The following is a 144,179-nucleotide window of genomic DNA, read 5'->3' as shown; positions in this document are numbered from 1 at the left end:
AGTTATGAAAAAAAAGTTTTAATATTACAGGAAAAAAAATGGTAATGCTTGGTAAAAAAAATCCTAATTCTTAGGGGAAAAAGTTATGAAAGAAATGCCATAAGGTAAGGTGAAAATGAGTCCCAATTTAATGGGAAAAAAGTTGTAACATTACAAGAAAAAAGTCTTTATGTTATGAGAAAAAAATTCAGTGTTATGAGAATAAACTTGTAAGGCTATGAGCAAAAATCTTGTAATAAAATAAGAAAAAGTAGTAATATTACAGAAGAAAATTGGTAATGGTAGGTGAAAAAAATAATCAAAATTTTTAGGTAAAAAGTTGTCATGTTGTGAGAGAAATGCCATAAGATTGGGCGAATTATGAAAAAATTAAACAGGAAAAAGTTGTAATGCTTTAAAAAAAAGTTGTAACAGTATAAGAAAAAAAATGTAATGTTATGAGAAAAAAATTCCCATGTTATTAGAATAAAGTTGCAATGCTATGAGCAAAAAAGTTGTAATATCATGAGAAAAAAAATAGTAATGTGATGAGAAAGAAAATGCTATAAATTGGGTAAAAATAAGTCATAATTTTGCAGGAAAAAAAAGAATCCTAATGCAAAAAAAGCCATAATGCTTTGAAAAAAAAGTTGTAATGTTATGAGAAATATTAAAGTTGCAGGGATGCTTATTTTATCATTCATCTATTTTTTCTTGGTTTTTGCTTTCATTGGTATAAGAGACTGGATGACGGTAACATCGCTGTTCTTTAGGCGACAAATTTGTGCACTGTTATTTTTCTACTTTTCATCTGAAAGTTTGAGATAAATGAAATTCAAATCAAATCAAGAAAAATGCCATAAAATTTAAAAAAGAAAAGAAAAGGAAAGAAGGTGCAATTTTACAGGAAAAGGTCATGATACTCGAAGAAAAAGTCATAATGTCATGATAGAAATTCCATAATGTTAGGTGAAAATAAGTCATGATGTTAGGAAAATAAATTTGTCCTGTTTTGCTTCCACTGATGGGAGGAGCACAGCGTTTATGGCACAAACCCGAACAGGAGATCAGAAGAAAAGTCTGTGACATGACTGACTTAGCGTGAAAGAGGAACATCATCCTGTTTATCGTAAAGTTCATGAGAAGGAAACTACCAAACCCACTCCAGGGGAAGTCCTCCACAACCCTCTCCTCCTCCATCGTCCGTCTTTTTCTGTCTCTTTATCATTCCTTATGTGGCGCTCAGATCAGGGAGGTCTACCTTTACAGTCTACCTGCCCCTGTGCACATGACTGGATCTGTCGTCATTCCTCACATGGAGCGGTTTTGTAAGGACCCACTCTGAGGACTACTGAAATACTGAAAGTTTTCCTAAGAAAAACAAGCCTGACCTTATCGTATACATGAGGTGTCGAAACAGAGTCTGTTCCTCTTTCTGGGAGGGGTTTTTATTCTAAAGATCATCTTTTGTTCGTGGTGTAAAAACCCCCGAGGGGAAAGCAGAGCAGGGACAGGGAAAAAGGGAAACAGACAAACAAAGAAATGAATTTGAAGAAGTCATTTTGATGACAGCGGCAGAATAGTTCAAAACAAGTCCTCATTGTTGGCCGTGCTGTGATTTCTTCCTCAGTGGAAATAAAAAGAGTTGAGTTATCCAGACAAACACAAAGCGTCCTCTCTCTGTCCCTGCAAAGGTCAGTCCGGCTGCTGCAGATGTTAAAGGCCAAATCACGAGTCGATGTGAGCGACCCGCTGCTCTGTGGGCTCTGTGTTCCTCCTGCTCGTATGATCCCGTCTCAGCCACCCACGCAGACAGACGACCGACCAACAAGCAGACTGTTTCAGCTTCAAAACATCAGAGAAACTAATGTATATATGATTTTTATTTGAGTCAGATCACACAGGCTACGTTAATGTTTCACTACACTTTAGACTTGAAGTCAGCGTGCTAGCATGGGTCCAACCAACCCAAATACATGTTTCACTGGTTAGCTTGAAGCTAACGTCTACATGGTTCAGACTGTTTCAAGTTCTTGTTGTTGGAGCAGTTTGTAAGATGTGCAGAAGTCAGAAGATTTATTAACAAAATGGCAAAAAAAAGAGGAAAAACTTTAAAAAAAATTTTTTTTAGCTTTAAATTCAATAACTGCCCTCTACTGGTCTGGAGGTGTAGTGCAGCCACTTTGATGGCAATTTGTATCATCTTCACTTTGAAGATTTCAGGTTGCAGAGGAATTACAGACAATAGGCCACAAGAACCATGTAGTTCCTGGAAAAGTAGCTATAAGTACTCAAAAGTCGCGTTTCCACCAAGCAGTCCGGTTCTGTACAGTACGGTTTGGCTCGGTTAAGTAGGCCTACAGTTAAACTGGATCCCGTTTGCGTTTCCACAGCAAACTGTGCCCTCTGGTGGTAAGCAGCATGTTAGCCAGATGTTGAAAGCCGCAGCTGTTAAACAATATCGTGACGCAGTAGCAGTGCGACACAGCTTACCCCGCTAGTAAATCCAACAAAGAAGAAAAACGCGACACAGTAAACAGAGAGCAATGATGGAAGACATGCAGCATTTCGTCCTCTCTGTGATTGGCATGTAGCTCTTTGATACAAAGAACAATCAAGTTTTGTTTTAAAGAAGTCTATGTGCCGCCAGGAGAAATGCAGCCGCTGTCGCACAGGAAGTGATGATTTTTTCGACCAATCAACGGTCTGCAGTGTTGTAGCTCCACCCTCCGAGAGCGGATAGGATCAGTTCAGTCTGGCACCCATACGAAAGAGTCCCAAAAAGTGGGTCGGCTCGTCTCTGTTATTTGGGGATCTGTCCTGGGATAAGTCAGTGGAAACGCCACAAAATGCGCGCCGTACCGAAATGAACCAAACTGAACTGGTCTGCTTGGTAGAAACGCGGCTAAAGTTTCTGGTACTTCTGGTTCAAAAACTCCTGAAGTCACTGCAAGTTAAAGCTGTTTCTCTGACTTCCAGAAAGGTCAGAGCAGAGATCCCCCCAGCTAGGGCTGTTTTCAGGGATAAGTTCTTGTGCAAAAGTCCGAAGATTTATTAACAAAAATGCATAAAGAGGCAAAAAAACAAAAACAGGAAGACTTGTTTATAAATGTTCATCTTTCGAATTTAATAACTGCCCCCTACTGGTCTGGAGGTGTAGTGCAGCCACTTTGATGCTGATTTGTATAATTTTAACTGGAGGAACTTGAGGCTGCAGAGGAATTATGGACTGTTATAGGCCATTGGAATCATGTAGTTCCTGGAAAAGTAGCTATAAGTTCCTGGTACTAAACTCCTTTAAGCTGCGATTGGACCAAAGTGTGACAAAAGCACTTGTGGCTCAACAACAACACTGACACCCTGACCTCTTTGTTGAACATCAGGCTGAACGTGACGTATGTTTAGTTTCTAATGTTCAATGCCCGAGCTGTAAAACAGAAATCAGGACGTTTTCCGTCCTCTCCGTCTGGACACACCTCAGATTGTTCGGCTGTAAAGTTTGTCCTCGTTCCTGTCTCCTGTCCTCACATGGAGGTCAGCAGCTGTAAATAAAGATAAAGACCGTGAAAGCGCCCACACACGGCCTGCTGGAGTTTACTGCGATCTAAGAGGACAAGCGAGCCAAACTCGGGGTTTGTTGTGGTGATGTTTTACGGCCCGCGGAGCCTGAAGGTCAGCTGAGTTTGAAGAAAGGAGCAGTTTGCACAATAGGCTTTATCTGTGAGGCTAACAGCTGCCGGGCTCAGCTGCTGCAGACTCTGAGTCACATTTGCAGCCTTATAAACACAGATTTCATCACATGGGAAACAGGGTAAGCAGCTATGTTTGGCATGTGCTGAATGAAACCTGGCAGAGCTTCAGCTTCTCACACTCCTCAGCAAACTGAGGCGATGTCAAAACACGACCAAGCATCTGAGGCCTGACGCTTGGTCCTGGACGACGTGCGGCGTCTGCTTTGGACGTCTTCCAGGGACACGCTGCTTTGTTTAAGGGCGTGAGCCGCTGCTTTAGGACGAGGTCGAGGAAGCTTGATCTGAAAACCCAAAGAGCTTTATCCTCTTTCAAAAACTCTTTTCTCTGCACGAGGGTAAAGCTGCAGGCGGTTTCTGCTCACGAAACTCGTGCAGCATCATTGCTTCATCTCTCACGTTCATGCTGCAGAATGTGGATCCTCCTGATCACTTTTTAGCTCTTCTTTGGTATCAAACAAGTTGTGCATAGACATGTTTAGCTGCACACATCCACAGCACGCTGCTTCAGGATCCATAGGAGCCGGTTTGAGCCTCCAGCTCTGCAGGCAGAGACCTACCGGGCTGCACGGCTCATTACAGCTGCTTAGCCCTCCTCCATAGCCCTGTAATTATAAATCCCCTGACAACCCTTCCACATAAAGCCTCTCATTAGCATACAGGAGCAGGGGAAAGTATGAGATCATCACCGTCCGAGATTAGCATCCAGCCACCTCTGAGATCTGCAAGTTTGTAAAACAGACGAAGAAGAAAGGAGAGTTTGTTTGTGCTGAAAGAGGAAGTTTGGACCGCCTCAGATCTGAGTGCAGTGTTTACATCTCACATGGTGTGTATGTGTGTGTGTGTGTGTGTGTGTGGTTGGAGGAGGGAGCAGAGATGTAATCAGCGTAGGCAAATGTTTCAGCCTGAGAGGACTGTTTACGCTTATCTGCCACACACAAGGATACACAGCCTGCTCTGTACACGCCCTTTCTCCCTCACACACACACACACACACACACACACTGGATGACAATCAGACAGGCTTGTTATGGTACACAGAGAGCAGTTAAACAGATAAGAAACACAGACACACTCGGCCATCATCAGTGTTGGAGTCCTTCCTGATACAGTGGAGTGTGTGTGTTTTTCCTACACACACTCACACACAGTTTTTCCCTGGGCTGTTTTGTTCCACAGCCCGCCCCCTCAGGACATGCAAACGCAGCAGATAGTCTCCCCCACTCAAGACTCCTGATTTGCATCCCAAACTGCCGGCCATTTGAGCTCATCCTCCTGCAGAGAGACGCTGAAACACTCGGTGGAGAAATGTGTGTGTTCAGAGCTCTGATGGTGCAGTTATCGCACAGGATGAGTCTGTCCTAAGATAATTTTGTTTGACGTCATGTTTGAGACGGAGGGACTCTCCAGCCAGAGCTTTAAAAAGAGGCGAGAGTCTCTGAAAAGGGTTTCAGCTCTCTTGACGACCGTTTGATTGATCCCCTCAATTAATTTTGTGTTGATGCTTCAGGAAAAGACTCAGAATGGTTTTCGGTAATAAGATAAGGTTAAGATAGCTTTATTAATCCCTAATGGGGAACTCACACACTTGCCACTGTTTGCACAGTCCAGTCATACACACACGTCATGACATTTAGCATAAATAAACACATAAAACAAACACCAAATCCCATGGTCATGAAGGACAAGCACAAAGTCAATGGTTTACTCGCTGCCCTCAACACCTATACATGAAAAACAGGACGAGCTGCCAGAAGCGACAAAGTCTTAAGTGTTCATTAACAAACAGTTTGTTATTTATTCAATTCAATTTATTTACATCCAATTTGTTGATCCTGTTTTTGTCCTCAGAAGTGTTGTCCTCCTGCTAATGTCAAAGGATCTCAGGTTTCTCAAAGATACTATGAGGAGGATCTGTTTTAAGTGCACTCCCTCGCCACCTTGTGGCCTGGAGTCTCCGCACACTGTCGTAAATTACTTCTACAGAGGCCTGTGTTTGTTTTGGAATTAAATAGTGATTGGATCAAAACAAATTTTCTTTGTTCAAGACAACTTTTGGATACAACGTGCTGAGGTAAAGTATTACGTACGTACAGTACAGTTACGTAGCGCTACGGTTTGAAACGTGACATCAAGCAAACGTTGTAGCAGCCAGCTACATGTTAGTCCGGTGCTCTGACATATCTGTAGGCTAACATGACAACAAGTGAACACTGTCAGTTTGTAAGTAGTTTAGTAGCTGTTTATATTTGGCGCAGCTGGCAGCCTGCTGCTCTGAGACATGTCTGTAATGTGTAACGTTAGTAACACCTGGTTATGTCCTGTCAGTCATCTACCAATCAGAGCTAAAGTAACCTCACTCTCAAGTTTGAACAGACCACTGCAGAATAACTGCTGACTGTGGGTTGGAATGAACATTAGCATAAACAGTTTAGCCCCTGTGTTAGAGAGTGATACAGCCTGAGCTAAAGGCTAATTAGCCTTTAGCTTGGGCTGTATCACTCTCCTGTTTAGCTTTCTTCTGCTCATCTGTCATTTTTCTGTCTGACTGTTAGGCTCCAGTGTCCACCATCACTACAAAATTAGTCACAGAAATCATTTTCAGCAGAGAAAAACACAGATCTCTGTGTTTTATTTCTTCCTTCTACTAAACTTTGTCAGCCAGCGTGGTGTTGTCATAGAGACCTAGACGTGCTGTAAATCAATGTGGTTCTGGACGACCCTACTGGAAGCTAAGAAGTAGAATTTTGAAATAACCTGTAACCAGCAATATTGGAGCTTACAATCTCATTTTAAAGTGTGGATTACAATCAGGCATGTATCTAGAAGGGAGACTTTTTCAAGATCACTTTCAAAGTCCTCACTGCCCCTTTAAGAAAAACAGTGTAGACTGAGCCTTCCAAAAAACACACTCTTGTTGTTTAATTTAAAACTAGATAGCTCCTCAGCTAATACCTGCTAGCTAGAAAATCCAGTTTTTCACATCAACACGTCAAAGTTTTAATGCTGAACCGAGCCTACAAGTGAGTGTTCAGTGAGAGTCCCACGGAGAAACGATCTCTTTTGTCTCCTCTGCCAGCCTCTCCATTACAACCTTTCTCTGTGGGATCACGAGACCAGCAGCGGATCGCCCGTGCTTTTCCCACGTGCCCACGTCCTGCGTCTCTGTGCCAGTCTTGTTTGGCGTGGACTGTTCCCTCTCTGCAGATATAAGAGGCTCATTGAAGAGGCCTCTGCAGACCGAGCCGCGGGGTCGGGGAACAACAAGCCGCCTGTTTGGACTGCGACTCTTACAGGTTGTGGTGTAGTGTTTACTGGAAAGCGATAGTAGTGTGTGTGTGTGTGTGTGTGTGGAGTCTCATCAGATGACCTTTGTTGATTATGTGAGTGATGTAGGTCAATGGAGTCCTCCGCCCGCCCCTGCTGGGACTTTTTGACCTCGGGCTTTGTGAGAAGCTTCTTTTAGAGCCACTGGTCTGTGGAGTGGGCGGTGTGTGTGTGTGTGTGTGTGTGTGTGTGTGTGTGTGTGTGTGTGTGTGTGTGTGTGTGTGTGTGTGTGTGTGTGTGTGTGTGTGTGTGTGTGTGTGTCCTGCTGAGAGCATGAATGATGTCACCGCTCCCTGAAGTACAATCGGTCCTGTTGATGTCTCCTGGCAGAAGAAAAAGAAAGGCGGCTTTCATTGTGTCTCTGCAGCTCCTCTGCTCTGTGATCAAGCTGCTGCTCGGCTCCCAGGATGAAGACGCTCTGCAGATGATGCTGGGTTCACCTGAGCAGGAGCAGCACCCCGACATGGGATGAGCGGAGGAACTCTTCATTTACATGAATCCAAAAAAAGGACACATCACTTTCTGTTGAAGCAGGGTGAGATGTTCTCGGTCAAAGTCCAAGTCTCTTTTCTGCATCTAGATGGGGAAAAGACTAGATCCCCCGCTGTGTCTTCACAATTGAGCTGTGACTTTAGTCGGACTGCTGGGTACATGTAAACCAGGGGCGATTGCTCTAAGACTGCAAGGGAAGCTCATCTTCCCCTAAAATGTGATGATATGTTCTGCTGTGTGAACATTCATTCATTCATTCATTCATTTTCTATACCGCTTATCCTGTGTAGGGTCGCGGGTGGCTGGAGCCTATCCCAGCAAACATTGGGCGAGAGGCAGGGTACACCCTGGACTGGCCGCCAGTCAATCGCAGGGCTGACACATAGACAGACAACCATGCACGCACACACGCACACCTAGGGACAATTTGGTGTGACCAATTAACCTGGTAAGCATGTTTTTGGACTGTGGGAGGAAGCCGGAGTCTGTGTGAACATTTCATTGATAAAATCTGAGCTAGAATTCCTTCATCTTTTGTTCAGGATCAGCTCCTATCACAGGTAACTGGCTCCACCTCCTTCTCATTCATCCCTCAGCGTCTCAGCGCTTTAACACAGTTGGACGCTGAGCGTCTTCTGACTTCAGCGGGCAAGTGTAGAGTGGGTTGTTCCACTGTGGAAACTGGACGGTCATTGGATAAACGCTGGGCTTTGTCCCGCCCTTGGACGCTCAGCTTCTCTGGGGGTCTATGAGGCAGTGGGCTGGCCTGGACGCTGGGCTTCTGCATGATGATTGGATGATCTGTCTGAGGCCCAATCCCTTTTTGATTGACAGTGAAATGAGCCAGTCAGAGATCTTGAAGTATAAACCTCCACCGGAGCATCTTCTCAGTTTTACATTAAGTTGTTCTGGACTGATCCAGAGGCTTTATCGATCCCCAGCAAGTTTACTTTCTGAAAGCAACGAGCGTTGTATTTCAAGATAACGTTACTAAGTAACGTTAGTAAATCCTGGTTAGCTATATCCTGCCAGTCATCTACCAATCAGAGCTAATGTAACCTCACTCTTCATTTTATTGATAGACTCTCAAGTTTGAACAGACCACTGCAGAATAACTGCTGACTGTGGGTTGGAATGAACATTAACACAAACAGTTTAGCTCTTTAAGCCTTTAGCTCGGGCACTATCTCTCTCCTGTTTAGCTTTCTTCTGCTCTTCTGTCCTTTTTCTGTCTGACAGTTAGGCTCCAGTGTTCACCATCACTACAAAATTAAACACAGAAATCATTTTCAGCAGAGAAAAACGCTCTTCTCCTTTCTACACTTCATCTGTTGGGGTGGTGTTGTCATCGAGATTTGGACTTGGTGCTAGTAATCTCATTTTAAAGTGGATTATGATCAGGCATGTATCTAAGAAAGAGACTTCTTAGAGAAGGAGAGCAGTTATATGACTATAGGCTATAAAACAGTGAGTTGTACTGATGTCAGATTATGAGTTTGTTTGTGCAGGTAGATAAGGTTTTATCACACTGATACTGTGAAGTTAGTGTTTGTTTTGACTGCGAGCAGAGTGTGAAATGGATCATAGATCAACTTCAAATGATGAAATGAAGCAAAGGTTGTCTTGAAGTAGAGTTTGAAAGATCTAAAATGTTTTAGATTGATAGGATTTATGAGACAGGTCTTTTTTTATGGTTACTCAGGGAATGAAAGATATTTAAAATCCGGTGTAGCAGCTTGTTCTGTTGACGTTACCATGATCTTCATCTTCACATGTGCTCTGGAAACACTCCTCCCTGCTGTTTCATTCACCCTGCTCCAGTTTTCAGCACGTGGCACTAAAGCACGGCTCGGTCAAACAGTGAGGTCATCCGGATCCGGTCCTCCCTCTGGTCCCAGGCCGCTGAGAGCTGCTCCACCTCCTGCACACTCTGAGGGTTTATCTCTTATTTATGAGATGTGGAGGTCGACGGAGAGACACAGGGAGCTGGAGTTCCCACGAGAGGGGGATGTGACAGAGCATCCTTCGCTGTACTGTATCTGAGCGTTTATTTAATTCATCCCCTTCGATAACCGAGCGCCTGGAGTGACCATCCATCCTGTTATTGGCTGATGAACATGTTGGAGGGAGCACAGACGTACGCAGGACCCTCTTTCCCCTCACTCAGTTTCACCCTGGAGGCTGCAGTGCCGCCACATGATGCTAATAAATTCACAGAAATCACATCAAGCGGACTCTATCGATTGAGAGAATGACATCATCCGCCTCCCCTCTCAGCTCCATCCCCCTGATGGAGCGAGCAGAGCAGGGAAGCGGATCTTTAACCCGCAGAGATCGTCTTTCAGGAGGACGGGATGATGTCGATGCTCATTTTCACCTGTCTGGCTCAAGAGCGTCAGGCCGGCATTCAAGTTTCCACATTATTCCGTCTGAGAACGCTCCACGATCCATGAGACAATCACATTAGCGCGCCTCTCGCACTCTGAGGCGAGCTGATGAATGTGGCCTGTGGGTGTGGGTTGAGAAGAGGCTGTTCACTCACTTCACGTAACCACCGAGCGAGCGTGCAGCTGTAAAGGTTTTTTCCATACGAAGGCGTGCAGCATGTGGACGTTTGAAGCTAATTGGTTTGGAGCGCTAATGGAAGCAGCGTGTTGTAAAGGGTGGAGGGGCTGAAAGAGATGTAAAATCACGCTTTAGCTTAGCATTGGAAAAAACAGGCAAAATATAAGAGGATACATGAGAGGAAGTATTAACCGTCTGTGTGTGTTTCCAGTGTATTCATATGGGTGACTCATGCAGGGTGAGCACGCCCTGTTCTCTTCCCATCAGCCCCAGCTCCCTAACTCTCATACGCCTCGGGGAGCAGATGAGACCTCCTGCCAACACGGACGCGACCACCTGCACTCGCTGATAGTCATCAAAGCCTGGACCTGCAGAGCGGTCAGAGACGGCTTAGGCCCCGTTTACACGACGCCGCAAACGGTCGATTCCGCAAACATTTCGTTGCGTTTTGGCCTTCCGTTTAGACGAGACCACGTTGCGTTTTCAGTGAAAACGCAAACTTTTGAAAACGCTCCCCAGAGTGGAAAGATCTGAATCCGCTCCTCCATCCGGCTTCGTGTAAACACAGAGCGGAGCGTCTCAGGGTGAAACGCTGACGTCACCGCATGCGCACTCGCAGTTTTAGGTGAAGGCTCCGCGCTCAGCCACATTTCCAGTTGAGCCAGTAGTTGGCGGTAATGCGCGTTATGGTTGGATTGCCGACCGTCTCACACAACAAAACGGCAGAAAAAGAAAGAACAGAAGCGGAGACTTCTCCTCCTGGAGTCGTATGAACGCGGATCGTTTTCACGCCGTCCTCATGTAAACGCGGGTGGCTTTTGAAAACGCAAAGGAAGAATCGTTGCGGGAGTCTCCGTGTAAACGGGGCCTTAGAGGGTAAACACTTCAACCTGCAGAGTTTTACTTCCTGTCCAGGCTTCATTTCATCTTTCTGAGGGAAACAAAGACGTCAGAGCGTTTATCTTTGAAACCAGACATTAATTATCAGGCTAATTCATGTCTTTCTTTTTTAATTTGCTTGCTATCCTGCGTCCTGCTGCAGCTGCAAAGTAAAATAACGACATCAACGCTCTTTGAATGGCACATTTTCCTCAAAGAGTGTGTCTCCCTCTGTCCCATATCTTGATAATGGATCTCAAGTTTTTTTTGTTTTTTGTTCATGTGCTTATATGCCGCTGTGTTTTTTTTCCTAATCTCAACAATTTTCTCCTCTACTGACCTCCTGCACTCCCTTTTCTCACCTGAGCGGGGCGCTGTGCACACTGCTGCCCCCTAGTTCTCCTGCTATTGTCCTCTCCCCGTCTGTCAGTGTATTTTCTTAGAAGGTATATAACTAAAATGTAGTTTAATTGCTTTGAAATATGTGCAATGATGATTGAAAACAAGCTAGGATGAAAAAAGCTAGCTAGCTAGCTGGCTAAAGTACCAATTCTGGAAGAACTCTGGGAGAATCTAAGTGGAGGCGGGTGACAAAAATTATAATAATAATTTTTTTCTTTCGAGAGTCGAATCACTTCTTGACTCTACCTTCTGACATATTTTACAATCCCGAAAAAAATACAAAAGAACGGCAGCTGTCAATCATCGTTAAACATTACGTAAAGCCTCATTTTCAACCTTATATAACTGATTAAAATGAAACTTTTCAAGAAAAAGAGGAACTGAATACAAGACAGCCAAATGATATCTTCAAATCACCACAACAATCAGATGTGAGAAACATTTCTACGAGGAGCATTAATTTTTTAATGTTTGACCACAGCCCATCTGGAATGACTGGAGTGATGGATTTTTTAACCTACACTGCAGCCAGCCACCAGGGGGAGCAGTTTTTGTGGAGACCTCACTTGAGCCGAGCAAGCGGACGTCCATCTTTTTTACAGTCTATGATCAAAACACTCTAAGAAAAGCATCTTCTCAAAAGATCTTACCTGATCTCGCCTAACTGGCCTCAAACAAGTATTGTCCATAGCTCCGCCCCTTGACAGGTCTCCATGGCGCTGGCTAATTAGAGTAGAGGAGTGTGGGAGATAAAGGAGTAAAAGGCCAAAAATTAAACTTCAAATAAAATTATACGAAATTAGAACTGATGTATTTTAAACATCATATCAAAAAGTAAATAATCCATCAGCCCTGCTTTGAATCTCTGACTGTGGAGGAAGTGGAGACGATCCTCTTAAAGTGTCTCCAGTCAAACACTCTGACACCCGATCTTTCAATAACAGCTCTCCTCTCTTTGGACTTTACAGAGCTTTAAAGATAACCTCATCTCTCACTCCTCTTCTTTTGTTTCCTGGCTCAGGTTTTCCAGCTGGGCTTTAGTCATCAAATGAAGCCCCAGAGGTGCAGGGCTGCAGCTGGTCCTGACCTTTGACCTACTGAGAGGCGCTTGGGAGAAAGAGCCTCAGGCTGTGTGCTCAGTGACATTAGCATGGTGCCAAATACATGCACCCCCTCCCGCTCCATTCATTTCAATCAGCTCAGAGGACTCAGCGGGGTCCAGATGCAGGGTACAGAAAAGGTTCAAAGGTTTAAAAACAGTCACTGGCTCTTAATGAACTCTGTATTTGAGATTATAGATGATATTATCTGTCTCCTGTTGATGAGGCGGTCCAAATCCTGCAGAGAGAAGTATGGGAAAGGAGTTTTTAAGCAGCAGATGCCTCAAACTGATCAGGAAATCTGCCCGGCAACAACACTTCAACCACCTTTCACTCTTAATTATTATTTTTTTAACCAGTTTTTGGGGCTTTTTTTTGTTTTTATTGATAGGACAGCTGAAGAGAGACAAGAAATATGGAAGATAGAAAGAGTCTCAGTACACCGCACTGGAAATAACTGAAATCTTATTGAGTGTTTTCGTCTTATTTTGTGTAAAAGGGCCTCGTTATACTCAATATAAGCCACATTAAACTTCCAGAAAAATGTCTTGTTTCAAGTTATTTAAAGACAAAAATGAAGTCTGAATTGCTCGTAACAAGTTAGAATAAAAATCTGCCAGTGGAACAAGAAAAAATTACTTGAAACTAGAATGTCTTGATAAAATTAACTTTCCTCTTGTTCCATTGGCAGATTTGTTTAATTCTTGTTACAAGCAATTTAGACTTTTCTCCTTTCACAACTTCAAAAAAGACATTTTTCTGGACTGGTCAGGTGAATGTGGCTCATATTAAGTCTAGAAAGACATTTTCCACCAGAAAAAAAGACAAAAACACTTGATAAGATTCCATTTTTTTTGCAGTGCGGCTGGTTATGTGTCATGGCAAACTAGGGTGACCAGGTGCTTATAAGCCACACGTGGGACAAGGAGTGTGTTTATGCGGGATAATGCTGGACATGTCACTACAACCCAAAAACATAGGCTAAAATTTTAATTTATGTCCATCTAACCATGAAACATTAACATTTCTAATGAGATCAAGCTTATAATTATATGAATAACAACAATTTGATTTGGTTGCACACCGTATGCAGATTTGTGTTTCGTTTTTTTTCCCCTCCCTTCAATGAAATTTTTCCTATTCCAAAGATAAGGAAATGCATTTGTCACAGGAAAACGATACTCATAAAAACTATTAATAAATTGACTTTTCGCAACTCTTAAAGGTCAACTAGTCTGTGTGCAATCAAACAAAAAGGCACGGATGATGACATTTTAACTTTCTGCGCAGGCCGTTTCTGTAGGTTTTTCATCATGACGTGTGTCGCTTCACATCATACTCACCTCCTCAACCTTAAATAAACATGTTAGCAGCTCCTTTTTCTCCCGGGAATTTCATGTTTCTTGACCAAAATCTGCAGTTTGGTGGCTTTTACCTTTACCGGAGTTAAGGAGGACGCAGGTGACGGGTTGATAAACTCCTGACGCCACATGTGGGCAACGATTGACTGACAGCAGACAGATGAAATGGCAATAGCTATTGGATGAAAATCATGGTTTCAGAAAAGAGTCTGCCACCCCGTCATTGGCTGCTCAGCTGGGCAGGAAGACCCGCCCCCTCCTGACCAGCTCGACAGCCATGCCACACAACCTAACGGGGACTATGTTGCCTTAACATATGCCTATACCCTCTGGAGGCCTGTAGGAGGCGGAGCTTTGGGGAGACCTTGGTGTTTGAGGCCCAGAAATCCTCATGCACTGACCTCATCATTTCAGCAGGTCCGAAGAGGATCTGGAAAAGATTTATTCCTCTGAGATAACTGTTAATGAATCGTCTCTGACTCTGAAATCGTCTCCTTGTGTGTGCTTTACCATCTGAAGTAGAAATCTTCCCGTACGACTGAGCATGCTCCATCCTGTTGGTGGTACGGTAGTACAGTGTGTGTTTACTGGACCCCAGTTTAAAACGCTCTGACCATCCGTCTCTTTGTCACATCTATCAAACATAACAAAGACACACCATCCTTCCTTCAGCCCCTCGGCTCACCCATATGAGCGTCTACGGTCAATATTTGTTTCTGGGCCTCCATTCCTCACCTGCCTGCTTATTAATCTCCCATCCTGCTGAATTTATGACATTTAATTATAAATGGATTAAGAATTCAGTTTGTGGAGGTGAAACCAAACAGACTGAGGCTCACACACACGCTGACAGAAGACGAATGGCTGCTTTACAACTTGTTTCCATTAACAGAAAGATTGATTAGCAGCGCTCTGAGCTGGTCTGTGGAAGTCTGCTCTGAAGGAAAGACCGGACTGCAGTCCCATGTGAGACACGCTTCTGCTCTCGCTGCTGCTTTAGATTCTCTGGCAGAGAAAGCCACCATCATCTTCCTCTCCCTTTTCATTTCCTCTTCTTCTTCCCGTCGCTGATTCAGACAGAGAATTAGAAATCCCATTCAAAGTAGGTCAGCGCCCCCTCTTTCTCTCCTCCTTCAGCCCCATTCTCCCTCTGTGTCTCCCCATCTCCATCCTGGCTCTGCTCCCTGTGTAATCTCCGTCCTCTGAAAGAGAAGTGGAGATGAGTCTCAGCTGCTTTGATTCTACACGCTCCGCTTCAAGCTCATTTCTTCTGCTCCTTTGTGGCTTCCTCCTCAGCGCTCCTCTTCACTTCTTTTCATATCAGACTGGAACACTCCTTTCCTTTCCTTTCCTTTCCTTTCCTTTCCTTTCCTTTCCTTTCCTTTCCTTTCCTTTCCTTTCCTTTCCTTTCCTTTCCTTTTTGGGCTCTCTGCCACTGTTCCTTCACTTCTTTACATTAAATCTGATCCCCACCCTCTCTGGTGGCTCTAGTGCAGCAGTCAGCTGGTGCTCTTACAAACTGGCCTCCTATGGGCATTTGCCTGGTGCAATGCCCCTTACTTTATGTCCAACAACCAGACCATAGAGTCCTCTTAAACCACCTGCACTTTTAATAACATGTTGGATAGTTGTTGCTAGAATTTACAGCAGCTCTGTCTTCCTTGTCCATCTCTTTTTCGTCATCTTTGCATTTGGAGTGGAGCATTACTTTGTGTGGTTCATTTGTTGGTCGTGGACACAAAACTGGTTTTGTCTTTAGTGATATTTTTGCTGTTTTGCTCCCTTTTTTGCATTGTTTACATGTAAAATCAGCTGTTAGCAGCCTGTAGCATGTCAATGCTACCTGGTGCTAGGCCTGATGTTTCCCACAAGGTGAGGAGAAGGAGGTGAGGACGACGTGCTGGGTCTCAGGTGTGAGCTAAGAAGTGATGACATTGTCCTGTCCTCCAAAAGGTCAAAGGTCAAAGCTCACTGTAAATGTGAACAAACAGGGTTAACAGGCCATCGTTGTCTAAGATTAACTTCTTTGTTGTCCTCCTTTTTTCTCTCTTTCTTTGTCTTTTTTCATTTTTTTTCTTTGTTGCTAGGTGCCACCTTGTTGTAGCTGCCTGTTACAGCAGCTCTCTCTACTTTGTCCGTTTCTTGTAATTTTTTCATCTCTTTTACGTCATCTTTGCATTTCGGGTGGATCATGACTTTGTATGGCTCATTTGTTGGTCGTGGACACCAAACTGGTTTTGTCTTAAGTGATGTTTTAACTATTTTTGCTCCTGTGTTTGTCTGGAGATCCTACATGTAACCATGGCCACTGTTTGCATGTGGAATCAGCTGTTGGCAGCCTGTAGCATGTCAGTGCTAACTGGTGCTAGGCCTGATGTTTCCCCACAAGGTGAGGAGGTGAGGACGACATGCTGGTTCTCAGGTGTGAGCTAAGAAGTGATGAGTAAGATCTATCTCCAATAAGATGGACGAGCTAGCCAGCTAACCCAGCAACAGAGGGAATACCAGAAGGCAGAGTAGCATCATGCTATTCACAGACATGGCTAACGGAGCTAACACCAGACACCTACGCCACATTGGAAGAGCTTCACCTGCTGTAAGCAGACAGGATCCAGGAGACAGAGACTGAACAGACTGCTGAAAAAGCTCAGTCCTGGACCCTGTGGAGGTGGAGGCTGGCTGACTGGACAATGATGGACAAGCTGTCATCATCTATTTTCTTATGGAGCTTTTTGCACTTTCTACACACTTTCTTACTTTTGATTTCTTGTATTGCTGCTGTGACTCCTCCTAAATTCCTGCTCCCTGAGAGGTTAAGCAGCTCCTCTGTTGTGACCCCGTCTCTCTTTCTCTTTCCTCTAACAGTCACAGCTCAGTGTAAACACTGCAACAATGCATGTGTTAAAGCATTCAGGGTGGTGTTGGTGTTGGTGGGGGTTGTGGGGGTGATAATCCATTTTAATTAACAGGAACAAAAGAAAAACAGTCACATGAAGGACGTTCTTCAGAGGACCTGTCGCCGTGGTTAAAGCCGTGAGCAGGACAGACTCCTGAGGTAATCATCAGCACGCCGAGCACGCTGTTACTAAACATCCTCAGATACACTTCAGACTCTCACAAAAAGCCTGAAAACATCCCTGAAGAAGGGAAAGTGTTTGGTTCTTTGTTAATGTGACGTTTAATTCTTCTTTGATGGTGGGCACACGCTCCTGAAGGTCCCTGAAGGCAGCGGCGCCTCATCACTGAGGTTTATCTGCTTCAAACACGCGCTGCTGTCTCTGCCTCGTGTGGATGCTCATCCTCAGCTGGCAGTAAAGACACGCTGTGTGTGTGTGTGTGTGTGTTCAGGTAATATCAGGCTCCTTTTATTATATAATCCCTGAGAGCGGAGACCTTTCCCTGACTCACAGACCCTTCAGTTTAAAGCTGGACGACACCTCTGAATGAGAAAACACACCAAGCGATCCTGATGACGTAATGACACAGCAACACACACTCCAACAGGATATCTATCAGTACGTTTACATGCGTGTAGGAGTCTGGCTAAGGTCATGGCTGCATCATACAGTCACAGGCAGAATAGAGAATCAGATTGCATTGCTTTATTATGCTAATCAAGCTACGCTTACACTGCAAAAACTAAAATCTTATCAAATGTTTTTGTCTTATTTTAAGTAAAAAATGTCTCATTAAACTCAATATGAGCCTCATTCAACTGGTTATTCCAGAAAAATATTTTGTTTCAAGTTGTTTAAAGACAAAAATTAGGTCTGAATGGCAGAGTTTTCATTTTTGTCTTTAAATAACTGTAATTGAGACATTTTTCTGGACCAGTCAGGTAAATTTGGCTCACATTAAGTCTAAAAAGACATTTTCTACTGAAAATAAGACAAAAAAACTCGATAAGAGTTCAGTTTTTTGCAGTGTAGTCTGATTTTGGTCAGTGGTCTCATAGTCCAATTTCTGATGCTACTTGTAAACGTACAGTGTGACTGTTTACATCCAGGTGGTAGAGCCCTGGAGCAGCATGGCTGCAGGGGTACAGCTCCAGTTAATGGAGGGAGGCTGAACTTCAGCTCAGACACAACAGATGATCAACATTATGGGATTATACAACAGAAACTGAAATGCAAACGGTGCCACGAGCTCTGAGTGCACAATGTTTAGAAAACAGCGAAGCTCGTTTACTGTAACATTACATGCAAAAACAACAGGCTAACTGCAGCTAAAGTTAGCATCCTGAAGCTAACACAGAGACAGGGGGGGACACTAAGGAAAAGCTCTTACATCTGCTCCACAGCACACAGCATTTAAAATACTCACATTTCCAGGGTCCCAGGTTTGTTGGCGGATGGTTGGTAATGCGCCTGGATTCAGGACCAGTCTATTCGCTAGCCCTCTGTTGGACTGTCCAAAGTTGGAAAAGCAGTCGGCCGTGAAGTGACTAGCACACTCATGCACAGTTTTACTGAGTGTAGCTGGAACATTTCCTTGATAAATGAACTCTAGACACTTAGACTTGAAACTTGAGCATGGAACTATGTGGCTGTTTACAGCCAAAAACAGAGCAGTGATGGCTCTTCAACTTTGGCATTCTCCTCCCCGCTGCGGGGAGGGGAGTGGGCGGGGAGGGGGTGCGGGGGTATCTGCGCTGGTAGACCAATCAGGCCAGACTTGCTCCTGATTGGTCAAAAAAGGGAATCGCTGACATCGGCAAATCCCCAAAATCCAAACAACTCGTTTTAGGTCAGGATTTTACATTCACAAGCACTACTAAGCGCAGGTTTTGTCATTAATGTCACATTTTGTGGGCTGGGAGGAAAGCCAAATACCCACAAATTTAACTACGAGACTTAATGAAATGATTTTTTGTATGATATGGGACCTTTAAGTCGTTTTAGATCAGGACTTTATTTCTCAAAGATCATTGATTTAGAAACTTTCTCCAGCGTCATGTTCTGTGTGTCACGTGTGTTTTCAGACACGTCTCTGTGTTATATGATGGGTTTATATCCGCTCTCATAAAGAGCTCTCACAGTTTATATCTCAGATGTTCTTTAATAGTCTTAAAGGATTATTCCGCAGGTTAAAGTTGAACTTCTCTGTGTGAGAAAACAGAGTCGTGCTGGAAAGAGAAGGAGTCAGTGAAAGATTAACACACACCTGATTTCACACAATCAAAGCGGCTCTGCAGCCGGGCGCTGGAATGCTTCTGCCTCAGCCAATTACAATCATCCGTCTCTTTCTCTTCCTCCTCTTTAATCAGACACACACACGCTGAAGCAGACACATCTGCACCATCACACACTCACACACACACACTCTCCAGTTTCAGGGACAGTGTGAACTTCTGGCTCAGAGATGTGAAACTCTGATCGCTCGGTGGTGCTTGTTCTAACCCAGCTCCAGCAGCAAACGGTGTTTTAATCTTCAAAGAGCAGCTTGGTCATACATGAAGAGGGCGTTTCACGCTCCGCTGACCTGTTCCTGCATCCACCTAAACCCCGTGGTTGGAGCGGCGCTCGTAAACGCTGAGGGCTCAGCTTGGGCTGCACGCAGGAACAACCAACCCTGTTCTTGTGGGCTGACGACAGATCCAGTCTAGACGGGGGCTGGTTTTAGCTCTTAGTGTGTTAAAATGCACATGTGAGTGTTTTCTACCAGACATGCTAAGAAATAATTTATCGCCAGCCGTTCCTCTCCCTCCTGCAGTGAAAACAGAGGTGTGTGTTGTACCTGAGGCCTGGTCTAGACTGGTGTATTACAGTGCTTACACACATGAACGCCGTCACTGTGTGCTCACCGACAGAACCAGGCTTAGCTCAGTGTTTTCCACTCCAGAGGGGTCATTGAAGTATTAGTGGTACAGACTCGGAGCAGGGTATACTTGTGTTGGCGTGTGTCACGTTTGCAGGGTGTAAAAATGCTGCTGGTGGCAGAGGAAGGTGTTATTTAAACATGTGAATCCAGCCTGATGTAAGTGTTTGGGTGTGAAAGGACTCAGTGAGGGTTTGACTTCATGAAAACTTCCTTGGTTTGGATCCAGAAACTCAGAGTCTCAAAGCTGCACGTCTGCTGACTTAATAGACATGGGTTGTAAAGAAATGCATGCAAACACACAGAGACATGCAATCAGTGGGTTTTATTCCCCAGTGCAGACTCAGCGATCTTCAGTTGAACGTCTTTAGTCTGAGCTGCAGAGAAACTGGACCCTCTGGTCACACAGCGTCTATTAAAAGAGCAGAGCGCTGCGTCCAGCTGCACGGCCTCGACCTGTGCACGATTCTCTGTTTGTCTGTATTTATACCTCAGCTGTCGTCTCCTCCGCTGGCCCAGCATCAGGCTCCTTTCTGCTTTCATCACTCGTCTACTTCTGACCCCCTTTCCTCTCTTTGGCTTCACTTCAGTCCGTTAAATCGTCACCCAGCAGAGTTTGGTCAACAGCCCGGTTACATCATTTCTATTTCAGAGCCTGATTAATGCCGGACACGGACAGAGAGGAGCTGGATTAAAAGGGTTTATTGCTGCAGGGATGGAGGTCTGTGTGACGGTGGGGATGTGGAGGTGATAGAGGAGCTGGACCAAGCAAGGAGCTACTCGTATATGAGCAAACAGGAGACAAACAGGGTAAAGAGGATTCTAAGAAACAAAGCATTAGATCCTGGAGTGAGTGTTACCTGTTGACCACCTGCTCTCGCATCCATCAGCTCATGTTCAAGACCTCCAGACAGCTGGACTTCCCTGGACCCCCACCCTAATATTGATCCTCTCCTTGTTCATGTTGGGCTGTTAAAACCTCAAACTTGTTGACTCCTGGTCTGACTCTGCTCTTTTTATCAGTTTGTTGTTGTAGTCAAGATAAACACCATCTGGTTTGGACACGGTTTGTTTTATTTTGAAAGTGAACAGGCGTTTTTAGGTGGTTTCTGTCATTGACTTCCTGTCCCACTCATTCTGCTTTTTTCTTTTGAGGAGCTGTTTACACAATAACGTTTTAAGGATGAAATGTAAACACTACAAAAAATGAAATCTTATCAAGTGTTTTTGTCTTATTTTTGGTAAAAGATTGTCCTATTATACTTAATAGCAGTCACATTCAGCTGGTCAGTCCAGAAAAAAATCTTCTTCTTTTTTTAAAGTCATTTAAAGACAAAAATTAGGTCTGAATTACTTGTAACTAGTGAAAAAAAAAAAAAAAAAAAACTGCCAATGGAACGAGAAAAATCTTCTCAAAAATTTGCTTGAAACTAGAACAATGTCTTAATATAAGCAACTTTTCTCTTGTTTCTCTTGGCTCATATTAAGTCTAAAAAGACATTTTTTACTGAAAATAAAATGTTGATGATGATTGGAAAAATTTTATATTTAATTATTAAACAAATTGATATTTTTTTACCACATTAACACAAAAATGTACCAAAAATTGGTACCATTGAGTACTGGTACAGATTGCCAGGTACCAGGTACCGGGCATCTGTACCGTAAATGTGAAAGGTACCCATCCCTAGTCTGAACTGCTTGTAAAAAGACATTTTCTACTGAAAATAAGACAAAAACACTAGAGAAGATTTTAGCTTTTGCAGTGTTCAGACACAAGTGAACAGACGTTTTAGGTGGTTTCTGTCATCGACTCCCTGTCTCACTCCATCTGCTTCTATCTCTTGAGGAGCCGTTTACACGACAATGGTTTTAGGGGGAACCGCAAAAATATTATTGCTTTCCGGTTTTCGTGTTTACACAGAAACAACGCTTTTGCCGACCTAAAACACAAACTTTTGAAAACGGCCTCCAGAGTGGATTTTTTGAAACGCTGCCACCACGTTGCCGTTTAGATAGTAAGTCGGCATATTCAGTGGAAACACTGATGTCACACATACAACAGTTGTTACGATCGTCACTGACTACTACTATGTTGTGCTTGTGCTGCTGAATCTGTTGAATCTGCTGACTGACTTTCAACAAAATGAGCATCTGTTGCTCCACTTCTGCTCTTAGCATTCACCAATACACCAGATGATCAGCCCAACTCTTCTTCAGTGGAGATCTACCAAAAGCTGCTCCTGGACAAGACAGTTATTGCACCAACTACAGGCCTGGCATGCTTACTACAGCGTTTTTGGCCCCTGTGTAATCACAGATTATTTTCACTGCGTTTTCAGATGAAACGTTGTGTAAATGAGACCTGAGAGTGAGATTTTCTGTCATCTCTGAGGAGACTGAACGTCTTTCCCTCCATTGATCCTCTCGTCTGATTTTTATTGAGACAACAAACAAACAAAGATCTTAAAGTGATGGATGCACCTGTCGTATTACTGTAGGGGTCAGAGGTCATGTAGACTTGCTTGTGCTCTTCCTGTTTCTGTGCCTCCTCCTCTCCTTCTAAAACAATCTTCTCCTCTAAGAATGAACTGACAGGGTCGTGAAAACGCCCCCTGGCGTTTCTCGCCCTCCTGGAAATGACATCACTCTAATAGTCGTATTAAAGTGTGAGTGGTTGGAGGGAAAGAGGCGCTGTGACATTCACACTTCCTCCTCAAACTCATTTCCTCCGTAACCTTGACGGACGTTTCTCTGGAGCGTTCCTCTTTTATTTCTCACTTTCTCCCCCCAGAGTTTACGTTCCCTCATTTTTCTCTTTCGCTCTGTTTTCTGCCTCGCCGCTGCTGTCGTGTCATCCTCTCTGCCTGCAGCACCTGAGCCGGCCTCCTGAAACCCTGACAGCACAGACAGGAGCCGCACAGGGCCAATTTCCTGAGTGCTGCTCACCGCTGGCACTCGTTTAATTACTGCAGAGACGAGGAGGAGGAGGAGGAGGAGGAGGAGGAGGAGGCCGGGGGCTGTCGGAGCCTGGCTCCTGGATCAGTGTGGTCCCTCTCAGCTCCTGCAGCCCTCTGGGAGGGGGCTCCTGTCATATTCTATAGCTTCTATAAGAGGCGGGCTGACAGCTGAAGATTAGCTCTGTGTTGTGGTCCTGAGAGGCCTGGTAGCCATATGGCCACGGAGTGACACGGCGTCTTTGATTCTCAGCCTGGCGCTCTTTGTTTCAGGGCTCAACTTCTGAAAGCTCCGACTGGGAAGAAAGACGGAGTCAGAGAGGAAGTTCAGCTCGTCTCTGAGGGGCGGGGGGCATCATGTGAAGCTTTCAGCGTCAACCTTTACAGGGACTGTTTTCCTTTGATAGAAACAAACTCTGACAGATAAAAGTAGAAATGTTTGAGGGGCGTTAGAGACAAATAGAAAACATTCATGGATTTCTGTTTTGACCTGGAGGTTAAAGTGTGGCAAGAAAAATCTTTCCCATTGGTGCAGAAGATGAAGATGCCTGTTCACCCGTCCCTCCCAGCTGCAGCCTGAGCAGATGACAGTGCAGGAGGGTTGATATTTAAAGGGGCTGTGAGGAGTTTGAAAGTGACCTTGAAAAGTCTCCCTTCTAGATACATGCCTGATTGTAATCCACACTTTAAAATGAAATCATCTGCACCAACATTGCTGTTTACAGGTGAAATGCTACGTCTTAGCTTGCTGATCCGGACGACCAGGACCGGATTGATTTACGTCACGTCTAGGTCTCTATGACAACGCCACACTGGCTGATGAAGTTTAGTAGAGAGAGAAGCTGAAAACGATTTCTGTAATTAATTTTGTAGGACAGTGGAGCCTAACTGTCAGACAGAAAAAGGACAGAAGAGCAGAAGAAAGCTAAACAGGAGAGTGATAGAGGCTAATTAGCCTTTAGCTCGGGCTAAACTGTTTCTGCTAACAATCATTCCAACCCACAGTCAGCAGTTATTCTGCAGTGGTCTGTTCAAACTTGAGAGTCTATCAATAAAATGAAGAGTGAGGTTACGTTAGCTCTGATTGGTAGATGACTGGCAGGACATAGCTAACCAGGGTTAACTAACGTTACACATTACAAACATGTTTTAGAGCACCGGGCTGCCAGCTGCGCTAAATATAAACGGCTACTAAACTACTAAACTAAACTGACAGTGTTTACTTGTTGTCACGTTAGCCCACAGATACGTCGGAGCACCGGGATGCCGATAGCACTACATATGGCTAGCTACTACAACATTTGCTTGATATCACATTTCAAACTGTAGCGCTATGTAACTGTACTGATATATGTCTTACCTTGGTGCGCTGTATCCAGTAAAAAGTTGTCTTGAACAAAGAAAATTTGTTTTGATCCAATCTCCATTCACTCCCGAAACAAAAACATGCCTCACTAAATGTAATTTATAACGGTGTGTAGAGACTCCAGGCCACAAGGTGGCGAGGGAGAGCAATCAAAACAGATCCTCCTCATAGCACCTTTAAACTCAAAAAACAAAACCAGACTGGAGAAAGTCCACTTGTAGTTCTAAACATATTTACACTGTCTTTTACTCACTCTCTGTCTCTTTACTGTTATTCCCCTCTACTACAGCATCTTTAACAGTTACATGCCAATAGACAAAATATGCAAATTAAATGATGACATCATATAGTGACTTCTATGGCAGCCAATAGCTGCCTTTTTTACCGAGGAGTTGGCAACACTGTGCGGAATACGTGTTATATACGTGAGCGTTCCATTTGTTCTCAGAAGTCGGAATTTACGAGTTCCAAGTGGGAAATTTCAACCGGAACGGCTCCTTAAATTGGAATTTCCTAGTGGGAAGTTGGGGGATCCACACCGCCCCTGAGTTTTAAACCAAAGATGGCTGCCCCGTGTGTAAACAGTAATTAAGCTCCTGTTATATCCCATTTATTTTAGAATTTCTGACAAGTGTTTGTCACAATAAATCAGCCATAAACATAGTATTATTCCATGTTTCAGAGAGATAATAAAAAGATGCAGACTGACAAAGTAAAAGGAGACCTGATTAAAACCTGGTCTTTGTCTCTCTGCAGCAGCCTTTTTCTCTCTAAATGTCCAATCACATTCGTCCCCTCTGCGTGCTTTAACTTGTCCACCCACAAGACTTCTTACTGTGACCATCTCTGCGTGTCGCAACGATGGCGTCTCTGTGGTTTGTGATTTTATGATTGAACCCGCTGTGAGGAGGGAGTACAATCTGTGGACGTCACCAAGGAAACGTGGACCAACACTGACACCAGAGTTTGGTTCCTCTTTTGCTAAACAAAAAAACACGTGATCCTCGAGATCAGGATGTTGGGAGACGATCAGAGAAGAGACAACTTCTTTAGTCAGATCCTGTGGGGAGACCTGAGAGCAGCTGAGGCTGAAGAGTCTTAAACACCTCATAACTAACACCGCTAACACTTCTAAACACATGCTAACAGATGCTAACAGATGCTAAAGTCTGCAGACTCTTTACATTTAAGCTCTTGGTATCTTTAACTCTCCTCTGTCTGACTCTGACTCTGGATTTTTGTCAAATAGGAAGTGAAAGTTGATTGGCATCGTTCCTCTCTGTCTCACAGATAAACCATCAGTCTGAGTGGAACATGTCCCGACATGTCCTCTGATCCAGATCCAACCAGAAATAGCTTCAACTTTCGCATGGTTCAGTGTAAACAGGTTTCTGTCCCTGAGATAAGACAACAAAGGGTTTTTAATCAGAGGAGAATCTCTCAATCTGGTTTTTGTGAAGCCAGATTCTTCATCATCTTTTTCTTTATCATTGTTATATACAGTGAAAGAGAGAAACAAAAGCTTGTTTGTTTTTGTAAACGAGACTCAGCAGGAAGTGAATCCAGTCTAAAGCGAATGTGTAAATTTGGGGTTTTCATGTTCTAACCCTCCAAAAGCAGCTTTAGAAAAGTTTGTTTAGGACATCAGCAGTGTTTTTGGGAAAACGTCCACTCCCTCTTCAACGGTCTTGACCTCCGTGAGACCGCAGTGTGGAAACCCTCCAAACAAACACGTGAGTCATGGTGCGGTACCCTGGCTCCTGGTCACTCGGCCCTTATTGCACGTTTACAGATCTGAGTGGATCTGAAGGAGGGCGCTGGTCTCTGGGTTTCCAGCCTGTCTCCACTTGAGACCGTGCCTTGTGAAACCGTACTGCTCGTGTCATGAACAGCAGCTGGCAGGGAAATGGCAGCTTGCGTGGGCCCAGACTGGATTTGGTCCCAGGCTGTTTGAGGCTCTTTAAGGAGTGAGTCATGGTGAAGGCTTCAGGCAGAGCTGTCATTGACTCTCCCTTACACATGTAGACTCCTGCTCGCTTTCTGTCTCAGCTCAGACTGAGGTGGACTCATGAACTGATATCTGCGTGTTTCCTCTTATCTACCTACAGATAAGCTTATCATTCACTTTCTGTTGGTCTTTGTTGTTAAACTCAGGTTCAGACTGGTCTATGGCAAACTGAGGGACTTCCCGTGTTTATAGGGCCAGGATCAACATGTGGACTCTGAACTGTGTTGGTTCTGTTCCGCTGCTGGTTACTTCTTGGTCTACTACAGGGGTCTGCAACCTTTAACTTCAAAAAAGCCATTTTGCCTCAGCTCACCTGGATTAACGTCATCCTAGAGCCAAAGAAAATCTACCTTTTCTTCACAATTAAGACAAAAAAGGGTATTAAATTCTAAACGTAGTAAAAATCTAGTGAATAAATATCAAAACAAAAAGTTTTTTTGTGTTTGTGTTTGTTTAAATGAAAAATTGTTATGTTGTATATGTCATCAATTTGCAAAAATTTATAAAATTTCAATAAGTTTTTCAAAGTTTTTTCAAAAATTTTGAAATTTCAGAAATAGGCAAAAAATTGTTATTAATTTTTTTTCTAATTAAAAAAAATGCAGAATTTTCAAATATTTGCAAAAAAAATGTTCAATAAATAAATAAATAAATAGTTTTCAAAAATTTGGGGAAGTTCCAAAAATTTCAAAATTTGTAAAATTTGTAAAAGTTTGCAATTTCTTTTACCAGTTTGGATTCTTTTTCTAAACTCAAAAGAAAATGTCAAAAATACCCCCCCCCCCCCCCCCCCCCCCAAAAAAAAAAAAAAATAAAAATAAAAATAAAATAAAAATAAAATAAAAAATAAAAAAGAATAAATAATAAAATAGAGAGCTTTATTGCAAGAGGTGATGCTTAATTAATTCAGCAAAATGTTGACACATTGTTATAATTAGTGTCCACGTCTGTAATCATCGATAACCTCTGTAAGAAAAATAAAAATTCATCATTTCAATAATTTGTTTGTAAAGCTACAAGAAGCCACTGTATAAGATTTAAAGAGCCACATAAGGCTCCAGAGCCACAGGTTGAAGACCCCTGATCAACTACATCCTTGTGAACATGTTGATTTGTTTGAAGCAGGTCTCAGTTTCACTGTTAATGAGAACAGATGCTATCTTTCCCGTAATCCCAGAGCAGGTGGCCGTCAGCGTCAAACGACTTCCAGCTCAGACTAAATTTTCACCTCTTGGTCTGTTAATTTCCTCCAGAGAAGCATCCGTTCATCTGTTTCATGCAGGTCTCAGTTTCAATTTAGTTAGAGACTTATAGTGAGGCTTCACTTTGTCTCTCTTTGTCGCTATAAAGCCTAAAAATGCAGATTTGTCAGGTCTGTCCTCAGAAGAGGAGAGGAAAGATATTTAACTTGTTGGTCAGTGGTTAGATTGGTGAGATGAGGTGAGATTTACGTGAAGTTAAAGTGTGAATGTTTGATGTTGAGGAGTTTGTTGGCTCTATTTCACCAAAGCCTGCTGACATGTTAATACTGAGAAAGAGCCCTGTAAGGAAAAGCATTGTACCTCAGATGTTCAAAGATATGGATCCAATGTGTCTGAAAACGTGACGATCAAAACTTTCCTCAAACACTCACGATAAACACGCGGTTCAAAGTTTCCTCTGAGTGTCCGTTCCAGCAGATCTAAGAATAAAAGCCATCCTCCGATCCAGTCACACTAAATATTCTCTCCTGGCTGTGTATGTAATGTGTGTGTAATGTGTGTGTAATGTGTGTGTGATATGTGTGTAATGTGGGTGTATTCATTAATCTGAGCTGAGCTGCAGCTTGGTGTGAACACTCTGTCCCAGATAAAGTGAGAAGAACATGTATGTAATATTCATCAGCGTTACGTATTTATATACCTGCTGCAGTCAGACAGCGAACTACATGGCCCTGACTCTCAGTGTAGACGTGTGTGTCTGACAGTGTGTGTAAGAGTGTGTGTGTGTGAGAGTGTATGACTCAGCCCCAGAGTTTTGAAACTTTGCCACTCCAGCAGGGAAAGTCTGTAAGTCAGTGCACGAGATCATGCAACGTGCCACATGCAGTCTGCCACATACACACACACACACACACACACACACACACACACACACACACACAGAGTCAGCAAGTGTGTTCACTCTGGACTACACGCAAGCACACACCTTCTTACGTTGACAGAAGTTTGGCTAAAGAATGGACTTTAATTGTTCAAAGATGATCATAACGAGGAAGAAGATTAAAAATAGCTTCAGACATCCACGCTCATGGGAACTTTTCTTTTTTTTTCTACTAGATTAGTGACAGTCAAATTTTTCCCCTGCAAAAGAAATGCAAACATTTCATTCTTTAAACCTCCCTGGTACATAATATGTATGATTTTTTTTTTTGTTGTTTTTATACTACAACTAAGTCTACTATGACTATTACTACTACTACTACTAATAATAATAATTATAATAAAACAATAATAACATTTAAATAACCAAATAATAATAATAATAATAATAATAATAATAATAATTATTATTATTATTATTATTATTATTATTATTATTATTATTATGTTTTCTTTTTGTTGTTATATATTTTTATTCTCAAATTTAGATTTGCTACACAAAGACAAACCAACACTTCAAGAGTTTCCAGAAGTTCATTGAAAAAATAAAAAAAATGAAAATAAAAATAAAAATGAAACAAAATTAAATTAAATTAAATTAAATTAAATTAAATTTAATTTAATTTAATTTAATTATTAAATTAAATTGAATTAAAAATAAAATAAAATAAAAATAAATAAAATTAAATAAAACAAAATAATTACCTTATGTTGTCAGTGGGATTAAATGTCAGGGTCAGTCTGCGAGCTTGTATTAGAGAGGTGGATCCGGTACCTCCTTAAATTCCAAAGAATTACATGAGAAGTCTTAACGATACTTTGGGATGTCAGAAAAATTTTAAAAAAGTCAGATTTATTGTTTTTCATCCTTTTTTCATCTAACACCCCCAATTTTTTCAGCATCCCTTCACAAAAAATGTAAACAGTCTCCTGAGCAAGACTGACATGTTGATTTATAAACCTTTCTAAAACCCTGAAAGAAAATCTATCTTTGGGTTGCGACCATGCAAACACTTACAGCCTTGTTTGTTCACTTTCTTGCTAAAGCTTAATGCTAACACCTCTTACTCTGACTCTTTGAGTAGCAGAGCCATCATGTTTTCATCATGATTAAGCGTTGAAGGACTGGTGTGTACGCATTAAGTTGAAAAAGAGAACCTGGGTTGATTTAAAACAAAAAACAAAAAACAAAAAAACACACGTATCAACTAAAATACAGACCAGATGAAATTAGGAGTTCACTGAAGTCCCTGCAGTTGATGTTTAAAAACCCTTCAGTTTGACTCAGGAACCAGAGAGTAGTCTGACCAACAATCTGAAGCTCTCCAGGACTAATAAATGTCTTAAAGACAGTTCTTACTCTGTGTTTATGATGTGTTATTTCCTCTGGAAGGCCGTTAGTTTAGACTTCAGCTCCTGACTGACATCTCTCATGATAACCAGTCACTTCTTCGTGGTCTCGTCTGGATCCAGCTCTCACAGACCAGGGGCTTCTACATCATTATGCAATGACAAGAGCTGCACGCCCATAAAAGGTCATGCAGGTCATCAGGAAATGAGTTATAAGCAGACAGGCAGGTGGATCTGATATCAGGGGTCTGCAGTCTGGAGTCTAGACCACAGGGACACAGGCGGGCTTTAACATTGACACACACACTCACACACCAGCCTGAAAACTGGAGGTAAAATATTAGTTAAGATATTCTGAAGAGTCCAAACTGATGAGCAGAGCTGCAGATCTTATTTGAGAGTGATTCAGAAACACATGAAGATGTTAAAGGGAAAGTTCTGGAAACATCCGTCAAAGCCGGTCCTGGCAGGTCCTTCATGGTCTCAGATGTCTCCGCTATAAATATACCCATTAGACACAGTGGCATGCGGGCTGTACATGTTCAGTATATTTAAACTCATACATGTACAAAGAGTCTGAGTGTGTGTGTGAGTGTGTAAGTGTATGTGTGTGTGTCCTTGTTTTTGTTTACCAAACCCCTCAAGGCCTCAGTCTCTGCGTGCCAGCTTTATGTTGGAGCAGACGAGGAAATGAATAATGAATAGGTCGGTAAGTAAAGCTAAAGTTTAATCCTCTAACTTAAAGTCAGAGCGAGCTGTGCGTCCTGTCTCTGCACGCACTCATCATGAATAACTCAACATGTGCTGCAGAGCTCTGACGTAGAGAGGCAAGAATGGAATATCGCTGGAAGGGACCACACAGCCCTGACTCCAGGGCAGCTTTTATTTTGGAGGATCCATCTGGTCTTCAACCCTGAGCTGAATGAAGTAAACACAGAGAGAAGGAGGGGATCCAGAGTAGGAAAAAATATAAAACACACTTCCTGCAGCCGTCAGTGTGCACGTTGCTCCATTTCTGTGTCCAAGTCAAGGCCAAACCACAGAGCTAAGTCCAGCAGTGTATGTGTGTGTGTGTGTGTGTGTGTGTGTGTGTGTGTGTGTGTGTGTGTGTGTGTGTGTGTGTGTGTGTGTGTGTGTGTATGAGAGACAGACAGCATCATGGAAAGTTTGTGGTTTCCTCAGATGAGTCTCTTCCTGGTGACTGAGGAGCAGAGTGGGATGGGCCTGCTGAAGCTCCTCTGACTTGTTGTTCTGAAGGTGATTACTCCGTCTCGGCCGCACCCTCACAATCACTGCAGTGACATCACGTGTGTGTTTGTTTGTGCGTGTGTGTAGACCTAAATTTCCATTTAAGGTGCCATCCTCATCTTGCAGTGACGGTCCATGGGTTGTGTGTTTTTGATGTTGACTCTGTGATATGTATCTGATAAGCTCGTCAGCAGACAGCTGCTCTCTGCGCCGCTAAAACAAACAGAAAGAGTCCACAGCAGCGTTTCCTCAATCGTATCAGGTGTTAATAATTATTCATTGAAATAACACAAAACAATTTAATTCAAACAATTTAATTTCATTTACATGAAGTTCATACTGTTTGATGTTGAATGCTGGGGCCCATTTAGTACGCTGGAGAAGACATGTCTGTAACTTTATGAACAAAATCAAAGATTTGAAATAAAATAAATAAATAAATAAATAAATAAATAAATAAATAAATAAATAAATAAATAAATAAATAAATAAATAAATAAATAAATAAATTTAAATTAAAAAAAATAAATGAATAAATAAAAATTAAAAAATATAAAATACATAAATAAATTCATAGATAACAAAAAGCAAAAAAAGCAAAAAAGGCAAAAAAAGCAAAACAAAACAAAACAAAACAAAACAAAACAAAACAAAACAAAACAAAACAAAACAAAACAAAACAAAACAAAACAAGACAAACAACAACATCACACTTTTTCACACTATAAGAAGATTGAAAACACCAACTAATGGCAATAATGAGTCCTCATACACTTAGCATGCTACAACATCCAGCTAAAAGTTGCTAACCTTAGCTAACGTGTGGTACAATAAAGCTCTGATAGTGTTTTTTCTAATCAACTTTTTATTAACCAAAGTTTGCTAGCTTTGGCTAATGTACATAGTCCTGATAGAGTTGTTCTGCTAGACTTACAGCTCCAAGCTAAAGTTTGTTTACTATGGATAGGTTTTTTAACATTAGCCAACATTTGCTCCATGAGTACTAATGCTGCTTAAAAGATGCACTCCCTCGCCACCCTCTGGCCCGGAGTCTCTGCACACTTTTGTAAATTACTTTTAGTGAGGCCTGTGTTTGTTTTGGAGTTAAATGGAGATCGGATCAAAACAAATTTTCTTTGTTCAAGTGACTTTTTACTGGATACATTGCGCCAAGGTAAGGTATTTATCAGTACAGCTACGTAGCGCTATGGTATGAAATGTGATATCAAGCAAACACTCTATTAGCTGGCTATATGTAGTGCTATTGGCAGCCCGGTGCTCTGACATATCTGTAGGCTAACGTGGCAACAAGTAAAAACTGTCAGTTTGTAAGTAGTTTAGTAGCTGTTTATATTTAGCGCAGCTGACAGTCCGGTGCTCCAAGACATGTCTGAAATGTCTAACGTCAGTAAATCCTGGTTAGCTATGTCCTGCCAGTCATCTACCAAGCAGAGCTAACGTAACCTCACTCTTCATTTTATTGATAGACTCTCAAGGTTGAACAGACCACTGCAGAATAACTGCTGACTGTGGGTTGGAATCAACATTAGCACAGCTTAGCTCCTGTGTTATAGAGTGATACAGCTTGAGCTAAAGGCTAATTAGCTAGTTAGGCTCCAGTGTATAACTTATAGTGTCATATTTTGAGTCTTTTATTGATTCCTTTGTTCCTGGATGATTCTCTCCATCAGTAGAGTCATGTCTTTAACAACCTTTTCATATCATGTGCTCACCTGATGGACTCACCTGTTTGAAACATGTTTAGAATTTTAATTACACTCGGTTACAGTGGTATTATTCACCACTGCTCCTGTGCAGCTGATTGTTGATGTGTAAACAGTGTGTGCAGACAAACATGCTCAGAGTGTGAGGTCGTGACACACACCAATTATTGCGCTGCACAAAGGGACACACTCCACTGCCACTGAATCTGCTTTCTCATGATAAGCCGGATCCTGCCCAGAGACTCCGATAATTATCTGTGAACGTTGAGGGAATGTTAGTCAGATCTGTGTTTATGTGTGTGTGTCTGTGAGTGTGTGCTGGGAGCGTCAGGGCGTTGTTGTGTCTCCTGTCTGGATGAATACATCCCATGTTGATTTAGCTTTTGTATGACCTGCAGATGTTAGTATCCATGGTGGTATGTGTGTGTGTGTGTGCCACCATGAAAGAGGAGTGTGTTTAGAAAAACTCTGCCCACACCATCCAAGGTCTCTCAGCTCAGTCCGACCTGACATTCTTTCCTGTGCTGAGCTTCACGTGCGGTTTGAAGATAAAAGCCTCCATTCATTAGTCTGACTGAGGCCGACGCAGCGACAGGATACCCCATCCTTGTCTGGCAACAAGCAGAGCCATATTTTACCCGGTGCTGGTGGCCCTCACATCAAAAACATGAGGCATGCAGGACTCTCTCTGCAGTCTGTTTTTGTTTCAGGTGCTCTCTGTCCTCAGTGTTTCTCTAAAATACCTAAAGAGCAGGAAGCTCGGGGACTTTCCAGGTTTAATTACTCACAAAGCTCCATCTGTGGTTGCTGTGTGTACTTTCTTTTTCTTTCCCTTTTATCCTATTTGACTTTTATCTCCCCAGCCAACAGCCCCCACACACTGCCTGTGATGAAACTGTATGTGCATGCGCTGCAGATGTGTACTGCTGTGCTCAGCTGTAAACCTCCTGCAGGAGTAATGGAGGGGACAGAGCTTCTGTATAGTGTTTCTGAAACTTCTCTTCTCATCTAAACATTCTCAACTATGCACACATTTTCCTCCTCTCTTTCTCATTCTTCCTAAAAAAACAAGACAATAAAGTTTAGGAAATCTTGGCGCTCATTGCTAGGAAACATTTCTGGCTCCGCGCTGTCGTCTTTATTGCAGTCTGGGGGTCTAATCAGCTCTCAGGTTCCAAACATCCTCCAGTTCTTTCCCAGAAACAATACGAGCCACCTGAGTGAGGACTACGATAGAAATTGAGCAATTATTGTAGTTGTGTTTGTGCAGAAATGTGAATATTTGGAGCATGAGATGGAAGAGGAGAGTTTGTTTATGCTCGCAGAGAAACAAAGAGGTCTGTACGTCTGATTTGAAACATTCATGTGTACGCTTAGATACTCAGAAGCAGAGTTTTAATGTCAGTACATGTCAGACTACTGCTCCCTTCTTTGTCTCTTTCTTGTAATTTTTTTCGTCACTTTTTCGTCATCTTTGTATTTGGAGTGGATCATTACTTTGTATGGCTCATTTGTTGGTCACAGACACCAAACTGTTTTTGCTCCTGTGTTTGTCTAGAGATCCTACATGTAACCATGGCTGCATTGTTTAAATATGTGAAATCAGCTGTAAACAGCTTGTAGCATCTCAATGCTAACTGGTGCAAGGCCGGATGTTACCCAGCAAGGTGAGGAGGATGACATGGTGGTTCTCAGGTGTGAGCTAAGAAGTGACGACATTGACCTGTCTTTCCATCCATATTTATTGGAAACTTAAGATCTATCTCCAATAAGATGGACAAGCTAGCCATGCTAACCCAGCAACAGAGGGATTACCAGAAGGCAGGGTAGCATCATGCTATTCACAGACATGGCTGTCATCATCTATTTTCTTATGGACCTTTTTGCACTTTCTATACACTTTCTTACTTTTTTTTTCTTGATTGCTGCCATGACTCCTCCTGAATTTCCCCACAGGGATAAATAAAGTATATTGTATTCTATTCTATATATATTTTTTACACTTTTATCTGTTAAAAACAACTGTGTTCATTTAACAAGTCAACTGAAGATGAAGAAGTGCTGCAACAATGAGTAGATGAGAGAGTAAAGTAGATGAAACTTGCAAAAACAAAAGCTACAAGTTTTCCAAGAGGAAGAAAAAGTCCTGAAGTTTGAACAATAGATCTGGACACTACCTGACAAGACGTCAGTGCAACAAACAGGAATATGAAGCAGCAGACGCTTCAGCGAGAATAACCAACAGCTACAACAAATTTAGTGAATCAGGTCCTCAGTTTGTTGCACAATATGATGCTGATGTGCTAAAAGATGAAGAATTTAGCTTCTTGCGAAGCTTATCGTGACGTGTTACCCCACAAGATGCTCATCAGTTTAGGTCAGGCAGTGGCTCTTCCGATCTGTCCCTTGGATCACACATTAATACCTTCTTTTCATACATTTACATCAGTATTTTAACAGCCTTACATCTGTATTCTGGTAAATTGATGATATTATTTTTGAAACTGCAGTATTTTTTTTCTATAAAGTGGTTCTTACACTCACTTGTATCAGCATACACTGTCTGGAGGAGATGAACAGTGCATCCTTACAGTCCTACACAGCAAAGCTGAACTCTTTTTAAATGTTTTTGTCTTATTTTAAGTAAAATTTGTATCACTGGTCAGTCCAGAACTAGAATAATTGTTCCATTGTGGCAGATCTTTTTTTTTTTACTTTTTACAAGTGATTCAGACCTCACATTTTGTCTTTAAATAACTTGAAATGAGCCATTTTTCTGGACTCGTCAGGTCTATGTGGCTCCTATTAACTCTAAAAAAGCCATTTTCTATTGAAAATAAGACAAAAAGACTTGATAAGATTTAAGTTTTTCCAGTGTACAGAGTCTGTTCCTCTCATTTTCTGGTCCTGTAGTGAGCATTTCTGTCTTGTTGGTGATACTTTACCCGGCCTATGAAGATATTTCTCTCTCCTGCTGTGAGCATTATCACAGGAATGTGTGGGTTAAGTGGAAAGTCGCAGCTTACATGTGAAAACCTCTGAGTAAAGGTAAACTTCAACTGTATAAAACCCCAGCATGGGCAGGAAGAACAGAGTAAAAGTCAGTCTACATGGAGGGCGATGGAAATGTTTTCGGCCTCTGAAACACACCGAAACTCTGCACTATGACATGAAATAGCAAGTTGGTGCGTAACTGTGGGTGAAACTGGGGCTTTGTGGGGGAGGAAGGGGTTTACATGTGTGGACTTGTCTGAACATGAGACGGCCTTTATTTACACATCCATTAAACCAGTCCATATTTAACCCCCCCCACTGATTACATGTTGTGATTTACACATTTATGATGTGGAATCTATGAAGATTATGTATTTTCAGGCCCAATCACATCCACTTGTCTGTGTTTTGTTGCTGTTCACCTTTCGGTCAGCTGTTGAGCCAATCAGTGTGCCTCATCTCTCTTTGATTACATCATGATTGGAGCACTCAGCAGGTCATCGTCGACGTTTCATCAACAAAGCCCCGCAGCGGCAGTCTGTACTTTTCCACTGATTTTAATGAGCACACAGGAACCGGACTCTGAAGACAACGCATCTCGCTGCTTCCTGACACAATGTGGCCTTTCAGGTGTTCAGCAGAGTCACACCAAGACGAGGAGACTCTCGCTCTCATATGTGAATAAACTCCCACAGTTCCACACCCCGTCACAGACACAAAGCTGGAGAGAAAGCAAGAAATGAGAAGTGATTAACTCTAGTCAGGCAGGCTTTCTGTCTGTTAACCACAAACACTCCCCCACCCCACACACACACACACATACACACATACACACATACACACACCTGTTTCCTAGCAAGTCGTCTTTGTTCTGACCTGAAATGAGCCACAATAAAACCCTGACTTTCACATAAATTCCTGTCAATAATCTACCAACCTGTCTGACAAACAAATGTTGTTTACAAATGGTTGTCTGAACTCCATATCCCCTACACCTGTCCAGGTAACACTTTCACCGTCATGTAAAATACTGATGTTTAAATGTGATTGATTTCATTCTTAAAATTTAAACTCTCTTCAACCAACGCGTCTAAAGGAAAGAAAAAAGTCAAACTGAGTACATGACACACACCTGAACACAGTATCCCACTTCTAACTATGTCACACAGTTAGCAGAGTGTGGCTAACACTAGCAGGGTTAGCTCCAGCAGTCTTCAGTTTCCCAGCTCCAGGAGGATCCAATTTCTGGTCCTCCAAAGCAAAACGTCCTGGATTCATTTAAGGAAGTTTGAGAATTTAGAATTTATTTTAACCTGCTCATAAAACTGGCACCTGTTGCCTAGTGAGGGTGCCCACTTTTACAGGTTTTGCCTAGCAGCTTGTTTTCGACAAATCCAGTGGTTTAGGACCAAGAGTATTTTTGAGAAATGTCTCAAGAAGTACGTTCAAAGGGAAGCTTTCAGGAGATTTTTTTTCTGCTGAAAACCCCTACAAAGTTATTTATGATGTAAAGAAATAAGCTGGTATGCTGAAGCTCTGCCTCCGTCACAGCTAAATGTTGGATTAGCTGAAACACGCTTTGTCCCTGCAGAGAGCTGGGATACAATGAGGGGGAGAAACGGGGGATGGCCTTCAGCGGAGGGCTGCAGCTGCTCAGCTTAACTCTGAGACCAACAAGACAACCTGTTGAAATGTTTTGTTCATAAAACAATAGAAGGCTATCACCATTCCTGCTTTTACACTGACCCTGCATTGGTGTGATATCTGTATCCTGATGAGGTGCAATGGCGGGGCAGTATGTAAAACCTTCACATGTCTTTGTTATGAGGTGCTACAACTCAAGGATACAAGTTGGGAGCGTTTGAGCTGGAGTTCAAGAAAACAAGTCAAATCATCACTGGTGGAAATGTAAGGATGTGTGTCTGTGAAGGGATTTTGCTAAATGCTGCTTTCTACAGTGAGTTTTGGTGTATGCAAACATTTAGCCGAGAGCTAACAGGATGAAAAAGCACTCAAAGGTCTTTTGTTGTGCTAATGAGGGACTGGGTTTTAGGTGGAGGTCTTTGTCCACCATACTTTTGATAAACTTTTGTAAATCAGGGTGGTACTGCAGCGAGGTTTGGTGTTTGTTGGTACTATTTTCTGCAGTAAAATCATCCTCTAAAATCTAAGGCAAGGTGGTCGAAGAAAAGCCTGAAGATTTATAAAAGTCACACCACCTAGCTAAGTGACCCTGGCAAAGGAAGACTGAAAAGCATGATGATAATCTTTAAAAAATAGGCTTTATATGTTCTGATTGTTGTATTTTTTACTTCATTGTTCTATATTATTTTGTTAATATATCTTTATTGTGCAGTGTGTTGACTAAGTGTTTCAACTTCATCGGTGTGTGATTCCCACTTAATCAATTTCCAATCGACATGGCAACAGTACTGAGTCTTTAGCTCAAACTTTTCCAGCCGAGATGGACTGAGTTTGTCTTTGTTTTGCTCCGCTTTTGTCTCCTGTTCTCCCCCAGGCCGTATTTCCCACTGCCAGTAAACGCAGCGTGGCTTCGTGCCTCTGTTTATTTTCAGAGCGGTGACGAATGCGCTGCACTCCTCCTATATGAGGCTCGTCAGACGGAGGCAGGGCCCCAATTGGTCAGCTGTTGTTGCTGTAGCAGCATGTGACGTCACGTATGGGGGAGGGCGGGGGCGCTATAAAATGACGCTCCCCCCGCAAAAAGCCTCACTCTGGAGGAGGAAAGTGACCTGGGAGGGTTGGATCAACGTGACTCCACGGGACCCCCCAACCCTATATTTACAACAACAGTCTGTTCCCAGCACAGCACCGTCCTGACTCACGGACCCTCTCTGAAACTTCCTCTACCTCGACGAAATAAATGCCAAGAGAAACAACACAAGCGCCAACACATACGGACCGCTGCTCTGAAGAGGAGAGACAGATAAACGTTTGGACGAACACGTAGAGGAAAACACGAAACGCGCGCACGTCGCCGTTGCCTTTCTCAATGCATACCCTTTGTGCCCGGGGAACCATGAAACCAGAGATCAACGCCGCCGTCGGATTTCTGACGAGATTTCTGCGAGTAAAAGGACACGTAAACGACCGACAGGTCCAAACATTCAGCCAAAGCTTACAGGACATTTTGGCAGGTAAGGAAACAAGAAACACCACATTTCCTCACACTATACACGACGTTAAACCCTCATTCTACCCTCACAGGTGTGGTTTCACCACGAATTTGTTGAATTGATTGTGTGTTTGGTTTGGGAATCCTTCAGAAGAAGCCGTTCTTTGTTCTCTGAACTATCACTATCAGCGCTGCTACTGCGCATCCGTGTTCGCGCACCCCCGAGAGGAAAAACACGATAAACATAGCGAGCGGACAGAAGCGATTACTCGACGATTTAAGCGTTTTGATGTGATATTATACGTTTATAATGTATATTGGGGCAAGGGATTGCCTTTCTTTGTTGCCTTTGAAAGAAGAAGGAGAAAAAGGGGGAGTGGAAAAAAACAGCTCAAACAAGGAAGTGCGCGTCGGTCGATAGAGCTCAGAGTACAGAACAAAACAGAACAGGAGCTCAATTACGTAATGCATTTAGCGATATAGGTTAATAACGAATCACGACGTAACTCTTCAGATCAGGCCATCTAAATGTGGCCTTTATATAAATTGTACTCAATATTTGGAATTTATAACTCTTTATTTTGCAGCTTTATTGTGTTTCTACTACATGATGTTTTTCACCAATGAGATCAATAGTTTTTGGTCACTTTAATAAAGTAATACAGGCGATTCTTTTACTACATATCTTATTCATTGGAATAGCCCCAGCACACTTACATACCCAAATTTTTCGACTGCAAGACTTTCCCCCCATCTCCAGTAGACTTATATTTTTCACCCTTTCTTCCCAGATATAATTTGGGCTTTTTGCAGGAACATATTGCTGCTTTAGAGGATTGTCTCCCGATTCCTGCTGTAAACACATACCAATCTCAGGCCCGTAAAGCTGCCTACATCTGCTTCACTCCATCAAACAGCTTGTAACAGCAGATGACCTACATTTCTGCATAAGGAGCTCACTACATCAGGAGCCAAACACACTATACATTGCAGCTACTAGGATTTAAAGTCTAAAGAAAGATGCAATACAAACATATTGGTTAAACACAGAAGTATATCCCTTTAGTATAACCATTTGAGTAAAAAAAAGTCCCAAAAGTTGCTTAAAAAATAACTATTTAGAATAGTTCAAGGCCTAGATCGCTTCTGTTTGATGTTTTGGGTTTCAGTGAGTAAATGATCTATTTTAGGCCTTGTTTCATGAAAAACATCTGCCCGTCGATTGTGTTCGTAAACAGACAAAAGTTTGGGAGTTGAATGGAGTCTGCTGTGCGGCCTGTTCTGTGGGGGAGGGGATGTTTTGGTGAGCGCCTACAGGCAGACATTAAACTGAGAGGCAGCAGAGCAGCATATGGAGGAAATCAAGGGGAATTCCAACGAGGAGGAGCAGTAAACCAAACATATATTTTACATTATATAGCATAAACTTGAATTATGCAAAAATGGAGCCAGTTTAATTGCATACAGTGTAATTTGCTGTGCCTCTAAACTGGGCCAGACACATCTCTTTGTGTTTAGGAACATCTCAATCACTCTGTGTTGTCTCGACAGACCTCCTCTTGTTTGTGGAGTGAATAGAGGTGGATAAGTACGCCTTTGTTGACCAGATTGAAATCTTAAATCATGTGTAACTGTAGTTTCACCGCAGCGGGATTACCTGCACCGCCACAGAGACAAACATTTCTTGTTTGTTAATAAATAAAAAACTTATTTGAAGTCTTTAAGGCAAAGCTCTCTTACAGCTGAATCCCTCCTCCTCTGTTTTTAAGAACAAAGCTGAACTGATACTGTCCCAGCTGCTCCAGGACGTAGTTCGCAGCCTTTGTGGCTCTGTCTGCGGCTGAAAGATCACCCTGCCCCCTGAGTGCCAACCCCTCCATTAGCTCAGCAGAATAAGGCATGGGGGGAGGACAAAGGGGGGTGTTATTATCCATTGGATGCATACAGGTGGCCTGCAGGCCTCGGCCTGAATGCTGGCCTACTTCACTCTTCTTGTTTTTCATGGGGGACAAAGCAGCAGCGAGCAGGGGGAATTCAATATGGATGAGTCCTGTTAGGAGAGATAATTCGAAGCAGGATGTTAGAAACTTGGAGAGTGAACTCTCATGGAAATAGTGAGCCGTGTTTTACTTCCTCATTCTCTCACAGATTTTCCTCTCATGGTCGAAACCGCTGAATGCCTTGCAGCGAGCAGCGTCACTCTGAATCACGATTTTCACTCCACTGACAAACCTCCAAGTGAGAATAACAGACAGAAAAATAAATAGGGCCCCGTCTCTTTAAGAGGCGGAGCTTTGTGTCCCAGATGGTGGCTGGGACTTCGACACTTTGGGTGTTTTTTTGTGCAGCCAGTCATGGGAGACGGTGACAGTGACGACAGGCCCTGGGAGGGATTGAGCAATTCAATGGCCTTCTTTTTGTCACGTAGGCCTGGGGAGCCGCTGTCTGTCTGTTTATGGCTGCTTATCAGGCCTGAGAACAGGTGGTGCTGTTTGTCTTTCCTTTATTCAGAGCTGCGCCCAGCTACACCCTGTACTTTGGTCTGAATACATACTGTCTGTTTATTTTTGAAGGCCATAGGCTCGAGCTGAGATTTGAATAGCAGGGACTGTTACAACAAATACAATAAGGCACAATGAAGTGGATTAGGTTTGTGGATTTTCAAGCTCATGTTTCTTGCATGATGTTGATTTTCTGATTTTTATCTCAGCTTAAAGCAATCATTAACACATTACATCGCCCTGATGCAGAATTTCTAGATCATTACATAAAGATAGGTCACTCTTACGCTGTGTTTCCATTCAACTCACATCAAATTAACGAGGGCTGCAGCTATCAAATATTTTAGTATTCGAGTATTCTACTGAAAATCCCATCAATTAATCAAGTAATCGGATAAAATACATTTTTGTTTAGTTAAAGGGCAGTTATTCTTTGAATGAAAATTTTTCTCTTCAGGAAATAAAATTTTCTGATACAGCATGTCAATAAGAGCACTTGCTTTGGTAGCCCCAAAATTTGTTAAAACACTTTGACACATTTTTTGTGGCTTGTACATCTCATCAAATGTTGCGGACAGTATAAGAGTATAAGAGGTAGCTTGAGGGGTCTGAAAGCTCTCTTAATATGGCATCAGCTCTATTTGAAATACCACTCTTTGATCTGTTTTAACGATTCCTCTAGGTGAAGAAAATTACTCGAGTAATTTTTGTAATCGAGTACCTCGAATCATTCGAGGAATCGTTTCAGCTCAGAAAAATTAACACTTATATGTATTAAGTATCTATAATTTCTATTAAGTTTAGACTCCAAAACACAGATTTGCTTATCTTTCAAAGTACAGCCTGTTTGGGTTCAGTTGCAACCTTTGCTCCCCACAGATCTCTGTCGGCGACTGTATCTATGACATTTTAGTGTGAAACCACAGACTCATGCAGTTAAGCAGCCCGTCAAAAAAAACAAAAAGCCACCTGTTTACGTTGCAAGATTTTAGTTTCAACAGATTGCGACATGTAATGGACCTGTGTAGTTAAGAAAAGAGAAGAATATTGAGTCTTTTGAAAGCTTAAAAGTTTCTTATGTAATGTATTTATCATTTTTCTTTCAAAATTCTGCAGGAAAGTAATGTGTTATGTTATTTTTTGAAGATGCATTTTTCACATTTTATGTTTATACACACATAATCTGACAAACATTCCCTCTTGTCTCTGTCTCCCTTCAGAGCAATACAAGCATCACTGGTTCCCAGACAGACCCTGCAAAGGATCAGGATACCGCTGCATCCGCATCAACCACAAGATGGACCCCCTGGTGTGGCAGGCGGGCCAGCGCATCGGCCTGACCATCCAGCAACTCTACCTGCTGCTCCCCACTGAGCTCACGCTGTGGGTCGACCCCTTCGAGGTGTCCTACCGCATCGGCGAGGACGGCTCCATCTGCGTCCTGTACGAGTCACAGCCCTGCCCCCCTGGGGTGCAGATGGTGGCTGCTGCTAGCTCCCCCTCAGGACCCAGCGGGATGAGCCCCATGGTGGACAGTCACATCAGCTGCAAGGAGGAACTGATGGTGCTGGGAAGAGCCAGTCCCTCCAAAGCCTACAATATGATGACTGTGTCCAGTTAAAGAGGCACGCCCTCACAGCAGGCCTACTTTTTTTGTTCAGGGTCACGCCGTGGCTGGTCAGATCACGTGACCAGACCAGGGCGAGCCTTTTTAAAGCTAAGAATATGAAATGAAATAGTGAAAGAAGAAAAAAGCAAAAGAAAAAAGCAGAGGATGTGGCCTATCGTCCAGGTGATGGAAACCTTGTAGGTTTGATCTTTTTACCCCTACCCCTTGTCGTCATCGTTCTGTTGTCATGGATCAGCTTCACTCCAGTTTTTAGGAGAGGCTTTGAGGAAATTGAACTGTCGGGGCAGCTAAACACACCAACCAACATCCAACCAACCAACCGGGAACCCTTCACCTCCCCCCACTGTAAACAGCTCCTCCTGAGGGGCTCCCATTGACTTTGCACTCTTCTGACTGGTGGTTACTTTGGGTACATTTTCACAACACCACAGAAACACCAAAACCTAAATTTGAGGATTTTTAACAGGATGTACGCTCTGATATTAATAATTCTGCGATGATTTCTCTGTTGTGGTGGGAGTTGATGTTCAGACCGAGCCGTTCAGAGTCACGCTCGAGGTGAAGAAACGCCTGATAAGAGCATCTCTATTTTCTATAACAAACCTTTTTGGACCACAGGGAGCTGCTTTCTTCATCTCGTAGCTGCTCTCAGGTCTGAACTCCTCTCCAACCTTCTGCTCGTCTCTACATGCAAGTGGAATGTGTTGACACCTGTTACCTGTGGAAAGCAGTGTGTCCTGTTGCACTGTCGCCCTCCATCACTTGTGTGTGTGTGTAGCTTTTCCAGAGGAGTGTGTGAGCTGTCTCCTTCTCCTCCTAACTCATGAATGTTGTTGAAAATCACAATCAGGTTCTTGTGTTGTTGCTGATAGCGCCCCTTTTTCCTTCCACCCCTTTGTCGTCTCCTGCGTCACCAAAATTCAAAGTGTAGCATAAAAAGGGGGGCCTGTTTCAGCCAGACTCTGAGGTCCCACGGCCCTGTTAGATCTGACATTGAATGCACTTTGACGTTAGATTGTGTGGGATGTGTACTTCTTAGAGAAACTCGCCTGCATTCCATCCACTCGAATGTCACCTCCTGCTCCTCCTGGCGCCATTTTTTTTTACCGCCCTCTTCCTCGTTTTGAAGCTGTTTTTGTTCATACTGTAGCTCCCACGTTGGGATCCATGAATCTGTGTCAGCAGGAGGTCGCTCTGGATCTGTGTACACTGTATCAGAACATTTCACATGTTGGGTTGAGGATGGAGAGTCAGGAAACATCCGTTCACATGGCACTGGTTGCTCTGGCGCAGAGCTAAGCTGTCCCCCCTCACACACACACTTACACACACTCACACACTCACAGATGGTAGTTTGTGTTGCTGTAGAGAGACGTTAGTCAGAAAGGTCTGGACTAAGTGAGACTGTGAGACTTGAGGGAGGCCACGCTCTGCCTTACAAACACCTCATCCTCATGAATTTTGAGCCGTTCATCATTTCGAACCTGATATCAGGCTTATGTAAGCTGGCCTGGTTACTGTGCTGCCCTGACCCTCTCCTCGAGGTGTCTCCTTTCTGGCCTGGCAGCTGTTTCCCCCTCCCCCCTCCCTCACCCTCTGCTGGGGGGTTAAAGCGCCTCAAGTGCCACATATCTTCCCTCAGCTCAGACCTCCTGCTCAGCCAGCACGCTGCTAGCCGACCCCCCGTGGATGCAGGTAGACTTAATGTGACACATATCATCGTCCGTCACCCGGGGGAGGGGAGCTGGGTGAGGAAGGCAGGGTGAGAAGGGGGAAGGTGGTGTGAGAGACTCAAGGGGGGCAAGGGCCGGACTCTCTTTGTCCAGGGCAGCTAAAATCCCTCCAGCCCCCCTTGTCTCTGGACTTATTCAGCACCCTCCTGCCCTGACCGGAGCCCTCCACCCTCCCTCAGCGGCGACGGACTCCAGAAACCAGCACACGCTCACGGCGTGCTCCAGCTGCACTAAAGGGGTCGCTAGCAGGACAGATTTGAGGGTACTAGGCTGTTTGGTTTCTGTTCTCATCTCACTGGATCGACTCTTTGTTTACACGGCGGCAGAACAGCTGCTCAGCCCGCTTCAGGTGCTGCACGGGGCCAAATCTGTCACAGCAGGCTGGTCCTCGCTCAGCACCAGACCTGTGGGTGTTTAAGCTCCCTAAGCTTGAGAGGATCATGGATAATAGAGCTACAGCCTTTGACGCACTGCACCCCCTCCCTCCATAACCCTGTCCCCCCCGTCAGAGAGGAGCGCCACGGCTTCTGTTTCCACCAGTTTTTAAAGTCACACCCTCCTTTAAATCTTTTTAACCTCACGTGATGAGCTCATCCTCATTTCTCGTCCTCCCTGGAGGAGATTTTACAACCCATTTTAGCAGAACTCGTTTTAGAGCCACATTTTACCCCCCCTCAGCTGAACCACCACCCAGAATGGTTGAAGTCCTCAGTTCATTGATCTAAATGGCATCCATTCAGATTGTGCGCACATAGGTAACAGGATGGTGGTGAGAGTGCTCGGAGTAGTCAGAGGTAAATAGCACATAAAATGCACTAAATATGTCAAGTTGAAGTGGTGTGACATTTTTTCGGAGACGTGCAGCGTCTCTCCTGGAATGTATTGCCAAACTCAGGCCTCGGACATTCAATAAATCCCCTCGTGGAGAAAAGTTGTGCATGTTAAGACATGAAACAGGAAGGGAACAGCAGTTTTGTTGTTGATGTTGTCGTCTAAAGTTGTCATTGATTAGTTGAATTATTGCCACTTTCACATTGAGGTGTTTTACATATTGTAGAATGTATTGTAACTGTACAACAAATGGTAGAGTACATAACATTACACATGGGAAGTGCCAATAATTGAGGTGTTTTTAGATGTATTCCTTTTTGTATTTCATCTTTTAACATGATGACGCTTTTTTTCGTGAGTGAAGCCATTTTTCTGACGGGAGTGTTGGCAAGGACCAAAGTTTTGGTAAAAACTCTTAGTTTCCATGATCTGTAAGTGTAGACGTATCCTTTGTTCTTTTTTCTTTTTCTTTTCAGTTTTTTTTCCTTTTTTTTCTATTTACCTACAAAAAGCAGAAAATAGACAAAAAAATCTGAGCTTACCCAAGAAGAAAAGCTGTCTATCTCGTGATCTCATGTCAGTACATCTTTATCGTGTTCAGTTTCTTTTCCTTGGGTATGTTGTGATGAACTGCTGTAAATTTGTACAGTTCATGTAAATTGATTGTGCGGAAGTTGTACAGATTTCTATATTTTGGAAGAAAAGTTTTTTTTCTCTGTAATAAAAAGATTTCCTATCTTGGCATCATACTTCCTGTGAGCTGTCATTATTGTTATTATTATTATTTGTCTAAATATTCAGTCAGTTGAGTTCATTTTCCGCTTTGAATGTTTGGACCCTGCCAGGCTGCCGTAGAGTTAACAACAAGGCCGCAGCCTGTTCGTCCCGGTTTACTCTTCTGCTCATTTTTAGGAGCAACAGGAGTATCTGCGTAATATCTGTCCTTAAGTTTCGACAAAAGAGTGCCGTTTGTGTAAAATACATCAATACTGAGTGGTTTAAATCGGTAAATATCGTAAAAAATAGTCGCAGTGGTGATGCTAACTCCATTAGCGTCTATTCGGGATTTTCCGTTAGACGCTAGCATTGAGCTAACTGACGACCGTTAACTGACCGCTGATGAAACGCTACCGTCTTTTGAAGATGACTACACCCAGGTAAATTAGTCTGCGTGTGCTTTTCTGAATATTTATGCTAAGAAATAATACGACTCTTCTAATTTTTTATCTGTTAAGACTCTTAAATGTCAAACTTAACCCATCAGAGAGGCAAAACAATCAGAGGAAATAGCACAAGTTTAACTCTGAGCTCCTGACATTGTGTCTCTTTTCTCGTATCTTGAACACAAAGCCTGTTTTGTCATCGTTTTTGTTATTTTTCTTAACCGTTATTTATCAGGCAACTCGTTATTTATTTACAACGGGGGTCTGGCAAAAGCTGCTAAGCCTCTTGATGGGGAATGAGAAATTAACATGTACAGGCATTACAGGAGGAATATCCAAAGCAAACAAGCATTTTGACAGTACACAACAAAAGCATAAAGCAGCAGACAGACAGACTAATTTTTATGGTTATGATGAAAAACAGCATTAAGTTTCTTTGAGGTTTTCACACTTCAAGATTAAATTGTCCATTTTATGTCTGTGGCTACAGCATCCTTGTGTTGTCTTTTAGGACATAAATGCAGGATGTGGAGGATAGCGGATGTTAAAGGCGGCTGATCGAGTCTGAAGGAACTGGCAAAGGTAGGAAGGACACACTGAGGAGGGTTTTAGAGATTACTGTGATCAAGTGAAGCCAAGAGTGCAGTGGTGTGAGCTTCTGGATGAAACTGTACATGCATTCCTTGAAATAACACCCCCATAATCCAGCCTGAAAGAACAGGCATTTTAACATTTTATCAGAGGCAGGAAAGTAAAGACACTCTGTATAAGCAGCTCATTTTTCTGATCTTGCAGCCCAGACGAGGCTCAGATTGGAGTTTGACCTCTCTCTGTTTGAGGACTGAGCGACCATCTGTGCTGAAACCGTCTGCAGAGAAATCATGTCAGCACTTCTCCTTCTGCCCCACTGACATTTCTCCCGATCACGCGTAGTATGAGCACATTATTCTTAAAAGCAGAAATGACTCAGATGTTGTAATTGTGGTCTAACAAACTACAGAAAGTCTTCCTCTCAGAGTTGTTGCTGAGTTGTTGATGCAGCTCCACATTTTTTCTGACTCTGGAACATTTTTTAAGCCGTTTGCTGCTTTCCCTTAAAAGGTCTGCTGCCTGCCCCGATCAGCAAATCCAATCACCTCACGTCCAAATGCACATGATGTGTTCAGAAACTTGGAATTAAACTCACAATCCATTCTCCTAAGTTCAAAACCAAGCAGCCTGACCTCCTCTGCGATGATAGGGAGCGACAGATGGTACATTTAGCACGGCATTTCTCCCCAAACTGCCATGGTACAGATACATACACAACACCACCGTGTCAAACCAGCTGACTCTGCAGAAACCAGAGTCTGGATTAAGATTGCGAGCCTCTGCCGCACTCTGAAAGCAGGCAGGTTGCTTAGCAGCAGGCAGGAAAAGAAAAACATTTGGCTCGATTTGACGCTCAGACAAAGGAGGGAACCAGGAGAGCTGGTTTAGCCGGAGCCGAAGGCGTGGGGGTGCAGGGCCCTGAGAGGTGTTGTGTTAAAGTCAGCTTTACCTCTGCACAAACACAGGCCGAGAGAGGCCTCAGAGCTGCTCTCTGAGTTTATCAAATCAGATACCATCCTGTTTTTATAACCTCACAGGTTTCTGGTACAAACTCTCCTCATTTCCACTTTCGATCTGCTCCTAAAGAGGTCAAAGACTCCCAGGGTGTGTCTGACTGCTCGGCCCAGTGTGGGTTCCTGTGTATGAAAACATCATCTGTGCAGAGAGAATGAAAACCATCCAACAGCAACAAAAAACTCAAACCATCCAGATTTAACAGAGTTTTGCAATCCTCCCTGGACGCTGTTTAGCAATGACTCACTTGTGCAAGATGTTCTGACACGTTTCTCACGTCCTGATCACGTCTAAGCAAATGTTTTCTTTTGTTTTTATCATTAAAGCTGTTTAATAGCTCTTGGAAGATGGCGACGCTGTAATGGGGGAAAAAAATGCTTCAAAGTTTCCCCACAGCAGACCAGATGATGAAAATGAACTTAATATGTAAATTCAGGCGGATGGACCATCAGCATGTGGACCTTCTGGTTACTCAGACACTTTCTGCAGGATTATTGCAGCGTATGTCAGAACATCATCAAACTGTCATCTAAGAATTGCGTTTGAGTTTCAGCTCAGCTCTGATGAAACTGCCCTGTAATATTTCTGCCCTCATCTCCAACCCACTTAGCAACCGAGGTCATAGCAACTAGAGATGGTTTGATTAGAGTTCTGGAGAAGCGGCCGATAACAGCCCAAGATACAGAGGGAGGAGATGAGAGTCTGATGCTGATAAAACCGTCCACAGACCTCTCTACACGTCTTCATCATGCACACACACAGCCTGGCAGATGTTTTTCTTATTACTATACATTGCCTTTCTGTTACTGCTTAGTAAACATTAGCTTTAACTGATAAAGCTTGTTTTGCTGTGCAGTATACATGTTCAGTGGTCATTATCTTTTAATGAATGCCTCTTTTGTGCGGTTAATATTATCTACCATCTAAAATACTTTCTTTGGCTGTTGATTTTACATTATCTACCATGCAATAAAACCAGTGCAGCCCTTTTACTGCACAGTTTTGCACATTTAAAATACATGTTTTCTGTCCATCCTTCATTATCCACATCACAAAAATAAACATACCCTGCAATTAGGTAGGGATGCACAATTTATCGGCATCAAAATCAGTATCGGCCGATATTTACTCATTAGCTGCTGGCATTTTCAGAGGATCTTGAACAATCTTTCAAGACCCAAATAATATTGCTTTCTCTGACTATGTAAACCCCAAAACTACCTTAGAAGAGTGTGCCCTCTTCTTTTATGTGTCTCTTCCTGTTTTTGATCCAAAAAACAGACAAAACATATTTTTTTTCATTGCGTTCTTCCCGGGTGCTGCATCCTTAGATCTTCTCCATGGTCGTCTTTTCTCACGATTATGTCGCTCTTTCTTTCTGAACTACCGCAACACATCATCTCAGATTGATTTTTTTTCTTACCAATATAGATATCAGTAAATATTAGTAACAACATTGATATCCGATATTTGTATTGGCTAAAAATGTCATATTGGTGCATCCCTACAATTAGGGAAGGGTACCAAATTAGGTACTTTTAAAGGTACCGACAGAATTCTGTCTGTAGTACCATGTTTAGGTACCTAAATGCATCCTTGTGACTGTGAGGGTGTGGAAGAGTTGGTGATTTTCCATGCTGGACATAAACACAGCATTGCAAAGTAATTTCATTTATTCATTCATTCATTTTCTGAACCTCTTATCCTGTTCAGGGTCATGGGTGGCTGGAGCCTGTCCCAGCTGTCATTGGGCGAGAAGCGGGGTACACCCTGGACTGGTTGCCAGCCAATCACAGGGCTGACACAGACAGACAGACAACCATTCACACACACACACTCACAATGTAAGGTGATCAATTAACCGCATCCACAGGGAAAACATCCAAACTCCACACAGAAAGGCCCACCGGCCAAGCTGGGCCTGTGACCTTCTTGCTGTGAGGCTGCAAAGTTATTCATGAAAGAATTAATATTTTGAATTCAAAACTTTTGAGATTTTCTTATTTAAAAAATTGATATATTTTACCACATAAACAAACAAAAAAGTATCGAAAATTGGCACCGTTGAGCACCAATACCAGTTTCCAGGTACCAGGCATCAGCACTGCATCATTTCAAATGTGAAAGGTACCCATCCTTACATGCAATATACATTATCTCCAAGCATGCATAGTTTTCTGTGCTTCAAATACTCACATCACCCATGCATTTTAGCGATAATACAGAAAATTTACTCTGCTGTTACCTTTAACTTTGCAATGAACACAGTACATCACTCTTACTGCATGGTATACATTATCAACCATGCAGTTCCCACTATCCATCATGCACACATTATTTGTCTTTTCAGATAAATTTTCCCTGTGCAGTAAAAATTCAACCATGAAATTCACTCATGAAACTGCAAAATTACGGTGATTGAAGTATTATTTACTATTCAAAATATCTTTTGTTTACTGTGCATGGAAAACATTTTCTACTCTGCATTATGCACAGTACAGTTCTTTCATTTTGCAGAATACATTATCTACTACACTTTAACTGTGTTCACTGCATGATCTACCATTTTATATGCATTATTTCTAAACAGTATACATTACATTTTAGGAATTTACATATATCAATGTGCGATAAACATTATCTATCTTGCACTATGCACAGTATTGCACATTTACTGTGCAGTAACTTTCATCAGTAAACAACCTCTGATATGCAGTATGCTTTATCGTTTCAGTATTTTACAGGATACTGCACTTTAACTGCATAGTATACATTATCAATTATTCAATGTACATTCTTCAGCTGCGAAATATACATTATCCACCTTTCATCTTTCATTTTGTTCATATGTTCCACACATTCTGTGTTTTGTGCATCACCGTCACTTAAATTTGATTTTGCATTTTCGTATTTCAAAGCTACAAAAACATGCTTCCTCTCTGAACATGTGTAACCTGATCCAGGTTTCACAGCTGTTTTTATACCATCAGATAAACTCTGATCGGTCAGTGTGAGCCTGACTGTAGGAAGCTATAGATTATCTATTCTAAGGTTCGTCCTGTTTCTCTGTGGCTGCGTCTCTGCTCTCTGAAACTGAGCGTCGTGTACAGCAGCGTGTTTCTGTCGCAGAACAAAGGCCTGGTGAGTGACAGTGTGAGCCTGTGTGTCTGCTAACAGAGGGGGGGCAGACATCTGGGACCTGCTTTATTGCCAGCGAGATGTCAGGGCAGCCCTCCTGCAGAGAGTGTGTGTGCGTGTGTGTGTGTGTTGATTTGTGTGCTGCGTAAAGGACAAAGCTGTGCTGCAGCACCAGAAGTCACTTTGTTGTAGCCAAGCCTCCCACCGTCTGCTTTTATGAGTGTTTGTAGTGTTTTAAAACTTCTCAAAGTCAGCAGAGAGGATAAGAAGAGAGAAAAATGAAAAATTTGATTTGTGATGAAAGTATTTCGCTCCGTTTGGAATCCAAAGTGTGTCCATGGCCAAAGATTTGCTTGTTGCAGCTGTGCAGCTCTTCACTTTGTTTTTCTCTGCTATCCGTGCGTGGGTCTGAGTCACCCTTATCCAAGGACGAGCTGATTCCTCCCTGAAACAGATCCCGCCCCGCCTCCAGGCCTGCGTGGGTCTCATGGGTATCGATGCGACTCTAGCTCCTTCTCTTCTTCCCCTCAGGGCGCCATTCATCCCGACTCTGACATCTGCTCTAACCCCCTCTGCTCACGTCCTACCCACCAGCATCCGAGCCGGGACAATGAACAGAGGGAAGACAGAGGGACAAAGAGCTGCAGCTCAGGCCGGACAGACCGACAGACTGACGGACGGAGGGAGGGAAGGAGGATGAGGTTACTGTAGGGTGACGACCAAACGGCCTGAGGGAATACTGACCCTGAATCCAAGAAGAGTTAAAATCTCAGAACAAAGACCCAGAGACATGACCTTACCTTGACATTAACAGATATTTCATAACACATCAGCACTAAACAGCCTACAGGTGGTTCGTGTTGAGTAAAGACAGTTTTGTTTCTCAGCTGGCAGAAACAGAAATGTCAGAGCACATGATTTGATCCCTATCTCTTCACGGTTCATCCTCCTCTCCCTCGTGCTCTCGCTTCTTTCATTAAACAGAAATAGATCATCTCATTACCCCCCTCTCTGGTTTGTCCCTCTTTCCTCAGATTCCTCACGTATCAGCTCCTCGCCTCCTCGCTTTCGCCCCCTCTCCACCAGCTCGTCCTTCGTCTATCTTTATCCCTCCTCTTCTGCTGCCGGTGTCACCTGTCAGCTCGCACTCCCACAGAGCGGCTTTGGTTCCTCCGTCTGGCAGCAGGCCTTATTGGGGTAAGGTGAGGGTCTCAGAGGGATCAGAACAGCTCGATTCTGTTTCTTGGTTTATATTTATAAGTCGATCAGGATGAGTGAGAAAGAACATTTTGGCTCTCCACGCCTGGTTTTATTTCTGCCACAGACAGATTTAGGCGTCTGAAGTTTGGAAGCTTCCCAAAGCTTGTTTGGGCTCCGAGTTGAATCATCAGAATAAAAACTGAGAAACTGCTTTTACACTCAAAATAAAAGGTGTAAACAAGTGTGAAAACATTGACACATTAAAGGTCCTGACAAGTGTTTCACTGTCAAAACATGGAGCTGAATCCTGAATTTCCAATGGCTGAGGTTGCTGCCATACTTGCTCAGGAGAAATATTTTTTTAAGTCATTCTTATGCCTTTACTTCGATAGGAGAGAGGACAGTGGATAGAGCAGGAAACAGGGCAAGAGTAGGGAGCGACATGTAGGAAGGAGGCCACAAGCTGGATTCGTACCTGGGCCCCTTGCGCAAGGGTGAACCTCATGAAGTGCGACCCTCATGAAGTGTGACCCAAACCACTAGGCTATCTGCGCTCAGAAAAAGAGATTTTTGTGATCTCAACCGGACTAACCTGGTTAAATAAATGTTAAAAAATGAATAAAACAAAGCAACCAGCTCCTGTGAAGAGTTTCGTCTGCTTTGTCCAGAGGGGGCGCCACAGTTAACTCAAATCAGCTCGGTTAGCACAGTTTTTCCTGCTGGGTTTCCTCTAACAAATCAAGGCCACACTTTTCTATCTAGCAGCGACCTCCAGTCTGAAAATATGGAGCCTATGCTAGAGTGTTATAAAGTGCAGTTCTTGGAGTGTACACTAGAGGCTGTCTGCAGGAACAGCAGAAACCACATAAGCCCTGTTTCCACCAAGCAATTCAGTTCGGTTCGTCTCTGCACGGCACGCATTTTACGCCATTTCCACTGACTAATCCTGGGACAGATCCCCAAATAACCGAGACAAGCAGTCCCATACTTGGGACCCTTCTATAGGGGTGCAAGACTAAACTGATCCAGTCCCGGAAGGTGGAGCTACAGCAATGCAGACCATTGATTGGTCGAAAAGAATCGTCACTTCCTGTGCCTGATTTCCAGATATTTATCCATGTTGCTCTTTGTTTACTGTGTTGTGTTTTTCTTCTTTATTGGATTTATTAGCGGGGTAAACTGTGTTGCGCTGCTATGGTGTCACGCTATTACTTAACTGATGTGGCTATCAGCATCCGGCTTACATGACGCCTGCCAAAAGGGGGCACAGTTGGCTTTGGAAATGCAAAAAAAAGGACCAAGCTTAACCAAGCCAACCCATACCAAACCGAACTGATCCAAACCAAACTGTTTGGTGGAAATGTGTATAATCACCAATGTATAGAGCTGATGGTTGCAGTTGAAATAAACATGTTTACAACCTAGTTCAGAACATTATTAGTGGCGTGGCTAATGTGATTAATAGGCCAGCACTGTTTTGCCTTCTGATTGGTTGACAGAAGTTTGATGGAGTCAGGATTTTGGCTGCTTCAGAAACATGTTTGACGTCACAAAGACTACATTCATGTTTTATCCAGACAACAGTTCATACACGAGCAGAGCAACGTTGGCTGACGTCTCCTCTCTTCACCACCAACTCCTCTGAGAGTTCTCTGACTCAGCAGCAGCTAAACGCTTCATCATGTTTATCATACAGCAGCTGCAGCAGTGTTATTTTGGCAGTGTGAAATACAGAGACGGAAGGAGGTGACTCTGGAAAATCAGCGAGCTAACATTTGATCAGGAAGACGCTTAAACCATCCCCAGACAGTCATTTGAAGGCAGCGGGAATACATCCTGAGCCACTTTTCCACTCTTTAAACCCTAAAACTGTATTTATGCCTCACATCATGTCTTTCACCATCAGCAGAGATACCAACAAGCCCTTCGCCGCAATGATAAGCTAACAGGCTAACCACTGCTGATGGCTTCATCCGTTTGAATTCTCCCACATATGGTTATCTGAATGTCAGCGGTCAGACACGGAGGCAACATGTTCCTGTGGTCGGCCTCTCCCAACGCTCCCAAACACTCCGAGAGAGAAGGAGACAGAGAAAGAGCTAGCCCTCTAAAAATAGCTCCAACTTTGGGGCTCAGAGGGGGTTTTTGACCACAGAGGAGAGGGTCCAGAAACACACACACACAGACGTTTTAAACAGATTTACCTCACCTCCTGCTGGTGTGTGAACTGTCCCTTCAAACACACAGGTCTGGATTTTGGGTCACTGGGTTATTGGGGTCTACATTTGATGAAATCAGGCAAACAATCGAACACGTGGTCCGCATCCTCTGCTCCTCGGCAGAACTGTTGTTGGTTACACAGAGCTGTTGCAACACAAAGCTTGAACTGATTTCACAAGAGCCGCTCTGTTGGCAGCCTGTGGAGAAAATTAGACCACTTAGGGCATTTGATTTGATTTATTCTCTGAGCTTTAATTCTTATTTAACCCTGTTGTTCCCTTATGTCAGAGGTGCTCCACTTTTCCCCAATCAGAGGCGACCATCGGTGAATTGATTAGAGGCAACATGTGATTGTGCTGTTTTTGGTTTGGCTAATGTACTTAACAATTAATCAGTTGTTACAGGGCTTTGTTCCAGACTGCGTTGATCTGTTCTGTATTGTTTATTCTGATTTTTTCCATTCCATTTTGTTCTATTGTGCCGTTTGCAAATCGATTCGATACAATGATTGATCATTGTGACTGGTTTCTCTTTTTGAGCTCCAGACTTATTTAACTGTTTGATTTGCACAGTAAGTTTTGGTTGGCAGCAGATTTGAAACCAGATAAGCTTGATTATTATTTTTGCACGTAAAATTTGAGGAGTTTAACTTTCATATTGCTTTTTCTATTGGGCTGGGTATTGCTAAGAACCTCACGATTCGATTCGATTCAATTCGATTTTGATTCTTGAGGTTGCGATTTTGATTTGATATCGATTCGATTTAATTTGATTTAAATGCTTGGATTATCGATTTTCATGCCCCATGTGAACATATGTGTTATGTCACCTCACCTTTTGGAGCAATAAAACAACCCAAACCTCAGACTTTAAAGCTGAAGAATCTGGCTTTGTGCTTCTGCTGCTGCTTTGGCTGCCATTTTTTTTGTTGTTTGGTCTCTCGTGGCCCTCGTCCACACAACGAGAATAACATCCACACCCCCCCCCCCCTTTTTTCTGGCGATGAATCGACTCAGAGGATTTGCTGAATCAATATTGAATTGGACAAGGCAATATTTCGATTCATAAATATTTTTACCCACTCCTAGTTTTCTACATGTTGCTGTTTCCTTTCACTACGTTTTTCGCAGAAATCCATTATAAAAAGCGTAAACAGCAACAAAACATTATAATCCAGACTGCGGTTGTTCACAACGCTGCCTATGCTGAGTACACATCATCACGTTCTTAAAATTTACATTTTTTGGGGATACGGCTATGACATTTCTGTCTTTTGAAAAATATGTGTAAAATTATTATTTTTGATTTGTGGTTTATTGCTCTTTTAGCAACTTTTTTAGTTAACCGTGACATAAGTCTTAACATTTTATTGAAGTTTGGGAATAAAAGGGTTTCAAGGATGGGAAAATAAAAGAAAAGCAAAAAGTGACACTACAGCACATAATAACCTAGTTATGCTGTAGACTTGGTATGGTAGGTCATAAAGGGTTAAAGTTGTTATTGGGCTTCGATCAGTCGGAAGCATTCCATTCCGTTTGCATATTTTTACCACAGTGTCAACAGGCAGACAAGAAACAGAGTACTAGTGTTGCTGATGTTGTTGAGAATTAATCTCTGTTGTTGTGGAGTTTTGGCCAATCTCAGGACGCATTTCTGTAAAGTGGTTCAGTTCGGCGTTTCCACTGACTAATCCCAGAACAGGTCTCTGATAACTGAACCAAACCGTACCGCTTTTTGGGACCCTTCCATTGACCTGGAACTAGAAACGCTACAGTCCATTGATTGGTCCAAAGAATCGTCACTTCCCGACATTAGTTGCTGCATTGCTTCCGGTGGCACACATAGACTGTAAAAAAATGGACGTCATCTTGCTCGTTTCAAAGCGAAGTTTTCAGTTTCTGAAAAGTTTCGTTTTCATTAGTTATTAGAGGTTAAAAACGAGGCTTTAGGTGATGTTTAGGATTGGTTGATAGCTGCCGTTCTTGTGTTTTTTTTGGGGGTATTGTAATATATTTTGGTAGGTAGAGTCAAGAAGAGAGACACAACCAAGACCAGGCTTTACCGATCCAACCTGTCCCAAACTGTACTGATTCAAACCCAAATGCTTGGTGCAAACAGAACTTGAGTGTTTACAACATCAGAAACCAAGCAGTCCCTTTTTGTTAAGTTTATGGTTTTAGGAAATCAGACTGAAGAAAGATGTTTTAGAACCGTCTTTGTCTTCAGTCAAACGTGTCTGCGTCTCCTCTTTCTTAAAATCTAACCTCCTGAAAGCATCCCGCTGTACACGATCAGGGCTTCAGCGTAATCTCTGTGAAAGTATTTCCCAGCAGAGCAGCTGCAGAGCAAAAAACAAAAAGCCATTTAACTGTTTTTCCCCAGAAGCACGTGTTCGTTTAAAGCTCTCTGCTTGTAAACACGACACAGCCTCCAACCACATGACCTGCTTCTGCTGCTCTCGCCGTATGGGCTGCGGGGACGACGGCCTCTTTCTTTATTTTCAGGGTGGTTTTTGGTTCAGTTTCTGAGAAGCTGACAGGAAAACGACGAGAGTGAAGCGCTTCAGCTGTTTCCTGCTTGTGTTGACAATGTCAGGTGTAATTTTCTTTCTGTAGAAAACAAGAAATGTAGAGATAAAGTGAAGAGATGAAGGATGATGGTGAGGATTGGATGATAAACGAAAGAGGCTCAGATTTAAATCAGCAGACATGAAACTCGAATTAGAGAAAGAATAATTCAGAGGATTAAATACTGAGTGGAAATGTACTGAGAGTGTAAAACAGCTGACAGGAAGATCTGCCTCTTCTACTCCACAGCTGTGTGAGAAACACACATTCACACACACACACACTCACACACTCATACACACTCATACACAATCTTTCAACGCCTTCAAAACACCCACATCCAAGACGAAACAGTCAGCAGCATCCTCGTGTTAGCACAAACACACAGGCGTTAAATGTACAGAACGCGGTGTGCCCAGGCCAAAACAGGAACACAATTAAATAACACACACATGAGCAAGCCTTCAGGCACGTACACACTCTCACAGACTCTCACACACACTGCCTCGACGTCATCCAAAACATGTTGTGGATTATCAAATATCTGAAGGTAGATTTAACCAAATGTGCTTTGAATATGGATCAGTTTCACAGATATAAACAGCCTTCACTAAGCTCCGTAACCAACGCGTGGATCCGAGCGTTTCTGACTCTGATGTGTGTGTCTGATATCAAACTACAGCTAAACTGAGCGGCTTAATGAGTAACTGCAGCAGGACTAATGTGTAACTCATTACCCTCACAACGCCTTCGCTGTGAAACACACGAGCTGGAGACGCACTAATGAAGGTTATTCCTGCTGACCCGAAGTCTCTGGGCTCAGGTGGGGTCATGCGATAACTAAAGTCTGAATGTGGAGCAGAGAGTGGAGTTTGATCTAACAAACACCTGGAGGTGAAGTCGTTCCTAGTGGTGTAACGTGTCGACTGTCGGCTTAAAGCTGGCACTGTTCGTCTCTGTTGCTTTGTTATTAATTATATCTTATCATGAGTTAATGGCTTGGCTCATAGAGTACAGTAACTGTGTCAAAGCTGTCACTCAGATAATCATTGGATAGCTGTGTTTGATAAAAGTACCAAAAAAGCACCAAAGTTTCTCCACTTCTCCTTCAGTGTATTAAGTCACCTTCTCCAGTCATAAATCCAGGGTGAAAAACAAGACAGGAGGACTCAATAGCAGATAAAACTAAAACTGTTTTATTAAACTAAACCAAAAACTCAAAACCCCAAAACTCTTACAAAAGAAACAAAACCCACTAGAAAACTCACAGAGACTCAAGAAGCATGAAACACAAGGATACAATTGGTGATGGCAGACATTAACAGTGACAATGAACCGACAAAGAACTCAAGAAGCACAGAGACTATAAAGACAAGGGGGGAATCAAACACAGTTGTGAAATGAAACACAGGTAAAAGACATGAGGGTCAATCAAACTGAAGGGAACTAAACCAAACACAGGGAAACTCAAGACAGAGACTCGACAAATCTCAAACACCTAGACACCAAGAACAATCACAAAAAGACACATGACAAGAACCCAATCCGAACCCCAAGGAATACGAATCAAAGACAAAAACAGGAAACAGAGAACACCCAACAAGAATAACAAAGATCAACACAAGAATCACGAAGAACCAAGACACACAAAAGAAAACCCAAACTATGACGTCTCCTCCATGAACTTCAAGTCATATCCCGTGTCCACTACAAACAGGAAGTCATCATCATTGTCATCGTCTGAATACCCCATGGTTTAGTTTGCTGGTATTAAGCCCAGTTTTTGCCGTTTTGTGCCATTTCCTTTGACTAAAACTGGGACAGGTCCCCAAATAACCAACCCATACCATCCCTTTTGTTTTGGGAAAATGGCGTCACGAAATACCATGAAACTGCTGTCGAAACGTTGAATTTATTGGCAGATTACACAATGCCATTGGCCTGTTATGTAACTGACGCGGCTAACGGTATCTGGCTTACACACTGCCCACCAAGAAGGGCACAGTTGGCTGTGGAAATGCAAACAGGATCAAGCCGATCCAACCCATACCAGACTACTGATCTATACTGGATCATTTGGTGGAAACACTGTCAGTGTCCCTGTAAAGCAGTTGATCAGGCGGTGGAGCACGACTTCGGTGTGTCTGCAAATAGTGCAAAAACAAAAACAAGCTTTCTAACCACAACTCACTGACTTGTAAAATTGTAAAGTGTGTGAGGGCTCTTGGGCTGACTTTCTGAGTCCTTTCCAAAGGTCAGCTTGTTTGCAGGCTTACGAAAAGGTAATTGCTCAGATTTCATTGTGATGTGGCATGAAACCATAGAAACGCAGGATTCCTGGGGGAAGCCTACAAACACAGCAGGTTAAATGAACACATAAGACGTATAATATATAATGAATTTACAAAACTGTGTTAATCTTCCCAAACTTACATATCTTGACACTGTTTGTGCATTTTCAGGAATACATTCAATTTGTTTTATTCATATTTCTTTCAGTTTTGTGGATAAACTGTTTTGACTTATGGAAGCGTATCGGTAAAATGTCAATCCAAATCTTGTTTAATAACAGTTCATACTGCTGCAAAGGTGAGCTACATGATGTCTTGCAGGTTGTGTGAGAAGTGGTAAAGTAGTGTCCCAATCCCAGTTACACCATTTCGAGCCCTTGCAGACTTATGCACTCAGACACTTCCCAGGTGATCTTAATTAAGTCTGTAAGGGCTCAGGGCTCAGGGTTTAGGGGGGTTGTGTGTAAACTTGTACTTAGATGACTTAGGTCTGAGTCTCTCTGAATGAGATAAAGTTGGTGTCAGGCTCGACCCCGTCTGCAGCCGAGCTTGCTTTCATTTCCTTCCAATATTTAAAATCAGTGCACTATCCCTTTAAAGCTGGTAAACCCAGCATGTTTCGTTAGTGGCACGATGAGCTGGTGTCTCTGCTTTCGTTGAAGTGAACGCTGAGATTGAAGTGCTTTCAGACGGGGCGGTGCGGGGTTAATCGTGACTTTAGTCACAGTGAAAACTGTTCATCTCTTGAAATGATTGGTGCTCAGTATTACTCACTCAGTGCAGGTTGGAGTATGGATGGCCCACACTCAGGTGTGATGCTGCAGCTCTTTATGAAGGATAATTAAAGAAGTCAGAGATGAGTAATGACAGTCAGAGAAAGAGGAGCTAACGCAGTGATGTGAAGGAGTCCCTGCCAGTCTGAGGGTTTCTAACGGCCTCTGAGCAAAGTGAAAGTGAAGTCTCTCAGTGAAATGAACGTCTCAAAGCCTTCATAAAGAGGAAGTTACAGCGCGTCTTAGGATACAGATGTGTTTCATTTCTCTATGTACACTCCATTATCCTCCCCCTGCTGTTTTGAACCCTCAGTGCTGATCGTAAACCATTTGAGGCCTCGCCAGCTTGGACTGGTAGAGTTTTCCAGAAGTACCTGGAGACAGAAGGAGCCGCTGGAGGACACTGGCTGCAAATCAAAGCTGAGAGGAGGAAAAAGAGATGATGAGAGCAGACAGAGAAGAACAGGAAGGAGGAGGATTTTCACATTATTCACTTAAAGAGGAGAAAATATCAGAGACAGCTCGTCTTTTTACTGATGTGACCTGATGAGATGAGTCCAGTATATCACACAGAACTAGGTTCAGATAAGAGGGAATACAGAAAGCCTCATAAGATACGTGGTGGGGGAAGGAATACAGTAAAACTAGGTCTCTACACTCTGTCCTAAATTTAGATTCATTTACATAAAAGGAATGATTACAGTATAAATATTAAGCGACAAGAGCTGCAGTTCCTTGATTGGCCACTGGAGCCTGACTCCAAAGAGGAGTCAATTGTCATAAGGCCCAATGTTAAAATTAACAACTATGAGACCTACAGAATCATTTTCAGATTACAACTCTTTAATTTAAACTTATTTATTCACTTTTTTGGACATGAATCTTTTGATTCTTTATTACTTTGTAACTTTATTTCAACTTAAATCCCCACAAAATTCGACTTCTCGATGACCTCATAATATTATGTCTTAAATTCAACTTTCTCAAAATGTTTTCTTACACCTTTATTCTACAAATGCTACTTTATCTTTGATTATGTTTTTATCATGGCTGTCACTTTAACACGTTCAGGAGATTAATTAATTACACCACAAATCAATGCGTTATAAAAATTAATGCACAATTAACACATTGGCTGCCAGCCATTTCTAGTGCATCTTGAACGATCTTTCAAGACCCAAATAATCTTGTTTTCTCTTAATATGTAAACACCAAAACTACCTAAGAAGAGTGGACTCTTCTTAGGTTCTCTTATGTCTCTCTTCCTGTTTTTGATCGTGTTCATCTTGGGTGCTCCATCCTTTGACCCTCTCTGATCCCCATCGTCTTTTCTCACGATGGCACCGCTCTTTCTCTCTGAACTACCCCGACACATCCTCTGTTGGAGCGTGAGCTGCCTGAACTTTTCTGACTTGCAGCGTCCCTCTATGTCTCTGTCATCTCGCATCTTCTCCTCATATCCATGCTGAGCTCTCATCCAAAGAGCACACCGCTCTCACCCACAGTAGTTTAGGAGCAGGATTTTGATTGACAAGCTCCACCAGACCCCGCCTCTGTAGACGTCAATGGCAGCGAGCACAAACATTTTGATATTGGCTAGTTGAAAAACAAGTGGATTTACAAATCTTCTCTTCTTCCTGTATTCATCTGATGTATAGCTCAACCAGCTCAAGTGTCACGCTCACTTTAAAGAGTCATTGTTGGAAACTGAAGACGGGTTATAGACGGAGACATAAAGGTTGGAACAGCACCCTAAAAAATGAAGGCTGTGGCACACACACCCACACGCTCTCTTAAACTCCTCCACACCCTGCCTGAGCAGCTGTCGGGGCGTGTTGGAGGTAGAAATGCGTTACACCTCGGCCTGCGTTCAGCCAGCTCTGCCTGGATTTAGTGCTGGCTTTGCTGGAATGGGTTGGACCCATGCCACACATTCCAGCGCCGCCGTTCGCTCCCTGATGGCCTACTTGTGTCAGGCACTGGGGGAAGCACGTACAGAACTCCCACACACACTAACACACTCACACACACACACACAGAGGAGGAGGAGGACCATAGAGTGCTTTTCTCACTCAGACTGTAAATAAAGACGTTTCCTTCTCCATCGTTTATTGATTTAAGATCAGGTCCTCCTGACTGCTGATCCACTTTACTCGTCTTTTAATGAGCTCACTCTGTCTTTCTCCATTGTTTTGTTTTGTTTCCTTGTTTTTTTTTCTTTATTTCACAAGTGTTTATTATTTCATGCTGTGCAAACCTGTTTGTTCATGTTTCCTGCAGACTGAGGAGTCTGTTGTGCAGGATTCATGTGCTCATTGGATGAGCAGAAAGACTAAAGATGCCAGTGTTTTAGCTCGGTTGTTTGAACAGTTGTTTCCCAGAATGTGGTTTTAATCCACTATCTTGTGTTTTATTGACTGTGCTTTGTTTTTTTTTGTGTTTCCTGTCTGTAACTTTGTGTTTTTGCTGCTGCCTGTCTTGGCCTGGTCTCCCTTGAAAAAGAGGTTTTTAATTTCATTAGACCAAACCTGATTAAATAAAATAAAATAAAATAAAATAAAATAAAATAAGATAAAATAAAATAAAATAAAATAAATCAAAATAAAATAAAATAAATTAAAAAAAAATAAAATAAAATAAATCAAAATAGAATTAAATAAAATAAGATAAATTCGAATAAATTAGAACAAAATAAAAAGACTTTTTGATGGAGATGGGATTTTAATAAGATATTGCTTGTGTTTATGAATGTGACTTATGAAGAATTAAAAACCAAACTAACTTTAATGAATGACTTTTCTGGCATGTACACAACAGCTCATGGTTATTCCATATCATGACTGACATTTGTGAACAAAGTTCATGTGCATTGACAAAACATTGTTTGCTGCCATATTGGTGTCGAATATGACCTGAATATCCGGCGCCAAACTCTTGCCCGTGTTTCTGAGGGAGCTGTTTTAATCTGAGCAGGTGTTCATGAGCCTTTTCCAACTCTGAGACTTGTTTTTCTGACGTGTCCGACAGCACATGAATGCAACATTCCTGCAGCTCTGGATGTTTGGATTGTTTTGGACACAAGCCTTCCTGCATGAGCAATTTAATGCACACCTCAGAGGATGGGATGAGTTCTTGCTGCACATGCACGATGGATTCTTCTGACGTCATCTAAGTCATTTCCTGCAGGTCGTGCTGAAGCATGCGTGAATCGTGCTCGAGATCACCTCTTTAAACCGTGCCGCAGCTTTCTGGATGATAGCTGTTGACTCGTGATGGATTTCCTCCTCCCGTCTGTCCTGCGTCAGAGCTCTCAGCTATAAAACGGAAAAACATCACTTGAGAGGAGTCGATCACAGAGACGCACAGATGCAGGAGAGCCAACATCATATGCTTCACTCTCAGAGCAGCTTTATATCCTCAACGCACAGACACTCGTGCAGAAAGGAAGCTGAAATATGTACTCTGCCACTCCCTGAATGTACACAAACATAATTCACCGTGCGCTCCACTGGCCTACATCAGGAAGAGGCCTGACTGAGAGCGAGGAGAAGCAGGATTCAGCTCTTAATTCCTCTTCTCGTACCAGGAACATCTGCTCCCCTTCATCCCCGAGCCCTCCTCTTCTTTTTTAATCTCTATCTGTGAACTCTTCTCTGTCCTGCTCTCCTCTCTTGGCTCTTTGACGTCTCTCCGCCACAGCTGGGATTGTTTTTCAACCGCCGAGTGCATCAGCAACCATCGACCGCTGGGCCGTGTTTCTGTGAAAAGCCGCTCCGCTCCCCGTGAAGAAGTGCTGACCTTTCTAAAAGAGTCCCTCTCCCTTTCCGTCTGCCGGTCTTTCTCTGTACTTTTCCAGCATATTTCTGTTTCTACGTGCCTTTCAGAACATGCACAATAGGCTCAAACAGCTGCGGTTCACATTCAATATCCGGCTGCAGCCCGCTCTGCCAAAACACAGAAATGCAGGGCGGACAGAGCGCTGTGGAAAAGGACAGAGTGATGTTGGTTTCTTGGAAATGTCAGATTCAGGCCAGCATGAGCGAGCTACGAGCAGCAGGATAACAACTAAATTAAGTTTTCTGTGACAGTTTCTTTCCCTCAGTTTGATCCCGTCAGATTCACTCTGTGTTCATGAAACTCGAGAGTTATCCAGTGAAGAAATCTGGATCTTTGAACACTGGTCCAGGACATAAATGTTCCCTCTTCCTTCTGGTTTTGTGGAGAGAAATGGAGATGTTCAGTTGATCCACCATAAAATCTACCACAGCGTGCAGCAACATGAAAGCTTCCTGTGGCTGTGGAGACCGTGGCCTACTTTCTGACTGTGTTAGATGATTGGGTGGAGGGGGCTGTGTTGATTTTATACTGTTAGCTAACATACATCAAAGTGTTTTAACCCATAAGACACTCAAACTGAGGTTAAAACCATAGTAAAGCATGGACTGAAGCAGTGAATTGTAGGAAATCGGAGCAGGCAGCGGTGTGTGACAGTGACTCCGGACTCTGGGACTTTGTTTGGTTTTGCTCTTTGTTTCATTGGCATCTCCGTTTATTTGCATTCTGCACAAACTCATATTTGCACATCTCCTGGGTTGGTGCCATGTTTATGGGCAAATAGTCAAATTATATATATCAACGGGATCTGATGCGCAATGAAAACAGAGGAAAAGACCAGAGGTTACTGGTCGCACGTTACCGGGCAGCTCAGGAGTCAATTTTCAATCTTTAGTTTCAGAATCTGTCAGAAAAGAAATGGCCTATGCAGTCACATTTTTAAGAAAATCAAGCATAGAGTTTGTTCTAAACCCTGAGGTCTTTGCTGATGCTCTCCCTGCCTCAGGCTTAAGCATCAAGTGGCAGAACAGAGCCACACAAGCATATGTGACCTATTACACGTAAATATTTAGTCCTTTTGATGAGATTTTTTTGACTACACTGAAAAAAAATGAAATCTTATCAAGTGTTTTTGTCTGATTTTCACTAGAAAATCCCTTTTTAGACTTAATATGAGCCACATTCACCTACAAGAGAAAAGTCACTTGTATTAAGACATTATTCTAGCTTCAAGCAAATTTTTTAAGCAAAGTTTTCTTGCTCCATTGGCAGATTTTTTTTATTCGTTAAAGCAATTCAGACCTCATTTTTGTCTTTAATTACCTTAAAACAAGACATTTTTCTGGACTAATCAGTTGAAAGTGGCCCATTTTAAGTATAACAAGACAAATTTTACTGAAAATAAGACAAAAACACTTGATAAGATTTTAGTTTTTCTCAGTGTAACACAATTTATTCACCTTTAATTCACCAAAATGACATCAGACAGCTTTTTAAAGATAATTATCTCAAGTGGTATCCCTTGCATGTCCACATGGATGCAGGTTTATGCATGTGCATCTCCAGGTCCCACCACCAAATCCTGAGCTATGATTGGCTGCTTGCCTTGTCAAAGGCATGACTACGGGTTGCATCAACTATTTGTGATGCCTTTTCCTTTTTTTTGTTACTTCAATTTGTAGAGAATGTGCAAGAATTGTTGTAAACACTTGGAAATGTTGCATTTGACTTGTAAAAAGTAGATGATTTAGTTCATTAAAAACTGCAAACTGTCTCCATACCACAACTAGAAAAGCACTCAGAGATCGCAGACCTCCACCAAGCATACTGTGATTGTCACCCAACATTTTAGTCCTACTTTAAAGTTATACTCCCTATCAGCAGACTGTCTGCTACAATTTGGTGTTAGTTGCAGGTTTGTACAATAATTTGTTTCCTGACAGTGTTGAAAATGATGATGACCCAGTACATATTTCATATTCTGGATCTTAGTTTCCAGAATATTGCCAGGATCTGGATTCTACTTTTACATCTGTCAGAAGTTATGGTGACCTTGTCTTGTATTGTTTTGCAAAGCAATCCAACCATTTATCGTGGGGTTATATACACATATGGTGAAAACAGCCCTATCTCACAATGGTAAAGAATCCTTTAAAAAAGTCCTGGATCCAGACGGGGATCCAGATCACCTCCAAGATTTAATCACTGCTTCCTTATCCCATTTTGAACATTTCCTGAAAATTTCATCAAGATCCGTTGGACAAACAAACAACCTCTCCCAAAAACACAACCTCGTTGCTTATAGGAAATGTTCCCATGCATATATGTGAGTGTGTGCGTGTGTGTGTGTATGCACACTTCATGCCATTTCTGGTAAAGTCACCCTCTTGGTGTCCCACAGGGTGATGTACTGGGACCCTGTAGACTTCCCTCGCAATAAACAAAACCCATGTTTACATTCACTTCTACTAAACTTTACACATGATGTTACCAGAGTTATGAAATACTACCTTGAAAATGTCACTGATCTTTCATATTGGAGCATTTTCAGAGCAACACCCCAAAACTCATCAAAACTGAGAGATTTATGGGTAATAAATGTTTTTCCTGTGGCGCATTAGGATGAGAGCAGCAGATAATTCTCTGTCAGCTGTTGTTGAAGGATGAGTGCAGTAAAGTTTCTCTGTTAACGACGACCCTGATGAGAGAAGCGGCTGATGAAAGCAGCTTGTTGTGTTTGGAGCTGGTTCAGACACAGTTTCTCTGCCTGCCTGTCAGGAGAGAGATAAAAACGTGACCGAGAACATGATTGTCTACAAATATTTAATGCCTTGCGTATTCCACAATGAGCCTGTGTGAGAAAAAAGGAGTCTGTGTGCACGTGCAGAGCGTCACGTTCGTACACAACTCTTCCTCCTGAGACCTGCAGTCTGCAGCGATCCAAGCTCCTATAATTTGCCAGCGAGGAGCAAACCTGCTGGAGTAATCTCAGAGCGAGGGAGGCTGATTTCACACCTTTTTGTTTTTCTCACAGAACCCGGAGCGGGAGGGAGCTAAACAAAGGGAGACCCACATGGTTTCTGCCAACAACCAGACCTGTTCAAAGAGAAATACTAAACCTTCCTCTGCCTCGTCCCTGCTCCTCACCAAGGACATCTTTGATGTCATCCAGAGCGTTGTTTGTCCTCCCTCTGTGTGCTGCAGCTTTGTTTATAAGCTCTCCTCTCGGCCGCGCTGATAGGTGTCTGTTTCCTGCTCGGGGCCTCAGGGACGGGAGGAAACAGACGCTAGAAGACCGTGTTTAGCTCAGCTTCATTTTACCCGGATCTCTGGATAAATCACATTAAAACTGTCACAGTGAGAGCTGTCCTCGTAGTTTCACATTCGTCCACAGGCCTGTGGGGCTGAAAAACACCCTAAAACTCAATGAACCATCGTCAGATTAGGAACAAATCCCTTCCAGTGTTTCATCAGCTTATCAATTATTCATGTATTGTCAGCGCAAATGTAGGCCACACTGAAGCCAAACAGCGTTTGAGCCATCTGATGTGATCAGCCTGATCCTGATTGATGCTCACATGCGTGCATGAGAGCAAACATTGTACACAAGCAGACAACTGTGCACATATGTGCTACGTGCATGTGAACAATGCCACCAGTTGCTGTGGGTGGAAGCTCCCTGGTCGTCTGCCAGCCTGCGGGGGAGGAGGGGAGGGAGGACGGGAGGGACTGACCGCGGTACAATGGAGGGTGTGAACTGGCTGCATGGAGGGGAAGCACAGGAGGAGGTGGAGGAGGTGGAGGGCCAGAGTGCAGAGATAAAGCAGACAGATGGGGCAGACAATGAGGCATAGATACCCACCCTGCATGTCAACAACCCCCCTGCTGACACCCCCAAACTTTATTCTCCTCTCCCTCCCCATGTGCCAAACTTTCCTCCTCTTCCTCGCCACTCTTCCTCGGCTTCCAGCTGGAATCTTGATTGGAACAGGATGAAACTGCGCCATTATTTCTATTTTCTGCAGACATTCTCCAAACACATTAAACTTTCTTCCCCCTCCTCTTCCTCTCCTCCCTCATTGTTTCCCGATCTGATAAGACGAACCCTCGATGCAGCTGCTGAAGAAGGAAAAAAAGAGAGTAAAGAGGGAGAGTGTAGAGATAGTGTGGACACCTGTTGAGCTGAAACCCCCTTGTTTGGGAAACTGATCCCATCTCTCCCATCTCAGGTTTCTGCAAACAGCCTCAGCTGTCTGAGAGTCATGGAGGGCTGAGACTCCTTCAATCCATCCCTCATCTGTCTCACATGGCTCCTCCACCACAAAGAGAGGTCGGTTTACACAGGTTTACTCTTTAAACGCTGTCAAAGAGAGGGTTTCACTGATTTTGAAAATCTGAATATTAGCAGCTGTATGCTAACATCAGCTGTTTTCTCTCAGTAGCTAACAGGTTCTTTTACTTGTTCTTTTGGCCTGAACTTTTTTCTATAAATTTTGAGGTTTCTATTCCTTCTTTACCTATCTTCCAGCATATATCCACTTCCTTGTTTTCCTGTTTCCTTCTAACAATAGCAAAGATGTTAGCTTGTGCTAGTTTGGGCTAACTTTTTCTGTGAATTGACTTTTGAAACAATAATATCTGAGCCACCCACCTCATACTGCTCCTTCCTTGTTAATGGTCTTATTAGCTTAGATGGCAACTAATCCTAACATTAGCAGCCGAGGTGGTTGTATGCTAATGTTAGCTATTTTCTGGCAACAGCTAAAAGGTTATTTTGGTATTGTTTTGGATCACTTCTCCTCTAGATTTTACTTGATATCATTTATTAGGGTTAGGTTAATTACATATTTTGTCTAAGTTTGTAGGATATACGTAAGCTAACATATTGAATAATGCTAAAGTTAACGCTTGAAGCAGCTGAAAGCTAACATTTGACCTGAAGTTTTCCTCACTTCTCCAAGTTTTAATTTTTATTCTCTTTTTGATTTTATTTATCATAATAAATTATCAAGCTCTATTTTGTTGTGTAAGCTAAGATGTTAAATAATGCTAAAGTTAACCCCTGTTAGTGGGTGTATGCCAAGATTAGCCATTTTCTTATCAAGATTAAATGATTACCTATTATTTTGACTTATCCTAAACAAAAAAATATGTACAGCTCCTCATTTTTTTCTCTATTAGTCTCTATTATTCTGAGTTGTTTTTTATTACTTAAGTAAAATTGTACAGATTTGACGAGGTTCATAGTTTTGCTAATTGTGTGGCGTTATCTGCACGTTTTAGCATCCAAACAGAAGCGTATACCATCAAAAGAGAAAAGTTTTAATACGACTGTAACAGGTTTGTTGGGCTACCAGCAGTTAAAATCCTCACACTTGTCTCTGAAGTTGAGAAGAGCTGTTCCAGTTTGTAGGTTTCAGTTGCATAACCAAAACTTGCCAGAAGACAGTTTCCTCTGAGATCGGTCAGGCAAGAAAATACCACAGAGTGTGACACAACAACGAATTATATACACACTGAAATCCTCATTAAACTCATGATCTCACATGACCACAGAGGGATCCATAAACCTCAGCTCATAAACACCTCTCAGACAGAGCAGTTGCTGTTTTAACATGTGGAATTAAGAAGCAGGAGATTGCAGGCACATCAGTGAAAAGGTCTCACCCAGAGTGAGTCTGTGAGGGTGAGGAGGAGACAGGAAGACACTCGACAGCTGAAACCAGGGTCCAAATTTAGTTCCTGGGCATTTAACTTATATGCCCTCTACTGGTCTGGAGGTGTAGTGCAGTTACTTTTATTGCCTGTTTGATCTAATCTTCATGGACTTTAGGCCACAGTGGAAACCAAGATGACAGTGGAGCGCAGGAACGATTTAGCTCTTTGAGGAGATGTTTGTGGAACAGTAAGTTCCTGGTACTTAAAGGTTTGAGAAGCACCTTTATAGTGAGAGCTATATCAGATTGATGAAAACCCTGTGTCATTTAAAGCTCTCTGTTTGCGACCCGTTAAGTGTCATAGTGGCACCTAGTTCCTCCTGTCATGGCGTGACGGCTCTGTGTCAGGTGTGACTCATGTCCACTCACATCCTGCTGACGTCTGTGGACGTGACTTCCACACACATCACAACATGTTACAACATACATTCAGGAGCAGAGGTATTAAATGAGCTTTAGATACGTGTTTATTTGAGCTTTAACTTGAGTGCAGAGACCGTAACACCTGCTGTCTGGTCATGGAACAGAGTGTGCAAACCAAACATAACCTAACTGTGTGTGTGAGTGTGTGAGTGAATGTGTGTTTGTGTGTGTGGTGGGGTCATGCTACATATGATGCAACATCTGTATCCTGTACCGTCTTATGTAATGGGTTAACGATGAAGCCGAGGTTACCCAGCATTCCCTGAATGTGCCCCCCTCCTCCCCTCCCCAAGTGACAGGTGTTAGTCTGGTCGTGTGTGTACAACCAGTGTGTGTGTGTGTGTGTGTGTTGGTAGGTCTCTGTGTGTTGGTGACATTTCAGTTCTCTTTCAGTCTATTTTCATGGTCTGGTGTCACAGAAATAGAGCAGATGAGGAAACAACCCTACGACCATATATGGACGTCAGGGTTGGTCAGTGTGGTAGCTTTAATTTCTGCTTTGTTTGCATCAAAATTGAATTTTAAATGTCTTTCTGCAGGACAGATCTCTCTTATTCATCCCCCTTTCTTTCAATATTTTACTTTTCTCCAAGAATGATCAAATAGTAGGTTAATATGGTATACTAGCTTAATAGTATTTCTTCTTTTGTTTGTGTTTTATCAAGTGTTTAGTTTACGTTTTGTGAGAAAAGGGGCAGATACAGTAATATTTTTCTTCTTTCTGCTCCTTTTCATTTATTTCAGATTTTTTCCTTTTTATTTGTATTACATGTTTATGTAAACTCAATATATCAACTTTAAACTGTAACTATAAACTTTTCAATCCAGTAACTAATTCCCTGATGCATTATGCTCATATCTGAACCTCATTTTACAGCTATATCTGCTTATAACTGTATAATCTTTACTTTTCTTTTCTAAGGAGCAATTTGAAGTTCTTTAGCCTACACAGTCAAGGAGTTACGGTAATTAAAAGAACGCTTAAAAATGATACTTCAGTTATAAACTCAGCAAACCAAACCTGGTGCTTGAATTACATAATTAACTTTAGTTTGTAAAAAATAGTTTTTTCATCCAACTTAAAGCTCCTGTGAGAATCCACCTGTTTGTGTTGGCCCTGCTGCCCCCTGTGGACAAAGTACCTCTTGTATTTTTGCAGATTTTGTCCAGTTTTCTAACTAACGTGGATCAACCCATGCAGGAAGTCAGGCACACAAACAGCAGGCTATGTCCTGTCTGTTTCAAAATAAAACACAAAATACTGACAACGAAATAGGGATGGAACGGTTTGGGGTGCATGTGCTCCGTTTGGTTTGTGTTTTTCTTTTTTCTTCCTTTTACAGCTCAGTTTGAAGCAAGTATGTAGCTCCAATCATACTCATGTGCAACGCAAGGCAAAGGATACAGTGGAACAGTTGTGTGGGGAGGCGTGTGTGTTGTTTACATGGCGAGCGGCGAAGGCAGAGTTAGAGGGTGTACCTGTGGTGTTGAGTCTTTCTACTGTCTGGGAGCACTTTAGATCAGATTCCAGACCCCTCTGGTGAGATTTTTTAAAGACTACAATTCTTGCAACTTTTCTGGAGTTTGGAGTCTGACGTTAAAGCGTGTTTTGATCTCCTCAATGGTCAGCGTGTGTGAGTCCCTCCCCTACACAAAACACAGAGACAGTCCTCACTCACAGCAGATGAAATCACACTAGTGTGTGTCTCATTTTGGTCACTTCTGCCAGTCCCCAGCCCAGATAAAGGAGGAGGGTTGATATTTACACATAAAAAAACAAGAATGGACAGAAAAAAGTTTGTTTGTAGCTCTAAACATATTTGTGATGTTGTGTTTTTCCTGCTTTCTGTCTCTCCCACGTTATTTCTCTCTCCTACAAAGTCCATGACAGTTACTTGCAAATGGATTACTATGCAAGTTAGACAGCAGTGTCATATAGTTGCTTTTTGTGGCTCCTGGGACAGCCAAAGGAGACTTTCCTTACTGAGGAGCTGGCATGTTGAAACTAGCAATGTTTCACTCAGCTTTAATGATGTTTGAAATGGGAAACAGCCTCATTCTTTCAGGTTTTTCATGACTATACATGACAGAATTGGTTAAAAATAATCTGTTAATAGCGGCTTATTGGGGTATATGGTAACAATAAAGGTGTTAAAAACAACAACAATGTACACCGAAAACTGTGACTACAAAACCAGGACTTTTAGCCTTATAACCTCATCAGAAGGAAACTGCACGACAAAGTAGAGCATGTTTACGAATGTTAAACACTTTTAAACCTGCAGTAAAAGGAAAGTTAGTTGTGCAGCAAATTCAACAGAGGAAGGACCACTAACGTCACAGATTAATATCTGATACCTGCAGGAACGTGGCTCATGTGCGGCTTGTTTTTTTAAGACTTTAATAAACTTTCGTTTTTCTGTATCAGTTTATCTCCAGCTTCAGGTGAGAGCAGACAAAGTTTGGCCAACACCTGAACACCTTCAGATCTTTTTGCTCCAGGAAATGTGATATCGAGCCTCTTTATTGCAGCGCTGCCAAGAAAATGTGCGTATTACTGTAATAAAGATCGATATAAGCTGAGCTCCTGAGTCAATACTCTGAGAGATGAGGCTCAGGGAGAAGCTGTGGAGCCGGTTGGGAGCATTTAGGAAGGTTTCTTTTATTTTCGTAGAGCTAATAGTGCAGCTGCAAATCAATGCTGACGGAGACGCAGGGTGGAATAAAAACTAACCAGAGAGGAGAGTGTGTGTCTGGAGTGACCCAATGGAAACAATTTTTTGTGCTTCCAAACCGATAATTCATCTTTCTCTCTGCTGTTTGTGCCGTTACATTTAATCACAGGTCACCTTTAATGAGAGCTGATCTGTGCTACATCTCTGCTTTTTCCTCCTCCTGATCCTGAGGTGATTATCCGTCATTACAGCCGCTTTCAGAGAGGAATATAAACATGCAAACAGAGGCAGGACGATGGAGGATGGAGGATGCAATTAGTCTCTGAGGTCATGGAAACTGAGTTTTTTTATGTTTACTAAGAGAGGAAAACGGAGGAGGAGGAGGAGGAGGAAACGCTCCCTCCATCTCTTTCGTTTCTGTTCTTGCAAGCGCTGCCAGGTACGAGCAGAGCGTGGGATAAGTCAGGAGGCTTTAGAGTCAGATCAGGGGTCAGGAGGTCAGGAGATCAGCTGGTAGGCATGCTGACACACTGACCGCTCTGATGGAAGCAAATCCACAGCGTCTCTGTGTCATCGTGTCGTATTTTCAACCTGCGTGCTCAGAGCTCAACATCATCATGAGACTCTAACTCCTCACCAACAGGAGTCAGACTGTTCCTGAGTGTGTGTGAGTGTGTGTGTAAAATGCAACCTTGTTCTTAGCTCCATAAACGACAGGAAAACAGAGCTGCTGAAAAGAATCAGAGGATGTACACAACACACTTCCTGTGGACACACACACATTCACAAAGACGGGGTGTGAGAGGGTAAAAAACATGTTTATGTTTTTCTCCGGCTGAACATAAACCAATCTCAGCGCTCTAGGAGTGTGTGTGACAACTTCAATCATCCTCCCTGTCACTCACTCACACACACACACGTAAGCTGCAGCCCTCTCGGCGGTCCAAAGTAGGGCACCGCAGCGTTCATCCCAGCAGGAGAGCTTTGAGTGCAAAGTGCCGCAGATTACCGGGTACCGCTCACCTTCGTCTCCCTCGGACACTCAGGGCTCATTACCCGTGTGAGGACGGACATGACGCCACCTGACGCCGTGCCAGGGAGGGCTGCGCGCGCTGAGAACATCAGGGACACTGCTGCTTTATTCACCGCCTCTAATGGACACGCGTGAGACGTCCTGTTCTGAGGAAAAACGGCCAATTTGTGATGGATTGATGGTGCCGGAGGTGCTGGAAGAGAGGCTCACGGTTGTGTTTGTGTAATGATGGAGAATAATTGAGTCTTCGTATGTTCCTGCAGATGTCCTTCAGTCTAATTATCACAATGTTCTGTGCGAGGATAATGAGAATCATTTAGACTCATTTTTGGGATTATTAAGTCGTTTCAGCAGCTCGGTCCTGAAACAGAACATCCTGATATTTGGAAAGTGGAGAAAAAACACACAACATGCTGAAAATTTACAGAAAACACAAACTCAGTTATCTTTTCAACTGATTTCAGGAGAGGAAAAAGCTAAGACAAGCAAAGAAAACCTGTATTAACGTATTCCTGGGTCCCGACATGTAGACATGGTCAAAGCGAGCATCAGAATGAGGAAGAAAGGTGATTTAAGGGACTTAAATCTGAGTATTTCAGAAACTGCTGATCTACTGGGATTTTAACCCACAACCATCTCTAGGGTTTACAGAGAATGGTCCCAAAAAGAGAAAATATCCAGTGAGCAGCAGTTCTGTGGGTCAGAGGAGAATGGACAGACTGGTTGGAGCTGATAGAAAGACAACAGTAACTCAAATAACCACTGGTTACAACCGAGGTCTGCAGAAGAGCATCTCTGAACACACAACACGTCCAACCTTGAGGCAGATGGGCTACAGCAGCAGAAGACCACACCGGGTGACCCTCCTGTCAGCTAAGAATAGGAAACTGAGGCTACAATTCACACAGCAACACCAAAACTGGACAATAGAAGATTGGAGAAACGTTGCCTGGTCTGATGAGTCTGGATTTCTGCTCCATATTCAGATGGTAGGGTCAGAATTTGGCCTCAACAACATGAAAGCATGGATCCATCCTGCCTTGTATCAACGGTTCAGGCTGCTGCTGGTGTAATGGTGTGGGGGATATTTTCTTGGCTCACTTTGGGCCCCTTAGTACCAACTGAGCATGGTTTAAAGTCCACAGCCTACCTGAGTATTGTTGCTGACCATGTCCATCCCTTTATGAGCACAGTGTACCCATCTTCTGATGGCTACTTCCAGCAGGATAACGCTCCATGTCATAAAGCTGGAATCATCTCAGACTGGTTTCTTCAACATGACAATGAGTTCCCTGTACTCAAATGTCCTCCACAGTCCCCAGATCTCAATCCAATAGAGCACCTTTGGGATGTGGTGGAACGGGAGATTCTCATCATGGATGTTCAGCCGACAAATCTGCAGCAACTGTGTGATGCTATCATGTCAATATGGACCAAACTCTCTGAGGAATGTTTCCAGTACCTTGTTGAATCAAAACCACCAAGGATTAGGGCAGTTTTGAAGGCAAAAGGGGGTCCAACCTGGTACGAGCAAGGTGTATCTAATAAAGTGGCCGATGAGTGTTGACTAAAAAGAGACTTTCTGTTCTTTAAACGAAACAAACATGAACTCCTCAACCCTCGTAGCCGCCCATCTCACCGTCTGACTCTGCAAACTCGATGTTTTTGATGAGCGAGCTGATCGAGGAGTTTGTTTTTCAGACGTCCAGAGAGCAGAAAAACAACCACAACAAAAGAGGAAGAGTAAAAAAAAAATAGAGTCTGAGGGAGGATACTAACACCTGCGCCTCTCTGCCTTTGGAAAGTACCCCCCTCCTACACACACACACACACACACACACACACACATGTGAAGGAGTGTTGTGTTCTTTCACTCTCATCTCCATAGATACCCAGCAGAACTCCTCCAAAGGGCCCTCGCAGCCCACAAAGTAGCCAAATCCTCGCCATTCTGCTTACCCGCTGGCAACAATGCGAACACTTGTTTGGCCGATTCGTTTTGTGGCGCTCTTTGTGTGTGAGCACGAAGGGAGCCAGGAGGGGCCGGGGCCCGCCGTGTTCCCCTGCTGCTGGCAGACACTTTCTCGGGGCCGTGTGGGCAGAGACGGAGGGGCACATCTGAGGCTTCGCCGGGGCGCCACCTGGAGCACGGAGCCTGGGCGTTCCTCCTCCGTCTCTCTGGTTGTTTCACTTCCCTTTAACTCTTCGTCATGTCTCTCCCTCTTTGGCCTGACCTATAATCCTGCTATCTTTCAATACCCCACTGGCCCATTGTCCCTGACGCCAAAGCCTGGATCCCACACACACACATGTAGACACACACACATGCACGCACACACTCCTGGCCCTGCAGCCGGCTCTATTGTCCTCCTCTCTGGCCTTGGTCCCTAATGCAGCGTTGGACTCGTGCCCATGTAAACAAACTCCTGTCTGTCCGTCTTTCTACCTCCTCTTCTTCTTCTTCGTCTATTCATGTCACTGTGATCACTCTTTTCTCCCCCTCCTCCTCCTCCTCCTGCAAGCTCTCCTCTACCCCTCTTCTCCTCTTCTCTAAGCTGGGCTGAGCAATTAGTTAATGTACCCTCCACCCCGGGGTGATTCTGGCACAGAGAAGAGCAGCAGAGTGCTTGTCTGCTGCTGCTGCTGGTGTGTGTGTGTGTGTGTGTGTGTGTGTGTGTGTGTGTGTGTGTGTGTGTGTGTGTGTGTGTGTGTGGCATTGGCACTGGCGCTGAGTGGGGTTGCTGGGCTAACGTCGGTCCATGCAGAGTGTTTTTGGCGCAGGCAGCGTTTTGGACAGCCCTCCTCTCTCCTGATGTCCTCTGCCTGTATTCGGGGCCGGCGTAAACAGCCTTTTAATCACCCCGAGGAGAGACCCTTCTCTTTCTCCTCTGCTCTGATTGATCGCTCCTCGCCGTTTGGCCTCAAACCTCCGATCTTCTGGTGTGAGGAGTTATTCCCTGTCAGAAACAAACGTAGGATCATAACTGCAGCTACACAGAGCAGTGTGTTGTGTACACAGCTGAGGCTTTTCCTCTAATTCAGGGATTAAAACGGACTTCAGGGCCCATTCAGCAGGAGGTGTAAACAGACTATATTGGGAAAATAACAGGCAGAGACAGGCTGTGGATGTTCTGACTAATCGCTCTGAAGTCTGCATGTAAACCCATTAACCCAATATACTCAGAGCGTCTCTGCAAACACACGACATACGCTGACTTCACTGCATCTCTTGAAGCTCCAACGTACAAGTCGACCTCATTTCTCTCTTTTTCCATGGGCGTCGCTTCATTTCATTTTACCTATATCACAACAAGGATGAAAGTTTGGGAGCTTACAGATTTCAGTCTCCAAAGTGTCCGGAAACTAGGGATGTCCCAGGGGTAGGCAACCTTTTCCATAACTGGTGCCACTTCAAAATACACTCATGCCCGAAGTGCCAAGACTTACTTCTTTCGTAAAATCATTGAAAGTCGATAAGAAAGTCTCCTTGAATGGTTTCTCATGCTTCACTTGGCTATGTAGTGAGAAATGCTACAACTTCCTTCCGTTGCCATGTTTTTAACCAAGTGGTAACCTCTGGTCTAAGAGTATGGGACCTTTAAATAAAAAACAATAGGGTCCTCGCAGTCTTCCTGTGGGCGAGGACCCTAATAAATTCAAATCATTGATGTTACAAGTGTGTGAATGTGTCTTGCAAGCGTGTCACCGCAAATCTCTTGGTACGTCACTTGGCTAGCTCACAATCACATTTATTTTAAAAGCAAAACAGTGTTTGCAAAGTACGCAAAACAAAACAACGCATTCAAAACTTTCTGTACTGTTAAAAACATAGACTGTATAAAAACGTAGTCTCCCCGATGTCACCCGTCTGTTTCTGAAATGGGAAATGAAGCAGATCGGCTATAGCGGCCATATTGGTAGGGGCAAGGGCTTTGCATACAGCTATAGGGTGCCTGTCAGTCACATGACCTTTGGCTGTACCTCTGATTGGGTGACCTTGTGATCTTAATATCCTCTTAACTGCTGGGTTAGAAAATTCACCCCCCATACAGTGTGTGCTAACAGTAAATTTAGCAATCGGACAGGGGATGGTTTTTTTTGTAACCAGGCTGTGAATAGGTTAATTTCTGCTTTGAAAACAGTTCTTTTTGGCTTGGTGTTTATGTGACTTCCAGTACTTCCGGAGCCAGCCTCAAGTGGACACTCGGGAAACAGCAGATTTTAGCACTTCAGCATTGTCTCATATTCTTTGACCGGAGGTTGCCACTTGAGCTTTACGCGAAGCCACTGCCACTACCAGTATGGCCGCTATAGCCGATCTGCTTCATTTACCGTTTCAGAAACAGACGGGTGACGTCAGCGAGACAACGTCCATGTTTTCGCATACTTTGGTAACACTGTTTTGCCGCTAAATAAATGTAATTGCGAGCCAGCAGACTGACATCCCAAGAGATTTGCTGTGACGCACTTGCAAGACACATTTGCACACTTGTAACGTCAATGATTTAAATTTATTATGGTCCTCACCCACAGGAAGATATTTCTTGTTAAGTTTTAAATAGAATAAAACACAATAGTTTTATTATCTATTTTATTCATTTATTTATTTTGTCCTCTGTCTCAGTGTAATTATGCTTTGAGTGCCAACACAAATAGTCTCACGTGCCAGCTCTGGTACCCATGCTCTAGGTTGCCTACTCCTGCGATACACTGAACCGTATCGGCGCCTGATATGGCTGTTTTTGTAGCATCAGATTTAATTACGTAATCAGGACTGATTACAGTAGCTTTTGGGGCTCAAGTGAACTCTTGAGGAACTGTATTTTTTGACAGTCCTGCAGAGTGCGTGTTTGGCTGGTTCCCTCCTCAGGAAATCATATTGTAAATACTGAACATGCGAAGATATTAAACCTGAAAGTTATTATTGGATTAGATTTCCACTGTCATTGATAGAAACATCGAACGTGTTCAGGAAAATGCTGCTGAGTCCGAGCAGGTATGATAATATTTCATGCTACATCAAAGAGACACAAACAGCTTACCGTTCTTACTTCCTTTCTCTAAAGCTTTATTTCAAAGACACACTTCTCTGAGTATTCAGATCTTTCTCTTACTTTCTGTCTGGAGAACATATTCGGTCATTTCCAACATCCATCCTCCTCCTAAACTCTGTAGTTGTCTCTTCACAGTCGTCACAGTTTTATCTTTAGCGCTTTCAAAGCCGGGTTTCTCTGCGAGGGAGTAAAAGGTTAGTCAGGCGCCTTGCCTGTACTCCTTTGAAGGCCTTGGAGGACGCTCAGCAGGCGAGTCCACTCGGTACAAACAACAAAGAGGAAGGCTGCGTCACAGAGCCACGGCAGCTAAAAACCTTCACAGTCAGTGGATTAATGCAGCTCTGATCAAATACAGAGAGTAAAATGAACATTTTTATGTCATATACCAAAGATTTATTCAGCTTATCATCCAGAAATGAGCTCTGTGACCTTAAATTTCTGAGTTATTGGATTAAACCTGTTTAACAAACCTGGGCCTGATGTGCTCTGCCCTCCTCCTCCTGCTGCTCTGCCTCACTTTAACCTCTTTCTGTGCTTTAGGTCAGCATGGTGCAGCAACACATTCAGACAGTTTATGGCCAATGGGGAGGTCAAGTAGAGGAGGAAGCGAGAAAGAGTATGTGTGTGTGTGTGTGTGTTGACTGTCTGAGCGTGCATAACCATCAGCGTGTGCACACTGCGTCTGAAATGTAATGCGAGCGGGCATCGCCAGAAGGACAAAAGACGAGACAACAGCTCGACCTATTCACCTCCCCGCCCCCATCCTCACACACACACACACACACACACACACACACACACACACACACACACACACACACACACACACACACACACACACACAGAAATGTTCACTTATGCTCTCCTAATTTAATTCTTACATTTCATAAAAAAGAACAATCTGGATGTTGTTGCCCTGAAAGCAGCGCTGTGCAGTCCGGCCCCTCGCTGCGTGATTACATGTGTGCAGACACACACACACACACACACACAGACACAGACACACACACACACACACACACACACACACACACACACACACACACACACACACACACACACACACACACACACAGACAGACAGAGGGATGATTGTGAAAGGATGCAGTCATATTAATATATCTGTGTTGTTATTCTCCGGCCCCATAGAGAGATGACCCACTTCCACAGCTCAGTCTGCTCGTCTGCTGAAACTCACTCGCTGCTTGTGGTTGTTGCAGCTCGGCGCGGATACCTCTCAGTGTGTTTGTGAGTCCAGAGACACAAACAGCCGACAGCGCGTCTGTCTGTCTGCTCTGGTTCTTGTCTCACCTTTGCAAACCTTTCTGCACCTGTGTGTGTGTGTGTGTGTGTGTGTGAGTGGGAGTTGGACTGCAAATTGTATTTTGCAAAAGAGCAGACTGGACTTTGCCTGTGATTCTGTCTGTGTGCTTTATTTTGTGTTTCACTGTGTTTATTTCTTTTGATGATGATAGCGATGACGATGGTAGCTTTTATTTCTCATTGCATATGTTTCAGAGCAATGAAATTACATTTTAGTTCCATCCCGTCTAAAAACATACAGTGTCAGACGGGGGGAGGACAAGAGCAGGGGAACTTGGGGGCATCAGCGTGCGCAGCGCCCAGCTCAGGTGAGAAAAAAAGAATACAGGAGGTCAGTAGAGGAAAAAAAAAGCAATACCAGACGATACTCCTTATTATATAAATATGGATTATTTTCATGTGTTTTCTGCATTCTTACACATTTAAAATTAAGTGGAGATTGTGAATTTGAGTATAGCACACACAATAGTTATACCCAAGTTATTAGACATGAGAAGTTCAAGTGACATCCCCCGACAAAAAAAAAATCAAAAGGTACCATGGTTAGATACCTAAATGCATCCTTGTGACTGTGAGGGAATGGAAGAGTAGGCGGTTTTCCGTGCTGGACATGAACACAGCGTTATAAGGTTATATATTCAAGAATAAATATGCTAAATTGACAACAAAATTGTATTATTAAAAAATGATATTTTTTACCACATAAACACAAAAAAGTACCGTTGAGTACCGGTACAGATTGCCAGGTACCGAGCATCGGTACCATATCATTTTAAAATGTGAAAGGTACCCATCCCTACTCTGATACAATCGTTGGTTTGTGTAGAATATGAATCAATAGGTAATAATGGGATACCAAGGTCATTTCAGCTGCATCAAGACCTGACAGAGTATGTCACACATTTGCGAAAACAGGAATCAAAGGGTTAAAAAGGTAAACATGGAAATAGTTTCACAAAAAATCTACCCTTTAAAAATGTTGGCTTACAAAGAGTGCAGAAAGAAGAGAATCCATTATGTTAGAGAAAGAGTTCAAAGCTACACTGCTTACAAATTCATACCCATGTGCGTAAGAGAGTGTGAGTGTGTTAAAGAGTGTGTGTGGTGTCTTCCCTCCTTCGTCCCGTGTAGCAGCTGCTCTGGTCCAGGAGGTGACCAGGAAGAAGCAGCAACCTGAGCCAGCCTGGCTGACGGTCGTCTCCGAGCCCATATGCCCGCTCCGAGGACACACACTCTCCTGGCAGGACACACTCCCACACACTGGACGCTCGGTTACCTCACTCACACACACTCACACATGCACACTCGCTCACTCACTCACACACTGGCAGAATGCGCAGTCGATCACACGTAAACAAACCTTGAAGCTACACCTCATGTGTGGCGCCACATCGTCCGTGCAGGAGTGTGACGGGAGGAAACGCTGTGTGCTCTGCCAAATCTGCACATAATGGACCGTCCTGGGAGCGCCGGACCTGCCAACCATATGGGCTCAACACATCACTGGACACACACACACACACACAGGCACATAACAAGAGGACACATGTGAAAGGACGACAGGATACTGAATTATACTCTACGCGCTTATAGAATAGAAAAGAAAACATTTATTAATCCCTGAGGAGAAATTGAGGACTGCAGCAATCAAGAAAACAAAAGTAAGAAAGTGTATAAGTGCAAAAAGGTCCATAAGAAAATAGATAATGACAGTATCCTGTCTGCTCACAGCAGGTTAAGTTCTTCCAATGTGGCGTTGGTGTCTGATGTTAGCTCTGTAAGCCATGTCTGTGAGTAGCATGATGCTACTCTGCCTTCTGGTATTCCTCTGTTGCTGGGTTAGCGCGGCTAGCTTGTCCATCTTATTGAAGATAGATCCTACGTTACCAATAACGATGAACGGAAGGACAGGTCCATGTCATCACTTCTTAGCTCACACCTGAGAACCAGCACGTTGTCTTCACCTCCTTCTCTTCACCTTGTGGGGAAACATCTGGCCTAGCACCAGTTAGCATTGCTATGCTACAGGCTGTTAACAGCTGATTTCACATGTAAACAATGCAGCCATGGTTACATGTAGGATCTCCAGACAAACACAGGAGCAAAAATAGTAAAAATATCACTAAAGACAAAACCAGTTTGATGTCGATGACCAACAAATAAACCACAAAAGTAAAAATTGCAAGAAACAGACAAGGAAGAAAGAGCTGCAACAACGGGGCGCACCTAGCAACTAAAGGTTTAGTCAGTTAACTAAAACAGGTAACAAGTTATCTTAAAAGTCTAGAGGATCCCCAATTTTATTGGTATTTTATTTGGTATTTATGCTTTAAAATTAACATCTTTGTGATCTAGGTTGTACTGTAGGTGACTATTAGGACCCTGGTTCCTGCAGCAGAAATGCACTGAGTTCCTGTGGAAGTTCCTGCTGTTGATTAAAGCCTGAAACCTATCCTAGCTTCTGGCTTTCACACTAACTGTATCTTTTATGAATCGGAGTCAACTATGCTCAGGAGGCGATGGTGTGAGCTAGCTAAGGAGCTAAAATAGCATCCGTATTGTTCTCACTGACAGATTAACGCTCTTACAATGACTCCCTAAAGTTCAGCCAAAGTTCAGAGGAGTTGAACTCCACTCAGGACACTTGCATGGATTATTTCACCTCCTTAATCTGATTGTCTGATCACTGCGTCGTTCATTTATCTGGTGGAAGGAGCCATTGTTTGAATCCTGGGGTGATCAGACCTCAGAGACGGGAATATGTGGAGAATCATTTAGCTTTACACTTTTTGAAACCAGGACTTTAACTTCTTTGCATTTTATTCACAGAAACAATCAAAAATAATCTTACAAAGTGGTTTTTGTTCATTGAAGTTGGAGTCAGATCTTCAAACAAAACGTTTAAACTCTGCAGCTTCGCTAAGACTTACAATAAAGTCGTACACAGTTTCCTCTGGATCCTTTTTTCCCTGACACTTCATGGAGGATTCAGGTGTTCCTCTCATCCTCTCGTCTTCCTTTCATCGCCGTCAGCCTTTGTTCTGCGGGTGGTATCATCTGTGGAGCCAGACTTGCAGCTCCTGGTGATGTATTTCATCAGCTACAGCTGTATCGGACGCTCTCCATTGGTGTGGAAATGAGGGTCGTCAAGTCGCCAAGTGGCTCCTTCATCCATATTAGAGAGACAGGGAGGAGGAGGAGGAGGAAGAGGGGGCTCATTTATTCTGCCTCAGGTGTGAAAGGAAGTTTGTGTGTGTGTGTGTGTCTCACTCCATGAGGATGGATGGCCCCATTATGTGAAGGTTTTAACCCCTGACTGAGACGTTGAACCATCACGGCGCTAAATTGGCAGAGATATAAAAAACACTGCTGAGAAGGAGAATCCAGCCGAGCTTCAGGAACAAACTCTGTGTTTCCAGACACTGTTTCTCATATCTACACTTTCTGGATGGAAAGTCGTGGAGCTGTGGGGTTAGTTCTGCAGCCTTACCTGCAGCAGATGGCTGATTCCACCTGAGGTGGCTGCCTCTTTACGGAAGTTTTTTCACGCAAAAACTTTCCGAAGGTGACAGGTTTCTGTAAAGAATATGCCGGAGAGGCCTGAGCTCAACTGAAACGGAAGGTATCAGACTGTAAATTGTTTATACAGGGCTCTCTGGGAGCTTGTGTGGTAGAGTCCAAGCTCAAATCTTCATGAAGTCGGACTCAGTTTCTGTAAATAGCTGCAGCTGTTAGAAGCCTGTAGCATGTCAATGCTAACTGGTGCGTGGCCGGGTGTTTCCCCACAAGGTGAGGAGAAGGAGGTGAGGACGACGTGCTGGTTCTCAGGTGTGAGCTAAGAAGAAGAGGCGCTGTTGTGGCTGCCTATTACAGCAGCTCTCTCTACCTTGTCCATTTCTTCTAATCTTTTCGTCTCTTTCTCATCATTTTTGCATTTGGAGTGGGTCATTACTTTGTATGGCTCATTTGTTGGTCGTGGACACCAAACTGGTTTTGTCTTCAGTGATATTTTTACTACTTTTGCTCCAGTGTTTAGCATTGTTTACATGTGAAATCAGCTGTTAGCAGCCTGTAGCATGTTGATGCTAACTGGTCCAAGGCCTGATGTTTCCCCACAAGGTGAGGAGAAGGAGGTTTCAGGTGTGAGCTAAGAAGTGACGACATGGACCTGTCCTTCCATCCATCGTTATTGGGAACGTAAGATCTATCTCCAATAAGATGGACAAGCTAGCCGTGCTAACCCAGCAACAGAGGGAATACCAGAAGGCAGAGTAGCATCATGCTATTCACAGACATGGCTAACAGGGCTAACACCAGACACCAACGCCACATTGGGGATCCAGGAGACAGAGACTGAACAGACTGCTGAAGAAGCTCAGTCCTGGACCCTGTGGAGGTGGAGGCTGGCTGAACTGGACAATGATGGACAAGCTGTCAGCATCTATTTTCTTATGGAGCTTTTTGCACTTTCTGTACACTTTCTTACTTTTGTTTCTTGATTGCTTCTGTTACTCCTGAATTTCCCCTCAGGGATAAATAAAGTATTTTCTATTCTATCCTAACCTGCATTTCTTTGTGTTGGTGCAGAATTCTCAAGCAGCGTTCATGCAGATCTCTGAATATTTTCTGCAGCTCCTCCTCCTCCGTCTCAGATCTGTGTCTGAGCCTCTGCAGCTTTTTAAAAATCTATAAGCTTTGAAGATTGCATACGAGATGAAATGATTAAATCTGGCATCTGTATGTTTGATGTGTGCAGGGTGGAGGAGGGGGCTCCTAATTCTTAAACCTTATTGGTTTAACTTGTTTTGGAAAGAGTGATGTTCTTTGTCTTTAAATCCTTCTTTTTGCAGACAAACTGCTCTGTTTTTCTCCGCGTCTGTCTCCATTAAAACACCAGATTCGGCTTCTTCTCTGCAGCGTTTCTAAACTCAGAGACACGTCTTCAGGACGTTCCAGAGGAGCATTGTTGAGCTTTAACGCTCGTGCATGTCAAATGTGATCTGTTTGTTTGCTGATGTCTTTGACGTGCATCCATTCTCTGGGCCTGTTTTCTCGGCGCGCTCTGATTCCTCTGCAAAGTGCTGAGCTTCACAAATAGAACAAAGATGGAATTTAAATCTATTCATGATCACAGAGCAGATCTGTGTGTGCACGCTTCTTACTGTTTGGCTCTGTTTTCTCGCGCTGTAAGCACGCCAAACAAAAATCCTTCCAGTGAGCAAGGAGGAACAAAGAGAGGAAACCTTTTTCTTTGTGTTCACGAGCAGCTGTGCACACGTATGACCTTGTCTATGTGCTGGCATGTCTGCATCCACACGTTAAGCCTTCCTCACCTACACAGACATAAATCTTTCATCAGCACTTCGTCTCAGCGCGCACAGGCCTCACATCTCCTCACAGCGCCGCTCACTCAAAGCATGATGTTGTATGTGAACGGTGTGTGTGTGTGTGTGATGGATGAAGAGAGCATCCTTTAATTATTCCGTCCTATAATTACTCCATCGCAGCGTCTGCTCTTATCTCACTCATAAATCTCTGAGCGCGTTAGACGGGATTGGATTACAAGGAAACAAAACAGGCGTGCAGATAAATGGAGGAAGAAGAAGAAGAAGAGTCTAAGCTGTGTTTGTGTGATGTTACTGGAAACCACTGAAGCATGTCCTGTTGGGTTAACTGGGAAAGTTTAAACTGGAAAGTAGACGAAAAAAGTCTCTAAGTTGGCAGCTCTTAGTCGTGGTTTTATCCTCCACTTTCTTACCGCTGTCATCAAAGCTCACACTAAACCTAAAGAGCTCCCAGTCAGCAGAAAGGACGCCACAGGAACACCCTCTAACTCTGTCTTCTTCGCTCGTCACGTAAACAACATGCATGCTGTACTCCTTCGCTTCAAATTGTGTATGATTGGGGCTACATACTTGCTTCAAACTGAGTAGTTAAATGAAGAAAAAGACAAACACGAGCTGAATGAAGCACATGCGCCCTGAACTGAGTGAGGAAAACTGAACGGTTTAGATTTTTTTCATTAACAGTTTTGGAAAAACATGTGTTCTTCTTTTCCCAAGACTACCGCTTCACCTTTGCCTCTTTTGGAGCCTTCACCTGGCTCTTTACCTAAAGCACCCCTTGAGGTGACTGAGCAGATGATAAAAAAAAAACCCCCATCTCATTCACTGACATTTAAGTCAGAAATCTAAGAATTTTGATTTTGATCCAGGCTGTTAACGTGTTTATTTCTTCTCCAGGACGAGTATTTTAACATGTCTGTTAATAAAACTTCCTTGACTTTTAGATCATGCCTCTCATGGACTGTAAAGGAACTGCAGGTTTTAGTTGACCCTTAGTTTATGTATTTTCAATTTTCAATTTTTTTTTTTTTAATTCTACAGGAAGCAAAAGCACTTTGAGACAGTTTTAGTGGTATAGCAGTTTGTCACCCTATCAAAATAAAGACCTAAGTAGTTTAAAAAAAAAAAAGAGTTTTCGGCTTGAATCATCTCTTGACAATGCTGGCTATCTCTGGTAAAATTGCTTAAGTCTTTGGCTAAAAGGATCATTCTCTTTATGCCCTATAGGACAATGGCCTAAGTCAAGAGAGTGACTTGGGGCATTTTATTGCTAGTCTAAGTCAAAATATTTGGAAAAACTAGGATAAAATGTGTGACTTGGGCAATTTAACAAGCTTTCATGATGGGGGCTGCTTCAACAAGAAACAGAAACTTAAGTACAGAAGAAGCTGTAAACATGATTATTGAATCAGTTTCTAGTGGTGAGTGATTAGGTTCACTGTCATAAAGACTAGGGTGTAGTGTTGTGCAGTCATTTAGTCTTGATTTTACATGTTATAGTTTAGCGAAAAATTTAGCTGCTTCTAGCTAGCAATCACATGCCTCTAAGTTTTAAAATTAAAGAAATGTTTTTGCTTTTTGGGATATGCATGAGTATGCCTACTCAGCCTAGGATTGACTTGACATTTGTTCTGTTTAGGTTGGAGTTATTTATGTTTCGAGTTTGCAGTTTAAGCCAGGTGTAAAGTTGCCAAAGTCACACTAGAATGTTAGTAAAATTGGCCTAAGTCACTTTATTCTTTAATGTTACATGATTCACACACAGTCATCCACTGTGATGGCCTTTTTCATCAAAATGATAAATAAATATCATATACTCTGTATCTGGTTAAGTTTTTGTGTTTACCCCAAAATTTGTAAAAATGACTTAGGCCATTCATTGTTTTAACAGGGTGATGAATTGGAAGTGTTGGTGAGAGGTGCTCTGAAGACCCCGGGGGTCATTTATGCAAGACTTGAAGCTGCAGAAACAGAGAGACGTGTATTAAAGCTGGGTTAGTGAAGCTGAGTTTTTCTGGGGTCTGTTAATGGTGTTTTATTCAGAAATTGAGAGAAAGGTTTTTGCTGTTTGCTTTCCGATTGTTTTGGTTCAGCCTGTTGGGTGCAGGTTGCAGACTTCCTTGAAAAAGGAGACTCATGAAAGCAGGAAAACACTCCTGAGACACACCTCGGTGCTCCTTCCAGAAACACGAGCAACATGATGCGCACACTTCCAGGAGAAACTGGAGGTTACTGTTGAGATCCAGAGGGCTAAATCTAACGTAAACCCCTCAAAGATGTATAAACCCCAACATGGTCATAAACTAAACATTTTACTGCAGAATAAACTCTTAAGACTGACCTAAAAGAAGGCAGACACACCTTCTCAGGTGGTTTCACTGGAGGCGTTCAGGTATGAGGAGCTTTGAAGCAGAAAAATGTGACACCTTCAGAGAGTGTGTGTTGTTTTTAACAGTTTGAACACATTAACATATTACGACCTGATGAGCTGTCTGCTGTCTCCTCGGGGGGGGGGTCTGTTTCTGAATGCTCCTCTGTGTCTGTCTGACTTTACCTGTTCTGCAGGAAGCACTCAGGTGTGTATTGAAGCCTGTAAAACCCAAAGAAGTTGAAGGCAGCTGAAAAGTTTTCAACAAGTGTTTGAGACAAGTGTAAGTCCAGAGATGATCCTCAGCAGCAACTCGAGTTGTCCTCTCTGTAGTTTCTGTGTAATTAACGTCTTTAAAACGGCGGGCATGATGATGAAACAGCCCTCTGTACTCTCTATTTGACATCTCTCTTTGTTTAACGCCGAGCTGTTCCATCCTCTGAAGCCAGCGCTCCTGTGCTCATCCTTATGTAACGCAGGCTCCAGCAGAGGCGACCGTTTGATAGACTTATGTAAACAGCTCTCCTGCCGTTGTGCCGGTGACTCATTCCTGCTCAAACCTGCGCTTTGTGGGTGGCTGGCTCTCATCTCGCCTCCTCTTATGTCATGATTGCAGCAGCGGCCTCGGATGACGCTGGCGCAGACTTACAATCGCTGCAGCGTCTCCTGCGCCCACGTAAGCAGCACACGGTAAACACACATGTAGACTCAGACACCGACCTTTGACCTCTGCTGTAATGGCTTTTTCAGGGGAGACAGATAGAGCTGGGAGATAAACTCAAGGTTGGTTTGAACCTTTCTTTATGCTCTCAACCTTTCACCCCTCCACAGGAGACAAACACTCATATGAAGAACATGTTTCTGAACATGTTCCTGCGTTTACCTCTCAGAGGGTCTGCTCTTTGTTCCTCCTCTTGGTCTCTGTGCTTCAACCTGAGCTTATATAACTCTGTCCTCGAGCAGAGATGACCGTGTTCTCATTTATGAAGAGGTGAATTGTGGGTGTTCAGCTGAAATTCAATGAAGTCAAGAGCACGTTTAGTACATTCAAACACAAAGAAAAATACAATGAAGATTGGCTGCAGGAAATGAAGCAACAAAATGCTAATTCAAAAACAGTTTGATTCATTAAAACAGTTGTCATTAATTACAGTTCAACTGAGCTGCGGGAACAGTCATGGTACCAACTCACCAACAAACAGACAAGCTAAACTGTTGTTCCTGTCTCTAAAACTCAACATCCACAGAGCTCCCCTGATGGCAACAGGGTCCCCAAATTAGCAACGTTTTGGCTACATCAACGCCTCATTTACACAACATTGTTTCATCTGAAAGAGCTAAAACATAGTGAAAAAATCACACGGAAAAGCTGAGGGACTGAAAACGCTGTAGTAAGCATTCCAGGCCTGTAGTTGGCGCTATAACTGTTTTTTCCAGAAGCAGCTTTTAGTAGATCTCCACTGAAGTCGAGTTAGGTCAATCGTCTGGTAAATTGGTGAATGCTAAGAGCAAAGTGGAGCAAGAGATGCTCATTTTGTTGAAAGACTGTCAGTAGATTCAGCAGATTGGGCAGCACAAGCACAACAAGCGTGATGTCAGCGTTTCAGAAAAAGACTATGGAGGCGGTTTTCTGAAGTTTGCGTTTTAAGTTGGCTAAAATGAAGTTTCCATGTAAATGTGAGGCCAAAACGCAACAAGACTTTTGCGTTTCACCCTGAAACCGTTGTTGTGTACATGACCCTTTGAGAGTTTCAGACCCTTTGAGACTCTTTTTAAAAAAAGCATGAAATCTTGTGACTTTGTCTGATGTGTAGTGCCTCTGACATAAAATCACAAATCGATCTTACTCTTCCTTCCCGTTTCCAAAACACTCACAGACGGACAAATCCTCCTCACTCATGCAGCAGTCTCTCACAGCTGCAGTCAGAGCAGCCAGCTTCAAGCAGATAGATCTTGCATGTGCAGAATGTCTCTTTTGGGTTATTCATCCGATTCCAGGCCCAGGATGAGGAAGAGGGTTGATATTTTGACTTTTAAAAAACAAGAATCAAACGAAAAAAAAAAGTTTATTTGTAGTTAATTATACTTATACCACTAATAATACCTTTTAATTATAGAGCGATTTTCAAGACACTCAAACACGCTTTACACAGGTTTATAATAAAAAAGCATATAAAATAACACAAGAATAAAACAGGAAGAAACGAGACAAAAACAACGAAGTAAATTCAGAGGCAATCAAACATTCAAAGCATTTTTAAAAAGGTGGGTTTTGATGAGTTTATTTAAAGTGGAGGGGTTGGGACAGGTACGGATGTTTAGTGGTAAAGCATTCCAGAGGGTGGGGGCGGCAACAGAGGAAGCTCCGTAATTCTTAAATAAGTTTTGATGATTTTACCTTTTTATCTCCGTCCTGCAATGTCCACGACCAATTACATGCAAATGGACGTTGATGCAAACAAGATGATGATGCCAATTAGTGACTTCTAGGACAGCCAAAAGCTGTTTTCCTTACTGATGAGCTGGTAACTCTGGATGCTAAGCTAAGAGTTGGGATATGTCAGTATCTCAGTTTGCTGCTGCCATGCTCGTTCTTCTTCTCTGTGTGTTACCGTGGATTCAATGCCTTTATTATCAGAAAAGTATCTCATTGATATGTTACTACAACGTGCTCTTTGAATGAACTCCTTCTTTGAAATTATCTGCAAATTTTCTGTGACTTTTATCTCTAATATTACAAAACTACATTTGATAAATATATTTCCCAGAATCACCCCTCACTGTCTCCGTCCTCTCTGATCTGTATGTCTGATTTCTCAGACTTCCTGTTTGTTGACCCGCCGTGTCTCAGACGTCACTCTTGTACATTTGTGTTTATCGCTGCAGTTACCGTCTGCAGCATGAACACACACATTTCAGACCCTAAACACACTCCTCTCATTAGCTCTGCTTCATCCATATTACTGAGACCTAATGGCTCCTCTCACCGTCTCTAATCTCTCTCTCTCTCTGCATGAACACACACCATCACACACACCGAGTGTGTTTCTGACAGACGGCGATTACTGCACGTTGCATCAGTCGACTGTTTACGCAGCGCTCTGCAACTCGGAGATGTCTCCTCTTCTTCTTCCTCTTCTTCTTCTTCTTCTACAGACTGAATCCTTCCACATTTATCCAACGCTCATTCTACAATAACAACAATGTTTCACAAGAGTTTCTGGTTTCTGAGGAGTATGATTCACGGGGGGGATCAGATGATAAGCTGTGGTTACTGTGGCGTCAGAGTGATGCTAACTGAAGCAGAGATCCATCACTGGGACAAACATCACGTCAGAAAGAGTGACGGTCGATATCAGTCACAGCAGACTCAGAAAAATTTTATACTCACCATCCCGTCAGTGTTTACAGATTTTGATCTCAGGAACAGAGTCAGTAATCTGTTCATTTGGAAGATTCTTTTTCTTGCAAGAAGCTAAAAACTTCAACTTTTCTTAAAGCTGGTTGAGAACCATCGGTTTCCTCCCAAAGATGATGTCAGCCAAGCCAGCGTCCTCTGCTCCAGTGTTTGTTGACAGATAGCGCAGACGAGCAGATAATATGTTGCTTTCACTCACGTTTATCACATATTGATCATGCATTCATGTTTTTTCCACAAGTAAACTGTCACAAAAAACTAGAGAACTTACTTGCTCCTCTCTGATATCACGCAAAAATCACTCTTTCACCTCCAGCAGCTTAATCTTACTGTTTTTAGTAGACAACAGATTGATATTTAAGATTTTAATGATCACTTATAAAGCTTGTATCAGTCTTACAGTTTAGAGTTTCTGCATTTTCATGTAGCGGATGCTTTTTTCCAAAGCAGCGTACAACACAAGCAAGTTGCAAGTGCAAAAAAAAAAACATTTTTTTAACCACAATTAATCCCTGCCACAGTAGAGTTTAACCTTCAGCATATTCAAAAATCATTGCTAAATATTTCCTCAAGCTGGTTCTGAGACCTTCTGACTCATTCTCCCCCTGAGGACAAAGAGGAGAAGGCTCAGATTAAGGTGTTAAGTGTCCCCTGAACAGATGAGTCTTCAGACATCTCTTAAAGTAGAAAGGGACTCTGCGGATTGTATAAGTGAGTTAAGTAATTCATTCCACCATTTGGACACAGCAGAGGAGAAGAGTCTGGCTAGTGATTTGGAGCCGCGCTGGGCTGGGAGCACCAGGCGTCTTTCACAAGCAGAGCGTAATGGGCCAGAAGAAGTGTAGACCTGGATTAGGGGACCCCAGGTAGAAAGGAGCCGTTCTTGTCAATGTTTTGTAAGCCAGAAGAAGAGCTTTGAATTTGATTGGAGCTGCCACTGGAGGCCACTTAAGAGAGATTAAGGCCCTGTATACATGACGCCAAAAATGGTCGATTCCGCAAACATTTCGTTGCGTTTTGGCCTTTCGTTTAGACGAGACCACGTTGCTTTTTCAGTGAAAACGCAAACTTTTGAAAACGCTCCCCAGAGTGGAAAGATCTGAATCCGCTCCTCCATCCAGCTTCGTGTAAACACAGAGCGGAGCGTCTCAGGGTGAAACGCTGACGTCACCGCATGCGGACTCGCAGTTTCAGCTGAAGGCTCCGCCTCAGCCACATTTCCAGTTGAGCCAGTAGGTGGCGGTAATACGCGTTATGGTTGGATTGCCGACCGTCTCACACAACAAAACGGCAGAAAAAGAAAGAACAGAAGAAGTGACTTGTCCTCCTGGAGTCGTATGAACGCGGATCGTTTTCATGCTGTCCTCATGTAAACGCGGGTGGCTTTTGAAAACGCAAAGGAAGAATCGTTGCGGGAGTCACCGTGTAAACGGGGCCTAACAGTAGGGGGATGTGCTGTTTTGGGCTTGTTAAAGACCAGACGTGGCCTGTACCAGAAGCTGTGTGGCCTGTTGTGTAAGGTAGAGTCTGATCCTCCTGATGTTATAGAGGGAATATCCACAAGATCGAGCAACCGAGACCACATCAACCTTAAAGTGGTACTCCGGGATGGAACAGGTTGGGTCCTATCACAAGGTTTAGGGCAGAAATTACCCCTACAGCAGTGTTTTTGTGCAGCAGAAGCCCAGGGCGCTCGCACCAAACACCCCCTCCCTGCTCCTCTGCCGGTTTCCTCTGCACTCAGACGGGGCCATTTTTTACTTGACCAAAAACACAAATAAACGGACTCCCACCGAAAAAATCTGATATCGGTCTGCATTCAGGCTTTATTTAGAGAATTTTCAGCGCGTTACTTTCACTACTTACTTTTTTATTTGCGTTTTTGGTCAAGTAAAATATGGCCCGTCAGACAAGCAGGGAGGGGGTGTTTGGTGCGTGCGCTCTGGGCTTCTGCTGCACAAAAACACTGCTGTAGGGGTAATTTCTGCCCTAAACCTTGTGATAGGACCCAGCTTGTTCCATCTCAGAGTATCACTTTAAAGGTCTGCTGGTCATCAATCATGATACCCAGATTTCTTGGAGAGTTTGTGGCACAAGTTGATTGGAATCAAGCAGGACACTGATCTGGGGCCGTGTTGAAGTCTGGGATCCACGAGTGGCGCTCTGCAAAAGTCTGACTGAGGCTAAAGAGTAATGGTGCTTTTTCTGTCTTTTAAATCATGTCTTAAAATTCACTTTCACAGACCTTCTTTGGCAGAATTTTATCTTTTTTTCTCTGTATTTTAATTTCAGTGTAGTTAATAATGTAATTCATTGTAAAGAAATACGACAAAAGCGGTCTCCAAACGTCATGATGTACAAATTGATATTAGGTAAAAAACCTGGTGTAATAGTTGCGTTATGCTGCATCAAGGTTACTCAATTTCCAGTTTCTTCCCAGCCTTTGAATGACCTCGGACTGAAACGCCTCCTGAGTGGAGTGGAGGATGTTTGTCCACGTTTTGTCCCTGCAGAGCCGACACACACAGACGGAGGAAACAGAGCGGCTGTGGCTGATCATTGCATTATTCATGCTCATGAAACGGCCCCGAGCTGAGTCCGTATGCTGAAGTAGACCAGCAGCTTAATAAAGGTTAGCTTAGCCGTTATAAAGGATGAGGAGTCTTTCTCTGCACCTGTCTGCTCCTCTCTGAGTGATTTACACACCTGGCACGTGCAGGAAATCACACACACACACACACACACTCCTCTTTTACACTTCAGCAGAGTCACGTCTCCATCGTTCCCCTCCTCTCTTAAAGGTTGATCTGTGACTGAGCCGGTCGTTGCGTCTTTTATCGGCGTCCCGCAGCCGCCCGGGGGACAAAGGGCAGCACAAATGCCACGATGTGTCTGTATTCTGCCTGTGTGCGCATGAAAAGACACTGACATTCAATCATCTGTGCAGGAAAGCTGGAGTACAGTACAGGACGGAGGAGGATGGAGGATGGAGGAGGAGGGGCTCTGGTGGTAATTGATTATGCTAAATCCTAAGCTAACACGAGACGAGACAGAGGATCACCCTGAGACACTCTGAGACCTTTTCCGTCCTTTTTCATCTTCACTTTATGTTTTTATCACACAAAGCGTCTCCGATCTGAAGCATCCTCCATCCTGACGCTCTGACTGCGCTTTAGATCTCACCGTAGAGGTCAAAGATCACCTCTTAGATCCCGTGTGTGTGTGTTTAGGTGTGTGTTGGTGGTGTGGTGTGTGTTGATCCTGTATCTCTGTCTCTAATCTGTCTCTGCAGCCCGTCTGATCCTCGACTCCCCACAAATCTAATCTCACATCCTGCTGCCCTGCGAGCTCTGCGCAGCTCTGTTTGTGTGTTTTCAGGATTAATGTGTTCAAATATCGTCTGACATGATCAGCTCGGACATAAAGCGAGCGTTTTTCAACCTGCGAGGATGGATTTCTGATAATCAACCTCATCTCTCTGAAGGAAAGGGTTAAAGTCCCATCATTTTAAAAACAATCAATGCTCTGATGACTCCTCGGCCACGACTCTCTGCTTAAAGAATCATTTATCATCCTGCAAATAAAAATGTGTATGTTGAATTCACTGTGGAAATGAACACTAACATCACGCTTGCACTGTTGTTTTTGGTTCCAGCCTCTTGTGGGCACTTGAAGAACTGCAGCTTTTTACACTCTTGCATTGAATGAAAACTTCTGCATCGTCAGCGTAAACATATTCAGGAATCATTTCCTTAGTGAGAGGAGTCACCAGAGCATTGATTCATCTTTGAAATGATGGTGGTTTAACCCTTTCCATTAGAGAGATGAGGTCAGGCTTAAGAAATCCATCCTCCCTGGTTAAAACACGCTTGCTCTGTGTCCCAGTTGATCACCCCAGATGATATTTGAACACATTAATCCTGGAAGAGAGCAGCAAAGCGACGAAGAGTCAAGAGCCTCGTTTCCACCAAGCAGTCCGATTTCGATCAGTATGGTTTGGTACGGGTTGGCTTGGTTATGCCTGGTCCTGTTTACGTCTCAACAGCCAACCGTGCCCCCTAATGGTAGGCGGCGTGTAAGCTGGATGCTGATAGCTGCGTCAGTTAAATAACAGCTTGTCGCCATGGCAGCGCAACACAACCTACCCTGCTGATAAATCCAACAAAGAAGAAAAACGCGACACAGTAAACAAAGATCAACTATGGAAGACATCCAGCAACGGGCCTAAGGAGGGCAGCTCCTTCAGAGTTAATTTATTTAAAGAAACTGAACGTGAATCTGTTCGTAACCCCATTGGCAGGTTTTTCAACTCTTTACAAACAACTCAGGTATCGTTTTTTTCTTTAAAAATCTTTAAATAAAACATTTTTCTGAGCTTGACACACAACTGTGGCTTATAGAGTAGGATAGAAAATACTTAATTTAGCTCGTGGGGAATTCAGGAGTTACTGAGGAGATCAAAAAAACAAAAGTAAGAAAGTGCATAGAAAGTGCAAAAAGGTCCATAAGAAAATAGATGCTGACAGCTTGTCCATCATTGTCCTGTCAGCCAGCCTCCACCTCCACAGGGTCCAGGACTGAGCTTCTTCAGCAGTCTGTTCAGTCTCTGTCTCCTGGATCCAGTCTGCTTACAGCAGGTGAAGTTCTTCCAATTGGTGTTGGTTGGTGTCTGGTGTTGGTGCAATTGGTTGGTGTCTGGTGTTAGCTCAGTTAGCCATGTCTGCGAGTAGCATGATGCTACTCTGCCTTCTGGTATTCCCTCTGTTGCTTGGTTAGCATGGCTAGCTCGTCCATCTTAATGGAGATAGATCTTATGTTCCCAATAACGATGGATGGAAGGACAGGTCGATGTCGTCACTCCTTAGCTCACGCCTCAGAACAAGCACATCATCCTTTCTGCGTCCTCCTCACCTTGAGGGAAAACATCCGGCCTTGCACCAGTTAGCACTGACATGCTACAGGCTGCTAACAGCGGTTTTCACGTTAACAATGTGGCCATGGTTACATGTAGGAATTCCAGACAAACACAGGAGCAAAAATAGTAAAAATACCACTGAAGACAAAACCAGTTTGGTGTCCATGACCAACAAATGAACCATACAAAGTGATGACCCACTCCAAATACAAAGATGATGAAAAAGAGATGAAAAATTTACAAAGAAGAGTGAGCTGCCACAACAACAAAAAGTCTAAAAGATAATTTTGACTCAAATAAGACGTAAACACTTGTTAGATTTCAGTTTTTGCACTGAACTCAACACTAGATGCTGCTGCTCCTTGAAAAATGAACTCATGGACTGACTCGTGTTTCATCCACTGGACCAAAAACTGTCAAACAAGAACCAAAGTTGTTATTATACGTGTTATTATTATGATTGTCTGACTCCAGGGAGGACAAAGATGGCTGCAGATCCACCATTTACTCCTCTCATTATACTTACACAGAAAGACGTCTCCCCGCTGCTCTCTGATTGGACGAGGAGCTTATTCTGAATAAATGTGGGACACAAAATCAATGGTGCTTTGATCAAGCCGCTCCTTCAGCTCTCTGAATGCTAATGTCGCACCACTCGCTGGCTCACTCGCTGCTATGGAAACAAAAGGGCGTCCGAAGGTCGCCTCACTTCAAGGAAGCATTAATACATGCATGCAGCGGGCTGCGGTGGGCCCACCTGGAGATGAAAGGAGGCGCAGGAGGAGGAGGAGGAGGAGGATGGAGCTGTGATGGGGCAGATGGATGCTCGCTCACACAAAACCCCGAGAGGCTCCAGACTGTTTGTGTGGATCCACAGAGCGTGCTGCAAAAGACAATCCCATCTTCAGCTCGACTGCACCCACACCTCCGCTCATCCTCCGTCTGCAGCCGAGGAGGATGAATATTCCCGAATCAGCACGCCGGGATTCTGCCTCATAATCCCTCAACCCATCAAGGAGAAGCTGATCAGTGGGTTAAAACCTCAGAAAGAGGACTGAAGAGTGGGAAAGTTTCAAAGTCACTCAGAGCGTTTGGAAAATCAGATTTCACCCAGAGAGGAAATAAATCCTCCAATACAGGAGGAGGAATCAATGAGTCAATACACAGGGACGGAAACATCCAGAGGAAATGAAAGATGGAAACAGTCTCCTGTTCTGAACACACTTATTAGAAAGTGTGTGTGTGTGATTGTGAGTGTGTGTGCCCCTCTGACCTGTCCTCCCCTCCTCCATGAATATTGACGAGCCTCAAGAGCTCTCTGCTCATTCAATACAGCGCAGAAATTTACCCTGCCATGCGCTCTTTATGAAGATGTATTGGTGGCGCTGAGTGTGTGTGTGTGTACCAGTGTGTATCGCTGTGTGTGTGTGTGTTGTTATGAAGCACAAAGGTGCCGTACCTGTGTGTTATTTATGCATGTATCTGAGCGCTGGATCAATCTATCTGCATGCTGTCGGGGAGAAATGTGATGTAAAATGAAAATGGATCTGACCCTGAGGTCTGTTGTCCCGGCGCCGCCTCAACACGCCCTTGACTTAAATGGTCACTAAATCATAGAGGCAGAGAGATTGCTTTGGCAGTGTAAACGTACATTGGTCATGCCAATAAAGCTTTTTTTGAATTGAAATAAAGTAAACTGAATTGAGATATTGAAGTACACGACTTTGAGTGTTACTCAAACTACCTGATGGTTCACCACGAGCGCTTTCTCCCTGACCAAATATCAGCCTGAAGTTTGTTTTAATCTAAGTTTTTAAATCTAGCTGTTTTAGAGTCTATTCTCTGAGCCACAGGAAGCCAGTACAGAGACCTGAGCACTAGACTAATATGGTTGTATTTCCTGGTTCTGGTCAGGACTTAAGCAACAGCATTCTGGATGTTCTGCAGCTTTCTTACAACTTGTTTAGAGAGCCCAGTGAACAGGCCATTACAGTAGTCTGAGGGGCCGTTCACACGACAACGGTTTTGGGTGAAACGCAAAAGTTTTGTTGCGTTTCAGCCTCGCGTTTACACGGAAACAGCGTTTCAGCCGACCTAAAACGCCTAAAAGTGGGACTTCTCTGAAACGCTGCTGTCACCGTTGCCATGTAAACACTAAGCTGGCGTTTTCAGTGGAAATGCAGACGTCACACTCCGCCTCGTGGGCACATACAACAGGACAACAGTACCGTTGTTACGGTCGTCACAAACTACCGTGTTAAATCTGCTGACTGTCTTTCAACAAAATGTGCATCTGTTGCCCAACTTTTTAACTTAGTATTTCCCAATACACCGGATGACTGGCTCAACTCTACTTCGGTGGAGATTTTCCAGAAGCGGCTCCTGGACAAGACAGTTATAGCGCCATCTACAGGCCTGGCATGCTTACTACATCGTTTTCAGTCCATCAGCATTTCTGTGTAAACACAGATTTTTTTCACTGCGTGTTAGCGTTTTCAGATGAAATATTGTCGTGTAAACAGGGCCTTACCCAGTGGTTTTCAAAGTGGGGGCTGCCAGGGAGCACAAGGGGGGCTTCCGAAAATTGGAGCAAAGGGATAAAAAGGAATCTAATATTTTTTTAACATTTATATTTACATGTAGATTGTTTTAGTTGTTGTGTTTTTTTATAACCATTTGGAACATTCAACATGTAAAGTGCCGTAATCGTCAGGTTCACATGTGTCCGACTGTACCTAAACACACCTCATGACACAGCTGCAACTTCCACATGACGATGTCATGTTCTTTGTCAACCTGGCGGTTTACGCCTAATTTTAAGATATCTATAGAACTAAACTGAACTTTGAGGCTCTCCCTCTGTCTCACTACTGGCTGCATATAAGAAAGGAGTATCCCACCTTGGCTGACAGAGCTGTAAAACATCTTCTCCCTTTTGCAACCTGCTTGTTGTTTGTTAACAATGTCCTGTTTTAAACAAATGTAGTAATTATTGACAAGTAAATAAAAGTTAGAAGATGCATTCTTAAAGTTGACATTTCTTTACACATTCTGAAGCAATGTCTGTTTAGGTCTTTGCACACTGAGTCTGTTTTTTTCTTATGTGTTTTTTGGATCCGTAATCCGAGAAAAAAAACTTCATGCACAGACACTTTGTACTCTGTCTCCAGTACATTATTTTGCATTATTTGCTAAAATTCGCAGTATGAGAAAAATAAAATCATCAAGCAGTGATCAAGCGATTGATCCTGAGCAGCGCGACGTGCACACTCACAGGTGTCGTCATTCATCATCTAAACATTGCCCAAAATGTGTAGAGAAAATACGTCAGAAAATTTGAAAATGTGACGTTTCAAGTAGCCTACGGTGTCTCTGAATAGTCAGACTACCCGGGAAACGAGCTGGGCGGATGCGAAAAAAAGCAAAAGAATGAACCTGTTCTGAAAAAAACAATGATGGACGAAAGTTTTGGATCGAGTGCGCAAACATGATTGACATTACATGGCATTAAAACGGACTCGGTGTGCAAAGGCCTTTAGTTTCCAAAGGTGTTTTAGAAATGACCCCTTTTTCAGCCTCTGTCTGAAACATTTTGTTTTAGTTCTGTCTCTTTGAGGCTCAAACCTCCTCTCTGATTGGCCAGCTCTCTAGAGGCCTTAGTGTTTGAGGCCCCATCCCTTCAACATGCCATGGATGAGATCTCTGAGTGATGTCTTCATCATTTCTACAAGTCTGGTGAAGATCTGGTGCTAATTTTAGAACCAAATGTTTGATCAATTTTCAGACAGATTCAAGGATTTCTATGACATATGGATATGTAGAGGTTTGAAAAATCTGCACACGCTCAGTCTGAACGTCCAGTGTTAACATGTGTCACCTAAAGCAGAAACAGGATCAGATTTGTCAGCAGGAAGTCGTCGTCTTTGCTCCGTCTGCATCTTCTCCCTCATCACCCACAGACGCGTTCATTTCTCTCCCTGTCTTTAATTAAGACTTCATCTGTCTCTCCGTCTCTGGACACATTTCCTCATCGCTCTGGTAGTCAAGGACGGTTGAGGACGCAGGAATCCTGTGAGCCGCGCTGGGATTTCACGCTGGCGTCTTTCCAGAGCGATGAAACCGAAAGGAGCTCGCACACTGACAAACACGCTAACAGGCCGCGCCGCAGTCCTTCACGCTGCGTCTTCTGGAGGTGATAGAATCACGCTTGTGTGGGCGTGTGGGGGAGGAGAGTGTGTGTCCTGTGGAGTGTGTTGAGGAGTGTGTGTGATGGTCGCGTGGGACCCCAGACTTAGCTCCATCACTAATGTATGTCTGTCTGCTGCCTCCCCCACCCCCACCCTGAAATGAGGTCAGATAGTGTCAGAGCGTCTCTGCCGTGTGTCCGCTCACACTCCACATGCCTGTTTGTGTGTTTTTACCCTCTCTGGTGTGTGTGCGCCTGTTTTTTGGGGTGACTTTGAGGGCACGGGTCGTCACTGAGGCGTGTTGTCTGATTGGCTGATCGGAGAACTTGTTTGTGTTGTGTTTGTGTGCCCACTGAAGAGGAAGAGACTCCCTGCAGACTGCAGACACCCTCACACACCAACTCTATTATTCCCCACGCTTTGGCGCCCCAGACACACTCTGCTCTCCTCTTCCCGGACACGAGTCTGGTGTTTCTAACACGATGACAGATGTAGGCCACGGCGGGCACAACCCGCCAAACATGCCGAGATATTATGCCAATACTCCGCTCAGTTTTGTATTCATTGTGCATGAATTCCAGCAGTGACCTGTATTTTTTTCCATTAATTCAGCCTCCTTTAAGCTCTCAGGCTTTCAGAAAGCTGCTTTCACTCTCAGCGCTGATGCAGATCCACAGAGGAAGCGTGTTTTAATATTAAAGGATTCAAACAGGCCTGAAAGATTCCAACGATGCTGCAGAATTTACTGGAAACATTTGCACATTTAAGACAGATTATAAAAGTTTTGACATAGTGTAAAAGAATCAAGAGAGCAGCAGACGAGAGAGCAACAGATGAGCTTGGAGCCCAAAACTCAAACATAGAAAGGCTTTGCATGCTGTGGTTGTAGGATAAATGAAAAGTTAATCGTTCTGGGTCGTGAAAAAATAAACTTTGGACATTATTTTGATGCAGCTGTGCAGGAAAAGAGTGTGTTGGTGCAAAAGCAGAAAGATGCAGAGTGTGAGCTCACCTTTGCATAGGCCTGGGCCAATAACAAACTTTGCTGGACGATGTATTTTCCCACAATAATTGGCGATAAACAATATTATCGAGAATATTATTTTAAGACCAGGGTCCAGGACTGAGCTTCTTCAGCAGTCTGTTCAGTCTCTGTCTCCTGGATCCTGTCTGCTCACAGCAGGTGGAGCTCTTCCAATGTGGCGTTGGTGTCTGGTGTTAGCTTAGTAAGACATGTCATGATGCTTCTCTGCCTTCTGGTATTCCCTCTGTTGCTGGGTTAGCACGGCTAGCTTGTCCATCTTATTGGAGATAGATCTTATGTTCCCAATAACAATGGATGGAAGGACAGGTCGATGTCGTCACTCCTTAGCACACACCTCAGAACAAGCACATCATCCTTTCCGCTTCCTCCTCACCTTGAGGGGAAACATCCGGCCTCGCACCAGTTAGCATTGACATGCTACAGGCTGCTAACAGCTGATTTCACATGTAAACAATGCAAAACACAGGAGCCAAAGTAATTAAAATATCACTGAAGACAAAACCAGTTTGGTGTCCATGACCAATAAATGAACCATACAAAGTGATGACCCATTCCAAATACAAAGATGACAAAAAAGTGAAGAAACAAATATCACAAGAAATGGAAAAAGTAGACAGAGCTGCTGACTATCGTCCCAGGCCTACCTTTGCATGCATAAAGAGATTTTGTGCCACTTGTGTGACAGGAAGAGGCAGCTTTGCATGTTGGAGCGTCGCTCTATGATGCTAATTACATGCCCATGCATGCACATCACACACACTCCACCTCTGGTGTTCATTCTCCTGCAGCTTGTCCCGCTCTCAGAGGGAGGAAATGAGGAGGGTTTGCTCATGAAAAGTGTGTTTGTGTCATGCATGAGAGGCCTGGATGATGTGATGATTACCGCTCTGTGTGTCTGATGGGTTTAGGCGTGCCTCTCGTGTGTTTAAAGGCACGTGAGAGGATGCTAATCGGGTGTGTGCCCTGGCAGCAGAATGATTGCTAGTTTCCAGCTTTTCCCAGAATGCAAAACAAACTTTTATTCATGAGAGAGAACACCAGCTTCAGGTTCAGGCGAGCTGGAGAGCAAAGTGTTTTTTCAATCAATTTAAGGATGAATTAAGGCTGAATCACGCTCTGCTTTTCTCTAAATCACATATGATTGAATCTCCATGTGTGTTAGGGGGCAAATCCTGTTTCCAGTGATTGAATCTACCTTGATTGCTGCCTGTAAATTATTCAGTGAATCTCCATTTTCACTCTAGCTTCATGCTACCGTCTCACAGCCGTACATGGAAACGTTTCTCTGACTGACGGAGCAGAAAACGCTGAGAGCCTGCACATCACTACAGCTGCATTCTTCTCCTTGGAAAGCTGGATTTAAGACAATAAAAGCCTCCTGCTGGGTAAATATGAGGAGCATGTCTGAGTGAAAGATGAGCTGAAGAAATAACATTCCTGAGAGGTTGGAGAGCTCTGTATCCTCCTGTCAGCGTCAGCACATGGAATCTTCCATATTTATCTCCAGCTGTCGCTGTGGTAACGCCACTTAAACTCTGATGGTGCTGCTGGATTCAGCCGCCGTGACGCAGGAGTCACAGTCCAGGCGTCGGTCCTGTCACAAGACAGAAGACAGGATCCAGAGACGGTTGAGGAGGATCCAGGGAGGAAGAGTTTTTATCATCCTCAGGGCTGAGACTGTTTGGTTTTGGACTTTTTACACCTCAATTTATGACATCAGAGACTTTATTCCTTTTTGCCAATGAGGCTTGATCAGCAACATGTTGGACACAAGATTTTTTTGTCAGATTTAGTGTTACACAAACACAAAACTTGGATAAAAACATGAGTATAAATCAGTAGAGATGGAAAAAAGGTATTGAATGTTTCTTCAGGTAGAAGTACGGACGAAAAATGGAAAGTAACATGAATAAAAAACAAAGTGCTGAAATATCCTAGCAGTAAAAATAAAACCTTTTAAGGACACATGCAACATTCTCAAACTTAGAGTCCAGAGTCTAAGCTGCTAAGGAAAGAGACTGAAATTAAATCTGATGTTTCTGAAAGACCGATCAAAGAGAAAACAGGACCGCTTATCTACAAAAGAGTTAACTCCCTATGTAGAATGTCAAAACCTACTGCAGGAAGAGCATCAGCAAAGAGTTTGAGGGTCCAAAACAGTGTGAACATCAGGGAAGACACGTATGACCCTGATACAATCAGACACAGCAGACAGGAGGACGAGGGAACATTTAGAGTAATGGATTCCTTCTTAACTTAATCAAAGCTCCTTCATTCAGCCTGCAGATAACTTTCACAGCCTGAACTAAAACCAGAAGAAAGTCATTTCACAAATTAACAACCTATGAAAGTATTTTCTTCACCACATTGTTCCATAAAACCTCTGAACAGAGCGAATACTTTGACGAATCATTCCTTCCTCTCCAGTTTCATGTCTATAAAACTCTCCAGCTCCCCGTCCTTCGTCCTCCTGGCCTGTTGCTATTTGCTCCAACTCGCTCACAGAAACATAAACACACCCTCTGTGAACAGTCAAACAATTAAGCCAGGAGCTCTGTGCAGAAACAGATTGTTTCCCACTTTAAACAGGATGTCCTTATTTGATCTAGCTGAGTCAGAGTTTGACGTAAGAGGCGAAGCGGTACAGGCGTTCAGGGTTTCTATAGTGACCCTCACCTGGGGCCCTGTTCGCTCATTAAAGGTGATATAACAGCTGAAGTGGTACCAATACCTGACCTCAGTGACCCGGCCTGCCTCAGGCTGCAGGTCAATAGGAACCTGCTAACCTTAGTGATGAATGCAGGAACTGAATAATGAAATAAAACACAGAAGAAGCCCTTAAAAAATGCCTCCTAGTTTAATTTTGTATGTGTGTGTTTATTTGCGTCATAATCTCTTGATCAGATCAGTCTTTAATGATGACTAAAAGCTGTTCAGGTCCCTTTTGAAGCTCTAACACGGCTCAATCTCTGTCATCTTCATGCGGTCTGCAGGTTCTCTGCTTCAAGCCGATTGGGGATTTTAGAAACAGTTTTGACCAGCTTTAGACGGCTTTGTCTCTATAGCTTGTCTCCTTGCACATGTCAACAAATCGATCTGCAGTGAAATAAAGCACCATCAGCAATGTTTCCTTCGAAGTCCCTGAGCCTCTGCTAAGTACTGCAGCCCAGGTACGGCCGTTATTAGGGGCAAATTTATACCTAGACCTAAATTAAGACTCTTGTTCAGACCACTCAAATGCAGGTAGTTCCTCTGGTCCAAAGTTTGCAGATCGCCACCTTCTGGACTGGAGTCTCCACACACTGTGTCAAATTACTTATAGTGAGGCGTTTGTTTGTTTTGGAATAAAATGGAGATCTGATCAGAACAAAATTTCTCTGTTCAAGACAACTTTTTACTGGATACAACGCGCCGAGGTAAGGTATTTATCAGTACAGTTACATAGTGATACGGTTTGAAACGTGACATCGAGCAAACGTTGTAGCAGCCGGCCAAATGTAGTGCTATCGGCAGCCCGGTGCTCAGACGTATCTGTAGGCTAACGTGACAACCACTAAACGCTGTCAGTTTGTAAGTAGTTAAGTAGTTTAGCAGCTGTTTATATTTAGCACAGCTGGCAGCCAGGTGCTCTAAGACATGTCTGTAATGTGTAATGTTAGTGAATTCTGGTTAGCTATGTCCTGCCAGTTATCTACCAAGCAGAGCTAACGTAACCTCACTCTTCATTTTACTGATAGACTCTCAAGTTTGAACACACCACTGCAGAATAACTGCTAATTAGCCTTTAGCTTGGACTCCTGTGTCCACCATCACTACAAAATTAATCACAGAAATCATTTTCAGCAGAGGAAAACACAGATGTCTGTGTTTTATCTCTTCTTTCTCCTAAAGTTCCCCAGCTGTCATGGTGTTGTCACAGAGACCTAGAAATGCTGTTGATCAATCCGGTCTTGGTCGACCTGACCTGGAAACTAAGAAGTAGCATTTTGAAATAACCTGTAACCAGTAATATTGGCGCTGATAATCTCATTTTAAAGTGTGGATTACGATCAGGCATATATCTAGAAGGGAGACTTTTTCAACATCGCTTTAAGTTTGCACATTGACTTTTCATAAACTCTACTAAAGCTCCACCACCTTCTGTGAGGAGTTATTAACAGACTGGTGCAGATTTTCATATAAAGTTTAAAAACATAGCATTTGATTCCCGGTTATTAACCTGCAGAAAAAAGCTTTTATTGGCACATGACCTCTTCCCTAATGAAAAATAATGAAGGATAATTTCAGATACTCAAAGATCATTTTACTGGATTTAGTTGTTTTAGAGCATTTTCATACAGAAAGAGGAAAACTGTCAATTCTCTGAAGCTCTGTCATGTTTGTAGCCAGGCAACCTGTCCTCTTCATCCGAGCTCAGCAGAAAAACAATTATCTTTATTAGTTTAACGACTCTGAGAGCAGCAGAAAACATTTGTGTTTCCATAAAGATGAGCAGAGACGGAGACAAAGAGAGACAGGGAGGGACGGTAACATAATGAAGTCAAAAACATTGTTCCCGTTTCGTTCAGGATCAATGAGCCTGACTGTGAACAGTGAGAACAGACATGCGTCAGTCCAGCTCATCAAGCCCTCGATACATTCTGTTCTGTTCCTGTGTGTGAGAGAGAGAGAGTGTGTGTGTGTGTGTGTGTGCCCCAAACGTTTGCATAACCCACTCAGCCACGATTTCATAACCGCGATCATCTCGGACATTGCTGCCTACTTCCCACACAGCTGAATATTGATGGAGCTTCAGGCCAGATTCACATTCAGGCCGCCCGGGTCCTTCTTAAAAAACATTAAATGTTTTCATCACAACACGGAGCAACACAAAGCTGAGAACAAACACAGGAGAGACTTATTCCTAAATGATGAATGTGGCATCATCAGAGGTTTTAGTCTGTGTTTGGGTCGCTCTCCCTGGAGCTGCAGCGACTGTAAACTCATTCATCATCTGTTTCATACCTTCCCCGCTCTAACTCACTCCTTTCTCGCCTTCTAACTGGATTTGAGTTCCTGATTATTTGGTTTGTTGGTGGTTTTCATGCAGAAGAATCTAAGCAGAAGTTAGAAAAATGAAAGTGAGAAAATCTGATTTCAAATGTTGAATGCATCTTCACACTAACAGCTGCATGCAAGAGTATTCAACTCAATTTGCAAGTTTTGTTTATGAGCAAAATGTCAAAACTTTGCGCTGTTTTCAACAAATTTAAATATCTCAAAACAACCAATATTGTTTTCAACGTCTCTTTTATTGATTTTTGCAATCTCAAAGTTATCGTGCGTCTTTAGTCATTCATAATAGTTGGACTAAAGATGCCCCTTTAGCTGCAGGTGTGATGCAAAGACAAACCCAGCTTCTTCAAGAGTCTGAGCCCATTCCTCATAAACAATCGTCTCCAGTTCAGTATTATTCTTGGGTTTGCATGATGCAACAATAGTCTTCAAATCCCATAAGTGTTCTCTGTGGTTAAACTCAGATTCTCAATGCTGAAATTTCTCCTGAGGCTGAGTCTTGTTGGACTTCAAGGTCTGGACTAGGGCTGCAACAAAGAATCGATAAAAATCAACAAGTAAAAGCGTCAACAATGTTTTCCCATTTTTGATGCACTGTGCTGCGTGATTACTGTATTAGTTTCTCCTCAGTTTAATGTCGGATTAACTAGCGGTTGGCAACTAGCTGAAGGTGCATTATCGCCACCTACTGGACTGGAGTGTAGATTACCTGGGCTGTGGGGCTCTATGCGTCACATGTTAACAGATCAGCGTGGTGGAGGAAAAGCTGAGCCGGCAAGCTAGGAAAACAAGTAAACACACAAATAACAGCAGAGCCAAAGAAGCCGTTAGTCCAAAAAAATCCAGAATTTGGGAGCATTTCATGCTGAGCAAAAAGCACACAGCAGTATGACTGCAATGACCAAGCACTTAAAACGCAAAAATCGGGGAGCTCAACAGCAAGGCGAGGAGCTACAAATTCCCACATACCCTCCTTTATATGTTGTGAAATGCCTGGTTTGTCTTTCAGGACTCATTTTGTCTTTTTATTACATCATCACCCCGGTTGAAAACCGCGAGGAGTTCATTAAACCAACGTTAGCATTAGCGTTAGCTGCTACAGATAGTGGTAGGGCAGAGGGGGTGTTAACTGTTTGACCTGCAGGTTAAAAGATTGAGGACACATTTTTATTTTTTTTTGCCTTTTTGGCCAACTATGTTCTTAATCTGATGGCATAATATATTTTCTGTTAATTTGCCCAAACTGTTGATTCTTTAAGTGACAATAGGTTCATATCACTTTGTATACTTTATAAATGTAGCATCTGGTCAGTTTAATTATGTTTACATACGACGTTTCTTTGTGTATTTCATGAAGCAAACAATAGTCAACAACTTAAATAACAACACGTCTGGTTTTGCGAATTTTACTGTGATGCATCATCCTTTTTTTTCCGATTCATCGATTCATCGATTAATCGATTAATCATAAATATAATTGTCAGTTATCGATTACTAAAATAATGGTTTCCTCACACTTACTGAATCCATCTCTCTTTCCACACACTGGAGGTTTCCAGCACTAGAAGAAGCACAGCAACCCCAGAGCATCACAGTGACACCACCATGCTTCGCTGTAGTCAGTGATGCATGATGGGTAATAATAATTTTTAGACTGGAATCATCATTAAGTGTCTTTTGTGCAGAATTTGGTGGAATCTCCTGTCAATATTGCTTACGTGAAGCTGTTTAAATTGTTTTTGTTGAATTTGTTAGTTTCAAAAAGTTTGTTTTAAACCTTTTAACGGAGGTTGAATAGTTAAAAATGCTAAACATGAACTTCTTTCTCAAACTAAAAATTCTCTCTTTCAGTTTTCATATGAATGTTGAATATTTTTCATTGGAGAAACTGAATTTTTCTGCTGAAAGAGATAAAAGCCTGAGGTTTTTGTTCCGTTAAATATTCACGAGATAACCAAACTTTACAGTTAACCCACTGAGCCTCTCTGGCCTTCGAATGCAAACACCCACAGGCACCAACCGGCTCTACATCCACCTGGTCCGATGCCAGACTGTAAACCAGCCCTGCAGCAGCTCACCATGCTCCACAGACCCAGTTAACCAGAAACTGTGTGTGTGTGCCTGTGTGTGAGCCTATGTGTGTGTATGAGTGTGTGTGTGTGTGTGTGCCAATTCAAACAACCGCTTTCAAACTGGATCTCATCCAGACACAGTTTTAGTTCCTGCTGACGAGTGACATTTGTGTTTGGGTGTGTGACCTTTAGTGACGTGAGTTCATGAATGTGGATGTGGTTGTCTTCAGGGACTCGTCTGCTGTCTGCCGCCCCCCGGGTGGAAAACAGCGCTCGAGGACGCCTCTGGAGTCCCAGCAGCTGTCTGTGTGACCCGGGGCTTTGATGTGAGCTGCAGCTGGTTTTTAATGAAATATCAGTGACATTTATCACTCTGGGGCTCTTAAATGTCTGTTTGAGATGAATGTCGGCGGTGACATTTGACTACATGCTGGAAATATGGTCTATAAGTTGAGACATCATTGCTCTAAAACATCAAGGAAATGAATCCAAAATGATGTTAAGGCACTGAATGTTCCCAGAGACACAGCTGGAAGCATGGTTTGCAGGTTTAACGTTGAAGAACAGTGACAACACTACCGGGTAAGAGGAAGCTATCAACCTCTGACGCCAGATTCCTGTGAAGGTGGGTACTGAAAGACCCTCAGGTGTCTGAAAAAGACCAGCAGGAAGACTTGTTTTGCAGCAGGCTTAAAGGTTTCAGTTTGCACAGTACGAGACCTAGTAAATACCAGTCCCAGTTCACTAGAAACCAGATAAACAAGACATGGATACAAGGGGTGTGCCATATCAAACTGTCTACGATAATACCGGAATAATAATATGTCATTTTGCGATATTTACAGTGCAGAGACGCAATGATGTATGACGCTCCCTGCTTTGTACAAAACAACAATGGCCGAGAGTGAAAGTAGCACGGCAGCATCAACTTCGTCCTCACATGAGGATTTAGAGCCTAAAAGAGGAGCTACCTCAGTGATGTGGAGCTGGTTTGGCTGACCAAAGATCAGACACGCAGCAAAACACAGTAAATGCAAATGTGCAGGAGAACTATGACCGCAAAGGGTGGCAACACCACAAACATGTTCCTCCACCTGAAGTTGAAACACACGGCCGAATACAACCAGGATATGAAGGCATGTGAGGAGGACGTGAAAGCTACGTTATTAGTAGAGTTTTTGACTCTACGTCGGACGTGTGGACAAGCCGAACATCTGAACCCTTTATCAGTATTACCCCTAATTTACACATAAAGCGTCAGCGCCGTGCAACACAGCCCAGAGCAGCGCTGATAGCAGCTGGATACCTGAAATCGCAAGATCACAGGAGAACCACATGTTCCTGCAGGAATCCACCCATGACAACGTACTTTCAATTAATTAGCATGTTAAACTCACCTTCCCCAAACTTCAGCTCCTTCAGTCCATGCCTTCTCCTTTCTGTTGATGTCCTTATAGAAAGAATGTGTCGTGTCGTATAGAATAATGAAGTTTTTCACCTGTAAGATGAACTTTTCCTCCTCCAAAACGTCAGATTTCCACTGGATTTGTCCTACTTACTATGTTTACATTTCAGGCTTGTGCACACTGCAAAAATGGAAATCCTATCAAGTGTTTTTGTCTCATTTTCAGTAAAAAATGTCTTTTTAGACTTAAAACAAGCCAAATCCACCTGACTAGTCCAGAAAAGTGTCTTGTTTCAAGTTGTTTAAACACTAAAATAAGGTCTGATTTGCTTGAAACAAGTAAAAAAATCTGGAACAAGAAACATGTACCAAAAAAATTTGCTTGAAACCAGAATAATGTCTTAATACAAGAAAATGTTCTCTTGTTCCACTGGCAGATTTTTTTTTACTTGTTTCCAGAATTTAGACCTTATTTTGGTCCTTAAACACCTTAAAAAAGACATTTTTCTGGACTGGTTAGGTGAATTTGGCTTGCTTGAAGTCTAATAAGATATTTTCTACTGAAAAAAAAAACACTTGATAAGATGTCCTCTTTTTTTCCAGTGTACACTGCAAAAACTGAAATCTTATCAAGCGTTTTTGTCTTATTTTCAGTAGAAAATTCCTTTTTAGACTCATTATGAGCCAAATACATATGACCAATCCAGAAAAATGTCTTGTTTAAAGTTATTTAAGGACAGAAATTAGGTCTGAATTGCTCGTAACCAGTAAAAAAATCTGCCAATGGAACAAGAGAAAAGTGACTTGTATTAAGACATTATTCTAGTCTCAAGGAAATTTTCAAGAAACTTTTTCTTGTTCCATTGGCAGATTTTTTTACTGGTTACAAGCGATTCAAACCTCATTTTTGTACTCTGATAACTTGAAACAAGACAATTTTTTGGATTGATAAGTTGAAAGTGGCTCATATCGAGTATAATAAGACAATTTTTACTTAAAAAAAGACAAAAACACTTGATAAGATTTCAGTTTTTTTGCAGTGTAGTGGGAGTAAATGATTGGAAAAGTAGCTTCCACGCTGAGTACGCAATAAAAATGCTCTTATTTAGAAGCAGCAACCGCTAATAACAAGTTGTCTGTTATAATTAGCGCAAATTTCCTTAAAATATTGTGGTATAACTTTGAGGCTATATCACCCACCCCTAATGGATACATTGTTAGGATTCTGTGGAGTGATAGGACAAAACTTTTGACTCGTAATCAGTGGGATGTTGAGTGAAGCATGACGGTGTCTTCGAGATGCTCTGGGGCGGCTTTTCTTCTCCTGAAAGAAACCACTTCTAAGTAAAGACGTAATGAAGGATGGATTCTGCCTGATGGGAGGGTGTGAAAACAAGCAGACAAAGGTGTTTAAAATTCAGAAAGTGTGACTGCCTCCATCTTCCTGACATGTTTGCAGAAATGTGAACGCTTCAGGTGTTTATCTCAGCAGCTTCCTGTGGTTTCACCAGCTGGGATCTTTCTAAATAATGCACGGATGACTCTGTGAGTTCCAGTCACTGTATTTCTGTCCCTGCAGCTCTCTGGGTAACCGTCATCTTCTCCCTCTGCACCTGCACACAGCTCCAGCTGGATTTTCTGTCAGCACCCTCCAAAACAGATCAGAAAGTCTCTGCACGCTGATGACTCATTACCAGGAGAGATGTGTAGCTGCGCGGCGTTAGAGGCAGCGTGATATATGTTGACATCTCTCGGCAGCGTACAGCATATTTACCTCATCGCTGACGATTACTGCGTGGGCTTCAGGCTACTGTCAGCCTGTTGCCATGACATCTGGAATCCACAAAAAGATCCCGCCGTGTTGGGAGGGAGCAGGGGGGAGGCCTGCTGACAGGAACACACAGACACAAGCAGAGAGAGCACACATTTACAGAACACACCGACACGTGCACGCATTTATCTCCTAAGATAAAAGACAGGATAATAATCAGACTGAAAACATACTGAGTGATTAGAGGTCATTATAACGCGGCGTACCCCGAGACAGCCAATCATAACGCATCTCCTCAGCAGTGATGATAGACTGAGAGGCTTTTAGTCCAACTTTGTGTCAAAACAACATTCCTGATCCATCATTCAGGAAGATCAGATCCCTGCTGTCAAATCTCCCAGACTCTGGATGGAGATGTCTCAGTTTTAAAACACGTGAGCTCTGCATAAAGGATTCGATCGATATAAGAAGGCTCTTATGATCTAAAATGAGTGTTTACGATGGAGGCAGCAGAGATAAACTCAGCGTACTTCCTGTGGACAGTTCAGCACACTCAGCACGCCGCCCCTCTTTTGACAGCACCCGCCGAAGCCTCGGTGGGGTAGAACGGGTTTGATCGCCTGTTATGTAACCTGTCAGACAGTTGCCATGGTAATCTGTGCAGGACCAGCACCTCTGAGAGGCAGTGACCCGCCACGGCTCTCAGCCACATGACTCTCCTCTCCTCTGCTGGCTAATAGGTTTACCGGACCCCCGCTGGAGTTCTGATTTCATGTCTGGTTCAGGATATGAAAGGATGAAAGTGCTCTCAGCGCAGGCTGCACAGAGAATAATAAAATATGATGGAGTCCGTGAGATATAGAGTCACATTCATGGCATATTTTCAGCCTGCGTTTGGACTCATAACAGGTCTTTTATAAATCTGTCTATAGCAGAGAAATCTGACCTCACAGGCTTCATGCCGTTGCTCAGGAGGGGTCTTTACTCTCTAGCTGACACCTTCCTGGTGATGTCAGGATGAGTTGAAGCCCTCACATGTCTGTAAAACAGCACAGAGTCATGTAGACCACCCTTCAAACTCCATAAATGTCCGCTGTTATGCAGATGACACTTGGTTGTCGGGTTGCACAATAAACTGAGAAAGTATCAATATCCCCTGTTTTCAAAAAGTTAACCATACCATGTGTTTTAAGTAGGGGAGACCAGGTATGGCTGTAACAAGGGGAGAGTTGTAACCGTAGACTTTATAAAACATGGTCGAAGCCTCCGCGATGTCACCTGTCTGTTCCTGAAACTGTGAAATGAAGCAAATCCGCGGACGCAGCCACATTCGCTATGACGCCAGCTGTGAGTTTTTCTCTAAGCAGCTACAGGGCGCCTGGCAGTCACATGACCTTGGCTGTGCCCCTGTAAGAAAATCAAACAATCCTAATAACTTCTAAACCACAGAGATAAAAAAAAGTCACTCACCGTACAGTGTGTGCAGACAGTGAAAATGCCCTAAAATTTTGTTTTAATGGCCGGTCTTTCTGCAGCCAGCCTCAAGCGGATTCTCGACTAACAGCTATTTTTAGCACTTCCGCATAGGCTTCATTTTTACTTATCAGATGTTGCCCCTTGGTTGTAACACCACCAATTCTACCAATCAGGGATGAGGTAGGAGTCATATGATCATTTCAATATTTACCCACTTTCACCACTTTCACCCTGATCACACATGGTGATTGCAGATTTTATAGAGGAAAAACTGATTTTGAGGTATGAAAGTCGATTTTTTGACTAAGACTGTATTTTGTTTTTAGTACTTATACTATTCCAGATAAAACCATTTGACTAATATCAGAGTAAATTGTAGTTTCTCAGGCAAAATGTGACACATTTTTGCCATGCTAATTTCAATCCACTATGCTAATACAGCTAGCTAAACACTGGCTGACAGGGCTGGGGTGGATTGTAACACATCTTTAAACCACCCCCACTATGTACTTATGTATATGTATGAATCTGAGTCGAGCCAGGTGACAAAAATAATAATTTTGTTTTCTTTCGAGAGCCAAATCACTTCTTGACTCTACCTCCAGACATATTTTACAATCCCTGAAAAAATTACACAAGAACGGCAGCTGTCAATGATCGTTAAATGTGACATGAAACCTAATTTTTAACCTCGTGTAACTAATAAAAAAGAAACTTTTCAGAAAAAAGAGGACTTGAATACGAGGCAGCCAAATGATATCTTCAAATCACCACAACAATCGGACGTGAAAAACATTTCTACTAGGTGTATTAACTTTTAAAGTTTGACCATAGCCCATCTGGAATGACTGGGGAGCTGGATTTTTTTTTTTACCTATTTCGCAGCCAGCCACCAGGGGGAGCAGTTTTTGTGGCAAACTCACTTGGGGCCGAGCAAGAGGACGTCCATTTTTTTTACAGTCTATGGTACTGATGGAGTGAAAGACATGGCTTCAAGTCTCAGCGCTCCTGTGAATTGGCCACAGTTTGTCAAAAAAGCTGGTCCACTGAGCGAAATTTGGGATTACTTTACTCACAAAGCCGGTAGTCGGGGTGGCTTTGTAAGCCAATAGACGTATCAAAGCCCACTACGAACATGACGAAGCACCTCACTGTTTGGCATCCTCACCTCCTTAAAGAGCGAGTGTGACAGATTCAAACGATGTGCCCAAACACAAACGTCAAACTGTCAATTACTTTGTTACAAGCAAACTAGTTCACCACAGCTTGTAGTTCATACAACAAATAATCTGTGTCGTAAACACATCAGTTGTGTGATGTCGACAAAGTTCAAAATAAGTATCGGTATCAAGATATTTTAGGCAGGTATTGTATCTTATCATAATTTTGGTATCATGACAACACTACTTGGCTGTACCTACAGATGAAGCCAAAAGGAACCAATCGTTAACTGTAGGGGAGGCCTGCTTCACAGATGTTGGTGTACTATGTATAAACATGATTATCAATGCTTCAGAGGTTTAAAGATTGAATCTAGAGATGAGGAAGTGTGACCATGGCGTCTAAACTCAGGTTGACCTCTCCTCCTGCTCAGTTTTTCCGCCCCATGTTGATTTCTGTGACTCGGCCCGCCTTGCACACACACACTGTTTGTTTGAACAGCTCTTTGAATCCAGTTTGTTGAGTAACAATGAGTGTTTAGCTGGTTTCACTTGAAGCTGTCTTAAAACCCAGCATCCATCCATATTTTGACTCCCTGTAAAGCTAACATTGTGTCTGAGGCCTTGAAGCTGGGCTGAGAAATAAATAGTCACCCCGTGCGGTTCGGCTCCATTGTTCCACAAACCAAACACAGTCAGACCTTTTCTTGCTCAACCGGCCCCTGACTTGGCTTGATGCTGCAGATCAGTTTGTACCAGAACTGTTTAGCTGCAGGGGATTAAAAGGTAAGACCTTAAAAACAAAATAAGCCATGTGGACGCCAGTTTGCCTTTTTCATTATGTCAGCAGAACGAAGCCCTGGAGCAGATCGGAAGAATCAAACAGGTTGTTCTGGTTTTAAAGCTTTCCCTTTAAGAAGGATTTAACACAGTTTTTACTGGAACGACACGCTCAGCAGAGCATTTCTGAGAGTTCCCAGGAGAATTACACTCTGTCTTTAACCACAGCTACGTCCGAATCAGTTTACTTAACCTGTTATGTAAATGAGGGAGATGATTAGCATGGGACAAAGCTGGGGATTGACCCTGAGGCTGCTGCAGCTAATCAGGAAATCTGACCTTTCAAAATAAAATCCTAAGAATGCATCAACTTACATAAAAAGTTAAGAAACTAAAGTCGACCTTTGTGACAGCTGAGCCTGCAGTAAACAACCTTAAGGCAGATGCAAAACCAGACGTCGTGTAGTGGTAACACCTTGAAGCAGCAGCAGACCAACACAGATCAAACCCTAAACCTCCTGATTGAGAGACAGTCCACTCTACCACCGAGCCACAGTCTCATTTGATTAGCCGCTTGCTAATGTTAACAAAACATACAATTTACAGTTAAAGTTGGTTTCTTTTGTGGTAGAGACCAAGCAGGAGTCTCTGGTTTTAAAGACATGAAGCTGCGGCTTAAGCGTTAAATCATGCACTTCCTTGAGCATCCACTAGAGGCTGTCTGCAGAAACAGCACAAAACACATAAACAACCATTCAAAAAGCTGATCTGGTTCAAAACATGATTTGAAATAGACCATTTCTCTGTCAGCTAACACTGAACAAAGGGAGACATGATCGATGATAGATGATATACACAGTGAGGGGACTAAAGCTGTGTTTCCATCAAGCGGTCTAGTATGGATCACTACAGTTTGGTTCTGGTTGGGTCAGCCTGATCCTGTTTGAGTTTCCACAGCCAACCATGCTCTTCTTGGTAGGCGTTTAAGTTGGATGCCGAAAGCCACGTCAGCTACGCAAGAGTGTGATGACATAGCAGCTAGACACGTTGTACTACAAAAACCGCTATTAAGTCCAACGTAGAAGAAAAACGCAACACAGTAAACAAAGAGCAAACTGTTTGGTAACGTCATTTTTTGGAAAAACGAAACATCAAGTGAAGATCTAAACATGGCAGGGAATATGAAGGTGACAATTCTTTGACCAATCGACGGTCTGAAGTGTTTCTAGCTCCACCTTCTGGGGTTGGAACAGTATAGCCATATTGCTACCAAGCAGTCTGGTTTAGATCAGTACGGTTTAGAACAGATTGGCTCAGTAACACCTTGTCCTGTTTGCATTTCCACATCCAACTGTGCCCCCTCGTGGTAGGCGGTGTGTAAGCTGGATGCCGATAGCCGCATCAGAAACACAATAGCATGACACCATAGCAGTACGACACAGTGTACCCTGCTAATAAATCCAACGAAGAAGAAAAATGTGACCTAGTAAACAAAGAGCACTTCATCTTCTTTGTGATTGGCATGTGGCTCTTTGATACAAAGATCAATCAAGCTTTGTTTCAGAGAAGACATTGTGCCACTAGGAGAAAAGCAGCGGCTGTCGCACAGGAAGTGAGGATTCTTTCGATCAATCAACAGACTGCAGTGTCGTAGCTCCACCTTCCAAAATCTGATCGGTTTAGTCTGGCACCCCTACGGAAGGGTGCTAAAAAGTGGAACGGCTTGCCTAGGTTATTTGGGGATCTCTCCTGGGATTAGTCAGTGGAAACGCCAAGACAAGCCGAACTGAACTGCTTGGTGGAGACAGGGCTTATGTCTGGCACCCCAACAGAAGGGTACCAAAGTGTGGGACAGTACGTGTCGGTAATTAGGGGACCTGTCACGGTTTTAGTCAAAGGAAATGCAACAAAATGTGTGTCGTACTGAGATAAACTGAACTGAACCTCATGGTGGAAAAGGGCCTCAAAAGGCCCACCTTATATGACATCACAGAGACTCAGGTTTGGTAGAGCTGTTAAACTTAAAAATCATCTGGTTATTCTGTCGTGTTTCCTTAGTGTCACCCTCCACAACAACTTTTAAAAGGTATAAAACCAAATGATGGCATAATGCTCTCTGGAATCGAGTTTTGGTCCTCAAAAGTTTTTTTTCTAAACCCAAGTCCTCTTGATTTCAGACCAACGTGGTCATTCCAGCTCAGGTTTCTGCATTCTCCTGCATGAAAGAGGCTTTTAGTAGAAAATGTGCAGTATTTGAATCAGATGGTTAAAACCCCGACCTCAGGTTCCTCTGACTCCTGTAAAACTTTCTGTGTGAGTGTTAAACTGAGTCCAAGGCAGGGCTCGTGTTTTGCTGAGAGGCTTTATGAAACACTTTTTATCTGACTCTTCAAATCGTCAGATGCCTCGTTGAAATTCTGACCTTCAGTGATTCAGAAACTACAGAAATCACCCCCTCTTCAAACCGACTCTGAGTCAGGGCCTGTAAAAGTGATCCGCAGGTCTTCCTCTGAACACCTGAAGGAGAAAACTTCATGAGGTTTGGTGAAACTCTCTCTGTCAGAGCTAATCCTGTGCTACTTCAGGGAACAAGCAGAGGAGTTCAGGCAGGAAGTGAAGACGATGTGAGACCCGACAGGCGGAGTCAGCCCTCATCAGTGGATGCAAATGCCAACCAGTTTCTGCCGTGACTGCGGATGCCAAGAATGTGTGGAACTAATCCTGGGATTTTCTCTGCGCCCCCCTCAACTCCCTCGTCTCTCTTCGTCCTGGATTTTGTCTCTTCTCGTTTGATTCCAGCGTCGGTATACATTCTCCACCCCTGACCTTCTTTCCGTGAATCTGCTCACGCTCTGTAACCGATCTCCCGTCCTCTTTTATAACCCCCACATCGTCTTCTCGTCCTCATTCTGCTCGTCACCCTGCCTCCTTCTGTCTCCTCACTCATTATCTCCCTCCTCCCTCCCTGCGGTGACTTCAGTCCCAGCAGCTCTCCCCCTCTTCCTGTTCTCACCCCCATCCCCCCTCCTCTGGCACTGCAGACACTCACAGGACTCCGAGGTTCATTTGCACCTCTGCAGCAGGCTCCAGACCACTTCCAGGGTCACGCTTTGACCTTGTGGAGGTGCGCTGATGGAAATGAGTTGAGAGGCCTGCAGAGTTACACCTCCACCTGAAGGACATCGTGGTTAGGGTGTTATTCCACCACCTGTGACGGGCAAACAGTCCCATGTGAATGCTCATGCACCGAGAAGAGTGAATGTCACGGCCTTATCTTCAGGGCAGAGGGATGGATAAATTTAGAGCAGACTGTGGAGGAGCTGGTGGTGTCATGGGGTAACGGTTATATCACCGCTAACGTTCCTACTTAGGACGCTCCAGCTTCAGCCCCTTCACATGAAACCTTTGAGTTGTTTCTTTGTTTTCCATCAGCTGTAGCTTTTCTTCATCCCCTCCGGTTGGATTTCATCCACATACGTCTCCTATGCTGGAGGAGGAAAGTCTCTGTACCAGACAACTGGACTCAAGTCATAGAGACTTGACTTGAGTCGCAAATTTGACGACTTGCAACTCGACTTTAGGGTATAAAACTTCAAACTGGACTCGACTTGAGACAATGCTAAACACTTTTTTTGATTGATTCATTAATTGATTGGAGAAAGGTGTGTAGCGAGATCACAAGCAGGCAAGCAGCCAATGGGCACACACAACACAGTGCGGTTGTTAGCTAATAACGGCGACTACCACGGGCTTGTAGCCAGTTCTGCTGCTCCAAAAATCAAGCAGTTTACCTTTAAAAACTTCCACTCAAATAAAAAAAGGAGGAACGTGCAACGCAAAATATGCAACGCCTAAATAAAGGAAAAAGAGGGAACAACGTCCAACTTTATCCGCCATTTAAAGACTGCACACAAAGCCAAGGAAGTGAAACCAAGCTAACGGTATTAGAAGTGTGTGAGCATGTGCATGTGTGTTGGTGATGTGTTTGTCAGTCATTTTTTAAACATTGTTGCTAATAATAAGACAAACGTCGCAAATGTTGATCCAGGCTACTGTAGCCTCTGTGACTGCATAAATAATATCATCCATGGCAGCAAGCCCCAGTCTTCCAAAACTTTATCACTCTTCTTAACAAACATCCATTAATGACTCGTCACCAAAGTAAATAACTCCCATGCTAAACCTTTATTCCTTCTCATTTAGCCTCGGTAAGTTTTTGCTTTAGCTATAGTTTCATTTAGTCCACTCTGTTATTCTTTTGGAAGGTGGATAAAGGACCCTATGTCAGCAAAACAAAAGCCCGTGGCTAGGCACTATAGGCGGCTATATTTGTGCCTAGTGATAAATGACATGCTAAGATTTAAATATACCTCTCCATTATGATATTAAAATATATGGTTTAATCCATGCAGAGCTGCAGCCTAATCTGTATGGCAGTTTTTGACAATTACTTCAGAAAGAATGGGTTTTTCTCTTCAAGATATTAACCTGAGATATAACAATTGACTTGACTCAACAACCTTTGTGACTTAACTCGACTTGGCAACCTTTGTGACTCTACTTGACTTGACTTGACAACCTTTGTGACTCCACTTGACAACCTTGTGACTTGACTTCAGTTGACAACCTTTGTGACTCGAGTGACTTGACAACCTTTGGGACTCCACTTGACTTGACATGACAACCTTTGTGACTTGAGTTGACTTGAAAACCTTTGTGCCTTGACTTGACTTGACATGACAACCTTTGTGATTTGACTTGACTTGACAACCTTTGGGACTCGACGACCTTTGGGACTCTACTTGACTTGACTACCTTTGGGCCTTGACTTGACTTGACAACCTTTGTGACTCGACTTGACTTGACTTGACAACCTTTGTGACTCGACTTGACTTGACTTGACAACCTTTGTGACTCGACTTGACTTGACTTGACAACCTTTGTGACTCGACTTGACTTGACTTGACAACCTTTGTGTCTTGACTCGACTTGACTCGACAACCTTTAGGACTCAACTTGACATGACAACCTTTGTGACTTGACTTAACAACCTTTGTGACTCGACTTGACTTGACTTGACAACCTTTGTGACTCGACTTGACTTGACTTGACAACCTTTGTGACTCGACTTGACTTGACTTGACAACCTTTGTGTCTTGACTCGACTTGACTCGACAACCTTTAGGACTCAACTTGACATGACAACCTTTGTGACTTGACTTAACAACCTTTGTGACTCGACTTGACTTGACTTGACAACCTTTGTGACTCGACTTGACTTGACTTGACAACCTTTGGGACTCGACTTGACATGACAACCTTTGTGACTTAACTTAGCAACCTTTGCAACTCGTCTTGACTTGACTTGACAACCTTAGTGACTTGACATGACAACCTTTGGGGCACGAACACCTTGTGACTTGGCTTGACTTAACTTGACAACCTTTGTGACTCCACATGACTTGACTTGGCCATTTTTTTGACTCGACTTGACTTGCTCACAACAGAAAAACTTTACATTAACTTGACACATGGACCAAATGGCTTGCTACTCACTTGGGACTTTGATCGGGGGGACTTGTACAATTGTCTTCTCTGTTCTCAGAGGATGAATTCTCTGATTTTAAATTTAAAATATTTTAAACCATTTGATAAATATTCTTTACCTTAAAGGCCTGTTCTCCACTGAAATTAAAACCACACCTTCAGACATCATCACCTGTTTGCTCCAGCTGAGTTCTGTTTGTGGAGCAGACAAACACTAAAGTTCGTCTTAGTCAATCACATCCACTCTGTTTGCTCTTCATCACACGTTATGTGACCAAACTGACGTCAGCTCACACACACCAACGTATGCAACTGTTTGTGTGTCCTATTCAGCGTCTATCACCCTGTTTCTGTCTGTATCTCCTTCTTTATCTCACACACACACAGAAACACACACACGGACAGGAGGACTGAATGTTCTGTGCACACACTGAAAACAGGTCTTAATGGATTGTCTCTGTGGACGTGCAGACAGCGGAGAACAAACGTGTTGTTCTTAATTTACTCTGATTTAGAGTTGCTCTAACATCCTACCTGAGGGAGGAGAGGGAGGAGGAGGAGGAGGAGAGGGAAGAGGGGTTCACCTGTTACAGACAGCAGCTCTTTGTCTAGAGCCTAAAGAAAATGTTCAGCTGCAGAGATAAAGCTCAGCAAAAGTGGTAAAATGTAGGACAGTAAGCAAGTAGAGATCAACAGAGGCCTTAAAAGTAGACAACAAAACAGACAGACCACAAAAACACCATACTGAGTGTAAAGATAATAAAAAAGTGTAGTATCTCATTAGACGGGGCAATCTGATGGAGCTATCTCTGAAGGCTTTAGCCAAACTCTGCAAATGAGTTTAAAACATAAACCAAATGTCAGACTGCTTTCTTACCTCTTACATAGTTGTTGGGTAAGAATTAAAAACGTCATCAATGGGAGAGAAATTAGTCAGTTAAGACCATCCTGAAACCTGATGTTAAAGTATCAGGATGCAGCATGTAAAAGGTATAAACACATTTCAAAATATAAAAATTGTGACAGGGTATCTGCAGGGTCTTAAAAAGTCTCTAAGTGTCTAAAATCCAGTAAATTAAATTAAAGGCCTTAAAAAGTATAAAATTCTCTTAAAATCTCATAAAAACGTCTTGAAAACAATTCTGAAAGGTCTTAAAAATGTTTCACTTAGACTCGATGCGGTTTTAATGTCAAACAAGTAGGGGAGAGTAATGTTAAAAGAGGTCCCTGGCTTAAAGCACATGTGAGTATTAAAGTATAAGTAGGCGACTACTCTTATGTCTTTGCTGATATGGTTCACAATAGAGAGGGTTATGTTTTCTTTTTTTAGTTTGGTCAACCAATTTTTATTAGACTGTGAAAGAGCTGTGAATGAATTTGGATATTTTGCGAGGAATTCCATTCCTTCAATTTTCTTTCATGTTTTTTGTACTTTTTTGCTAGTATGGATGGGAAATGGGCCTTAAAAAGTCTTAAATCTGAGCAGTTTAAACCATAGACGTAAATGGACATCATCTTGCTTGGCTTGAATTGCCGTCACCACAAAACCTGCTCCCCCTGGTGGCTGGCTGCAGTATAGGTCAAAAAATCTATCTCCCCAGCCATTCCAGATGGGCTGTGGTCAAACTTTAAGAAATTGATACACCTGGTAGAAATGTTTCTCACGTCTGATTGTTGTGGTGATTTGAAGGTATCATTTGGCTGCCTTTTATTCAAGTCCTCTTTTATTCTGAAAAGTTTCATTTTCATTAGTCGCAAGAAGTTAAAAACAATGTTTTACGTCACGTTTAAAGATGATTGACAGCTGCTGTTCTCGTGTATTTTTTCGGGGATTGTAAAATATGTCAGGAGGTAGAGCCAAGAGGAGATTAGACTATTGAAAGAAAAAAAATATATATTATTTTTGTCACTCAGCTCCACTCAGATTCTCCCAGAATCCCTCATCGTCTCTACTGCACAGACTCTGGCTGCACAACGGCTACCAATGGCGGCGCCGTTGCAAATAGATGCCAACTCTTTAAAATCCATCCTAAAGCTGGTGCTCCCGTTTCACAAGTGCTCTTTGAATTTCCGTAACTTATCGACTGTTGGGGCTAGGCCGAAGATTCAAACAGCTCCTGAAAGAAAAGAAGATGAGCTGCGGCTCTTTTAAGGAGAAATCAACAATAAAAGCCTAGGTTTCCTGTGTGATAGTTGGAGGATAAAGGGTTTTAAAGTTAAAGAAACATAAGATCAGTTAAAGTGGTGGTGTTACCGCGCTGATCTGATCCTCCGTTTGAGCTGGATGACATTTCTCTTTAAACTTTCTCCTGTTTGCACTTCAAACAATCTTTAATGAAAAACTAACAGGTGTGTGTATGTGTGTGAGTTCAGAACACACACACACACACACACACATACATATATGAAATTCAAACTCACACTTCAGTGATTCACAGAGAAGTTTGATATTGATGGAAGTTCAGACGATCACACGCTGTCACGCTATCTCTGCAAACACAGAATGAGCTGCAAGCGAGCAGGAGGCTTCGCTGATGCGCTCTGCATCTCTGAGCTCTGTGATCCATGTCCACACACACACACACACACATCCTCTCTGAACACCCAGAAATTGTTTATTCCCGCATCTCTGCACTTTGCATATGCAAATAGCCCCTAAAGGAGGTTTTGTGCTCGGTGCATTAGTCACTAAGCAACCAGAGATAACAGCTAAAATTTCTACGTACAGTTTTAACATCTCAGCCTGTGAGTGTTCACGATTCTCTTTAAGAGGATTTCAACAAGTCAACAACACATATCTGCGTCACATTTCCACGAAACGTGTCTGTAATCCTTTTCAAAACTAGTTTTCAAAAACAGAATTATGTCTCAGAAGCCTTAACCTTTCTTATCAGACACACTCGTCTTCATTTTGAGAAACAGCCTGTGGTGGAAAACTACCTCAGAGATCTGAAATGATCATCCCGTGGCTCTGACAGGCTGGGTTTCTGCTCCCATCTGTGTTTATTATCTGATCCTTAAGTCCAGACCAGCACTTTAAACCTCTGGCCTCCTTAAAGAAGTGTTTCAGCGGCGTCCAGATCCACAAATCACAGCGTCTTTTTGCTCAGCAGAGTTTTAACTCTGACAGTAATTGGAGAGATTTGCACTTAAAGTTTCTGGTAAACAAGCCCCCGTCTCTGAGGATCAGAAGCTTGGCACTCACAGCCGTCTGAGCATTAAAAGCTCTGCACGCACAGAGAAAACACAGCTTCCCTGAAGAAAACACACATTTTACATTTATTTTCATTAGGATCAACATTACCTCCGTCAAAGTGACCGCTCGCAGGGTTCAGACGAGCGCGAGGACAGCTTCTCCTGCATAAAATCCTGATTTACACACACCCCCATCCCCACCTGCACTCCTCATTATTTTTAATGCGCCGTTTCACGGACTAATTATAGAAAAATACGTCTCTCTTTAATGCATGCAGCCTGCAGAGCTTTTGCATGAGCCTCAGAGTGAAAGGGAAACAGCCGGTGAGCAGTGAAGGGAGCGTGTCTCCACCACTGAGCCCTAAACCGGGATGTAAATCACAGTTTAAGTCGGGATCATTTGCTCACAACTACCCATCATCCACCTCTTCAGAGGCCTGCGCTCAGAGATAATGTACAGAAATAAAGGAAGGCTGAGAAATGCAGGAAAGAGGAACTTTAATAAGGAAGCTGGCAGAGGAGAGGGGGGTTATGGTTTGGAAGGAAAGGTGCACGGCGGTGAGGTGGATCAGAGCGCACTCGGAGTTTAAGGCTGGCAGAGGAGAGAGTTGAATAACAGCCTGTCAGCACAGTTACTAATGTGCAGCATGCTTTTTTAAACTCTGATAAATCCAGACAGACCTGGTGGTTATTTGTTTTAGGTGGTTATTTCACTTTGACAAACCAGTAATGTGCTAAACCTCCCTCCTCTTCTCACTTTCAGGTTTTAAGTCAGCAGCTTAGTGTTTTTTAACCTAATATACCAAAGGTATCGTCTTGTTTCTGTGTCATACTGCATTCATTCAGACATTTACAGCTCCAAAAACTAGTGCTGTCAGGCAACTAAAAAAATAATGTAATTAATCACAGGATTTATAATTAATTAATCGAATTAATCACATTTTAATCTCATATCTGCTTAAGATCCCCGAATAAAGAATCTGAATTCTAGGACATTACAACATTTGAGTGATGACTAATCAAATGAATACATGAAGAAGAGAAGATTTGTAAATCCGCTTTTTTTCAACTGGCCAATATTAAAAAGTCTTTGTTTGCTGCCTTTGACAGATTCAGATTCAGAATATTTATTGTATCCTTGGGTAAACACACACAAGACAGGACAAAGTGACACAGTGCCTCTACTAAAGGAGACAAAAAGGGCAGCCCCGAGATAAAGCACAAGATAAGCTAAAACCAGTAGTTAAGATAAATTAAGATAAGTTAAAAGTAGACAGAATGATAAGAAACAATAAAATTGTGCCATTCATAAAACAAGCTGAGAGAAACCGTGCAAATGATAAATTAAAGCTGTGTTAGCAGTATAAGACGGGTCCTCGGGTTCATGCCGGTCTACCACGATAATTTTTCCAGAAAGGGTAGAAATGCTGGGGTATCTTATTCTGAAAGGCAAATTTCCAGCTTCCTGTGCATGATAGGTCAGGGGTATCCATGTCTGATATTTGCATCTGAATGAGATGAACATTTTGGCGTTGGTTTCATCTCTCTACGACATTCCTACTGGCTGCTAGGGTCATTTTAGTACGTCTAGGTGGCGCTAGAGAGCTTATTATGGGATGTTGGGGGTCATGTTTGGTATCAAACGTAAATTTTGGGCGCCCATAATGTGTGTGCCAATTTTGGTGAGCTTTTTGAGCATGTTTAGGGTCTCCAATAAGCCTTTTACTGGATAATAACAATATAATAAAATATATATATATTATTATTATTATATGAATAATAATAATAAATTAAGTTGTCGGGGGCTTTATGCCCCTGGTAGGGTCTCCCATGGCAAACAGGTCCTAGGGGAGGGGCCAGACAAAGTGTAGCTCACACAGACCCCTTATGATGAGTACAAACAATGGTTCAGCGTTTCCCTTGCCCGGACGTGGGTCACCGGGGCCCCCTCCTGGAGCCAGGCCTGGGGGTGGGGCTCGATGGCGAGCGCCTGGTGGCCGGGCCTGTTCCCATGGGGCCCGGCCGGGCACAGCCCGAAGAGACAACGTGGGACCCCCTTCCCGTGGACTCACCACCCGCAGGAGGGGCCATAGGGGTCGGGTGCAGTGTGAGTTGGGCGGCAGCCGAAGGCAGGGACCTTGGCGGTCTGATCCTCGGCTGCAGAAGCTAGCTCTAGGGACGTGGAACGTCACCTCTCTGGCGGGGAAGGAGCCTGAGCTGGTGCGCGAGGTTGAGAAGTTCCGGCTAGACATAGTCGGCCTCACCTCAACGCACAGCAAGGGCTCTGGATCCAGCCTTCTCGAGAGGGGTTGGACTCTCTTCTACTCTGGAGTTGCCGATGGTGAGAGGCGGCGGGCTGGGGTGGCGATACTCGTTGCCCCCAGGCTCGGTGCCTGTACGTTGGAGTTCACCCCGGTGGACGAGAGGGTAGCCTCCCTCCGCCTTCGGGTGGGGGGACGGATCCTGACTGTTGTTTGTGGCTATGGTCCAAATAGCAGTTCAGAGTATCCACCCTTTCTGGAGTCCTTGGAGGGAGTGCTTGAGAGTGCTCCGTCTGGGGATTCCCTCGTCCTACTGGGGGACTTCAACGCTCACGTCGGCAATGACAGTGAGACCTGGAGGGGCGTGATTGGAAGGAACGGCCCCCCCGATCTGAACCCGAGTGGTGTTTTGTTGTTGGATTTCTGTGCTCGTCACAGGTTGTCCATAACGAACACCATGTTCAAGCATAAGGGTGTCCATACGTGCACCTGGCACCAGGACACCCTAGGTCGCAGTTCGATGATCGACTTTGTAGTCGTGTCATCGGACTTGCGGCCGCATGTCTTGGACACTCGGGTAAAGAGAGGGGCGGAGCTGTCAACCGATCACCACCTGGTGGTGAGTTGGCTCCGATGGTGGGGGAAGATGCCGGTCAGACCTGGTAGACCCAAACGTATCGTGAGGGTCTGCTGGGAACGTCTGGCAGAATCTCCCGTCAGAGAGAGCTTTAACTCCCACCTCCGGGAGAGCTTCAACTGTGTTCCGGGGGATGTAGGGGACATTGAGTCTGAATGGACTTTGTTCCATGCATCCATTGTTGAGGCGGCTGATCGGAGCTGTGGCCGTAAGGTGGTTGGTGCCTGTCGGGGCGGCAACACCCGAACCCGCTGGTGGACACCAGTGGTGAGGGATGCCGTCCAGCTGAAGAAGGAGTCCTATCGCGCCTTTTTGGCGTGTGGGACTCCTGAGGCAGCAGACAGGTATCGACAGGCCAAGCGGAATGCAGCTTCGGCGGTCACTGAGGCAAAAACCCGGACATGGGAGGAGTTCGGTGAGGCCATGGAGAACGACTTCCGGACAGCTTCGAAGAGGTTCTGGACCACCATCCGGCATCTCAGGAGGGGGAAGCAGTGCACTGTAAACACTGTGCTCAGTGGAGACGGTGCGCTGCTGACCTCGACTCGGGATGTTGTGGATCGGTGGAAGGAATACTTCGAAGACCTCCTCAATCCCACCGGCACGTCTTCCTTGGAGGAAGCAGGGTCTGGGAATGATGGGGTGGGCTCGTCCATCTCTGGGGTCGAAGTCGCCGAGGTGGTTAAAAAGCTCCTCGGTGGCAGGGCCCCGGGGGTGGATGAGATCCGCCCAGAGTTCCTTAAGGCCCTGGATGTTGTGGGTCTGTCGTGGCTGACACGACTTTGCAACATCGCGTGGACATCGGGGGTAGTGCCTCTGGATTGGCAGACTGGGGTGGTGGTCCCCCTTTTTAAGAAGGGGGACCGGAGGGTGTGTTCCAACTACAGGGGGATCACACTCCTCAGCCTCCCTGGTAAGGTCTATTCGGGGGTACTGGAGAGGAGGGTCCGTAAGATCGTCGAACCTCGGATTCAGGAGGAGCAATGTGGTTTTCGTCCTGGCCGTGGAACTGTGGACCAGCTCTATACCCTCAGCAGGGTTCTTGAGGGTGCATGGGAGTTTGCCCAACCTGTCCACATGTGTTTTGTGGACTTGGAGAAGGCATTCGACCGTGTCCCTCGGGGAGTCCTGTGGGGGGTTCTCCGGGAGTATGGGGTGTCGGGCTGCTTGTTACGAGCCGTCCGTTCCCTGTACGACCGGTGCCAGAGCTTGGTCCGCATTGCTGGCAGTAAGTCGGACTCGTTTCCAGTGAGGGTTGGACTCCGCCAGGGCTGCCCTTTGTCACCGATTCTGTTCATAACTTTTATGGACAGAATTTCTAGGCGCAGCCAGGGTGTCGAGGGGGTCCAGTTTGGTGACCTCAGGATTGGATCACTGCTTTTTGCAGATGATGTGGTCCTGTTGGCTTCATCAAGCCGTGACCTTCAACTCTCTCTGGAGCGGTTCGCAGCCCAGTGTGAAGCGGCTGGGATGAGAATCAGCACCTCCAAATCTGAGTCCATGGTCCTCAGCCGGAAAAGGGTGGACTGCCCTCTCCGGGTCGGGGATGAGATCCTGCCCCAAGTGGAGGAGTTTAAGTATCTCGGGGTCTTGTTCACGAGTGAGGGAAGGATGGAGCGAGAGATCGGCAGGCGGATCGGTGCGGCGTCCGCAGTAATGCGGACTCTGCACAGGTCTGTTGTGGCGAAGAGGGAGCTGAGCCGGAAGGCGAAGCTCTCTGTTTACCGGTCGATCTTCGTTCCCACCCTCACCTATGGTCATGAGCTTTGGGTAGTGACCGAAAGAACAAGATCGCGGGTACAAGCGGCCGAAATGAGCTTCCTCCGTAGGGTGGCCGGGCTCTCCCTTAGAGATAGGGTGAGAAGCTCGGCTATCCGGGAGGAGCTCGGAGTAGAGCCGCTACTCCTCCGCGTTGAGAGGAGCCAGATGAGGTGGCTCGGGCATCTGATGAGGATGCCTCCCGGACGCCTCCCTGGTGAGGTGTTCAGGGCACGTCCCACCGGGAGGAGACCCCGGGGCAGACCCAGGACACGCTGGAGAGACTACATCTCTCGGCTGGCCTGGGAACGTCTTGGGATCCCCCCAGAAGAGCTGGCCGAAGTGGCTAGGGAGAGGGAAGTCTGGGCTTCCCTGCTTAGGCTGCTGCCCCCGCGACCCGACCCCGGATAAGCGGAAGAAGATGGATGGATGGATAATAATAATAATAATAGGAAGAAAGACATCTATAGAAGTAAATTATGTTTTTTTAGTGGGGAAGGCAGGGTCTGGTGGAGCTTGTCAATCAAAATCCTGCTCGTAAACTACTGTGGGTGAGAGCGGTGCGCTCTTTGGATGAGAGCTCAGCATGGATATGAGGAGAAGATGTGAGATGACAGAGACATAGCGAGATGCTGCAAGTCAGAAAAGTTCAGGCAGCTCACGCTCCAACTGAGGATGTGTCAAGGCAGTTCACGGTAGAGAGAAAGAGCGGCGCCATCGTGGATGGAGCGCTCGAGACAAACACGATCAAAACAAAGTACATTTTGTCTTTTTTTTGGATCGAAAACCAGAAGAGACATAAAAGAAGAGAGCCCACTCTTCTTAGGTAGCTTTGGTGTTTACATAGTCAGAGAAAACAATGTTATTTGGGTCTTGAAAGATCATTCAAGATGCTCTGAAAATGAGTCAATCCCCTTCCATCTATCCTTTAATCAATCCATCCATCCCTCCCTCCCCAATCAATCCATCAATCCACTGGTCCGTCTTATTTTCTCCTGCAACGATGCTCTGACCCCTTAATATGTCCACACGCTGTTCCTATGTGTGCGCATAGATATTGTGGATGAAGAAAGATCTCCACTGAACTGTCGGACAAAAACGTCCATTTATGAAACTGATCATGTATGAAAGTGCTTCACAGGTACAGAGTCAGGAATCCTGGTCCCTCTCTATTTTATTTATATCTATGTTTTCTATTAATCACCCAAACACACACACACAGCTCCACTGAATCCAAACCATCTGCTGAAGCCTGAAATCAGCAGCCTGCAGAACACACTCACTAAGAAATAGAAATCGCAGTCACGATGGCAACCTGTTCCCATGCTCCAAACCAAACAGGAGTCTTAGTGTGGTCCCTGCTCTGCCAGACCATCAGAAATGATCCAAAAGGCTTTGTTTGTGCTGTGTGAGGCAGATTTATGAACCCTAATCTGAGGAAACCACAGGTCTAATCGCTGCTCCCGTCACAACACAGTGATGTGCAGTGAATCCTGCCTGGGTCCCTGTCCTCGTGCGAGTTCATAAAATCCTGTCTGATGTCCGTAATGCGGAGCTGGAGGGTGGAGCAGACGTGGTAATCCAGGACTGGACTCCCTGGATTAGGCTGGGATTGTCTGGGCAGCTCAGTGGGAGCAGATCGAAGCTGTTTTCTCACACCAGCAGTCTGAGGAAAGAGTCGGCCCGTATTGATCTGAGCTGGGATTGGTCCATGTGGGAAACCTCCCCTCACGTTTTGTCACACACCGATGGTGGTTTTGGGGTTTTTGTCCTTTAAATGACCTGAGAATCCAGACCACCCATCTGGTCTGAAAAACACAAGTTTAATGTGTGTGTGTGCACTCTGAGAGAGATTAGTGGGTCTCCTCATGTCTGTCAGGGACCGCTCAGCCATCATTCAGTCAAACCAAAACAGTACAGCCAGAAACAACCTGATGGTTTTACACAAGGCACCAGAATTGGAAACAAAACAATCGTGTTAATGTGCAGTTTGACTTTTCCAGATTCATTTTTATTTGTCATTTGCTGACTTGGTCACAGCTTTGAACATTAAAAATGTTTGAAGCAGAGTAATACCATTACTCTGAACAGAAATACTTCATATATACAAAGAAAACCACACAATAATATACTTAAAGTATTTTATTTACACAAGTTAAAGGCTCAAAGTATATCTTTAACATAGTATCGGGCAGCAGTCCCCAACCTTTTTTGCGCCACAAACTGGTTTATATCAGACAATATTTCACAGATCGGCTCTTCCTCCGTCTCCTCACTGGCTCTTTTACCCTGCCTAAAGAAACTTTCCAAAGATTTTTGTCCATTTTGCTAGTTTTGGAGATTTGGCATCAAGAATGAGGGTAGACGGGTATGACAGGGAGGATCCGGTCATTTTTAAGATAGAATATCATTCAGAACCAAGGCACATTTCAGCATTATTTCAGCATATTTAAAGAAAAGTGAATAAAATAAATTGTTAAAATGCTCCAATAAAAGGCAGCTTTGAAAAGGTGAGTCCTCAACCTAGATTTGAAGGAGCTCAGATGTTTTCTTGCAGTTTGTTCCAGATATTTGGAGCATAGAAGCTGAATGCTGCCTCTCCAATCAGATAATAAGTCAAACTGAAATAATGTAAGTAGAGTATTTTTTAAGTGCACCCGTTACCAATTGACCCACAGACTGGTACCAGTCCTGGGCCCAGGGATTGGGAACCACTGGTATAGGGCATCATACCGAAATAAGAAAGCTTGTTATCCATCTCTGAGGGCTACGTACAAAAATGTAAACGTCTTTTTCAGCTCATGGTCAAAAGTTTATGACAACAACAAACTCAAATGCGAACATTGCGACTGTGAAGGAGGTATTGCTAAAGTATCTCTTGCAGAGAGGTAGCATTGGAGGTGGTGGTCCTTGAGGCTGTGAAATGCATTGCAAAAGTTCCCCCGTTATTGTTTCTTCTTTGTGTCTCACTAAAGCTAGGTATTGGTTAGGAAAAGCAACACAGCCCCATCTGTAAGGTTTTTTTTTTTTTTCAAGTTATGTTGGGCTTTTTATTCATTCAGTGATAGAGTAGAAGACAGTGGATAGAGTAGGAAAGGGGGCGAGAGTGGCGAGTGACATGCGGGAAACAGGCCACGGGCTAGACTCGAACCTGGGCCACCTGCTTGAGGGCCTGACCTAAACCACTAGGCCATCTGCGCCCCAAGCCCCGTCTGTAAGGTTTATGGAAACCTGTAGAAATACAGACAAAATAAATGCAAAGCACTGACAGAAGGCTCCGTCCATATCTGTATTTGACGTTGAGCATGAATGGGCCTTTACTCATCACCCAGTTGTGTTTAATACTTGATTCTGATTGGTCAAGCCCTTTTAACAACAGTGATAAATCCTGCAACACAAAACCATGAGAATCATGTTTTTTGCTCACCCTGTCAGGATTCTATTTAGCATAACCTCAAGCTCACTATACATCATCTCCTCCAATCATGTTATGTTGTAGCATACTGATTCACTTAGGGGCCGTTTAAATTACAACGGTCCAAGGGTGAAACGCAAAAGTATTGTTGCGTTTTGGTCTCACGTTTACACAGAAATGGCAATAATGCATACTTTTGACAGCCTTCAGAGTGGAATTTTTCTGAAACGCTGCTTCTACCGTTACACATATGACAGTAAAACAGTATCGTTGTTACAAGGTGATCGCCCCAACTCTACTTTGGTGGAGATCTACCAAAAGCCGCTTCTGGACAAGACAGTTATAGCGCCATCTCCAGGCCTGGCATGCTAACTACAACGTTTTTCAGTCCCTCAGAGGCAGATTTTACGGGTCTTAACATCTCTGCAGATCATAGTCTGTGACCTGGGTGAACAAACCCTCAGATTGTGAAAGGATTTAGCACCTTTACTCGGGGGCCACAGAGCAGGAATAACAGAATAAAAACATGACTGTTGACCTGTTGAACACAGAATCTGTGTTTGTATTGACATTAGCTGCTCTCGTCGTCTCCCTCCTGAACAGCTGTGACCTTACAGTTAGAGCCAGTTGGAGCCTCCGGCTACAAAAGACGTCACCACAAAGAGAGACGGCTCATTGAGATGGATGACAACGCTCAATGAGTGTCCTTGAGAGAGGCCAGGACCACAAACACTCTGCTTACTCCATACAGGAGGCTGCTGGAAATAACTCTGTGTGGATAGATCTGTTTAGCGTGTGGAGCAGCAGAGAGGAGAGCGTCTAAATGAAACTATAACTGCTCCTGTGCTGAAGGCCAGCTGCAAAATACCTCCAGTACGCTTCATTTATTAAGAGCCGGAAAGGAGTCCAAGGATTTTCAGCTGCAGCCCTGCAGGCCTGAGCTTTCATTAGTCTACAATCACACGCTGACAAGTGGGGTAAATTTTACCTCAATGTGAAAATGACTCGCCACAGGCTAACAAGCTAATAAAGCTGCTGTTCCAGTGAGCAAAATGAGACTTTTTCATTTTCTTCATGCATGTCTGTGCACGCCAGCAGTGCAGCGAGCTTATGACGTGCGTATGAGGTGCAAACATTCACCTACCAAAGATAAACCAGACGTACATAACTTCTGTGACGGCATACACTGGCACTGATGCCTTGCAATAACAGAGGCGCCGCTGACAGTTAACCTACAAACAGGTAAAGAGGTGGATCCTTGGCTTTGAGCCTATGTCGCACCGACCTGTCTGTCACACCATGCACCTAATCATTAGCTTTTAATTATTACCTCAACAGGTGTGTTATAAAACGAATCATTTCCTCTACAGTGTGTACGATTAATGAGATACACACCCTGAACTGTTCAGAAACCAGACTGTCAACACCTTCCAATCTACTTTGAAAGCAGATCTCTAAACATGGAACTAAACCAGGTTTCTTTATAAATATATACGTGGAAGCCTCAGTGAGGAACGCCAATGTTGCTGCCATATTGGTGGTGGTATTCTGGAAGGATGCTCATGGAAACAGCTTTGCATCAGTTTGAATCAGTCTAAGAGTTGAGCCTACATCTGATTTTGTTTGGTGTTTGTAAAACAGGGTTTATATAAATTCTGAATCATTTTGATGTTTGTTTTACTTGTATGGTCCAGTTTTGCCAAAATTTGATATAGTAGGCAGAAATAACTTAAAAAATCGGTCAAATGGGATCAAAGTAAGAAAATTGATCATAGTGCATTAAAGCAGTTAGCCTTGTATTATAAATTAGCATATAAACCGTTAGCTCTCTGCATGTTAAAGTCTTCTTTTATTGGGAAATGCCACTGTAAACCAAAAACAAAGCTCCTATAACTCCTTCCATAGAGTATATTTGCATACATTTCACTTTTAAAGGAAAGAACTGTAAAAAAAAAAAAAGTATAACTCTTAGATTTCAAACTGAATTGAATTATTGGATTTGAAAATAGTTTTTCTAAATGATTTAATTCAATTGTGGGTGATTTTGTAACTTTAGTAAACCATCAGCTTCTCCGTCTGCTTTGTTTATAAGATAGATATGCCACTACTAATATGGCCGACGTACTGACGTATCACTGCAGATGGACAACCAAGTGGCAACCTCCGGTCTAAGAATATGAGACAATGCGGAAGTGATAAAATCTGCTGTTTCTTGAGTGTCCGCTTGAGGCTGGCTCCAGAAGTACAGGAAGTCACATACACACCAAGACAAAAAAAGCTGTTTTCAAAGCAGAAATTAACCTATTTACAGCCTGGTTCAAAAAACATCTCCTGTCTGAGTCGCTAATTTCACTAACGGCACCCACTGTACGGGGGATGAATTTTTTTTTAACTCGACTGTTCAGAGGCACAGCTGAGGGTCACATGACAGATAGGCGCCCTATAGCTGTACGAGAAGCCCTTGCCACTACCAATATGGCTTCTATAGCCGATCTGCTTCATTTTCCGTTTCAGAAACAGACGGGTGACATCGGGGAGACTACATCCATGTTTTATACAGTCAATATGGACAACATACCCCATTTGACATTCATTTTAAAATCGTATTATTTATTTTAAGACCTTTAAATGGATCACCTCAGTACGTCCCCAACCTTTTAAATGTCTGTACTCCCTTGCAGTTCCTGAGGTCTGCTGATCACCTTCACTGCGTGGTCCAGAAAACCTGTTCAAAGATCCAAGGTGATCAAGCCTTCTCTGTGGTGGCTCCCAAATTATGAAACAATTTTCCACTCTAAATAAACTTTTAAATGCTGTCTTCAAACTTATTTTTTTATTCTTTGGCTTTTAATTCAGCGTGAGAGTTGTGTGATCTGTATCCTTTTATGCCTTTTATGGTCTTAACCCCTTTGTTTGTATGGCTCTTATTGGTTTCCATGTGTTATTTCTTTTTATTTTATTGATGTTCTTATTTGATTGTTATTGTTCAGCACTTGTGGAGACTTGGTTGTTTTGAAAATGTGCATTATAAATAAAGTGGATCAGATCATCTATGTCTTTGGGCTGATTGAAGCAAGCCTCAAGTGGACACTTGAGGAACTACAGTATTTTTTTTCCATTATTGACCTGATGAGTTTCTTTGGTTCAACGCCTGCAAACATCAGAGCCTTTGCTTAATCTTAAAATTGAACTTTGTCCCAAACGTGGTCCAAACCACATTAGTTGCTTTATAATCAGATAAACTCAGGATAGTTAGCGAACAGACTTTTATTCATCATAAAGACGTCATAAAGTCACCGCGGTCGCTCCGACTCCTCTGTAGATAAAATTCAGGTCACTTAGAAAACCTGTGAGGGTTGAGCACAGTGTGTACTCTGATCAGTGTGAACTGTGTCAGCTGTATCATCACGCTGTGCTGCTGGTTATCAAATCCACTGACACACTCACCCACTGCTCCACCGTGTCAGCGTAACAGCCAGTTTATTGTAGTGTGTGTGTGTGTGTGTGATGCTGCAACAGATGATGGCTCAGTCTGTTAATGTCTGCGTCTCTTTGGCAGATCTTTGCACTTTAAAGTCTTCTTCATGTTCGCTGTGTTTGGTTTGTTTGCAGGAGAAGCTTCACTTCCTGGATGAAGTGTGACCTCCAGGGGAGAGCGGAGCTGTGGTGTTGAGGCTTCTCACAAAGATCTGCATGCCGCTTTGATTGGTGATTACAGGATGTACCTGCGAATGGAGCCCACCCACTTGTCTGAAGCACATAAACACATGTGAGCTGCACAGACACACCATGAAACCTCTTGTTTATCACCACGACCATTATTTCTGTCCTCGTCTACCGACCTCTCATCTAGCAACCAGGTACGTCACTGCTACTGTAAAACAAACAGCTATTATCCCCCAGGAGATGTGAGTCAAACCTCCCAGTAAGCCCACTCAGAGCCCTGGAAACGCAGGTTTTTATGGCGACATGTCTCAGCCTGCAAAGACAAAACCCACAGCCTCAACGGAGCAAAGTCTCCACCTTGTTGTCGCTTGTTTCAAGGCTCAAAGGTTTAAAAAAACACACCTCGCTGGCATATATTTGTGGAAATGTCCCTTTATATCCAACTCTGAGCCTCTTTTCAGCCCTTTTTGTTGTTTAATGTGCAGAATTTGACTTTCATACACGCAAATCTGCAGTTTAAGCGCCACTTTATGAAGCAGAAGGGTGACGAATATGAGAAAGGACGTGTTATTATGTAGATTTATTCTCTTTCAGCATTGTTTCTCTGCATTTTAAAAAGGTCAGAGCTAACAGGGCAGGATGCTGGAATTTTCCGAACTCGGATTTGCATGAAAAGCTTTCCTCAGATCCCATCTGGAATAAGGTTACGTCTTTTATTTTTGTTGTTTTTTTAAAGTGTGATTACTTTCTGCTGGAAACCTGAGCTGAAACCTCACTTCTCCAAACTTTCTCACAATCCTTCCTGCCTCCCTCCCTGCCTCTGTTGTGTTTTTCTCCCCCATTCACTTCCTCATGGCTCAACCCTCCTGATTGGTCGAGAGGGGGTGGAATGTCGGCCAATGGGAGGGCAGTTGCCAGGCAGCCTGGACCTTGTTTGGGCTGGAGCCTCACACAGCTGTTCTATTGAAACACAGCAGGACATAATAACAAGGGCCCCTACACACACACACACACACACACACAAAGACACAGAGACGGCTCACACACTTTTAAACCTCACTGAAAAAGTTCCCTGCTCTAGTTTTTATTCATGTTTCTCTCTTTTAACGTTATTTTCTCATGTTTATGCATCTGTTGTGCTCACTCACTTCACATTTTATGAGCATAAATTAACTTTTTAAAAGATTAAAGCAACAGAAAAGTCTCATTTTTCTTTGCATGTAGCGATATGAAAGAAAGAAAGACCCCCAAAAAGACAGCTTCACATCACATAAGTTCATAAAACCTGGTCAAACACTGAACAAACTTTCTTTTCTTTCAAAGAAACATGACTATCCCCCTCTCTTTGTCTCATTCAGGTACTTTCTACCTGATCTAATCACACAAACACAGGCTATAATCACTCGACAGAGTTAATAGTTACCGTGTGTTTGCCTGTTTACAGATTGAGATCTTTATCTTTATTTTAGGTCATGATTTCAGCCACCTGGTGAATGTTCAGTCTCAGGTTTCTTCTGGCTCTGTTACTAGGTCTCCACTGACCCCTGTGGGCAGGGACACTGTAGGGAAGTCTGAGGAGTTTGCACAAAGGACTAACTGCTGAAACCACACCTCACTTTATCTACCACTAAACGCTCTAAGCATTTATAACTTTGAGTCATACACTAATGGAAACAAAACAGGAGGAAGCTGAAGTGAACACACAGCTTTATACTCTATTAAACTTGTCTGTGATTTTAAAGAGTGTGTATTCATGTTAAAAACATAAAACATAATCCTGTAGACATGGATATAAAGTGCCAATGCTGGATGTTCAGACTGAGCATGTGCAGATTTGCTGACCTTTACATAATCAAATGTTGTAGAAATTAGACTTGCTGAAATGATGAGGTCATCACATAAGGATTTCTTAGCTGGTTCGTGACACATTTGAGGGACGGGGCCTCAAACACCAAGGTCAGCCCACAGCCAATCAGAGTGAAGGGGGTTTATGGAGCGGGAAGCCTTAAACAGCAGCTAAAACAATGTTTTCAGACAGAGGATGAAAATACAAGTTTTCCAAAACACCAAGGAGAGAAACAAATTGTGATTTTTTAACATGCAATTCATTTAAAGATACTAGTGGGACAAAAATAGAGACGACAAAAAGGACACTACCCCCTCTTTAAGTTACCTCAACACTATTTTATTACTCCTGACATATAAACAAGTTATAGCTGAGTAACACTGAGCACAAAAGAGTAGGCGTGGGAGAAAAATCGATTCACATAAGTATTGGAGTTACTTGTTGTATGATATTAAAATCGGGATTCTCAGTTGGAAAAAAAAAAAATATTTTTTAAATTTAATTTTAAGTACCACTGTTCTCCAATAGGGGTCGAAATGTTTTTCTCTGACTCAAGTAATATGCATTTTTGGGGAAAATATGGCTCCTGAGTCTGTAGACAATATTATCATAATTTAACTTTTTCACATGGTCTGGTGTTAAAAAAAGGAAACTAGAAATCGCAAGAATTGGAAACAATGAAGAATTGCACTTTTAATCAAATCGGGCCCCCCAAAATCGTAATAGAATGGAATCACAAGAAAAGCATATAAAGACCCCTGAAAACTGACGTGAAAACTTGTAAACTGTGAATTAAAACAGTGAGAATAAATTAAAAGAACATTTTTTTGTTGAAAGCTATACTGTTGGTGTTAGCTTCCCCTCAGATTACAGACTTCAGACAGGATTTTAGCTGGGGCTGGCAGCACAAAAGTACCATGGCTTCATATAAGTGACTGTTTTTGAGTCACCCATCACCGCCAAACCTCCACATGTTCACCTGTGCTTCACTGGAGGTCAGTGTCCGTCCATGACCTTTGAGCAGCTGTGCAAAAACAACTTGGATAGTTTTGTTTTTAAGTGTCAGGTTGCAAAGAGCTGCAGATTTCAGAGGAAGTCTTTCATGCAACTCAAAGGCCTCGACCCTGCACACGTATAAAACATTAAGAGCAGCTCTGAGTCCCTTTATGACGATATCAGAGTAAATCTGTGGCTATAACCTGTTATAAAACACCTGTTGAGAGCTTTATTTTGTCATTATGTGCTGAAAAAGGGAGAAAAAGTCCCTCTGACCTCCGCTGAGCGAGCACAGATTGCTTCATAACGCTGGAGAATAGTTAACCAGGACCAATGACCCACATCACCAGACAAACACTGTGTGTCCATCTGTCTGTGTGTCCAGCTGGAACAATAAGACCCTGTGTGCGCCCTGTACATCCTCTCTCACACACAGATATCTCTCTCTTTCACACACACCCACACACATACACACCTGTTGCCTCTGCAGGCTTAAATAAAGACAGAAGTGAGAGGGCGGAAAGCCTGACAGCAGACCAGCTATTGATCTGGAGACGTATGCGTCACATCACATATGGAGAGCTTTTCTGGGCTGATAGCATCAATAATCACACACACACACACACACACACACACACACACACACACACACACACACACACACACACTGAGGATTATAATCACTGTGCTAAATGTAGATTTCAGCGACATATGAGTCACTCTGGGGAACAATGGAGCGATGTGAAGGACAAAAGGAGCCGCTGAGCGTATGTGAGACCAAATGTCAAAGCTGCTTTCCTCTCAGCGTCTGCAGGAACAACCTGATGGATCGCTCCACTCCTTCTCCTGGAAAACATCGATGTGAGGGTGTTTGCAGAGCTTTTGCATGTGTGTGTGTGTTTGGGATATTTTTTCTGAATGTTTGCTCTTGTATTTTTCTCTTAGCTTTTAAAGACTGAGGTGTGGGGGGTGGTAGACTGACCTGTACTTTTAAAAGTAGACTTCAAACTTTTCTTTTTGATGAAGCTTAAAGTTAGAGCTGGATCAGATTTGAACCAAGTCTTAAGGCGCGTTCACACTGGCCACCTGAACCGTGCTGTACTCAAGCACAATTGCTCCCCCGGCAACACAAATACTCCAATATAAACCAGACTTAAGGCACAGGCTTGGCCCACCTACGTCATCGAGAAGAGACTGTTTACAAGTTGCACGATCTCATCAGAGTCAGCACAATGAGACACAGGGAGCACTGCTACAACTTTAGAGACTTTTTGGCTTATGTTGAGCCGTTTTGGTCGGACACAGCCGTCTCACATCCTTGCTAGAGACTTTTTGATACCGATCAGTGGTATTGGTTATCGGTGTATCAGTGCCCTTCAAGGCTCGATCGCGATCAGTGTGAAGAAATCTATGGTTTTGTTTTTTTTTACCAGCGCTCTTTGCTACTTTATTTTAAACGTTGCCTCTGATGCACTTTCTTTGTTTTTTGCTGCATTTCCAGTCAACAGGGTATAAAAGTTTACATTTGAAAAGAAGTTGTGAGAATTGTTTTGATGGTAAACATTTAAATATTTCATAGTTTAAATAAATATTAACTTCAGTAATTCCATATACTCTTTTTTTTTTGTCTTTTACCCAAAACACTACCAGTCTTTTCCTACAGTAGGAAATCCAGGTATCAGATCAGTATTGGTTGATACCAAAGCCCAGGTATCAGTATCAGAACCAGAAAAATTGAATCTGTGCATCCCTAATCCTCCGTTTTGTTTAAAAGAACTGTTAAGAGGAGCGGTCGCAGCGGTCATACCTCATGGATCATATGCCATGGACGAGCAGCTTGTGCTTGTGCATGAAGTGAACCGCTAAGAAACATATCTCTCTGAAGCGTGCCAAAGCAAAGAAGTGAATCGGGCACTTATACCGTCACAGTGGCCAAACGAACTGGACTTTGGGGTTGTAGCAAGCATAAACATGGGTTGTATGGCCAGTATGACCATGCCCTTAGTTCTGCTGCTGTAGGCTTTGATTGTTGGGGTAAACTGAAGGGCCGACAATGGACACAACTATGGTTTTAGGGAGAACCCGTTGAGTATTGTTGCATTTCGGCCTCACATTTACGCATTAAACAGTATGAAATGCAAACTTTTGAAAACAGCCTCCAGAGTGGAATTATTCTGAAACACTGCTGACAACAACAGCACAACATTTTATGATTGTCGTAGCTTGTGCTGCTCAATCTGCTGAGTCTGTGACTGACTTTCAACAAAATGAGCATCTGTTGCTCCACTTCTGCTCTTAGCATTCACCAATACACCAGATGATCGGCCCAACTCTACTTGGGTGGAGATCATAGACTGTATAAAACATGGACAAAGCATCCGCAACGTCAACCGTCTGTTCCTGAAACCGTAAAATGAAGCCAATCCACAGACGTAGCCACATTCCCTATGACACTGGCTGTGAGATGTCTTCAAGCAGCTACAGGGCACCTTGCGGTCACGTGACCTGAGCTGTGCCTCTGCTTGGAAAATCAAACAATCGTATTAACCTCTAAACTGCAAAGACAGAAAAAAATCACTCACCATACAGTGTGCGCGGATAGTGAAATCAGCTTTTTAGACCCAAGCTGTTTTTTGAACCAGGCTGTAAAAATGTTTTTAATGCTGTAAAAGTCTGTTCTTAAAGCTGGATGTTTACATGACTTCAGGTCTTTCTGCAGCCAGACTCAGGCGGATTCTCAAAGAACAGCGACTTTTAGCACTTCCAAAAGCCGCTTCTGGACAAGGCAGTTATAGCGCCAACCTAAGGCCTTTGTCATGTAAAGGGGCCTCACATACTAGGCTCCTGTTTTCCTCTCTGTTGCTAACTTGCTAAATGCTGCAAAGTGCTGTACTCATGGTGGGTTCAGATAGGATCAGACTCCTTATATCGTCTTTGTTTCGGCTCTCATGTAAGTCTAATTCTTTTGTTTTGAAAACGGTCTCAGTGTTTGTTTCCTCTCTGAACATTTTTGTCTCGAGCTCCACGTTCAGACTTTGTGAAGCTGCACACGTGAATCGCAGAGATCTGCTCCTATAGAAGGACAAAGTCCGCCTCCTTTGTGTGCTTTGGATCCACAGAGTCACGCATTACACACAAAACTGGGTCTGATGCTCTTAGCCAACAAATTGATCACAGTCTGCTGACCTTTACCCTCTGCCCTTGTTAACCCCCCGCCGCCGCCACCGCCGCCGTCGCTCCAGCCAGCAGCAGGCTGTGAGCAGATGGAGGAGTCGAGTCGAGCAGAGGGGGGTGGTGGTTATTTTTACACAGCTGTGCTGTCACTCAGGAGCTTTTTACTGTCTGTATCCTCTCCTCCTCCTTTTCACTCCATCTCTCTCCCCCCTCAGGGAAACACTGTTCATGTTTCATCTTTTTGTGTTTTTCAGATAAAAAAGCGTCCTCAGGGCGAGCTGCGTTAATGCTGCCATCAATTATCTATCCAGTTACCATTACCTACATCCACACACATCGTACGCTGCCGAGCGCCTGGAGCTAAAAACGCAGAGTTATTACCAGAGTCAGAAAAACATGAGCGCAGGAATAATTAGGACGTAGAGCAGAGGAAGGACTCACTCAAACCAAACATACACAAAAAAACCCAAACAAAACAAAATAATGTAGATCTGTAGATTAAACCTGTGTGGCGTGTTTAAAAGTGACGTTTTGAGATAGAAAAGATGCAGCTCTAAATGTGATTACTGAAGGAAATTCACAGACCATAAAAGGTGATCTTTTTTAGGAAACAGAAACCTGAAGGCTTCACTTTATCTTTTTGAATAACCAACCATGGCACTGATAATGTATAGTGAACAAGTGAGTATGCAAATTGTTGTTGGATTAGAATGGACAGTGTGGCTCAGCCTATCACTATTATACGGTTTTCATGCCAAAATAGAGGCGTCACCAATGTTCAGCCAGAGTCTGCACTAGGTATGGGTACCAAATTAGGTACTTTGATGGGTGTCATTCGAATTCAATCTTTAGTACCGAGTACCGATTCACGTAAAATCAAAAGTCCATCCTGGACATGAACAGAGCATTGCGAGTTTATATACTGAGAAATGAATATGTCAAATTGAAAAACTTTGGGAACTTTGGGAAATACAAATTTGTATTTATTCCCACATAAACACACACAAAAGTACCAAAAATTGGTTCCGTTGAGTACCGATACGGTACCAGGCACCAGTAGAGGAGGTTTTCCTGATGCCCAGAGAGTCCCAATTCTTTCCCGTTCTTTCCTAAATGAGGTCTGGCATGAAAGTTGAAACACAAGGATCTTAGAGCTATACTAAAGCCTGGATGTATCAACTGAGGAGAATCACAATAATCCATCAATGAAGTGAGGAAACAATGGGCTTAAGACAGAACACGGCGTGAGCATAACAAGGTACAGGTGCAGCCTGACAGAAACTGAAAAAGACTAGAGGCACAGGTTAATAAAATAAAACAAGAAACCAAGAAATAATATTTTGACTCCACAGGTCCTCAAAGGCCGGCTCCTGACACCCCAGGGTTTTCAGGGCACTGACAGAGAGCGTCCACCCTCATTTGAGGAGGTTACCGTATTGTTTGAAATATGAAAGGTACCCATCACTAGTCTGTGCAGTAGAGACTCTGTATTGAGTCTAAAGTCTCATATCTTCTTGGCTCTCCCACCTGATAAATTTTTACTATTCCCCCAAAAAAGACAAGACAGTAATAACAGCTGTCATTGTTAGATGTGATGTAAAACCCTGTTTTTAATGTCTAAAGGCGGGTACACACTGCAGGATAATTGAGCTGATTTTTGTCCCGATCAAAACCAGCAAAGGCCCGATTGTCTGATGTCATCATGTATGATTTTCCTGTGGTGTGGGGTGTGTTAAGAATGATTTCCGGTGGGAGCCGCTCTGACGGCCTTTGATTCAGAGATCGTAGATGATGAACATGTTTAATATTTGCGACCGAAAATCCTGTAGTGTGTGGGGCGCTCTGAGAGGAGCCGAGCAGGTACAGCGTGTAATGTCATGTGTATCAGAGCAAAGCCAATCAAGACGCGAGCTGACTGACTGACTGAAGAGGAAGTAAGAAATCTATCTGTAATACTTAAAACAACTTTACTCACCAACAACTGGCATTGTTGTTCATACAGCCCATTTCCCTGCCGTCTCCACAACCTTTTCCATAAGCCCTTTTCTTTTGTGTTTTTTTGGGGGTTTTCGAAATTCTAGAGTCCCAAAACAAACATCTTTGCTTTTTCCTGTACATCCGTCATGATTTTTATACTGAAGTCATGTTTTACTACGCGAGATTAGGGATATTGAGTGTTCAGTCTATGGTTTCACACCCTCATGCTTGCTTGCTTGCTGCTTAAAAAGTTTCAGAACAGTCCGTTTTTCCCTGTTTTTTTTTTCTTTTGAAATCGAAGCAGTTCACTCCCAATGACAACTTGAACTGGAATAAAAGTAAGTGCTGAGCTGCCAAAGGCTAAAAAAAAAAAAGAAAAAGGTTTCCCAAAGTGAAAAATAATG

The 144,179-nt window shown here is 43.3% G+C and overlaps 1 protein-coding gene and 1 long non-coding RNA gene across 3 annotated transcripts; both read left to right on the top strand.

Annotated features, from left to right (window-relative positions):
* Positions 1–38,177: 38,177 nt before the first annotated feature.
* On the top strand, positions 38,178–46,039 carry btg1 (B-cell translocation gene 1, anti-proliferative). Its single transcript, XM_074698145.1, has 2 exons — positions 38,178–38,617; positions 42,317–46,039. The coding sequence occupies exons 1-2, from the start codon at positions 38,473–38,475 to the stop codon at positions 42,715–42,717; spliced, it is 546 nt and encodes a 181-aa protein (XP_074554246.1). The 5' UTR covers positions 38,178–38,472; the 3' UTR covers positions 42,718–46,039.
* A 177-nt stretch (positions 46,040–46,216) lies between these two features.
* Positions 46,217–137,316, top strand: LOC141810861 (uncharacterized). 2 transcript variants are annotated; one of them, XR_012600130.1, is made up of 4 exons: positions 46,217–46,447; positions 46,965–47,035; positions 135,729–135,976; positions 137,252–137,316. It is a non-coding gene; the product is annotated as an uncharacterized LOC141810861 (long non-coding RNA). The 2 variants fall into 2 exon arrangements; XR_012600129.1 differs by lacking the exon at positions 137,252–137,316 and having other exon boundaries at positions 135,729–136,409.
* Positions 137,317–144,179: the final 6,863 nt, after the last annotated feature.

The sequence above is a fragment of the Halichoeres trimaculatus genome, unplaced genomic scaffold (genome assembly GCF_033239565.1).
Source record: "Halichoeres trimaculatus isolate MK-OKI-2021-1 unplaced genomic scaffold, fHalTri1.1 fHalTri1_scaffold_21, whole genome shotgun sequence".
NCBI lineage: Eukaryota > Metazoa > Chordata > Actinopteri > Labriformes > Labridae > Halichoeres > Halichoeres trimaculatus.
Note: the sequence above shows the minus strand (reverse complement) of the source record. Positions and strands in the feature narration are given on the sequence as shown.

Coding starts and splice junctions, on each gene's coding strand:
- btg1 (XM_074698145.1), top strand. CDS start 38,473: ATGCATACCCTTTGTGCCCGGGGAACCATGAAACCAGAGATCAACGCC. Junction 38,618..42,316: donor CTTACAGGACATTTTGGCAG/GTAAGGAAACAA, acceptor GTCTCCCTTCAG/AGCAATACAAGCATCACTGG.